Source organism: Salvelinus fontinalis, unplaced genomic scaffold (assembly GCF_029448725.1).
Source record: "Salvelinus fontinalis isolate EN_2023a unplaced genomic scaffold, ASM2944872v1 scaffold_0325, whole genome shotgun sequence".
NCBI classification, from domain to species: Eukaryota; Metazoa; Chordata; class Actinopteri; order Salmoniformes; family Salmonidae; genus Salvelinus; species Salvelinus fontinalis.
In genome coordinates this window covers 82,536-207,981 of record NW_026600534.1, presented here as the reverse complement: position 1 = coordinate 207,981, position 125,446 = coordinate 82,536, and the positions used below count along the sequence as shown (strand labels likewise).

General features: G+C 48.6%; 1 protein-coding gene across 1 annotated transcript; it reads right to left on the bottom strand.

Annotated features, from left to right (window-relative positions):
* Positions 1-6,619: 6,619 nt before the first annotated feature.
* LOC129845596 (zinc finger protein ZFPM2-like) lies at positions 6,620-116,294 on the bottom strand (the record flags this gene model as incomplete). Its single annotated transcript, XM_055913455.1, has 3 exons — positions 6,620-7,139; positions 27,095-27,196; positions 116,136-116,294. Coding segments are annotated over 3 exons (710 nt in total), but the record flags the coding sequence as incomplete, so codon positions are not given.
* Positions 116,295-125,446: the final 9,152 nt, after the last annotated feature.

The window sequence follows — 125,446 nt, the reverse complement described above, 5'->3', positions numbered from 1 at the left end:
AAATATGTCTCTCTAATATGGTCATACATTGGGCAGGAGGTTAGGAAGTGCAGCTCAGTTTCCACCTCATTTTGTGGGCAGTGAGCACATAGCCTGTCTTCTCTTGAGAGCCATGTCTGCCTACCTTTCTCAATAGCAAGGCTATGCTCAATGAGTCTCTCTCTCTCTCTCTCTCTCTCTCTCGGCCCTCTGCCTCTCCCTCTCTCTCTGGGCCCTCTCTTCTCTCTCTCTCTCTCTCTCTCTCTCTCTCTCTCGGCCCTCTGCCTCTCTCGGCCCTCTGCCTCTCTCTCTCTCTCTCGGCCCTCTGCCTCTCGGCCCTCTGCCTCTCCCTCTCTCTCGGCCCTCTGCCTCTCTCTCTCTCGGCCCTCTGCCTCTCTCTCTCTCGGCCCTCTGCCTCTCTCTCTCTCGGCCCTCTGCCTCTCTCTCTCTCGGCCCTCTGCCTCTCCCTCTCGGCTCTCTGCCTCTCCCTCTCGGCCCTCTGCCTCTCCCTCTCGGCCCTCTGCCTCTCCCTCTCGGCCCCCTGCCTCTCCCTCTCGGCCCCCTGCCTCTCCCTCTCGGCCTCTGCCTCTGCCCCTCCCTCACCCTCTCCCTCTCCCTCTCTCTCTCTCTCTCTCTCTCTCTCTCTCTCTCTCTCTCTCTCTCTCTCTCTCTCTCTCTCTCTCTCTCTCTCTCTCTCTCTGGGCCCTCTGCCTCTCCCTCTCTCTCTGGGCCCTCTCTTGTCTCTCTCCCTCTATCTCTCTTCTCTGGGCCCTGTGCATCTCCCTCTCTCTCTCTCTCTGGGCCCTCTGCCTCTCCCTCTCCCTTGTCTCCCTCTATCTCTCTTCTCTGGGCCCTGTGCCTCTCCCTCTCTCTATTCCCTCTCTCTTGTCACTCTCCCTCCCTCTCTCTCTCTTTGCCCTCTCCCTCTCCTTCACACAATACACAATACTCCAACTCTAGGCAATTGCTTAGTTTAGACTTCAGTCCCTGAGTTCTTCTGGGATAAATCATTTATTGAGAGAACATTCTATTTCTAAGGTTGATACAACACACTGAGAACCTGAAATCAGTTCAACGTATTCCGTCATTAAAGTACCACTTAAATGTATTTCTTTGAAGACAATATCAATTAGGAAAAGAGAGGGACATTTAAACCGATAAAGCATGAAGAACAACTTTGGTTGGAGTGTCTAACCAGAGGCGTGTGTGTGTTAACAGGTTCCTATAGCAGCAGCAGGCTGTGCGTGGATAGCTACAGTATCTCACAACAAACCCAGCACCCCTGCGGCCTGGGGCTGCTGCCACGGCCTTCCATCAGCTGTGAAATCTGCCTTCCTCTTTGATAAAGACTGGAGATGTGACCCTATCTCTGTCCTACAGATGTCCAGATTACCTGTCATGCTCTTCCCCCCTGTTTTTCCTCTCTCAGTTTCCTCTTGTCTGCTAGTCCCGCCTTGACAACTGTAATGCACCACTATTTTCCCCCAGCATCATCCATCACTCCCTAGCCATAGAGACCCACAGGACACCCATAGAGACCAACAGCAGACTCACAGGAGACCCATAGAGACCTACAGTAGACCCATATGAGACCCAGAGTAGACCCATAGAGAGCCACAGTAGACCCATATGAGACCCAGAGTAGACCCATAGAGAGCCACAGTAGACCCACAGAGACCCACAGTAGACCCATAAAGAACCACAGTGGAGACACAGTAGACCCACTGAGAGACACAGTAAACCCACAGTAGACCCATAGAGACCCACAGTAGACCCATAGATAGCTACAGTAGACCCATAGAGACCCACAGAAGACCCAGAGACCCACATCAGACCCACAGTAGACACATAGAGACCCACAGTCGACCCATAGAGAGCCACAGTAGACCCACAGAGACCCACAGCAGAGCCACAGTAGACTCACTGAGAGCCACAGTAGACCCATAGAGAACCACATTAGACCCATAGAGACCCATAGTAGACCCATAAAGAGCCACAGTAGACCCATAGAGACCCACAGCAGACCCATAGAGACCCACAGTAGACCCATAGAGTGCCACAGCAGACCCACAGTACACCCACTGAGAGCCACAGTAGACCCATAGAGAACCACATTAGACCCATAGAGACCCACAGTAGACCCATAGAGACCCACAATTGACACATAGAGACCCACAGCAGACCCATAGAGACCCACAGTAGACCCATAGAGAGACACAGCAGACCCACAGTACACCCATAAAGACCCACTGAGACCCATAGAGATCCACAGTAGACCCACAGAGACCCACAGCAGAGCCACAGTAGACCCATAGAGAACTACATTAGACCCATAGAGAACCACATTAGACCCACAGTAGACCCATAGAGAGCCACAGCAGACCCACAGTACACCCATAAAGACCCACAGCAGACCCACTGAGACCCATAGAGACCCACAGTAGACCCATAGAGACCCACAGCAGAGCCACAGTAGACCCATAGAGACCCACAGCAGAGCCACAGTAGACCCATAGAGACCCACAGTAGACCCATAGAGAGCCACAGCAGACCCACAGTACACCCATAAAGACCCGCAGCAGACCCACTGAGACCCATAGTAGAGCCATAGAGACCCACAGCAGAGCCACAGTAGACCCACAGCAGACTTACCTAGAGCCACAGTAGATGTGACCGCTAAGGTCCCTCTGCCTGCTGCCTCTGTCTGGCTCTGGGGACCAGCACTACAGACTCACCACCTCTCACCTGACTATGGAATGGATGTGGCTGGATAACCCAAGCTGACATGATGTAGTGGAAGACAAAAAAGGTAGGTAGCTCTCTTTTATATCAGGGTTCAGCTAGAACTGCAAATTGTATTGTTAGGGGATCTGAAAAACCCTGAGCCAATGGGAAATTAGGAATATATGTATAATTATTTGACTACATGTACCGTACATATGAGTGAAAATAGCTGTAAGTACTGTAGTAGGGCTGGGATGATACAAGTATCACCATACTCTGTCTGTGTTATTGACTGTACGTTTGTTTATCCCATGTGAAACTCTGTGTTGTTTGTGTCACACTGCTTTGCTTTATCTTGGTCAGGTCGCAGTTGTAAATGAGAACTTGTTCTCAACTGGCCTGGTTAAATAAAGGTGAAATAAAATAATGAAAATACTCGTAAGTAAAAGTGGTAAGAAAACAAAACAGGATACCAGCCCTAATGTTAGAAACAGACATCATTATGTTGTCACCCAGAGTCACATTGATTTATTGATTTATTTTCAAGCTGTAACACACAATATTTTACACAGCAGGGGTTTGGTTTGCTTTGTGTTTACATTTTTGCCATGGGAAAAATATTGCGATACTAATATCGTCCCGGCCCTAGTAGTTCGTTAGTTTACTCCAATCAGGGGAGGGGTGGTAGTGTAAAAACAACTGGGGGGTTTTAAATGATGCAAACAATTAAATTGATAGAACCCAAAATCAATGTCACGCCCTGGCCTTAGTATTCTTTGTTTTCTTTATTATTTTAGTTAGGTCAGGGTGTGACATGGGGAATGTTTATGTTTTGTTGGTGTTGGGTGTTTATATGGTAAAGGGGTTATGGGGTGTAGTATATGGTTTTGTGTTGAGTGTAGATGTCTAGCGTTGTCTATGTTGGTTAGTTATCTAGGAGAGTCTATGGTTACCTGAATGAGTTCCCAATTAGAGACAGCTGATTTCGGTTGTCTCTGATTGGGAGCCTTATTTAGGGTAGCCATAGGCCACAGGTGTCAAACTCATTCCACGGGGGGCCTAGTGTCTGCGGGTTTTCGCTCCTCCCTTATACTTGATTGATGAATTAACATCACTAATTAGTTAGTAACTCCCCACACCTGGTTGTCTAGGGCTTTATTGAAAGGAAAAACCAAAAACCTGCAGACACTAGGCCCTCCGTGGAATGAGTTTGACACCCCTGCCATAGGCTCTCATTGGTTGTGGGTAATTGTCTATGTAGAACGTTTGTAGCCTGTATGTATGTGCACAACGTTTGTAGCTTCACGGTCGTTTTTGTTAAAGTGTTTCGTGTTTATTTTTTGTCATCTTTTATAATAAAAGAAGATGGCTTATTTTCCAACTGCTGCGTTTTGGTCCGTCAATCCCCCACACGATCGTGACAATCAACCCTCAATATTAAAGCTGATCTAGCTTTGTTCACGCTGACCAATGCTAAATAAAGTAACACCAGTAACCAAAGAATTGTCTCTCAATAATTGGGTAAATGCTCGCTCAATTAATAAAAAAAGGTGCATAAACTGTGCTTATCCCCCACTACACCACTGGTGATGAGAAACCTTGCCTGAGACCTGAAGAATCGCATTAGCTCCTCCATCTTGAATCCTAAGCTTTAGCTCAGCTAGCTAACACCGTTTTCATGCAGTTACCACTCGTCCCCTCTGACTCCTGAACACTACGCTCCTCATTGGTGTAATTATCAGACTCACAACTGGCTAGCCCTGACAATCTCTGCTACTACTATAATGGACAGCACTACAAGTGCAAGCTTTATGGAATAATCACAATGAATCTCTGCATCATAGGATGACTTTTTCCAAGTGGTGAGAACGCATGACATACAGTACTAGCTAACTTTGAATGTATGCTACAATCATGGAAGACTAGATACAGAAGTCTGCGAGTGACGTGTCTGAAAGATCCCTTTCGATTCCATCGAGGGCACATCAATATCACACAAGAAGGTCACGTGTTTCAAGCTTGGATTTCAAAGTGTGAGAGAGAAAGACAGGTGACGTTAATGCCTTAGAGCTGCCATGCCATTGGGTAATTCATTCACCTCTGTGGTTTCACAATCTAACACAGAGAGAAGAGATGTAATAGTCCCTAGAGGTCATACTTCATGAGAATGACTGAGAGCCCCTCTTGGGTGAATGAAGTAGAGACCCATGAAACAATCAGAGTAAATTTCTACCTTCAAATGCTTTATACTGCCTTCCTGACCCTGTAGAGGAACACGAGGCTGGTCTGACATGCATCAAAACTACCCAGCTTTCTCTTTTCTTTCTTCTTTACATTGCTACTTTCTCTTTAAGGATTTCTCTGGTTGGGTGAGACATTAGAGCTGGTTTCTGTCTTTAAATGTCAGTATTGTTAAGACGCAGAATACAACTAAGTCCCTTTCTTCCCTCACTAGAAAACAAGAGCTAAAATACCTTTCTGGGGACGTTGCCAATGGGGTTTTTACAGTACTACTGTATATATACCAGCAAAACTCCTTAACGACCAGGTGGTTGGTAAATTAAGCTGTGCAGTGTAAGATGAGTCACTGATGGAAATAGGAGGGAATTGATTGCCAGCTTTCTTGTTTATCTATAGGTTTGGCAAATATGAAGTATGTTCCTATCACAGTAAAACAGGCAGCTCAATAAAACCAAAATACGTTACTCGAGTTCAGCTAGGCTTTAATGAGGTATTGTGTGAAGTTGCTAACAGCCAGCAGCTCATTTGAGAGATGACTGAGACTAAGAAAAGAAAGAGGAGAGGAGGGCAAGCAGCGAAGCATAACATATGTACCCATGAGAATAGACACACACGGGAGATATCCTTAAAGGCAATATGCCAGAGAGATCTTCCTCTACCTTTAATTGAGAGAAGATGTTAAATTCTTTGTAACCCCTCCACAACCCATTACAGGTGAAGCCTAGCACCTGGCTCAGTTAGACACCTGAAGAAAGGAGGATCTCAGGGAAGGATTCAGGCGAAGGCAGAGGGCTGTAACTAACAACCTAGAACATTACAATATTGTCCAACAGCTCAGTCTCTTAGAATGTGAACAGTTTCAAATGTATTTAGTTCAGCAAGCAGCATTACTTACTACATCTTAACTTCCTGTTTATGAAGTATACAAATGTAGGAAATCTTTAGTACAAATACTCTGATAACTGCATCGCAACCATATGAGGATGCATGTGACACTAGTTGTTCACTCTGAGGGCAATAGACGGTCACATTGGCTACCCACCTTTCATGTAAATTCATGCAAAAATGTAAGAGAACTATATTTGCATGTCATGCACAGTAGTGGCTTGAGGTGCTCATCCTTAGAATCACTCTTTGCTTGAGGATAACAGGCCTGGACACGAAAAGAGTCCATATTTCATGGTTAGATGAAATATTTAAAGCCATTGATGACTTTAGAACCGTGAGGGGAGCTTAGAAAACAGTCAGAAACAGCTCAGAGAATGATTTAATAAAGTTATAGGGTTAAAGAAATCCACAAGAACGGGCAGGGCCTCTGAGTCTAAAATCCTTGTGGACTTTTCCTTATGTTTCTTAACAGGATGAATATGAGATTGGTTACAATTTTTTATAAGAATTTTCTTAATTAATCCAAATGCAAAATGAAATATCAAAACCCTGGAGGACTCGTCGTTTCACCAGAGCACCAGGTCAACATATTTTCCAGCCGTTAAAGAGGAACTTCACTGGGACGTCTTAAGACAAGCGGGGCCAGCTGATTGGTGTAAAGCTGGGGTGAGAATAGCAACATCAAATATAATGGATCGTTAGTTCATTGAATCGAGGGTTTGGAGTCAACTAAAGAATTCACAAATTAAAGTGTTTAGTTGTAAAATATGCAGATTAAATGGTTGAAATGTATGCACATCAAAGCCTTTTGAGGGGGGAAATTTGATCCCTGAACAGTCAACTCTATGGGTCTGACTGTCATGGGAATTGGTTGCCTCCTCCTTCCAGTTGACTAGGCTTTACCCCTACCCACTCACTCTCACTATATTGTATTGGTGGAAGGAACTTGCTAGTAGCCTGGCGGGCAAGGCCTCTAAGAACGACAGATGACTGGTGAACTAGAAATACAAACTTTTTTAGCAAAGTGAAGGTTAGGTTATGGACCAAAGTCTTGGGAAAATGGGTGACAGATAATTTGATGGTATTCTCTGTTTTTTTCATGTTCCCAGAGCAGCCCCAGTAACAATGTGACTCTGACAGAATAAGTGAAAGAAAGAGACAGACGTTAAAAGCATGACCTACCATGCCGCTGCCATCAATGTTCATCTCGATCTTCCCGTTGAAAGGTCCCCACGTGGTTCCCACAGGGAGCTGCTGCCGGCTGTGGATCCGACGCTCTCCATCCTTGTGGAACGCATCCAGCTCTCCTATAAAACACCATCCAAAACAGTCATCATATCATAAAACACCAAGCATCTCAAAACAGTCAGCCAAATGCTCCAGTTCCCTAGAAAACACAGTCATTTGTAGAATTTGTCCTTAAATAAACCTCAAAGATCATTGCAAAAGTGCTCCTCTTTTTTTTCTGTGATCGCCATCTTGTGAAGTGTCCTGCTATTTGTTTGTGTTTTTATACATACATATCATTTTTACAACGGACAAATAATAATATCCATAAAAAATATGTTTTATTGTTACATGCCCAAGATAGGTGCAGTGAAATGTGTTGTTTTACAGGGTCAGCCATAGTAGTACAGCACCCCTGGAGCAAATTAAGGTTAAGTGCCTTGCTCAAGGGCACATTGACAGATGACTATTTCTTTCCCCCATGCATATAGATCTACAGTCCCTCGTGTCCATAAAACACTAAACAGTGCAGGTTAAGCCATCTACTTATAAAGCCAAAATAATGAATCCATCATCATCATCATCAGTTGGAGGGTTTCAAATCAAAACAACAGGCCGGTAACCTTGCCTGAAAGGTGTCTTCTCTAGAGATAATCTCTGTGAGACATCGCAGGGCCAGGCTCAGTGACTGGCAGGCAGCGAGAGAGGCAGCGGATTGATCCAGGAAGAAGCTAGGTCCCTTGTTAGTGCTGTGCACAGCTACACTTAATGAACTGTGTAACAGGATAGCACTGTTAGCGCAGCTAGCAAAAACACCCCCGCTATCTTATCTCTTAGATTCAGTGTACTTTTTTGGGACAGTGATTAATCAAATAGTTATGATAATTGGGGCCGTAGCGTGGTCACCGCTGGGTTTCTGGGGGAGAGAAAAGTCATGCAGGCCTCTCAAGTGCACATTTCCCCCTCAAGCGCTATCTGCTTTATCTTCCTGTGAACGTCTACTCTCCCTCTGACTGAACCCAAGTGTTATGATTGTCTTCAGCACTCTAACTTATCACCCTTTTATTGAGGCACATTTTCATATAATCTTCCCGCCTTTGTTACTGTAAAGTGAATGCAATATACAGTACGGCACAATCTAAACAGACCCAGAAGGTATTCATGTGTTTCTCATAGTTGATACGTTCTTACTGTAGTTACCGCACATATATAAACAATACATTTATGTTTGCAGCATTTTAACCTAGATGTGCACTGGTGTTGTGGCTAATCACTATTCTGGGCACGTATTCCATGCATGTTGAGTGAAGTGAAATGATCACTGAACTTTATAATAACACTCCTGTGATATAATGACCTATTCAGACGAGGTCTATTCTGTAAATATCAGCCTTGTATCAGTGACACGCTATTGTGTCAGTCTGTTTGTATGGAAATGCTTTCATCTAATGTGCTCCTTCTCATGCATAAACAACATTGGGTGACGGGTGGCTACGCTAACAATAGGCTACGTTGCTGTTGTTTCCTAAAGATCACACACACCTGGGTCACATCACACCCTGGAGTCAGGAAGAGTTCTCTTCAGAAATACTTCATTCTCTTTTGATGCCATCAGTCACACACTCAGCTATAAAATACACCTACATTTCAAGAACATTACAGCCCAACAATTACTTGATGTTGGATAAATGTACAAATATATGCCAAAACTAGAGTAATATTCTCATCTCAATACTCTAAACGCTCCTTTCTGTATGATACCAATGACACCACTGCCTACTATATGTCCAGACAACTTTATTTTGTGGAAGAATTAACTAGGATGATTATCTCTCTCCTCCTCCTCTGCTCTGTCTGTAGCCCACTGCGTTACTGACGGTGTGGCGGAAGGTGGCTAAGCTCATTAAGAGAGAAATGATTAAACATTGGAGCACAGCTGGCCACCATCAGAGGCAGCAGGCTCCCTCAGTGCGATGCAAGGGAGAAGGAGTGCATGCAGCCACCGCTTGATGCATTCTGTCTGTCCTCTGATAAGAGCGAGGCCCTTAACCACTTGGATGCTAGTTCCTGTTTAGCCCTGTTGACACACCGACCGCTAGCTACAGCCATCCCCAGCGGGCGGGTAGTCTCTCAAATCAATTCAAGGGGCTTTATTGGCATGGGCATAGATAGATAATATACAAAAGTGAAATAAACAATACAAATGAACAGTAAACATTACACTCACAGAAGTTCCCAAAAAATATACACACTGTTGTAACGATGTGCAAGTGGTTAAAGTACTCTCTCTCTTTCTCTCTGTCTCTCTTCCCCTCCTCTCTCTGGTTGGTACGCGATGGGGGGATGATAGTAGGTGTGTGAGAGAGAAGGGAGAGGGGGGTACAATTCAATTGGAGGTTTGAGGTCCTCATACAGTGTCTGTGTGCCAGTTGTTTGTGTCCTGTACCAAATGTTGCCTGAGGACCTTGGCTTCCAGCTGGTGTGTCACATCTGTTGCAGATACAATCCTCCGACCTCAACAAAAACACCAGCTGAAAAATAATAAGCCTTCATACTTTATCTCTCCATTTGCCACCAGCATTTAGGAGTCCACTATCTATAGAAAACAAATATATAGACATGCATTATGATAATAGACAACTGGTTTTATCTAAATGGGGCCTGTAGACAATCTATACTCCCTGATATCTATGTTATTTTGGATGGTCAAAGCGAAGATGCCTCCTTTGGGAAATCTTTAGCCCAGCAAAAATGACCACTGTTTACCAAACGTTTCCTCTCTGAGGTACTGAGACTATTTTAAAAGACTACAACTCAAGTGTCAAAACTCTCACCTTCTGCTCATTTCTTTAATAAATCTTCAAGACAAAGTAAAAAATAAACACTCACTGTATTGAACTTTTTCTCACAAATCAAAGACAAGGCCTGAAGAAAGAGTGGCCTTCAGTGAGCTCCAGTACAGGGGGCTCTGACAAACCCTACCCCGCTCTGTACCCCTCAACGTCGCTCAACACCCAATAGTGAAATGCCAGAGTTCTTGGCAAGAGGCAACTGATGATGTGACTAAAGAGTCACCCCCCTTCCCCCTCCCTCACCCCCTCCCCCCTCGATAAGATCATCATCTGTCGCTAGACTCTGGGGTCTGTTCCTGCTCTCTCTGGTCTCCACTGATACTTGGCAGCCCAATGAATGTTCCTTTGTGTGTGGAGAGATCCTCCTCAGATAGCACCCAAGATGCTCCACGCTGGCATCTGTTTGTTTTGCTGTTATGCGGACAGAGGGACAGAGAGAAAGAGGAATAGGGAACCTCATCGTCTCTCTCTGCGTCTCTCTTCACTGGCATAGCTCGGAATGCTAATGAGCAGTGTCTCAGTGGCAGGGTGCCATCTTGGTGTGATTTAAAGAATAGATGGTGGAGGGGTGGAAGAGAGGGAGAGAGAGAGACAGACACCCCAAAGCTGAACCCATCACCTCTTTTATAAATCCACTATTAGATCTCCAATAACATGACCTGTTGTTTAAAATGAAGAACATTTGCCCTCACCTCCATTCAAGTGGTATCTATATAGGTACAGTCCACATACAGTAACACCGTAGTTCAATCCAAGTGAAGTATGTTCTGAATGGTGGGTGCAGTAGGTTCAGTAGTAAACAATCACTCAACCATAAGATCACTTTCTATGTGGCAATGTGGCATTCAAGGGACTCAGAATGTTACCACAGAAATGTTACCACAAAATCTCAATCTATAAAATGTTTGAACACTATGGTGGATTCCTAGTGGATGATGATGGATAGACTTTGTATTAAAATATTCTTCCATATAATAATGTACTCCACATCTCCTGGTGTGGAACTTCATCCAATTTGGATTAAACTTAATATCATGTCTCTTAAATGACAAATGACAGTGTTAGGTGGCTGCAGATTAACAGTGGTTGGACTGTAGCCATTTAAAAGATGAATATTAGTTCAGTGACCAACTGAAAACTAAGACTAACCTTGGTCGCCTATACACATTCTAGTTATATGTATTTATACATAAATCATATTTCCATGGTTAAATATTTTTTCAACTAATAAAACCACTTGTCTATTATCCCTTGAATGTAACAATTGGAAACAAAATACAATCCAATGTAATTTTTTTGCTTAAAAACAAAATTTCACTGGATATTCAGTGGATATCATAAAATGGTAACAATGAAACCGTGTCAATCTATGTAGAGAGGTGTACAGTAGAGTAAGAGACTGCTGTGACAACGTTCAATAATAACCCCATGTCTGTCAGTTCAGAGACGCAGCTATCACAACCATCGCTATTGACGGAACAGGTTATAGAAGTGCCAAATGGGATACAAATGAATATACCACATGGAGCATATAGAGGGTGAAATGGAACGTACAGTATCTCTCCACAAAAGGTGCTACATCTCTAAAGGAGCAGAGATGTGATATGAAATGTTACAGCTGAAGGAGAAATGCCAGTGCGCCTTGATAAGAGAGCGATGAACCTTCCTCCCCTTCCCCTAAACCTCCATTATCAGGTCCAAGAGAACAAAATGCATCATTTATAACCCAGAGCAGCACTATTATCTCTGGGCAAGACACTTGTTTTAAAACACAGATGGACCTTTTCCCTCCTCCTCCTCTCCCTCTCTCCCAGACGAGAACCCCCTGCTTGTCTGGCTCACACCCTCCGTTTGAGCAGCGGGAGGGAGGGGAAACTTGACCATTTTGGGAGAGCAAGTTTCCTAGACAACCGCATGTGCTAGGCTAAGAGGAAGGGGTGCAGGGAAAGGGTTGGCCCCTATAGGTCAGGCTTGTTTTGAGGACACTCCTATAGGTTAGTCTTATGCACCATATTACTGTCCTGCTAATGTTCCTGGACCTTGTAGGCTAAACTGCTGAGAAAAAAACAGAACTGTTCCAAATGGTTGCCCAATCAGTCAGGCTATTTTTATACTTTTTTTAAACCTTTATTTAACTAGGCAAGTCAGTTAAGAATAAATTCTTATTTACAATGATGGCCTACCAAAAGGAAAAAAGCCTCCTGCGGGGACGTGGGCTGGGATAAAAATAAATAATAATAATATAGGACAAAACACACATCACGACAAGAGACACCACAACACTACATAAAGAGAGACCTAAGACAACGACATAGCATTGAAGCAACACATGACAACACAGCATGGTAGCAAAACAACATGACAACAACATGGTAGCAACACAACATGACAACAACATGGTAGGCTAGATGCAGTTATTTCAAAATCAATATGAATTCAAAACACCAGGCTTTTGAGCAGTTATTCAAATGACATAGGCTATTCACTGCAGTTTACAGACTAGACTAGAGTTTTGCACTCACTTGAAAACAATCATAACATTCTTCATACGCTTCTAACTTAGGCTATAGGCTACATCTCAAGCCTGTCTGTCTTCATTGTTCTGTTGCGCAAGTACGCACCTTGCCTCTCCGCTGTCACGGCTGCTCCTTTTAAATTTTGTGGAGCCCCAGGAAAAGCCAGACTACAAAAGCTTGTTGGATACATAGGCTTATTTTCTTTAACGGCAGGAGTTGGAAAGGATAAACCTATATTTTCCTATCTTAACAACAGGCTACATCCTGACAAAATAGGCCTACACCATATGAGTGGCCTGCTAATGTATATTTCTGGGCCTTGTAGGGAATAGACCCAAACTGATCAACATGGTTGCATAATCAGGTCTAGCCTGTAGACCTGTGCCGTTATTTCTGCATGAAACAAAACAGGAGGTGTGAGCGGTTATTATCGTTAGGCTACATCACAGTTTACACCCTCTGGACAATACTTGTGTATTCACTTGATAACAATAATACTTTCCCCATTGCATTATGTTGTTGTAGCCCAGGTATAATCATTTTCTTGTCTAAAAACGTAGGCCTAGGCCTAATCAATAGTGTAGCTTTAAGTGCCCTTTGACCACAGAGCGCAGCCTGGAGGAACGCACTACTGATCTGCCATTTCACAATCTGTTCACTTATTTTTCTTGCACTTTGACAAGTAAATATTTAGCCTATAGCCCTAATATTTATCTAATGAATGGCCTAATATCTAGCTAATATTTAGCGTCTTACTTCAGCTATACATCCCTAGCCTCTCTCTCCCAGCTGTTCCTGTACGCAATAGGCTATAGGCTATGGACGCAAGACTCTCCTCTTCTCGTGAAATCCCAGGAAAAGCTATAGGCTACAAAATCTATAGGACATTTATTTTGATCATGTTTTATACAAGGCCTTATAGGCCATTCAAGGAAAGAAACAGGCTTGCCCTTGCTAATTGATGAATGTAAAACAGGCCTACAGCTTAGAAAATGCATGTTGGGAAAATTGAGGAACAAATATGCATTGGTGTGATCACTTTTGGCCGGTTATGATAACACTGTTGCACTGATGCTTTGCAAATAGTTGGACAGGATATACAGAGATGAGCACAGTGAAAAAGAAGACCCAAACAAATTGACAACTATTAGAAAAATTGAAATCACTTATAAACCACTTGAGCAACGAGGCAATGACATGCTGTAAAAGATGTGCAGGGTAAACAGCGCATGTTGTTGAATTGCTACATTTAGAACACAAGTTACTATATTATTTTCCAGTAGGATTACATGTACATTGAAGTAATATTTGCAGTTGTGACTATGAAAATGAACACACCCTGAAAGCACTAAATGGTCTGAACCAGTATCTGTGTGTTAGAGACCTCCTGAATGGTCTGAACCAGTATCTGTGTGTTAGAGACCTCCTGAATGGTCTGAACCAGTATCTGTGTGTTAGAGACCTCCTGAATGGTCTGAACCAGTATCTGTGTGTTAGAGACCTCCTGAATGGTCTGAACCAGTATCTCTGCGTTAGAGACTTCCTGAATGGTCTGAACCAGTATCTGTGTGTTAGAGACCTCCTGAATGGTCTGAACCAGTATCTCTGCGTTAGAGACCTCCTGAATGGTCTGAACCAGTATCTGTGTGTTAGAGACCTCCTGAATGGTCTGAACCAGTATCTTTGCGTTAGAGACCTCCTGAATGGTCTGAACCAGTATCTGTGTGTTAGAGACCTCGTGAATGGTCTGAACCAGTATCTGTGTGTTAGAGACCTCATGAATGGTCTGAACCAGTATCTCTGCGTTAGAGACTTCCTGAATGGTCTGAACCAGTATCTGTGTGTTAGAGACCTCCTGAATGGTCTGAACCAGTATCTCTGCGTTAGTGACCTCCTGAATGGTCTGAACCAGTATCTGTGTGTTAGAGACCTCCTGAATGGTCTGAACCAGTATCTCTGCGTTAGAGACCTCCTGAATGGACTGAACCAGTATCTGTGTGTTAGAGACCTCGTGAATGGTCTGAACCAGTATCTCTGCGTTAGAGACCTCCTGAATGGTCTGAACCAGTATCTGTGTGTTAGAGACTTCCTGAATGGTCTGAACAAGTATCTCTGCGTTAGAGACCTCCTGAATGGTCTGAACCAGTATCTGTGTGTTTGAGACCTCCTGAATGGTCTTGTGTTACCACCTTTTAATAGTCTGCATGCAGTAGAATGTGTTGATCAGTTGATTGACAGGCGTAGGACTGTAGAACGATCAACTATAAACTTTCCTCTAGTGTGGATGCTCACCAACGTTTTCTAGTTATGTAACCTATAGTTTATTATTATAGTTATTGGATTGGTGGCCTTAACTCTGCCACAACACAACTAACGTTATTCTCACAACAAAACTATCCTACTAGTAGGTCTAGCTAACGTTAGCGAACTTGAATTAAATAAATATAAAATTACACATACACTTATTTACTTGACTTTTATACTCTGTAAATGAACTTTTTCAAATAATTTACTGTGGCAAATAAAGCGACAGTCGAATCCATCACTTCCGTAGTTTGGCTGTGCCCATAGAAACGTTTGAAAAAGAGGTGTATCGATCAGAAAACCTTGGTTTGAGGACACGCCTATATGTCAGATTTGTTTTGAGGCCCACAAGACAGGCAAGGGCTTGTTGGGGGAAAAGTTAAACAGGCCATAGAGATTAGGGCATTTTAGCCATAGATATAGATACTGTCTATGATTTTAGCCCTAACACAAAGGAGAGGACCAGGGTAGAACACTTTCTATTGAATCTGGCAGGTTGAGACTATAATATATTGTTGCTGTTTAGATCCCATTTAATCACAAGAGGGAAATCAGAGAACTGTAATATGAACAGAAAATACATCTAACATCTACTGAGAACTTGTCTCTGATGTATATAATTGACGAAAATCACTGAGGCAGTATGCTATCATTGAACAATAGGAATATGCCAGTTGTCAAGTGCTCAGTTTGATCAAAAGCCTGGTGAAGTTAACAGTAAGCATAAAGAAAACAATCTCCAAGACATCCATCTTATACAAGTGGCACACTGTCTATTGATAGCTGGTAAAACAAGACAGGAAAACTGAAAAGGATGAAAGTCTCCTCACACAGATCTCTCAAACAACATCTAGAGGACGCCACATTCTTTGTTGTTGATTTCATTGTTTTACACGTTGAGAAGCATCAGAAGGATATCACTCCTATTTTGCCTGTCAGGTGGACTGAATAATTGTTTCTATTCGATTCTATATGTTTATAAGTAAAGCATTCGCATACCTCTATGACCGGTTGGATGCTTGCTAAAACACAAAAGCTTTACAGAATTTTATGAACAAAACTAGTGAAGTTTATAACACGTGCTTTCATTAAAAAACAAACAATATTCATATAAAATCAGTTCTAGGAGGGGAAAATACATTTATGAAAATAAATCAAGCAAACAAGGCTATAGTAGCAAACATATTTACAGTAGTAACTGTTACCTATGGGATTCAATTTAACACTTCAGTTACAGACTGGAGTATTTCAAAGAGCTCCTGAAACCTCTTCTCCAAGTCAATTACCAGATTTCAAACTTTCGGTAAACAGGAATTCTGTTTTTCCTGGGTGACCTAGTTGTCTTTTGTGAGTAGGTTTTAGCCGGAGCAGTTTGACAGTCACCAGATAAGATGGATTAAGCTTTTTTTCATCCAGTTTTGATGTGAACAGCGTAAAAGCGGGTTAAATCATCCAGTTTCAGGAGTATTTTTAAATGCCTGGAGATAGTGTGATAAAGAGGATAAACCTAAGACTTGGGCTGGGAAGGTCAAGGTGGCGGTTTTAGAGAGCAACTACCCGCTGATGAGGCCAGCTCCCTGTCTCTCTCAGAGCAGACTGGGTATAGCAGCCAAGCCCACCTCTCATCACCGCCAGAAAGGATACGTGTGACGAGTGAAACAAAATCCACCAAGCCCACTACGGGCAACATCAAAGAGCCATGCACCTACTGTCTGTGTGTGTGTGTGTGTGTGTGTGTGTGTGTGTGTGTGTGTGTTTGTGTGTGTGTGTGTGTGTGTGTGTGTGTGTGTGTGTGTGTGTGTGTGTGTGTGTGTGTGTGTGTGTTGTGTGTGTGTGTGTGTGTGTGTGTGTGTGTGTGTGTGTGTGTGTGTGTGTGTGTGTGTGTGTGTGTGTGTGTGTCGACTGGCTTTCTGTACTGTACTGTACTGTAGGATCTATTACCATAAAATGACTCCTGGCAGAAGGACGTATGGAGCAGAAAGTAAAAGAAAAATGGATACAGCACATGTCAGATAATTCATTAAAATAATTCAAGCCTTTAACAAGAAATAAAACAAATATTAGAATATAAATCATATTTTATAAGGCAATTATACACTGTAACAGTAACTGCATCTTTTAATTACAGTAATAGTGCAGTTTGTTCAATTTAAAGTGAAATAAATATATACTGCACATATGCACCTTTTGAACATACAGTATGGTGATTGAAGTCTGTCAAATTCTCTCCAACCTGACTTCAGGCATGCTCAGTGTGGACAGAGGAAGTGACTGCCACAGTCATGTGATCCGCTCTAGCCAATCCTGAATCACATGTACATTTTAAGTCACATGGTGGTGGAAAGACTATTGAGAATAGAAGGCACCCCAAATAACAACACATCTAATTAACAAATTAGACAAAATACACATCACAAAATAAATAATAATCACAATCGGATTACTGCTCACTTCCATGACATGCTATAACATAACATATCACCCCCGTTCAGATGGGAGACAAGTGAAGTTCGGTACGTTGGAGACATTAGGGACATATTTAGCAACATTTTGTGGATGGCTTTTCCCCCACTGCTTCCCATGTCAGTGACAGGGGAGAGTAATCCTATACACAGACTGCTATTGTGAAATGAGAAACTAGCCTCCTTCACTGCCAGAGACCAGATGCACCTCTCTCTCTATCCTAATCTGTAAACGACTTAAAGGAGCCTTATCTCCGGGCTCTTCTGCTTCATTTCATGCTTGATTTACTTTAATTTGTCTGATAGGGCACGAGGATTTGGAAATGGCCCATCTTTCAGCGGAAAATGTTCAGATTTTTCTCCAGCATTGTTATGTGGAGGTTTTTGACTTCTCTCTCTCTAACGCTCTCTCTCTCTCTTCCACTCTCTCTCTCTCTCTCTCTTTCTTTCTCTCTTCCACTCGCTCTCTCTCTCTCTTGCGCTCTCTCTCTCCACTCTCTCTCTCTCGCGCTCTCTCTCGCGCTCTCTCTCTCTCCCTCCATCTCTCCTTTTTGCTTCCTTGAGAGGGAATCTCGCTCCAGTGCAGCAGTCTGTTTGAGTGCATTTAGTATCGAGCTAACGCAGCAGAAAGAGATGTTTTCTCCTTTTCCATGTGGTGGTGGTGTGGTGTGATGATTTTGTGATGGGCAACGCCGACACTAGAGTCTTGTTTGCCTTTCAGATTCTCATTGTGCGCGGTGCAGCCGAGTGCTTCAAACCACAAAGATCTTATGTTTAAGTTAAGAGGCGGCTGGCCCTCCAGTTTAGCAAGTGGGTGAGCGGCTGGCACTGATAAAGTTGCTCCACAATGGAGGAGCCGGGTACGGGGACAAGCAACATGTCTACAGTCAGATGGCTGGCTGATGGAGCTCTTTCTGGTGGCCCACTGACTTACTGACTGACTCAAGTGTTTGCATGGCTCTGGCTGCTCACATCACCAGGGTTTCTCTGGGTTGTTAACGAATGGCAGCTGATCAGTGAGCTGTGATTAGGACAAGTATATCTCTCCACAGATTCTCAGTGATCTCCATTCTCCTTCCAATGAGCCAAGCTAAGAACCAACACACAAATAACATATTTTCGTGTCATTAATTACAAATAACTATGATGTTTTTTCAACAGTATAATGCAGTATAATCATAACTGTAATACGGAGGTAGTGGGGTTAAAGCTGTAGCCTGTCATTTGTTTCCATCCTTTCCAATAAATAGGTAACCAAGACAACTTTCTACTATGGAGGGTTTGATTTAAATGAGTCAAAACTTACATATTCAGCCTCTCCCACTCTGACATGCAGTGATACTGGCCCCCCCCTCCAGACAATGGCACAAACAAGTGAGAAACCACACACACACACACACACTGACCATAATACATACACATCTATACACACACACACACACACACACCCTAATACATACACATCTATACACAGACACATCACACTGACCATAATACATACACATCTATACACACACACACACACACACACACACACACACACACACACACACACACACACACACACACACACACACACACACACACACACACACCATAATACATACACATCTATACACATCTATACACACACACACACACTAACCATAATACATACACATCTATACACATCTATACACATCTATACACACACACACACACACACACACACACACACACACACACACACACACACACACACACACACACACACACACACACACACACACACACACACACACACACACACACACACACACACACACACACTAACCATAATACATACACATCTATACACTCACACACACACACACACACACTGACCATAATACATACACATCTATACACAGACATACACACACACACACACACACACACACACACACACACACACACACACACACACACACACACACACACACACACACACACACACACACACACACACACACACACTGACCATAATACATACACATCTATACACAGACATACACACACACACACACACACTGACCATAATATATACACATCTATACACACACACACACACACACACACACACACACACACACACACACACACACACACACACACACACACACACACTGACCATAATACATACACATCTATACACAGACATACACACACACACACACACTGACCATAATATATACACATCTATACACACACACACACACACACACACACACACACACACACACACACACACACACACACACACACACACACACACACACACACACACACACACACACACACACACACACACACACACACACACACACACACACACACACACACACTGACCATAATACATACACATCTATATACACACACACACACACACACACACACACACACACACACACACACACACAGGAAAAAGCGCGGAGAACATTGAAATTCATCTCACAGCCGGAATTGACTTAACTGCGGGTCTGTGCACGGTGATAAACGGAGTGATGATCCGGCAACACGTCTTTATCCATGCTTTGCTTTAATTAACGCCAGCTTGTTTGTTGAAAAGATGATTAATATGCCAATGAAAATTGCATAATTGAATACCACAACACTCACAATCAGGAAGGAACATGCGGTTTTTTATTAACTTTTATTATCATTATTATTACTATTATTTGGTATTTTAATTCACTTGACAACCAGTGCCCACCCCCCCAACTTCACACAAAACCCAGCTGGAATTGGCATGACCAGGGGGCCAAGCCGGACACAGCTGTTCATCACCACACACACTGTCTGAGAGGCAGGGGCCACTGCTCTGATATCAATACCTTTCACTAGGAGGAGAGACTGTGTGTGTGTGTGTGTGTGTGTGTGTGTGTGTGTGTGTGTGTGTGTGTGTGTGTGTGTGTGTGTGTGTGTGTGTGTGTGTGTGTGTGTGTGTGTGTGTGTGTGTGTGTGTGTGTGTGTGTGTGTGTGTGTGTGCGCGCGCGTGCGTGCGTGTTTGTGCGTGTGTGTGTGTGTGAGAGAGAGAGAGAGAGAGAGAGTGTGTGAGACCGAGAGCGAGAGAGCAAGAAAGAGGGAGAGAGATGTGTGTGTGTGTGTGTGTGTGTGTGTGTGTGTGTGTGTGTGTGTGTGTGCGCGCGTGCGTGTTTGTGCGTGTGTGTGTGTGTGTGAGAGAGAGAGAGAGAGAGAGAGTGTGTGAGTCCGAGAGCGAGAGAGCAAGAAAGAGGGAGAGAGAGAGGGTGAAGCTTAAGATTTACATTCCCACAGCCAAACCATATGCATTGATGACTTGAGGTGCTCTGTTTTCAAACTGAATTTAAACAAAAAGTTACCATAAATAGCGCAAATATATGTACATAAAATATTACCCAGTACAGCTACTCAATAAGATTCTGTTGAACTCTCAATGAATCACGGAGGAGCAGCACTGAGAAAGACAGACAAATATAGTTTATATATTTACAGCAAAATGAAATCCTATGGAGTGCAGAGGGATTCAACTTCCTGTAAGTTTCAGTTGAGTTACTCACAGTATAACATCTTCTCAAATAACTTGCACGAAACATCTCCATGCACATTTTAAGTACACAAATCACATATTCACCCGATTAAGTGATACTTCTCCAAATAAGTAGAAGACTCAGAGGGTGTAATCAGAGCAAACAGAGTGTTAAAGAAAGAAGGCAGCATTGAGAACCAAGTCCCCCAGGGCAGAATCACTGCCAGCTACTGTGTTCAGCTTCCTATTTACCAACAGCTTTCATTCTCATTCAATTCTGTCATGAAAAAAGCAACACTGCAAATGAAAATGTGATTTTCCAATGATACAGTGATTCTTTTGAAAAATGTGACAATCAATAGAATCTATATCTATTGTTGCAGCCAACATACTGTACCTACGCAAACTATTACTCAGAATACCTAGAATGATAATAACAGCGATTTAATTTAGTCCTATTTTAGATGATATAACTAACAACCATGAAGTTTTGCCATAAATCCTCTTAGTACAGTATATCAGATCAGTGAGTACATTTGCATGAAAGAACTGCAGCATATGAGTGAAGAGATATCTCTAATCTCTTGTTGAATATTTAATCAACACAATCAAACATTCTTTTCATGGTGTGTGTGTGTGTGTGTGTGTGTGTGTGTGTGTGTGTGTGTGTGTGTGTGTGTGTGTGTGTGTGTGTGTGTGTGTGTGTGTGTGTGTGTGTGTGTGTGTAGGCTATACATGTATGTGTCTGTGTGAGGAAGTGAATGTAGTGTGAAGTAGAGAGAGCATAGGAAGTTTCTATTTTGCAGTGTGGAGTACCAGGTTAGACGTTCACCACACATTCACGGCTTGCTCTGGGCCAGGGATGGCCCACAATTTCAGAAAAACCTTGATGAGAAAATGAGTGCTCAGATTGCAGTTTAGTTTCCATGTTTTCATTCCCAAAGTTCCTAGCTGTTGTTCATAGTTTCATCTGAAATCTCATCATTATTTTTCCAATAGTTGATAAAAAGATTTGAACAAAACCACTGGGAAAAATAAAACATCCTTTTGAGAGAGAATCGCTATGATGCACGTCCAAATATGTTGATTCGAGGAAAAAATGTATAAACAACTTGAACGAGTCTCCTCAGTTTTCTACTTTGCTGAAATAAAAGTCTAGACTGCGTCTGTAAGCCAACTTAAAATGTTTTAGGTACTGTATGTATCTACATCCTGGTCTTATGATCATTCTGCCCAGACAGGCAGTTCTACAGATGAGGTGGTTGCTACATCCTGGTCTTATGATCATTCTGCCCAGACAGGCAGTTCTACAGATGAGGTGGTTGCTACATCCTGGTCTTATGATCATTCTGCCCAGACAGGCAGTTCTACAGATGTATGATCTTCATTTTAATACCCTGTTGCAGGAGAATTGTTGCAGGAAATGTACAACTTGTAATGTTTTTGAGGTTTAAAAAGGCTTCTGAAGTTTGTAATTTCCATTTTGAAATTTCAGACTTGATTTTCCTTTACGAAAAACGTATCAACCCCTACAAAAATGTCCATGAATTATAATCCACATGATAATTCACATTTCCTGTTGCTGCAGGAGTATTGTCCTGCTGTAGCAAACTGGCTCAAATTAAGATCCTACATCTGTATCAAACCATTCAAATGGGTTTTGCGAGCTACATTTCTGCAAACTCCTCCTTGAAGGATTCATCTACATCCTAATATTTCCAATCCAATTTAACCGGAGCAGTCTGAGTGGTCTGAGCACTAGTTTACCTCTGCTTTCCAAGACTCTGTGATGAAGGCTTGAGGGGTTCAATCAATGGTGCTTTGATCTTGACTGGAACTATAATTATTTAACATTGTTACAAGGATTTCTCTAATCCATCCTAGCATTAAATCCCTTTTACACCCTCATCTTCTGCAGCCCTAATCTGAATCTGTGCACTGAGTTTGTCTCTTTCTCTCATTCCCTCCTTCCTTACCACATCCTCAATTAATGGACTTCAGAGTCAGAATTTAAAATGCACTGTTGCCGTGCAGAACTTGTCAGGTGCCAGAAGAACTCTGTGTGTGTGTGTTCGGGATGGAGTCTTCTAGAGATGTGATAACAAGGGTCTGTATAGGAAGTGTGCTGCCCAAGCCTGCAGACTGGGGTCGTCTCACAGTTACCTCGTAGTGTGCTATAATTATGTAGCCACAAAGGTGTACGGGGGAATTCATAGCTTTTTTTTATATCCCATTTGGACAACAAACCTACTACACTGCATCTGCTGTATTATACTGTGTCGGCAAAAAAGTTTGTCCTGACGCATTCAGGTCATTATCGTCTGGAGAATACCGATGTAGGATCTTAATTTGATGCACAGCAGGAAATGCAAACCTGTAGTGTATTCGAGGCTTCTAAAGTTTGTAATTTCCACTTTAAAATGTCAGACTTGATATGGCCTAACAGTAAAGTGTATCAACCCATACAAAAATGTCCATTAATTATAATCCACATAATAATTCACATTTCATGTTACTGCAGGAATATTTTCCTGCTGTAACAAACTGCCTCAAATTAAGATCCTACATCTGTAAACCTTAATCTGTTTATTTTGGTGGTCAGTCTGACTCTCAACAAAGAGGGCCAGCGCTCCCCCTGTCCGTTCCTCCGTCCTCAAATATTTGTGACTCTGTGTTTCACAATGATATAAATAGCAGCACAGCGATGGCAAACATTTGTCGAGGCACCTGCCACGGTATCGTGGCCATCTGCTCTACAAATTCTCCTCGCGTGACATATGTGCATAAAACCTGAAATGTTATTGTTTTCATGTGGACCAGTAGGCGGGAACATCGCCATCGGCACACACTCAAAGGTGGGCCGGAGTAAAAACTGTGAGATTACTGTAGTCTTCATCTGAGGACAGACATGTTTTGTCGTGCAGCTTTTGATGACTTGATGAAGGGGGTGTAGGCCGGCGGGAGATGAAGGGGGTGGGTGGATAGGGGAGGGGTCTGTTCCTGTCTGACCGTCGGACATCGTCTCGGAGGGCCACTCCTTCAACTGACCCCAACCTGTCCGACCGTGGCTCATGCCCAGCTGGCACAGAGAGAAGGGTAGGTGGACAGGGCTGTGCCCGTTCAGGACCAGTCAAGCAGAAAGAATTATGGACAAGGTGATCATCACTTCTGCTCACTTGTTTGTGTTTAGTGCTCTCCTCCCTTCTCCTTCCCTGCCCCTGTTTCCTTCACAAACCGTCTCACCCAGCTGCTGGTGCAATCTTGGACTCGTTATCTTCAAGTAAGACTGTTTGTCAGATGTATCTTACTTAGTACAAATAGAGGCAGCGTGTTGTTTAGTTTATTTGAACAGTAAAATGACATGGTATCATGCTAACACCGAGATGGAAGATTACATTATGTTTACAGATATACATCAGTGTCTGCTTAATCAGCCATGTAAGCCTAAGCTAACAACTGCATTCCTACAAACGTAGGGAGAACGTTTTACTCTGTACAGTATCGAGACAAAACCACACAAGAAGCAACGAGAGAGAGCCTCCTCTGAAGCTAACTGAGTTTCCATGTCTTTTCACGGGGGTGTGGCTCATAAGAGCAGACCAGTAGATTAGAATGTGCAGAAGTTCATTAGAAGCTAACGCTAGCTAAAACCCACCACTCTCATTTAGCCTTGAGGAGCAGCGACAGATCTGTATCAGAGACAAACTAGTCCATGGAAATGAGTGAAGAATAGCAGTCTTTCACAGTCAGGTTTATCTCCCGTTATTTCAAATATCCATGACGCTAAATGAACATGAAACAGCAGATCTCTGTGCTGATTGCTTCAGGGAGGACATGGTTATATTGAGAACTCCCTGGGTGTTCTCTGTTCTATGAGAGGCGGCAGAACACCCATCAGATGAATGAGTCACATGGTTCTACTGTCATACTATTCAGGAAGGAACACTGGGAAACTAGTAGTTCCAATGGCTGTGGGTTAGCATGGTGCTGGAAACACCAATGTTATGGGTTCCATTCCTACATGGGCCACATAAACATGTGTCACTGTCCGTGTCAACTGTTCTGTAAGTAACTTTGGATAAAAGAGTCTTCTAAACGACTATATTACAACACTTGATATGTGTTCATCCTTACATGGTACATAAAGATGAAAAGATCAATTAGAGAATGTACTCTGTTAGCTGCTTTTGTCATTCTATCGACAGAGGAAAATGTCCAGGGGTGGTTGAATAGGAACACCAAAGACAGGTGAGGACGTAACAGCCATTATACATCCTATTCAGATACACACATTGAGTGATTAAAAATGATCCGGTGCTGATCTTTATCGCACCTGCTTAAACTTAAGCCAAGAAATAACAAAGAGAGTTTGAATGCTACCACTATCTGAACATTTACAAAGAGATTACAGCGTAGACAGTCTCAAACTAAATACATTTGCTTTTCATCGCGTTGAACATGAAGCCATGTCATTTCAAAATGTTCGTATCTGATTGTCTGATTTCCCTCTTTATTCAAATTATAACATGCCCATCTGACTTTTTCAACACAATGGGAAAAATTAAAGAGGGAAATGACCTTTCATGGCATGCGTGATGGGATAGTGAATGACATTATTATGCTCAAAGATGAATTTCTTGCCCACTGCCCACAAAGACAACAGAAGGAGTGCCAGCCACATCCGGCTCTGAAACGATGGCTCTCTCATGGACTAGTAGAACGTAAAGGATCTTAAGAAATACTAATGAGACTACCTGGAACTGAGAGGGAGTGCACCTTATCCTAACAAAATGATATTCATTATGTAGATTGTGTAGTAATGATGATATACTAATATATATGAGTATGGGTCCTTGGGGTTTTCACCAGGTAGATCGATACATGCCTGTATGAGGGGTGGTCAGTGAGACAATAGTGCTATCTCATCTGAAGTCATGTTTCTGGAGTTAGAGTTTGAAAGAAACTCTAAGTATGAGGCAGACAATCCAGGACCATGTTCATTAGGGCACACTGTATCAAAATGTTTGGCAACGGTAAACTGACATCTCTATTAGTATTGGACAAGTTCAGTCAGGTAGTTCAGATAGGTAGGACCTTACTCAGTTTCAAATGTTTTCTCCCTATTGAACACCCCCAACCCCCAGTCAGTCCAGCAGTCAGTGTTCTGTTATTCTCAATATTCTGACGGCTAAGAACAGAGAGAGAGAGAGAGAGAGAGAGAGAGAGTGCAAGAAATAGAGAGAGAAAGAGAGATGTCCAGAGAGCGAGAGAGAATAGAGACAGAGAGAGATCGGTGTATAATTACAGCCAGTCAGAGCTCCCATCCCCTCCAATCCTATCTCCCTTTCAAAGACAGCAGTATTTTTAAGCTCAGCGTTTTCCCCGGCCCAAAGGGCCTTCTCTTCGTCATGTGATGCCTGCTGTCTTTTTGTCATGGTGGCCCCCATAGTTGAGCGCTGACCCCCTCAGCCCCGTCTCCTGACTGATCACAGTGATGTTTTATTACTGTCGGCCCAGCCTCTCTAATCTTTAACCAGCAACGCTCATTTCCTTCCTCAGATTTAAATGCAAATGTAAAATGTAATGATAAATGCATTATCTGATAGGGCCGATAACACTGATTCACTGTCAGTATAAAATACACACCGCAGGGGGCTTCAGCACCAGCACAACTTGTCCAAATCCCACTTTTATAAACGTATGTACCTGCTGCAATAAATTCTTAAGGTCATATGCATTAGAAGGGAATCATATTTTGTGTGTTCAGCAATGTGGATGTAATGCCCTCAACAGTAATTGCTGTGTTGCTATCTTGTTCGATGTATTATCCATCACTTTGATGAAGTGACTTTTAAGACGAACAAAAAAACAAGATACAACCATTTTTCTAAACCCTTGTGAAGAACAGCAAGGGGAATCTGCATGGTAAAATGAGATGTTCAAAGAGAAAATAAATATAGTACATTTTTGTATTCTAAGCTTTCTTTCGGGGTTTCATTCTATGTTCAAGCACATATACCATAAGATTAAGAGCAAAGCAATTTCATCCACCCATTCAACACTGGTAAGTTAACTTACTATTCAATGGTGATAATATGCTCATTTAACTCACCACATCACTTTTCCCAGTTTTTCATCTATCGTTGTTAGGAACCACATTTTATCCCAACTTTAGAGACTTTTGCGGCTTATATCTCATGTGCTCTTTCCCTCTCTGGTAGGTGCATTCCATTCCCAGCGTGCAAAATATGTCATTAGATGTCATAAAAAAAGTCACTTCCTGGTTGAAATATGGCTTTCTGGTTGAGGGATGTCAGATAACTGCCGGACAACCAGATGACAACCACCAGAGAGAGAGAAATGACGTAAACTTACTTGGTCCATCCCAATCCTCTGGTCCTATAGCTGGGTGTCTGGTCTTCTCACTCTGCCCATCCATGTCTGACTCCCCTGCTTCTCCACTGCCATCTTCTTCACCTGTAGACAGACGGGGAGATGGGACAGGTTGGTCATACAGTAGCATGTTGAGTGACATCACTCACAGTTAAATCATATTGTTGCCAGACCACGTTTGATCGAGGAGCACCCATACAATACAGTTGAAACAACTGTTATCAGTGGCTTCAGAAAGTATTCATACCCGTGGACTTATTCCACATTTTGTTGTGTTGCAGCCTGAAGTCACAAGTTCTCACCCATCTACACACAATACTCTATATGTATTAATAATGAAATAGAGCAATATCTAATTTACATAAGTATTCACACCCCAAAGTCAATACATGTTAGAATCCCCTTTGGCAGCCATTTCAGCTGTGAGTCTTTCTGGGTAGGTCTCTAAGAGCTTTGCACACCTGGATTCTATGATATTTGCTCATTATTCTTAAAACATTTCTTCAAGCTCTGTCAAGTTGGTTGTTCATCATTGCTAGACAGCCATTGTTGCCAAAGATTTACAAGACGGTTTTAGTCAAAACCACAACTACTACAGGCCATTCACTGTTTCTTGGTAAGCAACTCCAGTGTAGGTTTGGTCTTGTGTTTTAGGTGATTGTCCTGCTGAAAGATGAACTTCTCTCCCAGTGTCTGATGGAAAGCAGACTGAACCAGGTTTTTCTCTAGGATTTTGCCTGGGCTTAGCTTTATTCTATATATTTTTATCCTAAAAATCTCCCTGGCCTTTGTAGATGACTAATGCTGAACGATTAGTTCTTTTTGAGGTCGATCCGGTTTCGGTTCGATTATTCAAAAGCAATCACGATTTTCGATTAAGTTTTCAATAAAAATGTTCAACATTAAATGCACACAGCATTATGGAGGTTGAATGCGGTAACAACACAGAATAAAACTATTAATACGAGTCGCATGATGATAGTGACTGCCCATTACTGCTTCAGTTATTAAAATTACTTTAATAAAATATTTGAGTTGTGTATATTACATTTGATTTATTTGATGACTATATTATTTCATTCCAAGTCATCATCTCTATAGAGCTGCTGCCTATGCTGTCTGACAAAATCACTATTTTAGTAGTTCTTCAAAGTAAATAAAGCATACTTTTATGACTGCTGAATACCAATTATCAATCACTTAGATCATGTATTTTCAGGTAAAAATACCTCGCAAAGCAACTGCTCTCTATGTATCCCACCTGATCGAGCATTCTTCTGTCTCTTATATAGCAGGTGTAGAAGAAACAGACCGGACACGTAGGAGCGCAATGTATTATGGTAATTGTGGTTAATTATCAAGTTATCTGTGCTAAACTATGTAGAACATTGGCCTGTTGGAAACTACAACTCCCTACTACATCGCACAGTTCGGGCATGATCTGATTTATCTCTAGAGAAACTACAGCACAATGTGTGCATTGAGCTCACAGAAAAAAACAGAATGAAATGGAACTCAAATAATTGAACCAATGTCCATAAATTAGTTGTTTAAAAACCAAAAAAGAACCAACATTTTGATTAATTGCTCAGTGCTACCGATGACAAGCATACCCATAACATGATGCAGCCACCACCATGCTTGAAAATATGAAGAGTGGTACTCAGTGATGTGTTGTGTTGGATTTTCCAAAACATTACACTTTGTATTCAGAACATAAAGTTCATTTCTTTGCCAAATTTTTTGCAGTTTTACTTTAGTGCCTTATTGCAAACAGGATGCATGTTTTGGAATATTTATTTTTTCTTCTTTTCACGCTGTTATTTACGTTGGCATTGTGAAGTAACTACAATGTTGTTGATCCATCCTCCCTATCACAGCCTTTAATCTGTTTTAATGTCACCATTGGCCTCATGGTGAAATCCCTGAGTGGTTTCCTTCCTCTCCGGCAACTGAGTTAGGAAGGATGTCACTATCTTTGTAGTAACTGGGTGTATTGAGAAACCATCCAAAGTGTCATTAATAATTTCACCATGCTCAAAGGGATGCTTTTTTTATTTTACCCATCTACCAATATGTGCCCTTCTTTGCGAGGCATTGGAAAACCTCTCTGGTCTTTGTGGTTGAATCTGTGGTTGAAATTCACTGCTCAACTGAGGGACCTTACAGATAATTGTATATGTGGGGTACAGAGATGATGTAGTCATTCAAAACTCATGTTAAACACTATTATTGCACACAGACTGAGTCCATGCAACTTATTATGTGACTTGTTAAGCACATTTTTACTCATTAACTTATTTAGGCTTATCATAACAAAGGGGTTGAATACTTATTGATTCAACATTTCAGCTTTCATTTTTATTAATTTGGGGTATTGTGTGTAGGCCAGTGACACAAACTCTCAATTTAATAAATATTACATCCAGGCTGTAATACAACAAAATGTGGAAAAAGTCAAGGGGTGTGATTTTTTTTTGAAGATACTGTAACTAATGTTAAAGGTCTATGGCTCAAAACAATAAATACATGGTTATGTTAGCTATATATACCATTTTCTTAACATTAAGCAATGTCACCCCTGCAGCTTTGAATACATTGTCTTATTGTTACTATGTAATAGTCCAGTACAGTGCATTGAATTGCCAGAAGTATCAAGTGTGTGTAACTGTGGGACCAGAGGCTGTGCAGCTGTAACACTGTTATCTAGCAGAGTTCCCATGAGTTCCCATATAGGAGGAAGCCCATGTGTAGCAGGAAGGAAGGAGGAGCAAGAACTTTGGGAGAGCAAGAAAAAGAGAGGGAGAGAGAGAGGAAGGTGGCTATTTCTTACTGTTTGATCTATTGTGGAGGAGGGAGAATGTGTGTTCTAGGATGCAGAACAGCAGATTTACAGTCTCAGGGCTGAGGCTCAGAAAGAGAGAGAGAGCTAGACGGGGAGAGAGACAGAGAGAGAGAGAGAGAGGGGGGAGAGAGGGAGAAAGGGAGAGGACATACACAGGGATATTTTGCTATCTATCTCTAACCTGGGAAGTAAAGTGCTTAAATGCCTTGTTGAACATACAGCACTACACAGCCACAGCAACCACTGTGATGGGAATGCTATTTACCACGTTCGTAGATTTTCCTTGAAAACCTCTTCTGTTTTGCATGTCCAAGTCCACTATATAGACCCAGACAATTAAGTTGTTCTATAACAAACCCCTTGTCCTGCTCTAAACCCAATACATGCAATGTGGCTAAAAACACTAGCACAGTGGGGGGAGCCTGTTGGATAAGACTGTCTGAAAAATTATTAGAATGTAAAAATGTCTCCAGCCCTAACTACAGTTTCTGAGCTCTACTGCTGGTGGAGGCTTGTCCTTCGTGGAGGGGATACTTAGTTCTATCTGGTCACATCGTCTTTTCCGTTGCTTTGATGTGTTAAACCTACAGAGTACGTCCAAGGGCGTTGATGGGTTATTATTAGACTTCATTGAAGAAGGAAGCAGAGGGATGGATTTAGTCAGACCCTTCAGAAGTAAAGGTACTAGGATTACAACTACTACTGGCTCTGGCTAAAAGTAGTGTACTATATGGTAAATAGAGTGCCATATCGGACACGTCTATACAGTCCAGAATAAGGCCTTAACATCATCTTCAGATCAACCAACACTCACTACGCTTGTTTGGCTTTCTACACACATGGCTCACTTCAAAGAAGGCAGCAAACACTGCCAAAAGGATAGCAGCTTCCTGCCTCTCTGTGAGAGAGAAAAAACGACAAGTGAAGGAAGTCTGCAGCACTGTCCTACTAACAGTAACATGAGGTCACAGTGACCCAGTTTAGCTTATGCAAGTGTCTGCTTGGGATGGCGAAATTCTCCCCCTTTCCTTCCTCCCAGTAGGTATTATCAGTGAGCCCATTCTCTGAATCCGCCTCGCTATTTACTGTTGGGGGCCTGGAGTACAGTTAGCTGGAGAGACGCTCTTTAGCATACTGGGGATCACTAGGCGTTATGACGAGGATAACAAAGGGCGAATATCAACAGTTCCTTTCAGTGGAGCGAGTTTAAAGAAGCCGGGTGAGATAACATTAAAGGCAGTACCTTGATCTCAGGAGAACATGTTAAGCCCTGCAATGAAACGTATTGGAAGTGTTTAATTACAGCTCAGGAAATGAAGCTAGAAGATGATTCCTTAATTAAGCAGTGATTACAGATTCTCTGCTGCCTTCTATCTAACCACCGTTTGCAATGCATTTTAAACACAATCGCCCAGGAAACCTCACAGAGATGAACAATGTCACAGGCAAGCACTGGACTTGATGAAGTTTCCTCTCTAGCGAATGTCGCATGGGAAACCAGCGAGGAGGAACATGTTGTAGCAGTATGTAGGCTACAGTATGATAAAGATACAGGGATACATACAGCCTCTTCATGATTTCAATGTGCATGAGCTATCTCAAAACGTTTTTGCCATATAAATAGATTATTAAAGCATTCTGTTTCATTCAGAGGGGGCTGTGTTTGATATCACTTATTTCTTGCGGTGTAATCAAAGGATAAAGGTGAAGTGAAGAGCATGGGGCAGGGTAGGGTAATATGGGGTAGGGTAGGGTAATATGGGGTAGGGTAGGGTTTCATGGGGTAGGGTGGGTTTGCATGGGGTAGGGGTACGTTAGCATGTGGTAGGGTAGGGTAGTATGGGGTTGGGTAGGGTAGCATGGGGTAGGGTAGCATGGGGTAGGGTAGGGAGGCATGGGGTAGGGTAGCATGGGGTAGGGTAGGATGGGGTGTGGTAGGGTAGGATGGGGTAGGGTAGGATGGGGTAGGGTAGAATGGGGTAGGGTAGGATGGGGTGGGGTAGGATGGGGTAGGGTAGGGTAGCATGGGGTAGGGTAGAATGGGGTGGGGTAGGGTAGCATGGGGTAGGGTAGGGTAGTATGGGGTAGTGTAGGGTAGCATGGGGTAGGGTAGGGCAAGATGGGGTAGGGTAGAATGGGGGAGGGTAGGGTAGGATGGGGTAGGGTAGAGTGGAATAGGGTAGGGTAGGATGGGGTAGGGTAGGATGGGGTAGGGTAAGATGGGGTGGGGTAGGATGGGGTAGGGTAGAGTGGAATAGGGTAGGGTAGGATGGGGTAGGGTAGAATGGGGTAGGGTAAGATGGGGTGTTGTAGGATGGGGTAGGGTAGGGTAGCATGGGGTAGGGTAGAATGGGGTAGGGTAGGGAGGCATGGGGTAGGGTAGGGTAGCATGGGGTAGGATCGGGTGGGGTAGGGTAGAATGGGGTAGGGTGGGGTGCATGGGGTAGGGTAGGGTTCACGGGGTAGGGTAGGATGGGGTAGGGTAGGGTAGCATGGGGTAGGGTAGGATGGGGTAGGGTAGGGTAGCATGGGGTAGGGTAGTATCGGGTAGGCTAGCATGGGCAGGGTAGGGTATTATGGGGTAGGGTAGGGTTGCATGGGGTAGGGTGGGTAGCATGGGGTAGGGTAGGGTAGCATGGGGTGGGGTAGGGTTACATGGGGTAGGGTAGGGTAGGATGGGGTATGGCAGGGTAGAATGGGGTAGGGTGGGGTTGCATGGGGTAGGGTAGCATGGGGTAGGGTAGCATGGGGTAGGGTAGGATAGAACGGGGTAGGGTGGGGTAGAATGGGGTAGGGTAGGGTAGCATGGGGTAGGGTAGTATGGGGTAGGGTAGGGTGGAATGGGGTAGGGTAGAATGGGGTAGGGTAGCATGGGGTAGGGTAGTATGGGGTAGGGTAGGTTAGAATGGGGTAGGAATGATTGGGGTAGGGGAGCATGAGGGAAGGGAGCATGGTGTAGGGTGGGGTATAATGGGGTAGGGTAGCATGGGGTAGGGGAGCTTGGGGTAGGGGAGCATGGGGTAGGGGGTAGGGGGGCATATGGTAGGGTGCAGAGCACATTGTATGTTAGGGCAGGTTTGGCGGGCATGTTTCAGTGAGCTGTTAGAATCAGGCCTCCCTATCGCTACTTCATCAAAAGACAGCCTCTCCAGCCAAATCACAGTCACACACAGTCGGGTGCCACACATCCAGGTCAATAAGCTTATAGGCGATTTACACAAACAACTCCTCCAGCAAGGTAGGAACAAAGTCATATTGGCTTTTTCTCTCCCTTTTAGCATTGTCTTTGCCAAGGAAGCCCTTGAAAATGTCAATCTGGTTCGCGTGCGACTTTAAGGAGCTCAGAGCCGTCTAATCTGACCAGCCAGCCAACAGACAGGTTGCTACTCCCTCTACACGGTCTTATTGTAGCATAGAGAATGATGATGTTTAAATGATGTCAGTAAAGCAAATGGTTACTGTATGTTTAAACCACCATAGGATGCGTTAGGTTAAGGTTAGGATTTAGGGTTGGGTTTGACCATAGATCTACGTTAGTCTCAAGGTTGTCATGATAACCAAACTGCTATCAAGATCACATCGCTTTCTAATGAAGATAAACTAGCTAAATCTAGTCAAAGGCAAAAGACAGAAGGTCATTCATGTTTAAAGAAGGTTGTTGATACAGTAAATACCATGTCGTGATCAGCCATTCCAAAAAGACACTGTCTCCACCAAAGTCAAGCATAGCTGTAAGACTTCTGTCTCTGCTCTCAGAAGAACCATTCCAGAGAATACCTCATACATCTTCCAGAGATACGGGCCAAACACCCCACCAACACTATGCAGTCCCTCCAATGGAGGGAGGTTATTAGTGAATAAGCCTTGCCACGGTCTCTTTAACTGCCAATAAATTCCCATCATTACAGAATCTGGCAGTTTTCCTGGGCGTCTGCGCCGGGTTTTATCTCCCTCTCTCTCCAGTCTGGGAGCATGTAGATCTGGCCCCGTTAGATTGTCATACTTAACAAACATTCATGATTCATTTCCTCCACTGAGTCAAATGGGGCTAAAGAGATGTCTCGATTCATCTTATCGCACCACAAATTAGCATTTCCCATATTCCTCAGCATCAACTGTGCATTAAAATGCCACAGTTACCATTCCAGATTCCAGGCAGCTGTGGCCCCAAAAAATGTGTTCTGTTGGTGGATCCTGATTATTTCTGAATGGCACAAAGAGTGGCACATGAATTCTGCCACTTTCTGTTTGTTGCTATATGCCTCTGACTGACTATGATTCAGATTAGCCATTGAAAGGTCAAATCGAGGGTCAATGTGATTTTGAATTTACCACAATGAGTATCCTACCAGATATTCAGGTCCCCTTCAACTGTGAGAAAGTAAACTGTGTATGACTGCATTGTGATGCCTTAATTTGGGTCTATTACCGGTGATTGGAACAAAAATGCAATCGTCTCATTCTTCCAAATGCAATTACATTCATGTTATATGGTCACTGTATGCACTTTGCTGTCATCAGAATCACATGTAATCAATAAAAATCTATGTACATTAAATTGGCTTTTCATCATCAATAAATAGGTGAATCTCTCTCTCTCACACACACACACACACACACACACACACACACACACACACACACACACACACACACACACACACACACACACACACACACACACACACACACACACACACACACACACACACACACACACACACACACACACACACACCAGCTTGTGCCAACACCGTGTTAACCTTCACAGACATCCCCCATCCCCTTCCCACTCATATTTCCACAACAATAAAAAGGGGTACAAGAACAAGGTGAAATTTCACAATTTCAGTAAAAGAGATGCCACTCTGTAAATAAAATGGCATTTTCTCACAATTATGGCTCTGGGAGTGACAACAGAGTATAAATCCTGCCTCTGGGTTCAGTTCACTAGCAGGTGGACCATGCACAGGAAGTTGTTTGAGGAGAGATTCTTTAAACTCCAAGGTTGTTTCTGCAGGGGAGTGTGTGGTTTGTCCAGAGTGCTCATGGGTAGAACCCCTCTCTCTATCAGAATGCTGGTTCACATGCTCTCCTCTCACAGAGCTTCCCTGTTCTATTCTAGCTGGCTACTTCCTTTCACACCAATGTATGTCGTTTCAGAGCCATTATGGGTAGAACTGAAGAGTGACACTCTCCAAGTAGTTGAAGGTGTCCACAAAGTGGAAGTTTCCTCCGACACATTGGTGTGGCTGGCTTCAGGGTTAAGTGGGCATTGTGTCAAGAAGCGGTGCGGCTTGGTTGGGTCGTGTTTCGGGGGACGCACGGCTCTCAACCTTCGCCTCTCCCGAGTCCGTACAAGAGTTGCAACGATGAGACAATACTGTAACTACCAATTGGATAGCACAAAAAAGGGGTAAAAGTAAAACAAAAACATTGGACGACGCAACAACAACAAAAATGTAAAACGTATGCTGCCAAACAGACACAACAGCTGACTTAATAAGACTCAAGTGCTCCAAGCAGCTGCTAAAAGACAAGGTGACGACATAGTATGGTGTGTTGGCGTATCTTCACTACACAACGCATACAGAGCCAGCAAAGGTTCCCCTCGCAAAACAGGTTTCTGACCTCAAGGGTCTTTTCCTGGTTAAAAGACGTATATAAAAGGTTATCAATAACAGGTGCAGGACAGGAACAGAAGAATGCACAGGTTCCAGAGTCAACCAACCATGGCCCTATGAATTGTGTGAAGAGTCTCAGTCACGACCAAGTCAAGTCAAGCTGGGGCGTCAAGGTGCTCCCACCAGTTATCTGAAGGAGGCCCTGCCTTTTCTGCAAGGGTAAGGCAGGCGGGTAAGACTTTGGTGGCATTCAACTTCTTGACCTTTGCGCCTTTAAGCGGCTTTGCTACTTCACCGCACTCCGATCAAAGTTAATAAGTGCTTCATATGTTAATGGTCCTCCTCTTTGTGTTCCCACAGCTTTTAAATACCTATTATAGGCTCCAACTTTTAATGGAGGTTTTAGGTCCCTGTGACAAGCCCATTTCGCAGAGTGACTACACAGATACAAGGCTAAGCTAAGACCACAAAGTCCCACAGTGTGGCTCAGTGGAGAAACCTTCCTTCACAGGGGAGACCATATTCTCCGAGAGGGAGGAGTGAAGGAAGAGAAGGAAGAGAAGATAAAGGCCATGGGATGAGTGGCTGCTTTAAAACCTACGTTCAACTCCGCACAGGACTAATTACACCACGGCCATCACATTTGAGAGGGTTTAGTTCATCAAGGGGCCCTTTTCTCTCCTTCTATAGTCGAGGAATAACACACTTAAACCGTTTAATGCTGGTCCAGGATTGCGTCCTGTTTAAATCGCAGGCACTTTCAACATAAGTGGGGTAAATTTAAGCCACTCAGACACAGGTTTAAATGAGGTTTAAAGAGATCTCATTGAGCAAAGGAACATGGCTGGAAAATAGCTATACCTGATGATTGAGCAGAACTTGCAACGACGAAAGAAAATGAAGTTGGATAGGACATCACTTGGGTTTTAAGAGGAAGTGGGACACTTAGCTAAGCTTAGATAGTGAAAGTTTAAAACAAATCTGACTGGTAAAGCTTGTACATGACAAGGGAAAGATTATTTAAGTATCTGGAAAATGAACAGTTGGCACTTCGGATAACTCTTACTTTCTTCCAAAACATCAGAACGTGAAAGGACATTTGAGTCTTGGTCGTATCCAAGACAAAGGAGGTATCAAATGGTTTCTCCAGAATCACAATCTATTCAGTGGTTCTCCTGTTGCAGTGCATACCTCCCATAATATACAGTTCTATTAGAGGCATAGGGAAGGAGGTGTTGCTGTTAAATCACATTTTGGAACGTTTTCAAAATATACATTTTTTTTAACCTTTTTTTGAAGAACAAAGGGGCACTGTTATTGCTATGATTATTGAGGGCTTAGCCTATGCAAAGGTTGAAAATAGTTCTTTTTTGAAGATGTTTTCAAATCCTAAAAGTTGAGGTGTGAAAAATAAAGAATCATTCAAAACGTTTCTTGTTGAAGGAAAAGGAGACGTGAGACATTCAAAGTATTGGTTCTTCATTAAAAGGCAAATTTATGGCATTCATAAGCCAGTAATTCTGGGGACACCTGGGGCACTAAAACCCAAGAACTGGGGGTATGTGTGTGTGTGTGGGCATGTATGCACCTCTGTGTATGTGTGTGACAGCTCTGTCATCTTCACACTGTATCCTGGAGCGGGTTGTAATATAACTCCTGTGATGGCAGGGTGTGACCAATATGAAACTAAAATAAAGCAGCAATCTAATTGAATTGGAGTTCAAAGAGTAGCAGGTGGGTTTGACTGCGCTAGGCGTTTTGTGGCTGATAGTCCTCCCAGCAGTAGTAGGTGGGTTTGACTGCGCTAGGCGTTTAGTGGCTGATAGTCCTCCCAGCAGTAGTAGGTGGGTTTGACTGCGCTAGGCGTTTTGTGGCTGATAGTCCTCCCAGCAGTAGCAGGTGGGTTTGACTGCGCTAGGCGTTTTGTGGCTGATAGTCCTCCCAGCAGTAGTAGGTGGGTTTGACTGCGCTAGGCGTTTAGTGGCTGATAGTCCGCCCAGCAGTAGTAGGTGGGTTTGACTGCGCTAGGCGTTTTGTGGCTGATAGTCCTCCCAGCAGTAGTAGGTGGCTTTGACTGCGCTAGGTGTTTAGTGGCTGATAGTCCTCCCAGCAGTAGCAGGTGGGTTTGACTGCCTATAGGCGTTTTGTGGCTGATAGTCCTCCCAGCAGTAGTAGGTGGGTTTGACTACGCTAGGTGTTTAGTGGCTGATAGTCCTCCCAGCAGTAGTAGTTGGGTTTGACTGCGCTAGGTGTTTAGTGGCTGATAGTCCTCCCAGCAGTAGTAGGTGGGTTTGACTGCGCTAGGTGTTTAGTGGCTGATAGTCCTCCCAGCAGTAGCAGGTGGGTTTGACTGCGCTAGGCGTTTTGTGGCTGATAGTCCTCCCAGCAGTAGTAGGTGGGTTTCACTGCGCTAGGTGTTTAGTGGCTGATAGTCCTCCCAGCAGTAGTAGGTGGGTTTGACTGCGCTAGGTGTTTAGTGGCTGATAGTCCTACCAGCAGTAGCAGGTGGGTTTGACTGAGCTAGGCGTTTAGTGGCTGATAGTCCTCCCAGCAGTAGTAGGTGGGTTTGACTGAGCTAGGCGTTTAGTGAATGATAGTCCTCCCAGCAGTAGTAGGTGGGTTTGACTGAGCTAGGCGTTTTGTGGCTGATAGTCCTCCCAGCAGTAGCAGGTGGGTTTGACTGAGCTAGGCGTTTAGTGGCTGATAGTCCTCCCAGCAGTAGTAGGTGGGTTTGACTGCGCTAGGTGTTTAGTGGCTGATAGTCCTCCCAGCAGTAGCAGGTGGGTTTGACTGTGCTAGGCGTTTTGTGGCTGATAGTCCTCCCAGCAGTAGCAGGTGGGTTTGACTGAGCTAGGTGTTTAGTGGCTGATAGTCCTCCCAGCAGTAGTAGGTGGGTTTGACTGCGCTAGGTGTTTAGTGGCTGATAGTCCTCCCAGCAGTAGCAGGTGGGTTTGACTGCGCTATGCGTTTTGTGGCTGATAGTCCTCCCAGCAGTAGTAGGTGGGTTTGACTGCGCTAGGTGTTCAGTGGCTGATAGTCCTCCCAGCAGTAGTAGGTGGGTTTGACTGCGCTAGGCGTTTAGTGGCTGATAGTCCTCCCAGCAGTAGCAGGTGGGTTTGACTGAGCTAGGCGTTTAGTGGCTGATAGTCCTCCCAGCAGTAGCAGATGGGTTTGACTGAGCTAGGCGGTTAGTGGATGATAGTCCTCCCAGCAGTAGTAGGTGGGTTTGACTGAGCTAGGCGTTTTGTGGCTGATAGTCCTCCCAACAGTAGCAGGTGGGTTTGACTGAGCTAGAAATTTAGTGGATTATAGTCCTCCCAGCAGTAGTAGGTGGGTTTGACTGAGCTAGGCATTTTGTGGCTGATAGTCCTCCCAGCAGTAGCAGGTGGGTTTGACTGCGCTAGGCGTTTTGTTGCCGATAGTCCTCCCAGCAGTAGCAGGTGGGTTTGACTGTGCTAGGCGTTTTGTGGCTGATAGTCCTCCCAGCAGTAGTAGGTGGGTTTGACTGAGCTAGGCGTTTTGTGGCCGATAGTCCTCCCAGCAGTAGTAGGTGGGATTGACTGCGCTAGGCGTTTTGTGGCCGATAGTCCTCCCAGCAGTAGCAGGTGGGTTTGACTGCGCTAGGTGTTTTGTGGCTGATAGTCCTCCCAGCAGTAGTAGGTGGGATTGACTGCGCTAGGCGTTTTGTGGCTGATAGTCCTCCCAGCAGTAGCAGGTGGGTTTGACTGTGCTAGGCGTTTTGTTGCCGATAGTCCTCCCAGCAGTAGCAGGTGGGTTTGACTGTGTTAGGCGTTTTGTAGCTGATAGTCCTTCCAGCAGTAGCAGGTGGGTTCGATTGCAATAGGTGTTTGTGGCTGATAGTCCTCGCAGCAGTAGCCGGTGGGTTTGACTGCGCTAGGTGTTTTGTGGCTGATAGTCCTCCCAGCAGAAGCAGGTGGGTTGACTGCGCTAGGCGTTTTGTGGCTTATAATCCTCCCAGAAGAAGCAGGTGGGTTTGACTGCACTAGAAGTTTTGTGGCTGATAGTCCTCCCAGCAGTAGCAGATGGGTTTGACTGCGCTAGGCGTTTTGTGGCTGATAGTCCTCCCAGCAGTAGTAGGTGGGTTTGACTGCGCTAGGTCTTTTGTGGCTGATAGTCCTCCCAGCAGTAGCAGGTGGGTTTGACTACGCTAGGCGTTTTGTTGCCGATAGTCCTCCCAGCAGTAGCAGGTGGGTTTGACTGTGCTAGGCGTTTTGTTGGCTGATAGTCCTTCCAGCAATAGCAGGTGGGTTCGATTGCAATAGGTGTTTGTGGCTGATAGTCCTCCCAGCAGTAGCAGGTGGGTTTGCCTGCGCTAGGTGTTTTGTGGCTGACAGTCCTCCCAGCAGTAGTTGGTGGGTTTGACTGCGCTAGACGTTTTGTGGCTGATAATCCTCCCAGCAGAAGCAGGTGGGTTGACTGCGCTAGGTGTTTTGTGGCTGATAATCCTCCCAGAAGAAGCAGGTGGGTTTGACTGCGCTAGGCGTTTTGTGGCTGATAGTCCTCCTAGCAGTAGCAGATGGGTTTGACTGCGCTAGGCGTTTTGTGGCTGATAGTTCGCCCAGCAGTAGCAGGTGGGTTTGACTGCGCTAGGCGTTTTGTGGCTGATAGTCCTCCTAGCAGTAGCAGGTGGGTTTGACTGAGCTAGGCGGTTAGTGGATGATAGTCCTCCCAGCAGTAGTAGGTGGGTTTGACTGAGCTAGGCGTTTTGTGGCTGATAGTCCTCCCAGCAGTAGCAGGTGGGTTTGACTGAGCTAGAAATTTAGTGGATTATAGTCCTCCCAGCAGTAGTAGGTGGGTTTGACTGAGCTAGGCATTTTGTGGCTGATAGTCCTCCCAGCAGTAGCAGGTGGGTTTGACTGCGCTAGGCGTTTTGTTGCCGATAGTCCTCCCAGCAGTAGCAGGTGGGTTTGACTGTGCTAGGCGTTTTGTGGCTGATAGTCCTCCCAGCAGTAGTAGGTGGGTTTGACTGAGCTAGGCGTTCTGTGGCTTATAGTCCTCACAGCAGTAGTAGGTGGGATTGACTGCGCTAGGCGTTTTGTGGCCGATAGTCCTCCCAGCAGTAGCAGGTGGGTTTGACTGCGCTAGGTGTTTTGTGGCTGATAGTCCTCCCAGCAGTAGTAGGTGGGATTGACTGCGCTAGGCGTTTTGTGGCTGATAGTCCTCCCAGCAGTAGCAGGTGGGTTTGACTGTGCTAGGCGTTTTGTTGCCGATAGTCCTCCCAGCAGTAGCAGGTGGGTTTGACTGTGTTAGGCGTTTTGTAGCTGATAGTCCTTCCAGCAGTAGCAGGTGGGTTCGATTGCAATAGGTGTTTGTGGCTGATAGTCCTCGCAGCAGTAGCCGGTGGGTTTGACTGCGCTAGGTGTTTTGTGGCTGATAGTCCTCCCAGCAGAAGCAGGTGGGTTGACTGCGCTAGGCGTTTTGTGGCTGATAATCCTCCCAGAAGAAGCAGGTGGGTTTGACTGCACTAGGCGTTTTGTGGCTGATAGTCCTCCCAGCAGTAGTAGGTGGGTTTGACTGCGCTAGGTCTTTTGTGGCTGATAGTCCTCCTAGCAGTAGCAGATGGGTTTGACTGCGCTAGGCGTTTTGTGGCTGATAGTTCTCCCAGCAGTAGCAGGTGGGTTTGACTGCGCTAGGCGTTTTGTGGCTGATAGTCCTCCTAGCAGTAGCAGGTGGGTTTGACTGCGCTAGGGGGTTTTGTGGATGATAGTCCTCCCAGCATTAGCAGGTGGGTTTGACTGCGCTAGGCGTTTTGTTGCCGATAGTCCTCCCAGCAGTAGCAGGTGGGTTTGACTGTGGTAGGCGTTTTGTTGCCGATAGTCCTCCCAGCAGTAGCAGGTGGGTTTGACTGTGCTAGGCGTTTTGTGGCTGATAGTCCTTCCAGCAGTAGCAGGTGGTTTCGATTGCAATAGGTGTTTGTGTCTGATAGTCCTCCCAGCAGTAGCAGGTGAGTTTGCCTGCACTAGGTGTTTTGTGGCTGATAGTCCTCCCAGCAGTAGCAGGTGGGTTTGCCTGCGCTAGGAATTTTGTGGCTGATAATCCTCCCAGCAGAAGCAGGTGGGTTGACTGCGCTAGGCGTTTTGTGGCTGATAATCCTCCCAGCATTAGCAGGTGGGTTTGACTGCGCTAGGCGTTTTGTTGCCGATAGTCCTCCCAGCAGTAGCAGGTGGGTTTGACTGTGGTAGGCGTTTTGTTGCCGATAGTCCTCCCAGCAGTAGCAGGTGGGTTTGACTGCGCTAGGCGTTTTGTGGCTGATAGTCCTCCCAGCAGTAGTAGGTGGGATTGACTGCGCTAGGCGTTTTGTGGCTGATAGTCCTCCCAGCAGTAGCAGGTGGGTTTGACTGCGCTAGGCGTTTTGTTGCCGATAGTCCTCCCAGCAGTAGCAGGTGGGTTTGACTGTGCTAGGCGTTTTGTGGCTGATAGTCCTTCCAGCAGTAGCGGGTGGGTTCGATTGCAATAGGTGTTTGTGGCTGATAGTCCTCGCAGCAGTAGCCGGTGGGCTTGACTGCGCTAGGTGTTTTGTGGCTGATAGTCCTCCCAGCAGTAGTTGGTGGGTTTGACTGCGCTAGGCGTTTTGTGGCTGATAATCCTCCCAGCAGAAGAAGGTGGGTTGACTGCGCTAGGCGTTTTGTGGCTGATAGTCCTCCCAGAAGAAGCAGGTGGGTTTGACTGCGCTAGGCGTTTTGTGGCTGATAGTCCTCCTAGCAGTAGCAGATGGGTTTGACTGCGCTAGGCGTTTTGTGGCTGATAGTCCTCCCAGCTGTAGTAGGTGGGTTTGACTGCGCTAGGTGTTTTGTGGCTGATAGTCCTCCCAGCAGTAGCAGGTGGGTTTGACTGCGCTAGGCGTTTTGTGGCTGATAGTCCTCCCAGCAGTAGCAGGTGGGTTTGACTGCGCTATGCGTTTTGTGGCTGATAGTCCTCCCAGCATTAGCAGGTGGGTTTGACTGCGCTAGGCGTTTTGTTGCCGATAGTCCTCCCAGCAGTAGCAGGTGGGTTTGACTGTGGTAGGCTTTTTGTTGCCGATAGTCCTCCCAGCAGTAGCAGGTGGGTTTGACTGTGCTAGGCGTTTTGTGGCTGATAGTCCTTCCAGCAGTAGCGGGTGGGTTCGATTGCAATAGGTGTTTGTGGCTGATAGTCCTCGCAGCAGTAGCCGGTGGGCTTGACTGCGCTAGGTGTTTTGTGGCTGATAGTCCTCCCAGCAGTAGTTGGTGGGTTTGACTGCGCTAGGCGTTTTGTGGCTGATAATCCTCCCAGCAGAAGAAGGTGGGTTGACTGCGCTAGGCGTTTTGTGGCTGATAGTCCTCCCAGAAGAAGCAGGTGGGTTTGACTGCGCTAGGCGTTTTGTGGCTGATAGTCCTCCTAGCAGTAGCAGATGGGTTTGACTGCGCTAGGCGTTTTGTGGCTGATAGTCCTCCCAGCTGTAGTAGGTGGGTTTGACTGCGCTAGGTGTTTTGTGGCTGATAGTCCTCCCAGCAGTAGCAGGTGGGTTTGACTGCGCTAGGCGTTTTGTGGCTGATAGTCCTCCCAGCAGTAGCAGGTGGGTTTGACTGCGCTATGCGTTTTGTGGCTGATAGTCCTCCCAGCATTAGCAAGTGGGTTTGACTGCGCTAGGCGTTTTGTTGCCGATAGTCCTCCCAGCAGTAGCAGGTGGGTTTGACTGTGGTAGGCTTTTTGTTGCCGATAGTCCTCCCAGCAGTAGCAGGTGGGTTTGCCTGCGCTAGGCGTTTTGTTGCCGATAGTCCTCCCAGCAGTAGCAGGTGGGTTTGACTGTGGTAGGCGTTTTGTTGCCGATAGTCCTCCCAGCAGTAGCAGGTGGGTTTGACTGTGCTAGGCGTTTTGTGGCCGATAGTCCTCCCAGCAGTAGCAGGTGGGTTTGACTGTGCTAGGTGTTTTGTGGCTGATAATCCTCCCAGAAGAAGCAGGTGGGTTTGACTGCGCTAGGCGTTTTGTGGATGATAGTCCTCCTAGCAGTAGCAGATGGGTTTGACTGCGCTAGGCGTTTTGTGGCTGATAGTCCTTCCAGCAGTAGTAGGTGGGTTTGACTGCGCTAGGCGTTTTGTTGCCGATAGTCCTCCCAGCAGTAGCAGGTGGGTTTGACTGTGGTAGGCGTTTTGTTGCCGATAGTCCTCCCAGCAGTAGCAGGTGGGTTTGACTGTGCTAGGCGTTTTGTGGCTGATAGTCCTTCCAGCAGTAGCAGGTGGGTTCGATTGCAATAGGTGTTTGTGGCTGATAGTCCTCCCAGCAGTAGCAGGTGAGTTTGCCTGCACTAGGTGTTTTGTGGCTGATAGTCCTCCCAGCAGTAGCAGGTGGGTTTGCCTGCGCTAGGAATTTTGTGGCTGATAATCCTCCCAGCAGAAGCAGGTGGGTTGACTGCGCTAGGCGTTTTGTGGCTGATAATCCTCCCAGAAGAAGCAGGTGGGTTTGACTGCACTAGGCGTTTTGTGGCTGATAGTCCTACTAGCAGTAGCAGATGGGTTTGACTGCGCTAGGCGTTTTGTGGCTGATAGTTCTCCCAGCAGTAGCAGGTGGGTTTGACTGCGCTAGGCGTTTTGTGGCTGATAATCCTCCCAGAAGAAGCAGGTGGGTTTGACTGCGCTAGGCGTTTTGTGGCTGATAGTCCTCCTAGCAGTAGCAGATGGGTTTGACTGCGCTAGGCGTTTTGTGGCTGATAGTTCTCCCAGCAGTAGTTGGTGGGTTTGACTGCGCTAGGCGTTTTGTGGCTGATAATCCTCCCAGCAGAAGAAGGTGGGTTGACTGCGCTAGGCGTTTTGTGGCTGATAGTCCTCCCAGAAGAAGCAGGTGGGTTTGACTGCGCTAGGCGTTTTGTGGCTGATAGTCCTCCTAGCAGTAGCAGATGGGTTTGACTGCGCTAGGCGTTTTGTGGCTGATAGTCCTCCCAGCTGTAGTAGGTGGGTTTGACTGCGCTAGGTGTTTTGTGGCTGATAGTCCTCCCAGCAGTAGCAGGTGGGTTCGATTGCAATAGGTGTTTGTGGCTGATAGTCCTCCCAGCAGTAGCAGGTGAGTTTCCCTGCACTAGGTGTTTTGTGGCTGATAGTCCTCCCAGCAGTAGCAGGTGGGTTTGCCTGCGCTAGGAATTTTGTGGCTGATAATCCTCCCAGCAGAAGCAGGTGGGTTGACTGCGCTAGGCGTTTTGTGGCTGATAATCCTCCCAGAAGAAGCAGGTGGGTTTGACTGCACTAGGCGTTTTGTGGCTGATAGTCCTACTAGCAGTAGCAGATGGGTTTGAATGCGCTAGGCGTTTTGTGGCTGATAGTTCTCCCAGCAGTAGCAGGTGGGTTTGACTGCGCTAGGCGTTTTGTGGCTGATAATCCTCCCAGAAGAAGCAGGTGGGTTTGACTGCGCTAGGCGTTTTGTGGCTGATAGTCCTCCTAGCAGTAGCAGATGGGTTTGACTGCGCTAGGCGTTTTGTGGCTGATAGTTCTCCCAGCAGTAGCAGGTGGGTTTGACTGCGCTAGGCGTTTTGTGGCTGATAGTTCTCCCAGCAGTAGCAGGTGGGTTTGACTGCGCTAGGCGTTTTGTGGCTGATAATCCTCCCAGAAGAAGCAGGTGGGTTTGACTGCGCTAGGCGTTTTGTGGCTGATAGTCCTCCTAGCAGTAGCAGGTGGGTTTGACTGCGCTAGGTGTTTTGTGGATGATAGTCCTCCCAGCATTAGCAGGTGGGTTTGACTGCGCTAGGCGTTTTGTTGCCGATAGTCCTCCCAGCAGTAGCAGGTGGGTTTGACTGTGGTAGGCGTTTTGTTGCCGATAGTCCTCCCAGCAGTAGCAGGTGGGTTTGACTGCGCTAGGCGTTTTGTGGCTGATAGTCCTCCCAGCAGTAGTAGGTGGGATTGACTGCGCTAGGCGTTTTGTGGCTGATAGTCCTCCCAGCAGTAGCAGGTGGGTTTGACTGCGCTAGGCGTTTTGTTGCCGATAGTCCTCCCAGCAGTAGCAGGTGGGTTTGACTGTGCTAGGCGTTTTGTGGCTGATAGTCCTTCCAGCAGTAGCGGGTGGGTTCGATTGCAATAGGTGTTTGTGGCTGATAGTCCTCGCAGCAGTAGCCGGTGGGCTTGACTGCGCTAGGTGTTTTGTGGCTGATAGTCCTCCCAGCAGTAGTTGGTGGGTTTGACTGCGCTAGGCGTTTTGTGGCTGATAATCCTCCCAGCAGAAGAAGGTGGGTTGACTGCGCTAGGCGTTTTGTGGCTGATAGTCCTCCCAGAAGAAGCAGGTGGGTTTGACTGCGCTAGGCGTTTTGTGGCTGATAGTCCTCCTAGCAGTAGCAGATGGGTTTGACTGCGCTAGGCGTTTTGTGGCTGATAGTCCTCCCAGCTGTAGTAGGTGGGTTTGACTGCGCTAGGTGTTTTGTGGCTGATAGTCCTCCCAGCAGTAGCAGGTGGGTTTGACTGCGCTAGGCGTTTTGTGGCTGATAGTCCTCCCAGCAGTAGCAGGTGGGTTTGACTGCGCTATGCGTTTTGTGGCTGATAGTCCTCCCAGCATTAGCAGGTGGGTTTGACTGCGCTAGGCGTTTTGTTGCCGATAGTCCTCCCAGCAGTAGCAGGTGGGTTTGACTGTGGTAGGCGTTTTGTTGCCGATAGTCCTCCCAGCAGTAGCAGGTGGGTTTGCCTGCGCTAGGTGTTTTGTGGCTGATAGTCCTCCCAGCAGTAGTTGGTGGGTTTGACTGCGCTAGGCGTTTTGTGGCTGATAATCCTCCCAGCAGAAGCAGGTGGGTTGACTGTGCTAGGTGTTTTGTGGCTGATAATCCTCCCAGAAGAAGCAGGTGGGTTTGACTGCGCTAGGCGTTTTGTGGATGATAGTCCTCCTAGCAGTAGCAGATGGGTTTGACTGCGCTAGGCGTTTTTTGGCTGATAGTCCTTCCAGCAGTAGTAGGTGGGTTTGACTGCGCTAGGCGTTTTGTTGCCGATAGTCCTCCCAGCAGTAGCAGGTGGGTTTGACTGTGGTAGGCGTTTTGTTGCCGATAGTCCTCCCAGCAGTAGCAGGTGGGTTTGACTGTGCTAGGCGTTTTGTGGCTGATAGTCCTTCCAGCAGTAGCAGGTGGGTTCGATTGCAATAGGTGTTTGTGGCTGATAGTCCTCCCAGCAGTAGCAGGTGAGTTTGCCTGCACTAGGTGTTTTGTGGCTGATAGTCCTCCCAGCAGTAGCAGGTGGGTTTGCCTGCGCTAGGAATTTTGTGGCTGATAATCCTCCCAGCAGAAGCAGGTGGGTTGACTGCGCTAGGCGTTTTGTGGCTGATAGTCCTACTAGCAGTAGCAGATGGGTTTGACTGCGCTAGGCGTTTTGTGGCTGATAGTTCTCCCAGCAGTAGCATGTGGGTTTGACTGCGCTAGGCGTTTTGTGGCTGATAATCCTCCCAGAAGAAGCAGGTGGGTTTGACTGCGCTAGGCGTTTTGTGGCTGATAGTCCTCCTAGCAGTAGCAGATGGGTTTGACTGCGCTAGGCGTTTTGTGGCTGATAGTTCTCCCAGCAGTAGCAGGTGGGTTTGACTGCGCTAGGCGTTTTGTGGCTGATAATCCTCCTAGCAGTAGCAGGTGGGTTTGACTGCGCTAGGTGTTTTGTGGATGATAGTCCTCCCAGCATTAGCAGGTGGGTTTGACTGCGCTAGGCGTTTTGTGGCTGATAGTCCTCCTAGCAGTAGCAGGTGGGCTTGACTGCGCTAGGTGTTTAGTGGCTGATAGTCCTCCTAGCAGTAGCAGATGGGTTTGACTGCGCTAGGCGTTTTGTGGCTGATAGTTCTCCCAGCAGTAGCAGGTGGGTTTGACTGCGCTAGGCGTTTTGTGGCTGATAGTCCTCCTAGCAGTAGCAGGTGGTTTTGACTGCGCTAGATGTTTTGTGGATGATAGTCCTCCCAGCATTAGCAGGTGGGTTTGACTGCGCTAGGCGTTTTGTTGCCGATAGTCCTCCCAGCAGTAGCAGGTGGGTTTGACTGTGGTAGGCGTTTTGTTGCCGATAGTCCTCCCAGCAGTAGTAGGTGGGTTTGATTGCGCTATGGTGTTTTGTGGCTGATAGTCCTCCCAGCACTAGTAGGTGGGATTGACTGCGCTAGGCGTTTTGTGGCTGATAGTCCTCCCAGCAGTAGTAGGTGGGATTGACTGCGCTAGGCGTTTTGTGGCTGATAGTCCTCCCAGCAGTAGCAAGTGGGTTTGACTGCGCTAGGCATTTTGTTGCCGATAGTCCTCCCAGCAGAAGCAGGTGGGTTGACTGCGCTAGGCGTTTTGTGGCTGATAGTCCTCCCAGCAGTAGCAGGTGGGTTTGACTACGCTAGGCGTTTTGTTGCCGATAGTCCTCCCAGCAGTAGCAGGTGGGTTTGACTGTGCTAGGCGTTTTGTGGCTGATAGTCCTTCCAGCAATAGCAGGTGGGTTCGATTGCAATAGGTGTTTGTGGCTGATGGTCCTCCCAGCAGTAGCAGGTGGGTTTGCCTGCGCTAGGTGTTTTGTGGCTGACAGTCCTCCCAGCAGTAGTTGGTGGGTTTGACTGCGCTAGACGTTTTGTGGCTGATAATCCTCCCAGCAGAAGCAGGTGGGTTGACTGCGCTAGGTGTTTTGTGGCTGATAATCCCCCCAGAAGAAGCAGGTGGGTTTGACTGCGCTAGGCGTTTTGTGGCTGATAGTCCTCCTAGCAGTAGCAGATGGGTTTGACTGCGCTAGGCGTTTTGTGGCTGATAGTTCTCCCAGCAGTAGCAGGTGGGTTTGACTGCGCTAGGCGTTTTGTGGCTGATAGTCCTCCCAGCAGTAGTAGGTGGGATTGACTGCGCTAGGCATTTTGTGGCTGATAGTCCTCCCAGCAGTAGCAGGTGGGTTTGACTGCGCTAGGCGTTTTGTTGCCGATAGTCCTCCCAGCAGTAGCAGGTGGGTTTGACTGTGTTAGGCGTTTTGTAGCTGATAGTCCTTCCAGCAGTAGCAGGTGGGTTCGATTGCAATAGGTGTTTGTGGCTGATAGTCCTCGCAGCAGTAGCCGGTGGGTTTGACTGCGCTAGGTGTTTTGTGGCTGATAGTCCTAAAAGCAGTAGTTGGTGGGTTTGACTGCGCTAGGCGTTTTGTGGCTGATAATCCTCCCAGCAGAAGCAGGTGGGTTGACTGCGCTAGGCGTTTTGTGGCTTATAATCCTCCCAGAAGAAGCAGGTGGGTTTGACTGCACTAGGCGTTTTGTGGCTGATAGTCCTCCCAGCAGTAGCAGATGGGTTTGACTGCGCTAGGCGTTTTGTGGCTGATAGTCCTCCCAGCAGTAGTAGGTGGGTTTTACTGCGGTAGGTCTTTTGTGGCTGATAGTCCTCCCAGCAGTTGCAGGTGGGTTTGACTACGCTAGGCGTTTTGTTGCCGATAGTCCTCCCAGCAGTAGCAGGTGGGTTTGACTGTGCTAGGCGTTTTTTGGCTGATAGTCCTTCCAGCAATAGCAGGTGGGTTCGATTGCAATAGGTGTTTGTGGCTGATAGTCCTCCCAGCAGTAGCAGGTGGGTTTGCCTGCGCTAGGTGTTTTGTGGCTGACAGTCCTCCCAGCAGTAGTTGGTGGGTTTGACTGCGCTAGACGTTTTGTGGCTGATAATCCTCCCAGCAGAAGCAGGTGGGTTGACTGCGGTAGGTGTTTTGTGGCTGATAATCCCCCCAGAAGAAGCAGGTGGGTTTGACTGCGCTAGGCGTTTTGTGGCTGATAGTCCTCCTAGCAGTAGCAGATGGGTTTGACTGCGCTAGGCGTTTTGTGGCTGATAGTTCTCCCAGCAGTAGCAGGTGGGTTTGACTGCGCTAGGCGTTTTGTGGCTGATAGTCCTCCTAGCAGTAGCAGGTGGGTTTGACTGCGCTAGGTGTTTTGTGGATGATAGTCCTCCCAGCATTAGCAGGTGGGTTTGACTGCGCTAGGCGTTTTGTTGCCGATAGTCCTCCCAGCAGTAGCAGGTGGGTTTGACTGTGGTAGGCGTTTTGTTGCCGATAGTCCTCCCAGCAGTAGCAGGTGGGTTTGACTGCGCTAGGCGTTTTGTGGCTGATAGTCCTCCCAGCAGTAGTAGGTGGGATTGACTGCGCTAGGCATTTTGTAACTGATAGTCCTCCCAGCAGTAGCAGGTGGGTTTGACAGCGCTAGGCGTTTTGTTGCCGATAGTCCTCCCAGCAGTAGCAGGTGGGTTTGACTGTGCTAGGCGTTTTGTGGCTGATAGTCCTTCCAGCAGTAGCAGGTGGGTTCGATTGCAATAGGTGTTTCTGGCTGATAGTCCTCCCAGCAGTAGCAGATGGGTTTGACTGCGCTAGGTGTTTTGTGGCTGATAGTCCTCCCAGCAGTAGTAGGTGGGTTTGACTGCGCTAGGTCTTTTGTGGCTGATAGTCCTCCCAGCAGTAGCAGGTGGGTTTGACTACGCTAGGCGTTTTGTTGCCGATAGTCCTCCCAGCAGTAGCAGGTGGGTTTGACTGTGCTATGCGTTTTGTGCCTGATAGTCCTTCCAGCAATAGCAGGTGGGTTCGATTGCAATAGGTGTTTGTGGCTGATAGTCCTCCCAGCAGTAGCAGGTGGGTTTGCCTGCGCTAGGTGTTTTGTGGCTGACAGTCCTCCGAGCAGTAGTTGGTGGGTTTGCCTGCGTCAGGCGTTTTGTGGCTGATAGTCCTCCCAGCAGTAGCAGGTGGGTTTGCCTGCGCCAGGCGTTTTGTGGCTGATAGTCCTCCCAGAAGAAGCAGGAGGGTTTGACTGCGCTAGGTGTTTTGTGGCTGATAATCCTCCCAGAAGAAGCAGGTGGGTTTGACTGCGCTAGGCGTTTTGTGGCTGATAGTCCTCCTAGCAGTAGCAGATGGGTTTGACTTAGCTAGGCGTTTTGTGGCTGATAGTCCTCCCAGCAGTAGCAGATGGGTTTGACTTAGCTAGGCGTTTTGTGGCTGATAGTTCTCCCAGCAGTAGCAGGTGGTTTGACTGCGCTAGGCGTTTTGTGGCTGATAGTCCTCCAGGCAGTAGCAGGTGGGTTTGACTGTGGTAGGCGTTTTGTTGCCGATAGTTCTCCCAGCAGTAGCAGTTGGGTTTGACTGTGCTAGGCGTTTTGTGGCTGATAGTCCTCCCAGCAGTAGCAGGTGGGTTTGCCTGCGCTAGGTGTTTTGTGGCTGATAATCCTCCCAGCAGAAGCAGGTGGGTTGACTGCGCTAGGTGTTTTGTGGCTGATAATCCTCCCAGAAGAAGCAGTTGGGTTTGACTGCGCTAGGCGTTTTGTGGCTGATAGTCCTCCTAGCAGTAGCAGATGGGTTTGACTGCGCTAGGCGTTTTGTGGCTGATAATCCTCTCAGCAGTAGCAGGTGGGTTTGACTGCGCTAGGCGTTTTGTGGCTGATAGTCCTCCCAGCAATAGCAGGTGGGTTTGACTGCGCTAGGTGTTTTGTGGCTGATAGTCCTCCCAGCAGTAGCAGGTGGGTTTGACTGCGCTAGGCGTTTTGTGGCTGATAGTCTTCCCAGCAGTAGCAGGTGGGTTTGACTGCGCTAGGCGTTTTGTGGCTGATAGTCCTCCCAGCAGTAGCAGGTGGGTTTGACTGCACTAGGTGTTTTGTGGCGGATAGTCCTCCTAGCATTAGCAGGTGGGTTTGACTGCGCTAGGCGTTTTGTTGCCGATAGTCCTCCCAGCAGTAGCAGGTGGGTTTGACTGTGGTAGGCGTTTTGTTGCCGATAGTCCTCCCAGCAGTAGTAGGTGGGTTTGACTGCACTAGGCGTTTTGTGGCTGATAGTCCTCCCAGCAGTAGTAGGTGGGATTGACTGCGCTAGGCGTTTTGTGGCTGATAGTCCTCCCAGAAGTAGCAGGTGGGTTTGACTGCGCTAGGCGTTTTGTGGCTGATAGTCCTCCTAGCAGTAGCAGATGGGTTTGACTGCGCTAGGCGTTTTGTGGCTGATAGTCCTCCCAGCAGTAGTAGGTGGGTTTGACTGAGCTAGGCGTTTTGTGGCTTATAGTCCTCCCAGCAGTAGTAGGTGGGATTGACTGCGCTAGGCGTTTTGTGGCCGATAGTCCTCCCAGCAGAAGCAGGTGGGTTGACTGCGCTAGGCGTTTTATGGCTGATAGTCCTCCCAGCAGTAGCAGGTGGGTTTGACTACGCTAGGCGTTTTGTTGCCGATAGTCCTCCCAGCAGTAGCAGGTGGGTTTGACTGTGCTAGGCGTTTTGTGGCTGATAGTCCTTCCAGCAATAGCAGGTGGGTTCGATTGCAATAGGTGTTTGTGGCTGATAGTCCTCCCAGCAGTAGCAGGTGGGTTTGCCTGCGCTAGGTGTTTTGTGGCTGACAGTCCTCCCAGCAGTAGTTGGTGGGTTTGACTGCGCTAGACGTTTTGTGGCTGATAATCCTCCCAGCAGAAGCAGGTGGGTTGACTACGCTAGGTGTTTTGTGGCTGATAATCCCCCCAGAAGAAGCAGGTGGGTTTGACTGCGCTAGGCGTTTTGTGGCTGATAGTCCTCCTAGCAGTAGCAGATGGGTTTGACTGCGCTAGGCGTTTTGTGGCTGATAGTTCTCCCAGCAGTAGCAGGTGGGTTTGACTGCGCTAGGCGTTTTGTGGCTGATAGTCCTCCCAGCAGTAGTAGGTGGGATTGACTGCGCTAGGCATTTTGTGGCTGATAGTCCTCCCAGCAGTAGCAGGTGGGTTTGACTGCGCTAGGCGTTTTGTTGCCGATAGTCCTCCCAGCAGTAGCAGGTGGGTTTGACTGTGTTAGGCGTTTTGTAGCTGATAGTCCTTCCAGCAGTAGCAGGTGGGTTCGATTGCAATAGGTGTTTGTGGCTGATAGTCCTCGCAGCAGTAGCCGGTGGGGTTGACTGCGCTAGGTGTTTTGGGGCTGATAGTCCTCCAAGCAGTAGTTGGTGGGTTTGACTGCGCTAGGCGTTTTGTGGCTGATAATCCTCCCAGCAGAAGCAGGTGGGTTGACTGCGCTAGGCGTTTTGTGGCTTATAATCCTCCCAGAAGAAGCAGGTGGGTTTGACTGCACTAGGCGTTTTGTGGCTGATAGTCCTCCCAGCAGTAGCAGATGGGTTTGACTGCGCTAGGCGTTTTGTGGCTGATAGTCCTCCCAGCAGTAGCAGGTGGGTTTTACTGCGGTAGGTCTTTTGTGGCTGATAGTCCTCCCAGCAGTAGCAGGTGGGTTTGACTACGCTAGGCGTTTTGTTGCCGATAGTCCTCCCAGCAGTAGCAGGTGGGTTTGACTGTGCTAGGCGTTTTGTGGCTGATAGTCCTTCCAGCAATAGCAGGTGGGTTCGATTGCAATAGGTGTTTGTGGCTGATAGTCCTCCCAGCAGTAGCAGGTGGGTTTGCCTGCGCTAGGTGTTTTGTGGCTGACAGTCCTCCCAGCAGTAGTTGGTGGGTTTGACTGCGCTAGACGTTTTGTGGCTGATAATCCTCCCAGCAGAAGCAGGTGGGTTGACTGCGGTAGGTGTTTTGTGGCTGATAATCCCCCCAGAAGAAGCAGGTGGGTTTGACTGCGCTAGGCGTTTTGTGGCTGATAGTCCTCCTAGCAGTAGCAGATGGGTTTGACTGCGCTAGGCGTTTTGTGGCTGATAGTTCTCCCAGCAGTAGCAGGTGGGTTTGACTGCGCTAGGCGTTTTGTGGCTGATAGTCCTCCTAGCAGTAGCAGGTGGGTTTGACTGCGCTAGGTGTTTTGTGGATGATAGTCCTCCCAGCATTAGCAGGTGGGTTTGACTGCGCTAGGCGTTTTGTTGCCGATAGTCCTCCCAGCAGTAGCAGGTGGGTTTGACTGTGGTAGGCGTTTTGTTGCCGATAGTCCTCCCAGCAGTAGCAGGTGGGTTTGACTGCGCTAGGCGTTTTGTGGCTGATAGTCCTCCCAGCAGTAGTAGGTGGGATTGACTGCGCTAGGCATTTTGTAACTGATAGTCCTCCCAGCAGTAGCAGGTGGGTTTGACAGCGCTAGGCGTTTTGTTGCCGATAGTCCTCCCAGCAGTAGCAGGTGGGTTTGACTGTGCTAGGCGTTTTGTGGCTGATAGTCCTTCCAGCAGTAGCAGGTGGGTTCGATTGCAATAGGTGTTTCTGGCTGATAGTCCTCCCAGCAGTAGCAGATGGGTTTGACTGCGCTAGACGTTTTGTGGCTGATAGTCCTCCCAGCAGTAGTAGGTGGGTTTGACTGCGCTAGGTCTTTTGTGGCTGATAGTCCTCCCAGCAGCAGCAGGTGGGTTTGACTACGCTAGGCGTTTTGTTGCCGATAGTCCTCCCAGCAGTAGCAGGTGGGTTTGACTGTGCTGGGCGTTTTGTTTCTGATAGTCCTTCCAGCAATAGCAGGTGGGTTCGATTGCAATAGGTGTTTGTGGCTGATAGTCCTCCCAGCAGTAGCAGGTGGGTTTGCCTGCGCTAGGTGTTTTGTGGCTGACAGTCCTCCGAGCAGTAGTTGGTGGGTTTGCCTGCGTCAGGCGTTTTGTGGCTGATAGTCCTCCCAGCAGTAGCAGGTGGGTTTGCCTGCGCCAGGCGTTTTGTGGCTGATAGTCCTCCCAGAAGAAGCAGGAGGGTTTGACTGCGCTAGGTGTTTTGTGGCTGATAATCCTCCCAGAAGAAGCAGGTGGGTTTGACTGCGCTAGGCGTTTTGTGGCTGATAGTCCTCCTAGCAGTAGCAGATGGGTTTGACTTAGCTAGGCGTTTTGTGGCTGATAGTCCTCCCAGCAGTAGCAGATGGGTTTGACTTAGCTAGGCGTTTTGTGGCTGATAGTTCTCCCAGCAGTAGCAGGTGGTTTGACTGCGCTAGGCGTTTTGTGGCTGATAGTACTCCAGGCAGTAGCAGGTGGGTTTGACTGTGGTAGGCGTTTTGTTGCCGATAGTCCTCCCAGCAGTAGCAGTTGGGTTTGACTGTGCTAGGCGTTTTGTGGCTGATAGTCCTCCCAGCAGTAGCAGGTGGGTTTGCCTGCGCTAGGTGTTTTGTGGCTGATAGTCCTCCCAGCAGTAGTTGGTGGGTTTGACTGCGCTAGGCGTTTTCTGGCTGATAATCCTCCCAGCAGAAGCAGGTGGGTTGACTGCGCTAGGTGTTTTGTGGCTGATAATCCTCCCAGAAGAAGCAGTTGGGTTTGACTGCGCTAGGCGTTTTGTGGCTGATAGTCCTCCTAGCAGTAGCAGATGGGTTTGACTGCGCTAGGCGTTTTGTGGCTGACAATCCTCTCAGCAGTAGCAGGTGGGTTTGACTGCGCTAGGCGTTTTGTGGCTGATAGTCCTCCCAGCAGTAGCAGGTGGGTTTGACTGCGCTAGGTGTTTTGTGGCTGATAGTCCTCCCAGCAGTAGCAGGTGGGTTTGACTGCGCTAGGCGTTTTGTGGCTGATAGTCTTCCCAGCAGTAGCAGGTGGGTTTGACTGCGCTAGGCGTTTTGTGGCTGATAGTCTTCCCAGCAGTAGCAGGTGGGTTTGACTGCGCTAGGCGTTTTGTGGCTGATAGTCCTCCCAGCAGTAGCAGGTGGGTTTGACTGTGCTAGGTGTTTTGTGGCGGATAGTCCTCCTAGAAGTAGCAGATGGGTTTGACTGCGCTAGGCGTTTTGTTGATGATAGTCCTCCCAGCAGTAGCAGGTGCGTTTGATTGCGCTAGGCGTTTTGTGGCTGATAATCCTCTCAGCAGTAGCAGGTGGGTTTGACTGCGCTAGGTGTTTAGTGGCGGATAGTCCTCCCAGCATTAGCAGGTGGGTTTGACTGCGCAATGTGCTTTGTGGCTGATAGTCCTTCCAGCAGTAGCAGGTGGGTTGGATTGCAATAGGTGTTTGTGGATGATAGTCCTCCCAGCAGTAGCAGGTGGGTTTGCCTGCGCTAGGTGTTTTGTGGCTGATAGTCCTCCCAGCAGTAGTTGGTGGGTTTGACTGCGCTAGGCGTTTTGTGGCTGATAATCCTCCCAGCAGAAGCATGTGGGTTGACTGCGCTAGGTGTTTTGTGGCTGATAATCCTCCCAGAAGAAGCAGGTGGGTTTGACTGCGCTAGGCGTTTTGTGGCTGATAGTCCTCCTAGCAGTAGCAGATGGGTTTGACTGCGCTAGGCGTTTTGTGGCTGATAATCCTCTCAGCAGTAGCAGGTGGGTTTGACTGCGCTAGGTGTTTTGTGGCTGATAGTCCTCCCAGCAGTAGCAGGTGGGTTTGACTGCGCTAGGCGTTTTGTGGCTGACAGTCTTCCCAACAGTAGCAGGTGGGTTTGACTGCGCTAGGCGTTTTGTGGCTGATAGTCCTCCTAGAAGTAGCAGATGGGTTTGACTGCGCTAGGTGTTTTGTGGCGGATAGTCCTCCCAGCAGTAGCAGGTGGGTTTGACTGCGCTAGGCGTTTTGTGGCTGATAGTCCTCCCAGCAGAAGCAGGTGGGTTGAATGTGCTAGGTGTTTTGTGGCTGATAATCCTCCCAGAAGAAGCAGGTGGGTTTGACTGCGCTAGGCGTTTTGTGGCTGATAGTCCTCCTAGCAGTAGCAGATGGGTTTGACTGCGCTAGGCGTTTGTGGCTGATAGTCCTCCCAGCAGTAGTAGGTGGGTTTGACAGGGCTAGGCGTTTTGTTGCCGATAGTCCTCCAAGCAGTAGCAGGTGGGTTTGACTGTGGAAGGCGTTTTGTGGCTGATAGTCCTTCCAGCAGTAGCAGGTGGGTTCGATTGCAATAGGTGTTTGTGGCTGATAGTCCTCCCAGCAGTAGCAGGTGAGTTTGCCTGCACTAGGTGTTTTGTGGCTGATAGTCCTCCCAGCAGTAGCAGGTGGGTTTGCCTGCGCTAGGCATTTTGTGGCTGATAATCCTCCCAGCAGAAGCAAGTGGGTTGACTGCGCTAGGCGTTTTTTGGCTGATAATCCTCCCAGAAGAAGCAGTTGGGTTTGACTGCGCTAGGCGTTTTGTGGCTGATAGTCCTCCTAGCAGTAGCAGATGGGCTTGACTGCGCTAGGCATTTTGTGGCTGATAGTCCTCCCAGCAGTAGTAGGTGGGTTTGACTGCGCTCGGTGTTTTGTGGCTGATAGTCCTCCCAGCAGTAGCAGGTGGGTTTGACTGCGCTAGGCGTTTTGTGGCTGATAGTCCTCCCAGCAGTAGCAGGTGGGTTTGACTGCGCTAGGCGTTTTGTGGCTGATAGTCCTCCTAGCAGTAGCAGGTGGTTTTGACTGCGCTAGGTGTTTTGTGGACGATAGTCCTCCTAGCAGTAGTTGGTGGGTTTGACTGCGCTAGGCGTTTTGTGGCTGATAATCCTCCCAGCAGAAGCAGGTGGGTTTGACTGCTCTAGGCGTTTTGTGGCTGATAGTCCTCCTAGTAGTAGCAGATGGGTTTGACTGCGCTAGGCGTTTTGTGGCTGATAGTCCTCCCAGCAGTAGCAGATGGGTTTGACTTAGCTAGGCGTTTTGTGGCTGATAGTTCTCCCAGCAGTAGCAGGTGGTTTGACTGCGCTAGGCGTTTTGTAGCTGATAGTCCTCCAGGCAGTAGCAGGTGGGTTTGACTGTGGTAGGCGTTTTGTTGCCGATAGTCCTCCCAGCAGTAGCAGGTGGGTTTGAGTGTGCTAGGCGTTTTGTGGCTGATAGTCCTTCCAGCAGTAGCAGGTGGGTTCGATTGCAATAGGTGTTTGTGGATGATAGTCCTCCCAGCAGTAGCAGGTGGGTTTGCCTGCGCTAGGTGTTTTGTGGCTGATAGTCCTCCCAGCAGTAGTTGGTGGGTTTGACTGCGCTAGGCGTTTTCTGGCTGATAATCCTCCCAGCAGAAGCAGGTGGGTTGACTGCGCTAGGTGTTTTGTGGCTGATAATCCTCCCAGAAGAAGCAGTTGGGTTTGACTGCGCTAGGCGTTTTGTGGCTGATAGTCCTCCTAGCAGTCTCAGATGGGTTTGACTGCGCTAGGCGTTTTGTGGCTGATAATCCTCTCAGCAGTAGCAGGTGGGTTTGACTGCGCTAGGCGTTTTGTGGCTGATAGTCCTCCCAGCAGTAGCAGGTGGGTTTGACTGCGCTAGGTGTTTTGTGGCTGATAGTCCTCCCAGCAGTAGCAGGTGGGTTTGACTGCGCTAGGCGTTTTGTGGCTGATAGTCCTCCCAGCAGTAGCAGGTGGGTTTGACTGCGCTAAGTGTTTTGTGGCGGATAGTCCTCCTAGAAGTAGCAGATGGGTTTGACTGCGCTAGGCGTTTTGTTGATGATAGTCCTCCCAGCAGTAGCAGGTGCGTTTGACTGCGCTAGGCGTTTTGTGGCTGATAGTCCTCCCAGCAGGAGCAGATGGGTTTGACTGCGCTAGGCGTTTTGTGGCTGATAGTCCTCCCAGCAGTAGCAGATGGGTTTGACTTAGCTAGGCGTTTTGTGGCTGATAGTTCTCCCAGCAGTAGCAGGTGGTTTGACTGCGCTAGGCGTTTTGTAGCTGATAGTCCTCCAGGCAGTAGCAGGTGGGTTTGACTGTGGTAGGCGTTTTGTTGCCGATAGTCCTCCCAGCAGTAGCAGGTGGGTTTGAGTGTGCTAGGCGTTTTGTGGCTGATAGTCCTTCCAGCAGTAGCAGGTGGGTTCGATTGCAATAGGTGTTTGTGGATGATAGTCCTCCCAGCAGTAGCAGGTGGGTTTGCCTGCGCTAGGTGTTTTGTGGCTGATAGTCCTCCCAGCAGTAGTTGGTGGGTTTGACTGCGCTAGGCGTTTTCTGGCTGATAATCCTCCCAGCAGAAGCAGGTGGGTTGACTGCGCTAGGTGTTTTGTGGCTGATAATCCTCCCAGAAGAAGCAGTTGGGTTTGACTGCGCTAGGCGTTTTGTGGCTGATAGTCCTCCTAGCAGTCTCAGATGGGTTTGACTGCGCTAGGCGTTTTGTGGCTGATAATCCTCTCAGCAGTAGCAGGTGGGTTTGACTGCGCTAGGCGTTTTGTGGCTGATAGTCCTCCCAGCAGTAGCAGGTGGGTTTGACTGCGCTAGGTGTTTTGTGGCTGATAGTCCTCCCAGCAGTAGTTGGTGGGTTTGACTGCGCTTGGCGTTTTCTGGCTGATAATCCTCCCAGCAGAAGCAGGTGGGTTGACTGCGCTAGGTGTTTTGTGGCTGATAATCCTCCCAGAAGAAGCAGTTGGGTTTGACTGCGCTAGGCGTTTTGTGGCTGATAGTCCTCCTAGCAGTCTCAGATGGGTTTGACTGCGCTAGGCGTTTTGTGGCTGATAATCCTCTCAGCAGTAGCAGGTGGGTTTGACTGCGCTAGGCGTTTTGTGGCTGATAGTCCTCCCAGCAGTAGCAGGTGGGTTTGACTGCGCTAGGTGTTTTGTGGCTGATAGTCCTCCCAGCAGTAGCAGGTGGGTTTGACTGCGCTAGGCGTTTTGTTGATGATAGTCCTCCCAGCAGTAGCAGGTGCGTTTGACTGCGCTAGGCGTTTTGTGGCTGATAGTCCTCCCAGCAGGAGCAGATGGGTTTGACTGCGCTAGGCGTTTTGTGGCTGATAGTCCTCCCAGCAGTAGCAGATGGGTTTGACTTAGCTAGGCGTTTTGTGGCTGATAGTTCTCCCAGCAGTAGCAGGTGGTTTGACTGCGCTAGGCGTTTTGTAGCTGATAGTCCTCCAGGCAGTAGCAGGTGGGTTTGACTGTGGTAGGCGTTTTGTTGCCGATAGTCCTCCCAGCAGTAGCAGGTGGGTTTGAGTGTGCTAGGCGTTTTGTGGCTGATAGTCCTTCCAGCAGTAGCAGGTGGGTTCGATTGCAATAGGTGTTTGTGGATGATAGTCCTCCCAGCAGTAGCAGGTGGGTTTGCCTGCGCTAGGTGTTTTGTGGCTGATAGTCCTCCCAGCAGTAGTTGGTGGGTTTGACTGCGCTAGGCGTTTTCTGGCTGATAATCCTCCCAGCAGAAGCAGTTGGGTTGACTGCGCTAGGTGTTTTGTGGCTGATAATCCTCCCAGAAGAAGCAGTTGGGTTTGACTGCGCTAGGCGTTTTGTGGCTGATAGTCCTCCTAGCAGTCTCAGATGGGTTTGACTGCGCTAGGCATTTTGTGGCTGATAATCCTCTCAGCAGTAGCAGGTGGGTTTGACTGCGCTAGGCGTTTTGTGGCTGATAGTCCTCCCAGCAGTAGCAGGTGGGTTTGACTGCGCTAGGTGTTTTGTGGCTGATAGTCCTCCCAGCAGTAGCAGGTGGGTTTGACTGCGCTAGGCGTTTTGTGGCTGATAGTCTTCCCAGCAGTAGCAGGTGGTTTTTACTGCGCTAGGCGTTTTGTGGCTGATAGTCCTCCCAGCAGTAGCAGGTGGGTTTGACTGCGCTAAGTGATTTGTGGCGGATAGTCCTCCTAGAAGTAGCAGATGGGTTTGACTGCGCTAGGCGTTTTGTTGATGATAGTCCTCCCAGCAGTAGCAGGTGCGTTTGACTGCGCTAGGCGTTTTGTGGCTGATAGGCCTCCCAGCAGGAGCAGATGGGGTTGACTGCGCACGGTGTTTTGTGGCTGATAGTCCTTCCAGCAGTAGCAGGTGGGTTCGATTGCAATAGGTGTTTGTGGATGATAGTCTTCCCAGCAGTAGCAGGTGGGTTTGACTGTGCTAGGCGTTTTGTGGCTGACAGTCTTCCCAGCAGTAGCAGGTGGGTTTGACTGCACTAGGCGTTTTGTGGCTGATAGTCCTCCCAGCTGTAGCAGGTGGGTTTGATTGTGATAGGTGTTTTGTGGCTGATAGTCCTCCCAGCAGTAGCAGGTGGGTTTGACTGCGCTAGGCATTTTGTGGCTGATAGTCCTCCCAGCAGTAGCAGGTGGGTTTGACTGCGCTAGGCGTTTTGTGGCTGATAGTCATCCTAGAAGTAGCAGATGGGTTTGACTGCGCTAGGTGTTTTGTGGCGGATAGTCCTCCAAGCAGTAGCAGGTGGATTTGACTGCGCTAGGCGTTTTGTGGCTGATAGTCCTCCCAGCAGTAGCAGGTGGGGTTGACTGCGCTAGGTGTTTTGTGGCTGATAGTCCTTCCAGCAGTAGCAGGTGGGTTCGATTGCAATAGGTGTTTGTGGATGATAGTCCTCCCAGCAGTAGCAGGTGGGTTTGCCTGCGCTAGGTGTTTTGTGGCTGATAGTCCTCCCAGCAGTAGTTTGTGGGTTTGACTGCGCTAGGCGTTTCTGGCTGATAATCCTCCCAGCAGAAGCAGGTGGGTTGACTGCGCTAGGTGTTTTGTGGCTGATAATCCTCTCAGCAGTAGCAGGTGGGTTTGACTGCGCTAGGTGTTTTGTGGCTGATAGTCCTCCCAGCAGTAGCAGGTAGGTTTGACTGCGCTAGGCGTTTTGTGGCTGATAGTCTTCCCAGCAGTAGCAGGTGGGTTTGACTGCGCTAGGCGTTTTGTGGCTGATAGTCCTCCCAGCCGTAGCAGGTGGGCTTGATTGCGATAGGTGTTTTGTGGCTGATAGTCCTCCCAGCAGTAGCAGGTGGGTTTGACTGCGCTAGGCATTTTGTGGCTGATAGTCCTCCCAGCAGTAGCAGGTGGGTTTGACTGCGCTAGGCGTTTTGTGGCTGATAGTCCTCCTAGAAGTAGCAGATGGGTTTGACTGCGCTAGGCGTTTTGTGGATGATAGTCCTCCCAGCAGTAGCAGGTGGGTTTGACTGCGCTAGGCATTTTGTGGCTGATAGTCCTCCCAGCAGTAGCAGGTGGGTTTGACTGCGCTAGGCATTTTGTGGCTGATAGTCCTCCTAGAAGTAGCAGATGGGTTTGACTGCGCTAGGCGTTTTGTGGATGATAGTCCTCCCAGCAGTAGCAGGTGGGTTTGACTGCGCTAGGCGTTTTGTGGCTGATAATCCTCTCAGCAGTGGCAGGTGGGTTTGACTGCGCTAGGTGTTTTGTGGCGGATAGTCCTCCCAGCAGTAGCAGGTGGGTTTGACTGCGCTATGTGTTTTGTGGCTGATAGTCCTCCCAGCAGTAGCAGGTGGGTTTGACTGCGCTAGGTGTTTTGTGGCTGATAGTCCTCCCAGCAGGAGCAGGTGGGGTTGACTGCGCTAAGTGTTTTGTGGCTGATAGTCCTCCCAGCCGTAGCAGGTGGGTTTGACTGCGCTAGGTGTTTTGTGGCTGATAGTCCTCCCAGCAGTAGTTGTTGGGTTTGACTGCGCTAGGCGTTTTGTGGGTGATAATCCTCCCAGGAGTAGCAGGTGGGTTTGACTGCACTAGGCGTTTTGTGGCTGAGAGTCCTACTAGCAGTAGCAGGTAGGTTTGACTGCGCTAGGCGTTTTGTGGATGATAGTCCTCCCAGCAGTAGCAGGTGGGTTTGACTGCGCTAGGTCTTTTGTGGCTGATAGTCCTCCCAGCAGTAGCAGGTGGGTTTGACTGCGCTAGGCGTTTTGTGGCTGATAATCCTCCCAGCAGTAGCAGGTGGGTTTGACTGCGCTAGGTGTTTTGTGGCTGATAGTCCTCCCAGCAGTAGCAGGTGGGTTTGACTGCGCTAGGTGTTTTGTGGCTAATAGTCCTTCCAGCAGTAGCAGGGGAGTTTGATTGCAATAGGTGTTTTGTGGCTGTTAGTCCTCCCAGCAGTAGTAGGTGGGTTTGACTGCGCTAGGCGTTTTGTGGCTGATAGTCCTCCTAGCAGTAGCAGGTGGGTTTGACTGCGCTAGGCGTTTTGTGGATGATAGTCCTCCCAGCAGTAGCAGGTGGGTTTGACTGCGCTAGGTGTTTTGTGGCTGATAGTCCTCCCAGCAGTAGCAGATGGGATTGACTGCGCTAGAAGTTTTGTGGCTGATAGTCCTCCCAGCAGTAGCAGGTGGGTTTGACTGCACTAGGCGTTTTGTGGCTGATAGTCCTCCCAGCAGTAGCAGGTGGGTTTGACTGCTTTAGGTGTTTTGTGGCTGATAGTCCTCCCAGCAGTAGCAGGTGGGTTTGAATGCGCTAGGTGTTTAGTGGCTGATAGTCCTCCCAGCAGTAGTAGGTGGGTTTGACTGCGCTAGGCGTTTAGTGGCTGATAGTCCTCCCAGCAGTAGCAGGTGGGTTTGACTGCGCTAGGCGTTTAGTGGCTGATAGTCCTCCCAGCAGCAGTAGGTGGGTTTGACTGAGCTAGGCGTTTTTAGGCTGATAGTCCTCCCAGCAGTAGCAGGTGGGTTTGACTGAGCTAGGCGTTTTGTGGCTGATAGTCCTCCCAGCAGTAGTAGGTGGGTTTGACTGAGCTAGGCGTTTAGTGGATGATAGTCCTCCCAGCAGTAGTAGGTGGGTTTGACTGAGCGAGGCGTTTTGTGGCTGATAGTCCTCCCAGCAGTAGCAGGTGGGTTTGACTGCGCTAGGCGTTTTGTGGCTGATAGTCCTCCCAGCAGTAGCAGGTGGGTTTGACTGCGCTAGGCGTTTTGTGGCTGATAGTCCTCCTAGCAGTAGCAGGTGGGTTTGACTGCGCTAGGTGTTTGTGGATGATAGTCCTCCCAGCATTAGCAGGTGGGTTTGACTGCGCTAGGCATTTTGTTGCCGATAGTCCTCCCAGCAGTAGCAGGTGGGTTTGACTGTGCTAGGCGTTTTGTGGCTGATAGTCCTCCCAGCAGTAGTAGGTATGTTTGACTGAGCTAGGCGTTTTGTGGCTTATAGTCCTTCCAGCAGTAGCAGGTGGGTTCGATTGCAATAGGTGTTTGTGGATGATAGTCCTCCCAGCAGTAGCAGGTGGGTTTGCCTGCGCTAGGTGTTTTGTGGCTGATAGTCCTCCCAGCAGTAGCAGGTGGGTTTGACTGCGCTAGGCATTTTGTGGCTGATAGTCCTCCCAGCAGTAGCAGGTGGGTTTGACTGCGCTAGGCGTTTTGTGGCTGATAGTCCTCCTAGAAGTAGCAGATGGGTTTGACTGCGCTAGGCGTTTTGTGGCTGATAGTCCTCCTAGAAGTAGCAGATGGGTTTGACTGCGCTAGGTGTTTTGTGGCGGATAGTCCTCCAAGCAGTAGCAGGTGGATTTGACTGCGCTAGGCGTTTTGTGGCTGATAGTCCTCCCAGCAGTAGCAGGTGGGGTTGACTGCGCTAGGTGTTTTGTGGCTGATAGTCCTTCCAGCAGTAGCAGGTGGGTTCGATTGCAATAGGTGTTTGTGGATGATAGTCCTCCCAGCAGTAGCAGGTGGGTTTGCCTGCGCTAGGTGTTTTGTGGCTGATAGTCCTCCCAGCAGTAGTTTGTGGGTTTGACTGCGCTAGGCGTTTCTGGCTGATAATCCTCCCAGCAGAAGCAGGTGGGTTGACTGCGCTAGGTGTTTTGTGGCTGATAATCCTCTCAGCAGTAGCAGGTGGGTTTGACTGCGCTAGGTGTTTTGTGGCTGATAGTCCTCCCAGCAGTAGCAGGTAGGTTTGACTGCGCTAGGCGTTTTGTGGCTGATAGTCTTCCCAGCAGTAGCAGGTGGGTTTGACTGCGCTAGGCGTTTTGTGGCTGATAGTCCTCCCAGCCGTAGCAGGTGGGCTTGATTGCGATAGGTGTTTTGTGGCTGATAGTCCTCCCAGCAGTAGCAGGTGGGTTTGACTGCGCTAGGCATTTTGTGGCTGATAGTCCTCCCAGCAGTAGCAGGTGGGTTTGACTGCGCTAGATGTTTTGTGGCTGATAGTCCTCCTAGAAGTAGCAGATGGGTTTGACTGCGCTAGGCGTTTTGTGGATGATAGTCCTCCCAGCAGTAGCAGGTGGGTTTGACTGCGCTAGGCATTTTGTGGCTGATAGTCCTCCCAGCAGTAGCAGGTGGGTTTGACTGCGCTAGGCATTTTGTGGCTGATAGTCCTCCTAGAAGTAGCAGATGGGTTTGACTGCGCTAGGCGTTTTGTGGATGATAGTCCTCCCAGCAGTAGCAGGTGGGTTTGACTGCGCTAGGCGTTTTGTGGCTGATAATCCTCTCAGCAGTGGCAGGTGGGTTTGACTGCGCTAGGTGTTTTGTGGCGGATAGTCCTCCCAGCAGTAGCAGGTGGGTTTGACTGCGCTATGTGTTTTGTGGCTGATAGTCCTCCCAGCAGTAGCAGGTGGGTTTGACTGCGCTAGGTGTTTTGTGGCTGATAGTCCTCCCAGCAGGAGCAGGTGGGGTTGACTGCGCTAAGTGTTTTGTGGCTGATAGTCCTCCCAGCCGTAGCAGGTGGGTTTGACTGCGCTAGGTGTTTTGTGGCTGATAGTCCTCCCAGCAGTAGTTGTTGGGTTTGACTGCGCTAGGCGTTTTGTGGGTGATAATCCTCCCAGGAGTAGCAGGTGGGTTTGACTGCACTAGGCGTTTTGTGGCTGAGAGTCCTACTAGCAGTAGCAGGTAGGTTTGAATGCGCTAGGCGTTTTGTGGATGATAGTCCTCCCAGCAGTAGCAGGTGGGTTTGACTGCGCTAGGTCTTTTGTGGCTGATAGTCCTCCCAGCAGTAGCAGGTGGGTTTGACTGCGCTAGGCGTTTTGTGGCTGATAATCCTCCCAGCAGTAGCAGGTGGGTTTGACTGCGCTAGGTGTTTTGTGGCTGATAGTCCTCCCAGCAGTAGCAGGTGGGTTTGACTGCGCTAGGTGTTTTGTGGCTAATAGTCCTTCCAGCAGTAGCAGGGGAGTTTGATTGCAATAGGTGTTTTGTGGCTGTTAGTCCTCCCAGCAGTAGTAGGTGGGTTTGACTGCGCTAGGCGTTTTGTGGCTGATAGTCCTCCTAGCAGTACCAGGTGGGTTTGACTGCGCTAGGCGTTTTGTGGATGATAGTCCTCCCAGCAGTAGCAGGTGGGTTTGACTGCGCTAGGTGTTTTGTGGCTGATAGTCCTCCCAGCAGTAGCAGATGGGATTGACTGCGCTAGAAGTTTTGTGGCTGATAGTCCTCCCAGCAGTAGCAGGTGGGTTTGACTGCACTAGGCGTTTTGTGGCTGATAGTCCTCCCAGCAGTAGCAGGTGGGTTTGACTGCTTTAGGTGTTTTGTGGCTGATAGTCCTCCCAGCAGTAGCAGGTGGGTTTGAATGCGCTAGGTGTTTAGTGGCTGATAGTCCTCCCAGCAGTAGTAGGTGGGTTTGACTGCGCTAGGCGTTTAGTGGCTGATAGTCCTCCCAGCAGTAGCAGGTGGGTTTGACTGCGCTAGGCGTTTAGTGGCTGATAGTCCTCCCAGCAGCAGTAGGTGGGTTTGACTGAGCTAGGCGTTTTTAGGCTGATAGTCCTCCCAGCAGTAGCAGGTGGGTTTGACTGCGCTAGGCGTTTTGTGGCTGATAGTCCTCCTAGAAGTAGCAGATGGGTTTGACTGCGCTAGGCGTTTTGTGGCTGATAGTCCTCCTAGAAGTAGCAGATGGGTTTGACTGCGCTAGGTGTTTTGTGGCGGATAGTCCTCCAAGCAGTAGCAGGTGGATTTGACTGCGCTAGGCGTTTTGTGGCTGATAGTCCTCCCAGCAGTAGCAGGTGGGGTTGACTGCGCTAGGTGTTTTGTGGCTGATAGTCCTTCCAGCAGTAGCAGGTGGGTTCGATTGCAATAGGTGTTTGTGGATGATAGTCCTCCCAGCAGTAGCAGGTGGGTTTGCCTGCGCTAGGTGTTTTGTGGCTGATAGTCCTCCCAGCAGTAGTTTGTGGGTTTGACTGCGCTAGGCGTTTCTGGCTGATAATCCTCCCAGCAGAAGCAGGTGGGTTGACTGCGCTAGGTGTTTTGTGGCTGATAATCCTCTCAGCAGTAGCAGGTGGGTTTGACTGCGCTAGGTGTTTTGTGGCTGATAGTCCTCCCAGCAGTAGCAGGTAGGTTTGACTGCGCTAGGCGTTTTGTGGCTGATAGTCTTCCCAGCAGTAGCAGGTGGGTTTGACTGCGCTAGGCGTTTTGTGGCTGATAGTCCTCCCAGCCGTAGCAGGTGGGCTTGATTGCGATAGGTGTTTTGTGGCTGATAGTCCTCCCAGCAGTAGCAGGTGGGTTTGACTGCGCTAGGCATTTTGTGGCTGATAGTCCTCCCAGCAGTAGCAGGTGGGTTTGACTGCGCTAGATGTTTTGTGGCTGATAGTCCTCCTAGAAGTAGCAGATGGGTTTGACTGCGCTAGGCGTTTTGTGGATGATAGTCCTCCCAGCAGTAGCAGGTGGGTTTGACTGCGCTAGGCATTTTGTGGCTGATAGTCCTCCCAGCAGTAGCAGGTGGGTTTGACTGCGCTAGGCATTTTGTGGCTGATAGTCCTCCTAGAAGTAGCAGATGGGTTTGACTGCGCTAGGCGTTTTGTGGATGATAGTCCTCCCAGCAGTAGCAGGTGGGTTTGACTGCGCTAGGCGTTTTGTGGCTGATAATCCTCTCAGCAGTGGCAGGTGGGTTTGACTGCGCTAGGTGTTTTGTGGCGGATAGTCCTCCCAGCAGTAGCAGGTGGGTTTGACTGCGCTATGTGTTTTGTGGCTGATAGTCCTCCCAGCAGTAGCAGGTGGGTTTGACTGCGCTAGGTGTTTTGTGGCTGATAGTCCTCCCAGCAGGAGCAGGTGGGGTTGACTGCGCTAAGTGTTTTGTGGCTGATAGTCCTCCCAGCCGTAGCAGGTGGGTTTGACTGCGCTAGGTGTTTTGTGGCTGATAGTCCTCCCAGCAGTAGTTGTTGGGTTTGACTGCGCTAGGCGTTTTGTGGGTGATAATCCTCCCAGGAGTAGCAGGTGGGTTTGACTGCACTAGGCGTTTTGTGGCTGAGAGTCCTACTAGCAGTAGCAGGTAGGTTTGAATGCGCTAGGCGTTTTGTGGATGATAGTCCTCCCAGCAGTAGCAGGTGGGTTTGACTGCGCTAGGTCTTTTGTGGCTGATAGTCCTCCCAGCAGTAGCAGGTGGGTTTGACTGCGCTAGGCGTTTTGTGGCTGATAATCCTCCCAGCAGTAGCAGGTGGGTTTGACTGCGCTAGGTGTTTTGTGGCTGATAGTCCTCCCAGCAGTAGCAGGTGGGTTTGACTGCGCTAGGTGTTTTGTGGCTAATAGTCCTTCCAGCAGTAGCAGGGGAGTTTGATTGCAATAGGTGTTTTGTGGCTGTTAGTCCTCCCAGCAGTAGTAGGTGGGTTTGACTGCGCTAGGCGTTTTGTGGCTGATAGTCCTCCTAGCAGTACCAGGTGGGTTTGACTGCGCTAGGCGTTTTGTGGATGATAGTCCTCCCAGCAGTAGCAGGTGGGTTTGACTGCGCTAGGTGTTTTGTGGCTGATAGTCCTCCCAGCAGTAGCAGATGGGATTGACTGCGCTAGAAGTTTTGTGGCTGATAGTCCTCCCAGCAGTAGCAGGTGGGTTTGACTGCACTAGGCGTTTTGTGGCTGATAGTCCTCCCAGCAGTAGCAGGTGGGTTTGACTGCTTTAGGTGTTTTGTGGCTGATAGTCCTCCCAGCAGTAGCAGGTGGGTTTGAATGCGCTAGGTGTTTAGTGGCTGATAGTCCTCCCAGCAGTAGTAGGTGGGTTTGACTGCGCTAGGCGTTTAGTGGCTGATAGTCCTCCCAGCAGTAGCAGGTGGGTTTGACTGCGCTAGGCGTTTAGTGGCTGATAGTCCTCCCAGCAGCAGTAGGTGGGTTTGACTGAGCTAGGCGTTTTTAGGCTGATAGTCCTCCCAGCAGTAGCAGGTGGGTTTGACTGAGCTAGGCGTTTTGTGGCTGATAGTCCTCCCAGCAGTAGTAGGTGGGTTTGACTGAGCTAGGCGTTTAGTGGATGATAGTCCTCCCAGCAGTAGTAGGTGGGTTTGACTGAGCGAGGCGTTTTGTGGCTGATAGTCCTCCCAGCAGTAGCAGGTGGGTTTGACTGCGCTAGGCGTTTTGTGGCTGATAGTCCTCCCAGCAGTAGCAGGTGGGTTTGACTGCGCTAGGCGTTTTGTGGCTGATAGTCCTCCTAGCAGTAGCAGGTGGGTTTGACTGCGCTAGGTGTTTGTGGATGATAGTCCTCCCAGCATTAGCAGGTGGGTTTGACTGCGCTAGGCATTTTGTTGCCGATAGTCCTCCCAGCAGTAGCAGGTGGGTTTGACTGTGCTAGGCGTTTTGTGGCTGATAGTCCTCCCAGCAGTAGTAGGTGGGTTTGACTGAGCTAGGCGTTTTGTGGCTTATAGTCCTTCCAGCAGTAGCAGGTGGGTTCGATTGCAATAGGTGTTTGTGGATGATAGTCCTCCCAGCAGTAGCAGGTGGGTTTGCCTGCGCTAGGTGTTTTGTGGCTGATAGTCCTCCCAGCAGTAGCAGGTGGGTTTGACTGCGCTAGGCATTTTGTGGCTGATAGTCCTCCCAGCAGTAGCAGGTGGGTTTGACTGCGCTAGGCGTTTTGTGGCTGATAGTCCTCCTAGAAGTAGCAGATGGGTTTGACTGCGCTAGGCGTTTTGTGGATGATAGTCCTCCCAGCAGTAGCAGGTGGGTTTGACTGCGCTAGGCGGTTTGTGGCTGATAGTCCTCCCAGCAGTAGCAGGTGGGTTTGACTGCGCTAGGTGTTTTGTGGCTGATAGTCCTCCCAGCAGTAGCAGGTGGGTTTGACTGCGCTAGGCATTTTGTGGCTGATAGTCCTCCCAGCAGTAGCAGGTGGGTTTGACTGCGCTAGGCGTTTTGTGGCTGATAGTCCTCCTAGAAGTAGCAGATGGGTTTGACTGCGCTAGGCGTTTTGTGGATGATAGTCCTCCCAGCAGTAGCAGGTGGGTTTGACTGCGCTAGAAGTTTTGTGGCTGATAATCCTCTCAGCAGTAGCAGGTGGGTTTGACTGCGCTAGGTGTTTTGTGGCGGATAGTCTCCCAGCAGTAGCAGGTGGGTTTGACTGCGCTATGTGTTTTGTGGCTGATAGTCCTCTCAGCAGTAGCAGGTGGGTTTGACTGCGCTAGGTGTTTTGTGGCTGATAGTCCTCCCAGCAGGAGCAGGTGGGGTTGACTGCGCTAGGTGTTTTGTGGCTGATAGTCCTCCCAGCCGTAGCAGGTGGGTTTGACTGCGCTAGGTGTTTTGTGGCTGATAGTCCTCCCAGCAGTAGCAGATGGGATTGACTGCGCTAGAAGTTTTGTGGATGATAGTCCTCCCAGCAGTAGCAGGTGGGTTTGACTACGCTAGGTGTTTTTTGGCTGATAGTCCTCCCAGCAGTAGCAGGTGGGTTTGACTGCACTAGGCGTTTTGTGGCTGATAGTCCTCCCAGCAGTAGCAGGTGGGTTTGACTGCGCTAGGTGTTTAGTGGCTGATAGTCCTCCAAGCAGTAGCAGGTGGGTTTGACTGCGCTATGCGTTTTGTGGCTGATAGTCCTCCCAGCAGTAGTTGGTGGGTTTGACTGCAGTAGGCGTTTAGTGGCTGATAGTCCTCCCAGCAGTAGCACGTGGGTTTGACTGCGCTAGGCGTTTAGTGGCTGATAGTCCTCCCAGCAGTAGCAGGTGGGTTTGACTGAGCTAGGCGTTTAGTGGTTGATACTCCTCCCAGAAGTAGCAGATGGGTTTGACTGAGCTAGGCGTTTAGTGGATGATAGTCCTCCCAGCAGTAGTAAGTGGGTTTGACTGAGCTAGGCGTTTTGTGGCTGATAGTCCTCCCAGCAGTAGCAGGTGGGTTTGACTGCGCTAGGTGTTTTGTGGCTGATAGTCCTCCCAGCAGTAGCAGGTGGGTTTGACTGCGCTAGGTGTTTTGTGGCTGATAGTCCTCCCAGCAGTAGTTGGTGGGTTTGACTGCGCTAGGCGTTTTGTGGCTGATAATCCTCCCAGCAGTAGCAGGTGGGTTTGACTGCGCTAGGTGTTTTTTGGCTGATAGTCCTCCCAGCAGTAGCAGGTGGGTTTGACTGTGCTAGGTGTTTTGTGGCTAATAGTCCTTCCAGCAGTAGCAGGGGGGTTTGATTGCAATAGGTGTTTTGTGGCTGTTAGTCCTCCCAGCAGTAGTAGGTGGGTTTGACTGCGCTAGGCGTTTTGTGGCTGATAGTCCTCCTAGCAGTAGCAGGTGGGTTTGACTGCGCTAGGCGGTTTGTGGATGATAGTCCTCCCAGCAGTAGCAGGTGGGTTTGACTGCGCTAGGTGTTTTGTGGCTGATAGTCCTCCCAGCAGTAGCAGATGGGATTGACTGCGCTAGAAGTTTTGTGGATGATAGTCCTCCCAGCAGTAGCAGGTGGGTTTGACTGCGCTAGGAGTTTTGTGGCTGATAGTCCTCCCAGCAGTAGCAGGTGGGTTTGACTGCACTAGGCGTTTTGTGGCTGATAGTCCTCCCAGCAGTAGCAGGTGGGTTTGACTGCGCTAGGTGTTTTGTGGCTGATAGTCCTCCCAGCAGTAGCAGGTGGGTTTGAATGCGCTAGGTGTTTAGTGGCTGATAGTCCTCCCAGCAGTAGTAGGTGGGTTTGACTGCGCTAGGTGTTTAGTGGCTGATAGTCCTCCCAGCAGTAGCAGGTGGGTTTGACTGCACTAGGCGTTTTGTGGCTGATAGTCCTCCCAGCAGTAGCAGGTGGGTTTGACTGCTTTAGGTGTTTTGTGGCTGATAGTCCTCCCAGCAGTAGCAGGTGGGTTTGAATGCGCTAGGTGTTTAGTGGCTGATAGTCCTCCCAGCAGTAGTAGGTGGGTTTGACTGCGCTAGGCGTTTAGTGGCTGATAGTCCTCCCAGCAGTAGCAGGTGGGTTTGACTGCGCTAGGCGTTTAGTGGCTGATAGTCCTCCCAGCAGCAGTAGGTGGGTTTGACTGAGCTAGGCGTTTTTAGGCTGATAGTCCTCCCAGCAGTAGCAGGTGGGTTTGACTGAGCTAGGCGTTTTGTGGCTGATAGTCCTCCCAGCAGTAGTAGGTGGGTTTGACTGAGCTAGGCGTTTAGTGGATGATAGTCCTCCCAGCAGTAGTAGGTGGGTTTGACTGAGCGAGGCGTTTTGTGGCTGATAGTCCTCCCAGCAGTAGCAGGTGGGTTTGACTGCGCTAGGCGTTTTGTGGCTGATAGTCCTCCCAGCAGTAGCAGGTGGGTTTGACTGCGCTAGGCGTTTTGTGGCTGATAGTCCTCCTAGCAGTAGCAGGTGGGTTTGACTGCGCTAGGTGTTTGTGGATGATAGTCCTCCCAGCATTAGCAGGTGGGTTTGACTGCGCTAGGCATTTTGTTGCCGATAGTCCTCCCAGCAGTAGCAGGTGGGTTTGACTGTGCTAGGCGTTTTGTGGCTGATAGTCCTCCCAGCAGTAGTAGGTGGGTTTGACTGAGCTAGGCGTTTTGTGGCTTATAGTCCTTCCAGCAGTAGCAGGTGGGTTCGATTGCAATAGGTGTTTGTGGATGATAGTCCTCCCAGCAGTAGCAGGTGGGTTTGCCTGCGCTAGGTGTTTTGTGGCTGATAGTCCTCCCAGCAGTAGCAGGTGGGTTTGACTGCGCTAGGCATTTTGTGGCTGATAGTCCTCCCAGCAGTAGCAGGTGGGTTTGACTGCGCTAGGCGTTTTGTGGCTGATAGTCCTCCTAGAAGTAGCAGATGGGTTTGACTGCGCTAGGCGTTTTGTGGATGATAGTCCTCCCAGCAGTAGCAGGTGGGTTTGACTGCGCTAGGCGGTTTGTGGCTGATAGTCCTCCCAGCAGTAGCAGGTGGGTTTGACTGCGCTAGGTGTTTTGTGGCTGATAGTCCTCCCAGCAGTAGCAGGTGGGTTTGACTGCGCTAGGCATTTTGTGGCTGATAGTCCTCCCAGCAGTAGCAGGTGGGTTTGACTGCGCTAGGCGTTTTGTGGCTGATAGTCCTCCTAGAAGTAGCAGATGGGTTTGACTGCGCTAGGCGTTTTGTGGATGATAGTCCTCCCAGCAGTAGCAGGTGGGTTTGACTGCGCTAGAAGTTTTGTGGCTGATAATCCTCTCAGCAGTAGCAGGTGGGTTTGACTGCGCTAGGTGTTTTGTGGCGGATAGTCTCCCAGCAGTAGCAGGTGGGTTTGACTGCGCTATGTGTTTTGTGGCTGATAGTCCTCTCAGCAGTAGCAGGTGGGTTTGACTGCGCTAGGTGTTTTGTGGCTGATAGTCCTCCCAGCAGGAGCAGGTGGGGTTGACTGCGCTAGGTGTTTTGTGGCTGATAGTCCTCCCAGCCGTAGCAGGTGGGTTTGACTGCGCTAGGTGTTTTGTGGCTGATAGTCCTCCCAGCAGTAGCAGATGGGATTGACTGCGCTAGAAGTTTTGTGGATGATAGTCCTCCCAGCAGTAGCAGGTGGGTTTGACTACGCTAGGTGTTTTTTGGCTGATAGTCCTCCCAGCAGTAGCAGGTGGGTTTGACTGCACTAGGCGTTTTGTGGCTGATAGTCCTCCCAGCAGTAGCAGGTGGGTTTGACTGCGCTAGGTGTTTAGTGGCTGATAGTCCTCCAAGCAGTAGCAGGTGGGTTTGACTGCGCTATGCGTTTTGTGGCTGATAGTCCTCCCAGCAGTAGTTGGTGGGTTTGACTGCAGTAGGCGTTTAGTGGCTGATAGTCCTCCCAGCAGTAGCACGTGGGTTTGACTGCGCTAGGCGTTTAGTGGCTGATAGTCCTCCCAGCAGTAGCAGGTGGGTTTGACTGAGCTAGGCGTTTAGTGGTTGATACTCCTCCCAGAAGTAGCAGATGGGTTTGACTGAGCTAGGCGTTTAGTGGATGATAGTCCTCCCAGCAGTAGTAAGTGGGTTTGACTGAGCTAGGCGTTTTGTGGCTGATAGTCCTCCCAGCAGTAGCAGGTGGGTTTGACTGCGCTAGGTGTTTTGTGGCTGATAGTCCTCCCAGCAGTAGCAGGTGGGTTTGACTGCGCTAGGTGTTTTGTGGCTGATAGTCCTCCCAGCAGTAGTTGGTGGGTTTGACTGCGCTAGGCGTTTTGTGGCTGATAATCCTCCCAGCAGTAGCAGGTGGGTTTGACTGCGCTAGGTGTTTTTTGGCTGATAGTCCTCCCAGCAGTAGCAGGTGGGTTTGACTGTGCTAGGTGTTTTGTGGCTAATAGTCCTTCCAGCAGTAGCAGGGGGGTTTGATTGCAATAGGTGTTTTGTGGCTGTTAGTCCTCCCAGCAGTAGTAGGTGGGTTTGACTGCGCTAGGCGTTTTGTGGCTGATAGTCCTCCTAGCAGTAGCAGGTGGGTTTGACTGCGCTAGGCGGTTTGTGGATGATAGTCCTCCCAGCAGTAGCAGGTGGGTTTGACTGCGCTAGGTGTTTTGTGGCTGATAGTCCTCCCAGCAGTAGCAGATGGGATTGACTGCGCTAGAAGTTTTGTGGATGATAGTCCTCCCAGCAGTAGCAGGTGGGTTTGACTGCGCTAGGAGTTTTGTGGCTGATAGTCCTCCCAGCAGTAGCAGGTGGGTTTGACTGCACTAGGCGTTTTGTGGCTGATAGTCCTCCCAGCAGTAGCAGGTGGGTTTGACTGCGCTAGGTGTTTTGTGGCTGATAGTCCTCCCAGCAGTAGCAGGTGGGTTTGAATGCGCTAGGTGTTTAGTGGCTGATAGTCCTCCCAGCAGTAGTAGGTGGGTTTGACTGCGCTAGGTGTTTAGTGGCTGATAGTCCTCCCAGCAGTAGCAGGTGGGTTTGACTGAGCTAGGCGTTTTGTGGCTGATAGTCCTCCCAGCAGTAGTAGGTGGGTTTGACTGAGCTAGGCGTTTTGTGGCTGATAGTCCTCCCAGCAGTAGCAGGTGGGTTTGAATGCGCTAGGTGTTTAGTGGCTGATAGTCCTCCCAGCAGTAGTAGGTGGGTTTGACTGCGCTAGGTGTTTAGTGGCTGATAGTCCTCCCAGCAGTAGCAGGTGGGTTTGACTGCGCTATGCGTTTTGTGGCTGATAGTCCTCCCAGCAGTAGTTGGTGGGTTTGACTGCGCTAGGCGTTTAGTGGCTGATAGTCCTCCCAGCAGTAGCAGGTGGGTTTGACTGTGCTAGGCGTTTTTTGGCTGAAAATCCTCCCAGTAGTAGCAGATGGGTTTGACTGAGCTAGGCGTTTAGTGGATGATAGTCCTCCCAGCAGTAGTAAGTGGGTTTGACTGAGCTAGGCGTTTTGTGGCTGATAGTCCTCCCAGCAGGAGCAGGTGGGGTTGACTGCGCTAGGTGTTTTGTGGCTGATAGTCCTCCCAGCCGTAGCAGGTGGGTTTGCCTGCGCTAGGTGTTTTGTGGCTGATAGTCCTCCCAGCAGTAGTTTGTGGGTTTGACTGAGCTAGGCGTTTCTGGCTGATAATCCTCCCAGCAGAAGCAGGTGGGTTGACTGCGCTAGGTGTTTTGTGGCTGATAATCCTCTCAGCAGTAGCAGGTGGGTTTGACTGCGCTAGGTGTTTTGTGGCTGATAGTCCTCCCAGCAGTAGCAGGTAGGTTTGACTGCGCTAGGCGTTTTGTGGCTGATAGTCTTCCCAGCAGTAGCAGGTGGGTTTGACTGCGCTAGGCGTTTTGTGGCTGATAGTCCTCCCAGCCGTAGCAGGTGGGCTTGATTGCGATAGGTGTTTTGTGGCTGATAGTCCTCCCAGCAGTAGCAGGTGGGTTTGACTGCGCTAGGCATTTTGTGGCTGATAGTCCTCCCAGCAGTAGCAGGTGGGTTTGACTGCGCTAGGCGTTTTGTGGCTGATAGTCCTCCTAGAAGTAGCAGATGGGTTTGACTGCGCTAGGCGTTTTGTGGATGATAGTCCTCCCAGCAGTAGCAGGTGGGTTTGACTGCGCTAGGCATTTTGTGGCTGATAGTCCTCCCAGCAGTAGCAGGTGGGTTTGACTGCGCTAGGCATTTTGTGGCTGATAGTCCTCCTAGAAGTAGCAGATGGGTTTGACTGCGCTAGGCGTTTTGTGGATGATAGTCCTCCCAGCAGTAGCAGGTGGGTTTGACTGCGCTAGGCGTTTTGTGGCTGATAATCCTCTCAGCAGTGGCAGGTGGGTTTGACTGCGCTAGGTGTTTTGTGGCGGATAGTCCTCCCAGCAGTAGCAGGTGGGTTTGACTGCGCTATGTGTTTTGTGGCTGATAGTCCTCCCAGCAGTAGCAGGTGGGTTTGACTGCGCTAGGTGTTTTGTGGCTGATAGTCCTCCCAGCAGGAGCAGGTGGGGTTGACTGCGCTAAGTGTTTTGTGGCTGATAGTCCTCCCAGCCGTAGCAGGTGGGTTTGACTGCGCTAGGTGTTTTGTGGCTGATAGTCCTCCCAGCAGTAGTTGTTGGGTTTGACTGCGCTAGGCGTTTTGTGGGTGATAATCCTCCCAGGAGTAGCAGGTGGGTTTGACTGCACTAGGCGTTTTGTGGCTGAGAGTCCTACTAGCAGTAGCAGGTAGGTTTGACTGCGCTAGGCGTTTTGTGGATGATAGTCCTCCCAGCAGTAGCAGGTGGGTTTGACTGCGCTAGGTGTTTTGTGGCTGATAGTCCTCCCAGCAGTAGCAGGTGGGTTTGACTGCGCTAGGCATTTTGTGGCTGATAATCCTCCCAGCAGTAGCAGGTGGGTTTGACTGCGCTAGGTGTTTTGTGGCTGATAGTCCTCCCAGCAGTAGCAGGTGGGTTTGACTGCGCTAGGTGTTTTGTGGCTAATAGTCCTTCCAGCAGTAGCAGGGGAGTTTGATTGCAATAGGTGTTTTGTGCCTGTTAGTCCTCCCAGCAGTAGTAGGTGGGTTTGACTGCGCTAGGCGTTTTGTGGCTGATAGTCCTCCTAGCAGTAGCAGGTGGGTTTGACTGCGCTAGGCGTTTTGTGGATGATAGTCCTCCCAGCAGTAGCAGGTGGGTTTGACTGCGCTAGGTGTTTTGTGGCTGATAGTCCTCCCAGCAGTAGCAGATGGGATTGACTGCGCTAGAAGTTTTGTGGCTGATAGTCCTCCCAGCAGTAGCAGGTGGGTTTGACTGCACTAGGCGTTTTGTGGCTGATAGTCCTCCCAGCAGTAGCAGGTGGGTTTGACTGCTTTAGGTGTTTTGTGGCTGATAGTCCTCCCAGCAGTAGCAGGTGGGTTTGAATGCGCTAGGTGTTTAGTGGCTGATAGTCCTCCCAGCAGTAGTAGGTGGGTTTGACTGCGCTAGGCGTTTAGTGGCTGATAGTCCTACCAGCAGTAGCAGGTGGGTTTGACTGCGCTAGGCGTTTAGTGGCTGATAGTCCTCCCAGCAGCAGTAGGTGGGTTTGACTGAGCTAGGCGTTTTTAGGCTGATAGTCCTCCCAGCAGTAGCAGGTGGGTTTGACTGAGCTAGGCGTTTTGTGGCTGATAGTCCTCCCAGCAGTAGTAGGTGGGTTTGACTGAGCTAGGCGTTTAGTGGATGATAGTCCTCCCAGCAGTAGTAGGTGGGTTTGACTGAGCGAGGCGTTTTGTGGCTGATAGTCCTCCCAGCAGTAGCAGGTGGGTTTGACTGCGCTAGGCGTTTTGTGGCTGATAGTCCTCCCAGCAGTAGCAGGTGGGTTTGACTGCGCTAGGCGTTTTGTGGCTGATAGTCCTCCTAGCAGTAGCAGGTGGGTTTGACTGCGCTAGGTGTTTGTGGATGATAGTCCTCCCAGCATTAGCAGGTGGGTTTGACTGCGCTAGGCATTTTGTTGCCGATAGTCCTCCCAGCAGTAGCAGGTGGGTTTGACTGTGCTAGGCGTTTAGTGGATGATAGTCCTCCCAGCAGTAGTAGGTGGGTTTGACTGAGCTAGGCGTTTTGTGGCTTATAGTCCTTCCAGCAGTAGCAGGTGGGTTCGATTGCAATAGGTGTTTGTGGATGATAGTCCTCCCAGCAGTAGCAGGTGGGTTTGCCTGCGCTAGGTGTTTTGTGGCTGATAGTCCTCCCAGCAGTAGCAGGTGGGTTTGACTGCGCTAGGCATTTTGTGGCTGATAGTCCTCCCAGCAGTAGCAGGTGGGTTTGACTGCGCTAGGCGTTTTGTGGCTGATAGTCCTCCTAGAAGTAGTAGATGGGTTTGACTGCGCTAGGCGTTTTGTGGATGATAGTCCTCCCAGCAGTAGCAGGTGGGTTTGACTGCGCTAGGCGGTTTGTGGCTGATAGTCCTCCCAGCAGTAGCAGGTGGGTTTGACTGCGCTAGGTGTTTTGTGGCTGATAGTCCTCCCAGCAGTAGCAGGTGGGTTTGACTGCGCTAGGCATTTTGTGGCTGATAGTCCTCCCAGCAGTAGCAGGTGGGTTTGACTGCGCTAGGCGTTTTGTGGCTGATAGTCCTCCCAGCAGTAGCAGATGGGATTGACTGCGCTAGAAGTTTTGTGGATGATAGTCCTCCCAGCAGTAGCAGGTGGGTTTGACTACGCTAGGTGTTTTTTGGCTGATAGTCCTCCCAGCAGTAGCAGGTGGGTTTGACTGCACTAGGCGTTTTGTGGCTGATAGTCCTCCCAGCAGTAGCAGGTGGGTTTGACTGCGCTAGGTGTTTAGTGGCTGATAGTCCTCCAAGCAGTAGCAGGTGGGTTTGACTGCGCTATGCGTTTTGTGGCTGATAGTCCTCCCAGCAGTAGTTGGTGGGTTTGACTGCAGTAGGCGTTTAGTGGCTGATAGTCCTCCCAGCAGTAGCACGTGGGTTTGACTGCGCTAGGCGTTTAGTGGCTGATAGTCCTCCCAGCAGTAGCAGGTGGGTTTGACTGAGCTAGGCGTTTAGTGGTTGATACTCCTCCCAGAAGTAGCAGATGGGTTTGACTGAGCTAGGCGTTTAGTGGATGATAGTCCTCCCAGCAGTAGTAAGTGGGTTTACCTGAGCTAGGCGTTTTGTGGCTGATAGTCCTCCCAGCAGTAGCAGGTGGGTTTGACTGCGCTAGGTGTTTTGTGGCTGATAGTCCTCCCAGCAGTAGCAGGTGGGTTTGACTGCGCTAGGTGTTTTGTGGCTGATAGTCCTCCCAGCAGTAGTTGGTGGGTTTGACTGCGCTAGGCGTTTTGTGGCTGATAATCCTCCCAGCAGTAGCAGGTGGGTTTGACTGCGCTAGGTGTTTTTTGGCTGATAGTCCTCCCAGCAGTAGCAGGTGGGTTTGACTGTGCTAGGTGTTTTGTGGCTAATAGTCCTTTCAGCAGTAGCAGGGGGGTTTGATTGCAATAGGTGTTTTGTGGCTGTTAGTCCTCCCAGCAGTAGTAGGTGGGTTTGACTGCGCTAGGCGTTTTGTGGCTGATAGTCCTCCTAGCAGTAGCAGGTGGGTTTGACTGCGCTAGGCGGTTTGTGGATGATAGTCCTCCCAGCAGTAGCAGGTGGGTTTGACTGCGCTAGGTGTTTTGTGGCTGATAGTCCTCCCAGCAGTAGCAGATGGGATTGACTGCGCTAGAAGTTTTGTGGATGATAGTCCTCCCAGCAGTAGCAGGTGGGTTTGACTGCGCTAGGTGTTTTGTGGCTGATAGTCCTCCCAGCAGTAGCAGGTGGGTTTGAATGCGCTAGGTGTTTAGTGGCTGATAGTCCTCCCAGCAGTAGTAGGTGGGTTTGACTGCGCTAGGTGTTTAGTGGCTGATAGTCCTCCCAGCAGTAGCAGGTGGGTTTGACTGAGCTAGGCGTTTTGTGGCTGATAGTCCTCCCAGCAGTAGTAGGTGGGTTTGACTGAGCTAGGCGTTTTGTGGCTGATAGTCCTCCCAGCAGTAGCAGGTGGGTTTGAATGCGCTAGGTGTTTAGTGGCTGATAGTCCTCCCAGCAGTAGTAGGTGGGTTTGACTGCGCTAGGTGTTTAGTGGCTGATAGTCCTCCCAGCAGTAGCAGGTGGGTTTGACTGCGCTATGCGTTTTGTGGCTGATAGTCCTCCCAGCAGTAGTTGGTGGGTTTGACTGCGCTAGGCGTTTAGTGGCTGATAGTCCTCCCAGCAGTAGCAGGTGGGTTTGACTGTGCTAGGCGTTTTTTGGCTGAAAATCCTCCCAGTAGTAGCAGATGGGTTTGACTGAGCTAGGCGTTTAGTGGATGATAGTCCTCCCAGCAGTAGTAAGTGGGTTTGACTGAGCTAGGCGTTTTGTGGCTGATAGTCCTCCCAGCAGGAGCAGGTGGGGTTGACTGCGCTAGGTGTTTTGTGGCTGATAGTCCTCCCAGCCGTAGCAGGTGGGTTTGCCTGCGCTAGGTGTTTTGTGGCTGATAGTCCTCCCAGCAGTAGTTTGTGGGTTTGACTGAGCTAGGCGTTTCTGGCTGATAATCCTCCCAGCAGAAGCAGGTGGGTTGACTGCGCTAGGTGTTTTGTGGCTGATAATCCTCTCAGCAGTAGCAGGTGGGTTTGACTGCGCTAGGTGTTTTGTGGCTGATAGTCCTCCCAGCAGTAGCAGGTAGGTTTGACTGCGCTAGGCGTTTTGTGGCTGATAGTCTTCCCAGCAGTAGCAGGTGGGTTTGACTGCGCTAGGCGTTTTGTGGCTGATAGTCCTCCCAGCCGTAGCAGGTGGGCTTGATTGCGATAGGTGTTTTGTGGCTGATAGTCCTCCCAGCAGTAGCAGGTGGGTTTGACTGCGCTAGGCATTTTGTGGCTGATAGTCCTCCCAGCAGTAGCAGGTGGGTTTGACTGCGCTAGGCGTTTTGTGGCTGATAGTCCTCCTAGAAGTAGCAGATGGGTTTGACTGCGCTAGGCGTTTTGTGGATGATAGTCCTCCCAGCAGTAGCAGGTGGGTTTGACTGCGCTAGGCATTTTGTGGCTGATAGTCCTCCCAGCAGTAGCAGGTGGGTTTGACTGCGCTAGGCATTTTGTGGCTGATAGTCCTCCTAGAAGTAGCAGATGGGTTTGACTGCGCTAGGCGTTTTGTGGATGATAGTCCTCCCAGCAGTAGCAGGTGGGTTTGACTGCGCTAGGCGTTTTGTGGCTGATAATCCTCTCAGCAGTGGCAGGTGGGTTTGACTGCGCTAGGTGTTTTGTGGCGGATAGTCCTCCCAGCAGTAGCAGGTGGGTTTGACTGCGCTATGTGTTTTGTGGCTGATAGTCCTCCCAGCAGTAGCAGGTGGGTTTGACTGCGCTAGGTGTTTTGTGGCTGATAGTCCTCCCAGCAGGAGCAGGTGGGGTTGACTGCGCTAAGTGTTTTGTGGCTGATAGTCCTCCCAGCCGTAGCAGGTGGGTTTGACTGCGCTAGGTGTTTTGTGGCTGATAGTCCTCCCAGCAGTAGTTGTTGGGTTTGACTGCGCTAGGCGTTTTGTGGGTGATAATCCTCCCAGGAGTAGCAGGTGGGTTTGACTGCACTAGGCGTTTTGTGGCTGAGAGTCCTACTAGCAGTAGCAGGTAGGTTTGACTGCGCTAGGCGTTTTGTGGATGATAGTCCTCCCAGCAGTAGCAGGTGGGTTTGACTGCGCTAGGTGTTTTGTGGCTGATAGTCCTCCCAGCAGTAGCAGGTGGGTTTGACTGCGCTAGGCATTTTGTGGCTGATAATCCTCCCAGCAGTAGCAGGTGGGTTTGACTGCGCTAGGTGTTTTGTGGCTGATAGTCCTCCCAGCAGTAGCAGGTGGGTTTGACTGCGCTAGGTGTTTTGTGGCTAATAGTCCTTCCAGCAGTAGCAGGGGAGTTTGATTGCAATAGGTGTTTTGTGCCTGTTAGTCCTCCCAGCAGTAGTAGGTGGGTTTGACTGCGCTAGGCGTTTTGTGGCTGATAGTCCTCCTAGCAGTAGCAGGTGGGTTTGACTGCGCTAGGCGTTTTGTGGATGATAGTCCTCCCAGCAGTAGCAGGTGGGTTTGACTGCGCTAGGTGTTTTGTGGCTGATAGTCCTCCCAGCAGTAGCAGATGGGATTGACTGCGCTAGAAGTTTTGTGGCTGATAGTCCTCCCAGCAGTAGCAGGTGGGTTTGACTGCACTAGGCGTTTTGTGGCTGATAGTCCTCCCAGCAGTAGCAGGTGGGTTTGACTGCTTTAGGTGTTTTGTGGCTGATAGTCCTCCCAGCAGTAGCAGGTGGGTTTGAATGCGCTAGGTGTTTAGTGGCTGATAGTCCTCCCAGCAGTAGTAGGTGGGTTTGACTGCGCTAGGCGTTTAGTGGCTGATAGTCCTACCAGCAGTAGCAGGTGGGTTTGACTGCGCTAGGCGTTTAGTGGCTGATAGTCCTCCCAGCAGCAGTAGGTGGGTTTGACTGAGCTAGGCGTTTTTAGGCTGATAGTCCTCCCAGCAGTAGCAGGTGGGTTTGACTGAGCTAGGCGTTTTGTGGCTGATAGTCCTCCCAGCAGTAGTAGGTGGGTTTGACTGAGCTAGGCGTTTAGTGGATGATAGTCCTCCCAGCAGTAGTAGGTGGGTTTGACTGAGCGAGGCGTTTTGTGGCTGATAGTCCTCCCAGCAGTAGCAGGTGGGTTTGACTGCGCTAGGCGTTTTGTGGCTGATAGTCCTCCCAGCAGTAGCAGGTGGGTTTGACTGCGCTAGGCGTTTTGTGGCTGATAGTCCTCCTAGCAGTAGCAGGTGGGTTTGACTGCGCTAGGTGTTTGTGGATGATAGTCCTCCCAGCATTAGCAGGTGGGTTTGACTGCGCTAGGCATTTTGTTGCCGATAGTCCTCCCAGCAGTAGCAGGTGGGTTTGACTGTGCTAGGCGTTTAGTGGATGATAGTCCTCCCAGCAGTAGTAGGTGGGTTTGACTGAGCTAGGCGTTTTGTGGCTTATAGTCCTTCCAGCAGTAGCAGGTGGGTTCGATTGCAATAGGTGTTTGTGGATGATAGTCCTCCCAGCAGTAGCAGGTGGGTTTGCCTGCGCTAGGTGTTTTGTGGCTGATAGTCCTCCCAGCAGTAGCAGGTGGGTTTGACTGCGCTAGGCATTTTGTGGCTGATAGTCCTCCCAGCAGTAGCAGGTGGGTTTGACTGCGCTAGGCGTTTTGTGGCTGATAGTCCTCCTAGAAGTAGTAGATGGGTTTGACTGCGCTAGGCGTTTTGTGGATGATAGTCCTCCCAGCAGTAGCAGGTGGGTTTGACTGCGCTAGGCGGTTTGTGGCTGATAGTCCTCCCAGCAGTAGCAGGTGGGTTTGACTGCGCTAGGTGTTTTGTGGCTGATAGTCCTCCCAGCAGTAGCAGGTGGGTTTGACTGCGCTAGGCATTTTGTGGCTGATAGTCCTCCCAGCAGTAGCAGGTGGGTTTGACTGCGCTAGGCGTTTTGTGGCTGATAGTCCTCCCAGCAGTAGCAGATGGGATTGACTGCGCTAGAAGTTTTGTGGATGATAGTCCTCCCAGCAGTAGCAGGTGGGTTTGACTACGCTAGGTGTTTTTTGGCTGATAGTCCTCCCAGCAGTAGCAGGTGGGTTTGACTGCACTAGGCGTTTTGTGGCTAATCGTCCTCCCAGCAGTAGCAGGTGGGTTTGACTGCGCTAGGTGTTTAGTGGCTGATAGTCCTCCAAGCAGTAGCAGGTGGGTTTGACTGCGCTATGCGTTTTGTGGCTGATAGTCCTCCCAGCAGTAGTTGGTGGGTTTGACTGCAGTAGGCGTTTAGTGGCTGATAGTCCTCCCAGCAGTAGCACGTGGGTTTGACTGCGCTAGGCGTTTAGTGGCTGATAGTCCTCCCAGCAGTAGCAGGTGGGTTTGACTGAGCTAGGCGTTTAGTGGTTGATACTCCTCCCAGAAGTAGCAGATGGGTTTGACTGAGCTAGGCGTTTAGTGGATGATAGTCCTCCCAGCAGTAGTAAGTGGGTTTACCTGAGCTAGGCGTTTTGTGGCTGATAGTCCTCCCAGCAGTAGCAGGTGGGTTTGACTGCGCTAGGTGTTTTGTGGCTGATAGTCCTCCCAGCAGTAGCAGGTGGGTTTGACTGCGCTAGGTGTTTTGTGGCTGATAGTCCTCCCAGCAGTAGTTGGTGGGTTTGACTGCGCTAGGCGTTTTGTGGCTGATAATCCTCCCAGCAGTAGCAGGTGGGTTTGACTGCGCTAGGTGTTTTTTGGCTGATAGTCCTCCCAGCAGTAGCAGGTGGGTTTGACTGTGCTAGGTGTTTTGTGGCTAATAGTCCTTCCAGCAGTAGCAGGGGGGTTTGATTGCAATAGGTGTTTTGTGGCTGTTAGTCCTCCCAGCAGTAGTAGGTGGGTTTGACTGCGCTAGGCGTTTTGTGGCTGATAGTCCTCCTAGCAGTAGCAGGTGGGTTTGACTGCGCTAGGCGGTTTGTGGATGATAGTCCTCCCAGCAGTAGCAGGTGGGTTTGACTGCGCTAGGTGTTTTGTGGCTGATAGTCCTCCCAGCAGTAGCAGATGGGATTGACTGCGCTAGAAGTTTTGTGGATGATAGTCCTCCCAGCAGTAGCAGGTGGGTTTGACTGCGCTAGGTGTTTTGTGGCTGATAGTCCTCCCAGCAGTAGCAGGTGGGTTTGAATGCGCTAGGTGTTTAGTGGCTGATAGTCCTCCCAGCAGTAGTAGGTGGGTTTGACTGCGCTAGGTGTTTAGTGGCTGATAGTCCTCCCAGCAGTAGCAGGTGGGTTTGACTGAGCTAGGCGTTTTGTGGCTGATAGTCCTCCCAGCAGTAGTAGGTGGGTTTGACTGAGCTAGGCGTTTTGTGGCTGATAGTCCTCCCAGCAGTAGCAGGTGGGTTTGAATGCGCTAGGTGTTTAGTGGCTGATAGTCCTCCCAGCAGTAGTAGGTGGGTTTGACTGCGCTAGGTGTTTAGTGGCTGATAGTCCTCCCAGCAGTAGCAGGTGGGTTTGACTGCGCTATGCGTTTTGTGGCTGATAGTCCTCCCAGCAGTAGTTGGTGGGTTTGACTGCGCTAGGCGTTTAGTGGCTGATAGTCCTCCCAGCAGTAGCAGGTGGGTTTGACTGTGCTAGGCGTTTTTTGGCTGAAAATCCTCCCAGTAGTAGCAGATGGGTTTGACTGAGCTAGGCGTTTAGTGGATGATAGTCCTCCCAGCAGTAGTAAGTGGGTTTGACTGAGCTAGGCGTTTTGTGGCTGATAGTCCTCCCAGCAGTAGCAGGTGGGTTTGACTGCGCTAGGCGTTTAGTGGCTGATAGTCCTCCCAGCAGTAGCAGGTGGGTTTGACATGAGCTAGGCATTTAGTGGTTGATAGTCCTCCCAGTAGTAGCAGATGGGTTTGACTGAGCTAGGCGTTTAGTGGATGATAGTCCTCCCAGCAGTAGTAAGTGGGTTTGACTGAGCTAGGCGTTTTGTGGCTGATAGTCCTCCCAGCAGTAGCAGGTGGGTTTGACTGCGCTAGGCGTTTTGTGGCTGATAGTCCTCCCAGCAGTAGCAGGTGGGTTTGACTGCGCTAGGTGTTTTGTGGCTGATAGTCCTCCCAGCAGTAGCAGGTGGGTTTGACTGCGCTAGGCATTTTGTGGCTGATAGTCCTCCTAGAAGTAGCAGATGGGTTTGACTGCGCTAGGCGTTTTGTGGATGATAGTCCTCCCAGCAGTAGCAGGTGGGTTTGACTGCGCTAGGCGTTTTGTGGCTGATAATCCTCTCAGCAGTGGCAGGTGGGTTTGACTGCGCTAGGTGTTTTGTGGCGGATAGTCCTCCCAGCAGTAGCAGGTGGGTTTGACTGCGCTATGTGTTTTGTGGCTGATAGTCCTCCCAGGAGTAGCAGGTGGGTTTGACTGCGCTAGGTGTTTTGTGGCTGATAGTCCTCCCAGCAGGAGCAGGTGGGGTTGACTGCGCTAAGTGTTTTGTGGCTGATAGTCCTCCCAGCCGTAGCAGGTGGGTTTGACTGCGCTAGGTGTTTTGTGGCTGATAGTCCTCCCAGCAGTAGTTGTTGGGTTTGACTGCGCTAGGCGTTTTGTGGGTGATAATCCTCCCAGGAGTAGCAGGTGGGTTTGACTGCACTAGGCGTTTTGTGGCTGAGAGTCCTACTAGCAGTAGCAGGTAGGTTTGACTGCGCTAGGCGTTTTGTGGATGATAGTCCTCCCAGCAGTAGCAGGTGGGTTTGACTGCGCTAGGTGTTTTGTGGCTGATAGTCCTCCCAGCAGTAGCAGGTGGGTTTGACTGCGCTAGGCGTTTTGTGGCTGATAGTCCTCCCAGCAGTAGCAGGTGGGTTTGACTGCGCTAGGTGTTTTGTGGCTAATAGTCCTTCCAGCAGTAGCAGGGGAGTTTGATTGCAATAGGTGTTTTGTGGCTGTTAGTCCTCCAAGCAGTAGTAGGTGGGTTTGACTGCGCTAGGCGTTTTGTGGCTGATAGTCCTCCTAGCAGTAGCAGGTGGGTTTGACTGCGCTAGGCGTTTTGTGGATGATAGTCCTCCCAGCAGTAGCAGGTGGGTTTGACTGCGCTAGGTGTTTTGTGGCTGATAGTCCTCCCAGCAGTAGCAGATGGGATTGACTGCGCTAGAAGTTTTGTCGCTGATAGTCCTCCCAGCAGTAGCAGGTGGGTTTGACTGCGCTAGGTGTTTTGTGGCTGATAGTCCTCCCAGCAGTAGCAGTTGGGTTTGACTGCACTAGGCGTTTTGTGGCTGATAGTCCTCCCAGCAGTAGCAGGTGGGTTTGACTGCTTTAGGTGTTTTGTGGCTGATAGTCCTCCCAGCAGTAGCAGGTGGGTTTGAATGCGCTAGGTGTTTAGTGGCTGATAGTCCTCCCAGCAGTAGTAGGTGGGTTTGACTGCGCTAGGCGTTTAGTGGCTGATAGTCCTCCCAGCAGTAGCAGGTGGGTTTGACTGCGCTAGGCGTTTAGTGGCTGATAGTCCTCCCAGCAGTAGCAGGTGGGTTTGACTGAGCTAGGCGTTTAGTGGTTGATAGTCCTCCCAGTAGTAGCAGATGGGTTTGACTGAGCTAGGCGTTTAGAGGATGATAGTCCTCCCAGCAGTAGTAAGTGGGTTTGACTGAGCTAGGCGTTTTGTGGCTGATAGTCCTCCCAGCAGTAGCAGGTGGGTTTGACTGAGCAAGAAATTTAGTGGATGATAGTCCTCCCAGCAGCAGTAGGTGGGTTTGACTGAGCTAGGCGTTTTTAGGCTGATAGTCCTCCCAGCAGTAGCAGGTGGGTTTGACTGAGCTAGGCGTTTTGTGGCTGATAGTCCTCCCAGCAGTAGTAGGTGGGTTTGACTGAGCTAGGCGTTTAGTGGATGATAGTCCTCCCAGCAGTAGTAGGTGGGTTTGACTGAGCGAGGCGTTTTGTGGCTGATAGTCCTCCTAGCAGTAGCAGGTGGGTTTGACTGCGCTAGGTGTTTGTGGATGATAGTCCTCCCAGCATTAGCAGGTGGGTTTGACTGCGCTAGGCATTTTGTTGCCGATAGTCCTCCCAGCAGTAGCAGGTGGGTTTGACTGTGCTAGGCGTTTTGTGGCTGATAGTCCTCCCAGCAGTAGTAGGTGGGTTTGACTGAGCTAGGCGTTTTGTGGCTTATAGTCCTTCCAGCAGTAGCAGGTGGGTTCGATTGCAATAGGTGTTTGTGGATGATAGTCCTCCCAGCAGTAGCAGGTGGGTTTGCCTGCGCTAGGTGTTTTGTGGCTGATAGTCCTCCCAGCAGTAGCAGGTGGGTTTGACTGCGCTAGGCATTTTGTGGCTGATAGTCCTCCCAGCAGTAGCAGGTGGGTTTGACTGCGCTAGGCGTTTTGTGGATGATAGTCCTCCCAGCAGTAGCAGGTGGGTTTGACTGCGCTAGGCGGTTTGTGGCTGATAGTCCTCCCAGCAGTAGCAGGTGGGTTTGACTGCGCTAGGTGTTTTGTGGCTGATAGTCCTCCCAGCAGTAGCAGGTGGGTTTGACTGCGCTAGGCATTTTGTGGCTGATAGTCCTCCCAGCAGTAGCAGGTGGGTTTGACTGCGCTAGGCGTTTTGTGGCTGATAGTCCTCCTAGAAGTAGCAGATGGGTTTGACTGCGCTAGGCGTTTTGTGGATGATAGTCCTCCCAGCAGTAGCAGGTGGGTTTGACTGCGCTAGAAGTTTTGTGGCTGATAATCCTCTCAGCAGTAGCAGGTGGGTTTGACTGCGCTAGGTGTTTTGTGGCGGATAGTCTCCCAGCAGTAGCAGGTGGGTTTGACTGCGCTATGTGTTTTGTGGCTGATAGTCCTCCCAGCAGTAGCAGGTGGGTTTGACTGCCCTAGGTGTTTTGTGGCTGATAGTCCTCCCAGCAGGAGCAGGTGGGGTTGACTGCGCTAGGTGTTTTGTGGCTGATAGTCCTCCAAGCCGTAGCAGGTGGGTTTGACTGCGCTAGGTGTTTTGTGGCTGATAGTCCTCCCAGCAGTAGCAGATGGGATTGACTGCGCTAGAAGTTTTGTGGATGATAGTCCTCCCAGCAGTAGCAGGTGGGTTTGACTACGCTAGGTGTTTTTTGGCTGATAGTCCTCCCAGCAGTAGCAGGTGGGTTTGACTGCACTAGGCGTTTTGTGGCTGATAGTCCTCCCAGCAGTAGCAGGTGGGTTTGACTGCGCTAGGTGTTTAGTGGCTGATATTCCTCCAAGCAGTAGCAGGTGGGTTTGACTGCGCTATGCGTTTTGTGGCTGATAGTCCTCCCAGCAGTAGTTGGTGGGTTTGACTGCACTAGGCGTTTAGTGGCTGATAGTCCTCCCAGCAGTAGCACGTGGGTTTGACTGCGCTAGGCGTTTAGTGGCTGATAGTCCTCCCAGCAGTAGCAGGTGGGTTTGACTGAGCTAGGCGTTTAGTGGTTGATAGTCCTCCCAGAAGTAGCAGATGGGTTTGACTGAGCTAGGCGTTTAGTGGATGATAGTCCTCCCAGCAGTAGTAAGTGGGTTTGACTGAGCTAGGCGTTTTGTGGCTGATAGTCCTCCCAGCAGTAGCAGGTGGGTTTGACTGCGCTAGGTGTTTTGTGGCTGATAGTCCTCCCAGCAGTAGCAGGTGGGTTTGACTGCGCTAGGTGTTTTGTGGCTGATAGTCCTCCCAGCAGTAGTTGGTGGGTTTGACTGCGCTAGGCGTTTTGTGGCTGATAATCCTCCCAGCAGCAGCAGGTGGGTTTGACTTCGCTAGGTGTTTTTTGGCTGATAGTCCTCCCAGCAGTAGCAGGTGGGTTTGACTGTGCTAGGTGTTTTGTGGCTAATAGTCCTTCCAGCAGTAGCAGGGGGGTTTGATTGCAATAGGTGTTTTGTGGCTGTTAGTCCTCCCAGCAGTAGTAGGTGGGTTTGACTGCGCTAGGCGTTTTGTGGCTGATAGTCCTCCTAGCAGTAGCAGGTGGGTTTGACTGCGCTAGGCGGTTTGTGGATGATAGTCCTCCCAGCAGTAGCAGGTGGGTTTGACTGCGCTAGGTGTTTTGTGGCTGATAGTCCTCCCAGCAGTAGCAGATGGTATTGACTGCGCTAGAAGTTTTGTGGATGATAGTCCTCCCAGCAGTAGCAGGTGGGTTTGACTGCGCTAGGTGTTTTGTGGCTGATAGTCCTCCCAGCAGGAGCAGGTGGGGTTGACTGCGCTAGGTGTTTTGTGGCTGATAGTCCTCCCAGCCGTAGCAGGTGGGTTTGACTGCGCTAGGTGTTTTGTGGCTGATAGTCCTCCCAGCAGTAGCAGATGGGATTGACTGCGCTAGAAGTTTTGTGGATGATAGTCCTCCCAGCAGTAGCAGGTGGGTTTGACTACGCTAGGTGTTTTTTGGCTGATAGTCCTCCCAGCAGTAGCAGGTGGGTTTGACTGCACTAGGCGTTTTGTGGCTGATAGTCCTCCCAGCAGTAGCAGGTGGGTTTGACTGCGCTAGGTGTTTAGTGGCTGATAGTCCTCCAAGCAGTAGCAGGTGGGTTTGACTGCGCTATGCGTTTTGTGGCTGATAGTCCTCCCAGCAGTAGCAGGTGGGTTTGACTGCGCTAGGCGTTTAGTGGCTGATAGTCCTCCCAGCAGTAGCAGGTGGGTTTGACTGAGCTAGGCGTTTAGTGGTTGATAGTCCTCCCAGAAGTAGCAGATGGGTTTGACTGAGCTAGGCGTTTAGTGGATGATAGTCCTCCCAGCAGTAGTAAGTGGGTTTGACTGAGCTAGGCGTTTTGTGGCTGATAGTCCTCCCAGCACGTAGCAGGTGGGTTTGACTGCGCTAGGTGTTTTGTGGCTGATAGTCCTCCCAGCAGTAGCAGGTGGATGATAGTCCTCCCAGCAGTAGCAGGTGGGTTTGACTGCGCTAGGTGTTTTGTGGCTGATAGTCCTCCCAGCAGTAGTAGGTGGGATTGACTGCGCTATAAGTTTTGTGGATGATAGTCCTCCCAGCAGTAGCAGGTGGGTTTGACTGCGCTAGGTGTTTTGTGGCTGATAGTCCTCCCAGCAGTAGCAGGTGGGTTTGACTGCACTAGGCGTTTTGTGGCTGATAGTCCTCCCAGCAGTAGCAGGTGGGTTTGACTGCGCTAGGTGTTTAGTGGCTGATAGTCCTCCCAGCAGTAGTAGGTGGGTTTGACTGCGCTAGGTGTTTAGTGGCTGATAGTCCTCCCAGCAGTAGTTGGTGGGTTTGACTGCGTTAGGCGTTTAGTGGCTGATAGTCCACCTAGCAGTAGCAGGTGGGTTCGATTGCAATAGGTGTTTGTGGCTGATAGTCCTCGCAGCAGTAGCAGGTGGGTTTGACTGCGCTAGGCGTTTTGTGGCTGATAATCCTCCCAGCAGAAGCAGGTGGGTTGACTGCGCTAGGCGTTTTGTGGCTGATAATCCTCCCAGAAGAAGCAGGTGGGTTTGACAGCGCTAGGCGTTTTGTGGCTGATAGTCCTCCCAGCATTAGCAGGTGGGTTTGACTGTGCTAGGCGTTTTTGGATGATAGTCCTCCCAGCAGTAGTAGGTGGGATTGACTGCGCTAGGCGTTTTGTGGCTGATAGTCCTCCCAGCAGTAGCAGGCGGGTTTGACTATGCTAGGCGTTTTGTGGCTGATAGTCCTTCCAGCAGTAGCAGGTGGGTTCGATTGCAATATGTGTTTGTGGCTGATAGTCCTCGCAGCAGTAGCAGGTGGGTTTGACTGCGCTAGGCGTTTTGTGGCTGATAATCCTCCCAGAAGAAGCAGGTGCGTTTGACTGCGCTAGGCGTTTTGTGGCTGATAGTCATCCTAGAAGTAGCAGATGGGTTTGACTGCGCTAGGCGTTTTGTGGCTGATAGTCCTCCCAGCAGTAGCAGGTGGGTTTGACTGCGCTAGGTGTTTTGTGGCTGATAGTCCTCCCAGCAGTAGCAGGTGGGTTTGAATGCGCTAGGTGTTTAGTGGCTGATAGTCCTCCCAGCAGTAGTAGGTGGGTTTGACTGCGCTAGGTGTTTAGTGGCTGATAGTCCTCCCAGCAGTAGCAGGTGGGTTTGACTGCGCTAGGCGTTTTGTGGCTGATAGTCCTCCCAGCAGTAGTTGGTGGGTTTGACTGCGCTAGGCGTTTAGTGGCTGATAGTCCTCCCAGCAGTAGCAGGTGGGTTCGATTGCAATAGGTGTTTGTGGCTGATAGTCCTCGCAGCAGTAGCAGGTGGGTTTGACTGCGCTAGGCGTTTTGTGGTTGATAGTCCTCCCAGCAGTAGCAGGTGGGTTTGACTGGGCTAGGCGTTTTGTGGCTGATAGTCCTCCTAGCAGTAGCAGGTGGGTTTGACTGCGCTAGGTGTTTGTGGATGATAGTCCTCCCAGCATTAGTAGGTGGGTTTGACTGCGCTAGGCATTTTGTTGCCGATAGTCCTCCCAGCAGTAGCAGGTGGGTTTGACTGTGCTAGGCGTTTTGTGGCTGATAGTCCTCCCAGCAGTAGTAGGTGGGTTTGACTGAGCTAGGCGTTTTGTGGCTTATAGTCCTCCCAGCAGTAGTAGGTGGGATTGACTGCGCTAGGCGTTTTGTGGTCGATAGTCCTCCCAGCAGTAGCAGGTGGGTTTGACTGCGCTAGGTGTTTTGTGGCTGATAGTCCTCCCAGCAGTAGCAGGTGGGTTTGACTGCGCTAGGCGTTTTGTTGCCGATAGTCCTCCCAGCATTAGCAGGTGGGTTTGACTGTGCTAGGCGTTTTGTGGCGGATAGTCCTTCCAGCAGTAGCAGGTGGGTTCGATTGCAATAGGTGTTTGTGGATGATAGTCCTCGCAGCAGAAGCAGGTGGTTTTGACTGCGCTAGGTGTTTTGTGGCTGATAGTCCTCCCAGCAGTAGTTGGTGGGTTTGACTGCGCTAGGCGTTTTGTGGCTGATAATCCTCCCAGCAGAAGCAGGTGGGTTGACTGCGCTAGGAGTTTTGTGGCTGATAATCCTCCCAGAAGAAGCAGGTGGGTTTGACTGCGCTAGGCGTTTTGTGGCTGATAATCCTCTCAGCAGTAGCAGGTGGGTTTGACTGCGCTAGGTGTTTTGTGGCTGATAGTCCTCCCAGCAGTAGCAGGTGGGTTTGACTGCACTATGTGTTTTGTGCCTGATAGTCCTCCCAGCAGTAGCAGGTGGGTTTGACTGCGCTAGGTGTTTGTGGATGATAGTCCTCCCAGCATTAGTAGGTGGGTTTGACTGCGCTAGGCATTTTGTTGCCGATAGTCCTCCCAGCAGTAGCAGGTGGGTTTGAATGTGCTAGGCGTTTTGTGGCTGATAGTCCTCCCAGCAGTAGTAGGTGGGTTTGACTGAGCTAGGCGTTTTGTGGCTTATAGTCCTCCCAGCAGTAGTAGGTGGGATTGACTGAGCTAGGCGTTTTGTGGTCGATAGTCCTCCCAGCAGTAGCAGGTGGGTTTGACTGCGCTAGGCGTTTTGTGGCTGATAGTCCTCCCAGCAGTAGTAGGTGGGATTGACTGCGCTAGGCGTTTTGTGGCTGATAGTCCTCCCAGCAGTAGCAGGTGGGTTTGACTGCGCTAGGCGTTTTGTTGCCGATAGTCCTCCCAGCATTAGCAGGTGGGTTTGACTGTGCTAGGCGTTTTGTGGCGGATATTCCTTCCAGCAGTAGCAGGTGGGTTTGACTGCGCTAGGTCTTTTGTGGCTGATAGTCCTCGCAGCAGTAGCAGGTGGGTTTGACTGCGCTAGGTGTTTTGTGGCTGATAGTCCTCCCAGCAGTAGTTGGTGGGTTTGACTGCGCTAGGCGTTTTGTGGCTGATAATCCTCTCAGCAGAAGCAGGTGGGTTGACTGCGCTAGGCGTTTTGTGGCTGATAATCCTCCCAGAAGAAGCAGGTGGGTTTGACTGCGCTAGGCGTTTTGTGGCTGATAATCCTCTCAGCAGTAGCAGGTGGGTTTGACTGCGCTAGGTGTTTTGTGGCTGATAGTCCTCCCAGCAGTAGCAGGTGGGTTTGACTGCGCTATGTGTTTTGTGCCTGATAGTCCTCCCAGCAGTAGTAGGTGGGTTTGACTGCGCTAGGTGTTTTGTGGCTGATAGTCCGCCCAGCAGTAGCAGGTGGGGTTGACTGCTCTAGGCGTTTTGTGGCTGATAATCCTCCCAGAAGAAGCAGGTGAGTTTGACTGCGCAAGGCGTTTTGTGGCTGATAGTCCTCCCAGCAGTAGCAGGTGGGTTTGACTGCGCTAGGCGTTTTGTGGCTGATAGTCCTCCTAGCAGTAGCAGGTGGGTTTGACTGCGCTAGGTGTTTTGTGGCCGATAGTCCTCCCAGCATTAGCAGGTGGGTTTGACTGCGCTAGGCGTTTTGTTGCCGATAGTCCTCCCAGCAGTAGCAAGTGGGTTTGACTGTGCTAGGCGTTTTGTTGCCGATAGTCCTCCCAGCAGTAGCAGGTGGGTTTGACTGTAATAGGCGTTTTGTGGCTGATAGTCCTTCCAGCAGTAGCAGGTGGGTTCGATTGCAATAGGTGTTTGTGGCTGATAGTCCTCCCAGCAGTAGCAGGTGGGTTTGCCTGCGCTAGGTGTTTTGTGGCTGATAGTCCTCCCAGCAGTAGTTGGTGGGTTTGACTGCGCTAGGCGTTTTGTGGCTGATAATCCTCCCAGCAGAAGCAGGTGGGTTGACTGCGCTAGGCGTTTTGTGGCTGATAATCCTCCCAGAAGAAGCAGGTGGGTTTGACTGCGCTAGGCGTTTTGTGGCTGATAGTCCTCCTAGCAGTAGCAGATGGGTTTGACTGCGCTAGGCGTTTTGTGGATGATAGTCCTCCCAGCAATAGCAGGTGGTTTTGACTGCGCTAGGCGTTTTGTGGCTGATAATCCTCTCAGCAGTAGCAGGTGGGTTTGACTGCGCTAGGTGTTTTGTGGCTGATAGTCCTCTCAGCAGTAGCAGGTGGGTTTGACTGCGCTAGGTGTTTTGTGGCTGATAGTCCTCCCAGCAGTAGCAGGTGGGTTTGACTGCGCTATGTGTTTTGTGACTGATAGTCCTCCCAGCAGTAGCAGGTGGGTTTGACTGCGCTAGGTGTTTTGTGGCTGATAGGCCTCCCAGCAGTAGCAGGTGGGTTTGACTGCGCTAGGTGTTTTGTGGCTGATAGTCCTCCCAGCAGTAGCAGGTGGGTTTGACTGCGCTAGGCGTTTTGTGGCTGATAGTCCTCCCAGCAGTAGCAGTTGGGTTTGACTGCGCTAGGCATTTTGTGGCTGATAGTCCTCCCAGCAGTAGCAGGTGGGTTTGACTGCGCTAGGCGTTTTGTGGCTGATAGTCCTCCTAGAAGTAGCAGATGGGTTTGACTGCGCTAGGCGTTTTGTGGATGATAGTCCTCCCAGCAGTAGCAGGTGGGTTTGACTGCGCTAGGCGTTTTGTGGCTGATAATCCTCTCAGCAGTAGCAGGTGGGTTTGACTGCGCTAGGTGTTTTGTGGCTGATAGTCCTCCCAGCAGTAGCAGGTGGGTTTGACTGCGCTAGGTGTTTTGTGGCTGATAGTCCTCCTAGAAGTAGCAGATGGGTTTGACTGTGCTAGGCGTTTTGTGGCTGATAGTCCTCCCAGCAGTAGCAGGTGGGTTTGCCTGCGCTAGGTGTTTTGTGGCTGATAGTCCTCCCAGCAGTAGTTGGTGGGTTTGACTGCGCTAGGCGTTTTGAGGCTGATAATCCTCTCAGCAGTAGCAGGTGGGTTTGACTGCGCTAGGTGTTTTGTGGCTGATAGTCCTCCCAGCAGTAGCAGGTGGGTTTGACTGCGCTATGTGTTTTGTGACTGATAGTCCTCCCAGCAGTAGCAGGTGGGTTTGACTGCGCTAGGTGTTTTGTGGCTGATAGGCCTCCCAGCAGTAGCAGGTGGGTTTGACTGCGCTAGGTGTTTTGTGGCTGATAGTCCTCCCAGCAGTAGCAGGTGGGTTTGACTGCGCTAGGCGTTTTGTGGCTGATAGTCCTCCCAGCAGTAGCAGTTGGGTTTGACTGCGCTAGGCATTTTGTGGCTGATAGTCCTCCCAGCAGTAGCAGGTGGGTTTGACTGCGCTAGGCGTTTTGTGGCTGATAGTCCTCCTAGAAGTAGCAGATGGGTTTGACTGTGCTAGGTGTTTTGTGGATGATAGTCCTCCCAGCAGTAGCAGGTGGGTTTGACTGCGCTAGGCGTTTTGTGGCTGATAATCCTCTCAGCAGTAGCAGGTGGGTTTGACTGCGCTAGGCATTTTGTGGCTGATAGTCCTCCCAGCAGTAGCAGGTGGGTTTGACTGCGCTAGGTGTTTTGTGGCTGATAGTCCTCCTAGAAGTAGCAGATGGGTTTGACTGTGCTAGGCGTTTTGTGGATGATTGTCCTCCCATTAGTAGCAGGTGGGTTTGACTGCGCTAGGCGTTTTGTGGCTGATAATCCTCTCAGCAGTAGCAGGTGGATTTGACTGCGCTAGGTGTTTTGTGGCGGATAGTCCTCCCAGCAGTAGCAGGTGGGTTTGACTGCGCTATGTGTTTTGTGGCTGATAGTCCTCCCAGCAGTAGCAGGTGGGTTTGACTGCGCTAGGTGTTTTGTGGCTGATAGTCCTCCCAGCAGTAGCAGGTGGGGTTGACTGCGCTAGGTGTTTTGTGGCTGATAGTCCTCCCAGCAGTAGCAGGTGGGTTTGACTGCGATAGGTGTTTTGTGGCTGATAGTCCTCCCAGCAGTAGTTGTTGGGTTTGACTGCGCTATACGTTTTGTGGCTGATAATCCTCCCAGAAGTAGCAGGTGGGTTGACTGCGCTAGGCGTTTTGTGGCTGATAATCCTCCCAGGAGCAGCAGGTGGGTTTGACTGCGCTAGGTGTTTTTTGGATGATAGTCCTCCTAGCAGTAGCAGGTAGGTTTGACTGCGCTAGGCGTTTTGTGGATGATAGTCCTCCCAGCAGTAGCTGGTGGGTTTGACTGCGCTAGGTGTTTTGTGGCTGATATTCCTCCCAGCAGTAGCAGGTGGGTTTGACTGCGCTAGGTGTTTTGTGGCTGATAGTCCTCCCAGCAGTAGTTGGTGGGTTTGACTGCGCTAGGCGTTTTGTGGCTGATAATCCTCCCAGAAGAAGCAGGTGGGTTTGACTGCGCTAGGCGTTTTGTGGCTGATAGTCCTCCTAGCAGTAGCAGGTGGGTTTGACTGCGCTAGGCGTTTTGTGGCTGATAGTCCTTCCAGCAGTAGCAGATGGGTTCGATTGCAATAGGTATTTGTGGCTGATAGTCCTCCCAGCAGTAGCAGGTGGGTTTGCCTGCGCTAGGTGTTTTGTGGCTGATAGTCCTCCCAGCAGTAGTTGGTGGGTTTGACTGCGCTAGGCGTTTTGAGGCTGATAATCCTCTCAGCAGTAGCAGGTGGGTTTGACTGCGCTAGGTGTTTTGTGGCTGATAGTCCTCCCAGCAGTAGCAGGTGGGTTTGACTGCGCTATGTGTTTTGTGACTGATAGTCCTCCCAGCAGTAGCAGGTGGGTTTGACTGCGCTAGGTGTTTTGTGGCTGATAGGCCTCCCAGCAGTAGCAGGTGGGTTTGACTGCGCTAGGTGTTTTGTGGCTGATAGTCCTCCCAGCAGTAGCAGGTGGGTTTGACTGCGCTAGGCGTTTTGTGGCTGATAGTCCTCCCAGCAGTAGCAGTTGGGTTTGACTGCGCTAGGCATTTTGTGGCTGATAGTCCTCCCAGCAGTAGCAGGTGGGTTTGACTGCGCTAGGTGTTTTGTGGCTGATAGTCCTCCTAGAAGTAGCAGATGGGTTTGACTGTGCTAGGCGTTTTGTGGATGATTGTCCTCCCATTAGTAGCAGGTGGGTTTGACTGCGCTAGGCGTTTTGTGGCTGATAATCCTCTCAGCAGTAGCAGGTGGATTTGACTGCGCTAGGTGTTTTGTGGCGGATAGTCCTCCCAGCAGTAGCAGGTGGGTTTGACTGCGCTATGTGTTTTGTGGCTGATAGTCCTCCCAGCAGTAGCAGGTGGGTTTGACTGCGCTAGGTGTTTTGTGGCTGATAGTCCTCCCAGCAGTAGCAGGTGGGGTTGACTGCGCTAGGTGTTTTGTGGCTGATAGTCCTCCCAGCAGTAGCAGGTGGGTTTGACTGCGATAGGTGTTTTGTGGCTGATAGTCCTCCCAGCAGTAGTTGTTGGGTTTGACTGCGCTATACGTTTTGTGGCTGATAATCCTCCCAGAAGTAGCAGGTGGGTTGACTGCGCTAGGCGTTTTGTGGCTGATAATCCTCCCACGAGCAGCAGGTGGGTTTGACTGCGCTAGGTGTTTTTTGGATGATAGTCCTCCTAGCAGTAGCAGGTAGGTTTGACTGCGCTAGGCGTTTTGTGGATGATAGTCCTCCCAGCAGTAGCTGGTGGGTTTGACTGCGCTAGGTGTTTTGTGGCTGATATTCCTCCCAGCAGTAGCAGGTGGGTTTGACTGCGCTAGGTGTTTTGTGGCTGATAGTCCTCCCAGCAGTAGTTGGTGGGTTTGACTGCGCTAGGCGTTTTGTGGCTGATAATCCTCCCAGAAGAAGCAGGTGGGTTTGACTGCGCTAGGCGTTTTGTGGCTGATAGTCCTCCTAGCAGTAGCAGGTGGGTTTGACTGCGCTAGGCGTTTTGTGGCTGATAGTCCTTCCAGCAGTAGCAGATGGGTTCGATTGCAATAGGTATTTGTGGCTGATAGTCCTCCCAGCAGTAGCAGGTGGGTTTGCCTGCGCTAGGTGTTTTGTGGCTGATAGTCCTCCCAGCAGTAGTTGGTGGGTTTGACTGCGCTAGGCGTTTTGAGGCTGATAATCCTCTCAGCAGTAGCAGGTGGGTTTGACTGCGCTAGGTGTTTTGTGGCTGATAGTCCTCCCAGCAGTAGCAGGTGGGTTTGACTGCGCTATGTGTTTTGTGACTGATAGTCCTCCCAGCAGTAGCAGGTGGGTTTGACTGCGCTAGGTGTTTTGTGGCTGATAGGCCTCCCAGCAGTAGCAGGTGGGTTTGACTGCGCTAGGTGTTTTGTGGCTGATAGTCCTCCCAGCAGTAGCAGGTGGGTTTGACTGCGCTAGGCGTTTTGTGGCTGATAGTCCTCCCAGCAGTAGCAGTTGGGTTTGACTGCGCTAGGCATTTTGTGGCTGATAGTCCTCCCAGCAGTAGCAGGTGGGTTTGACTGCGCTAGGCGTTTTGTGGCTGATAGTCCTCCTAGAAGTAGCAGATGGGTTTGACTGCGCTAGGCGTTTTGTGGATGATAGTCCTCCCAGCAGTAGCAGGTGGGTTTGACTGCGCTAGGCGTTTTGTGGCTGATAATCCTCTCAGCAGTAGCAGGTGGGTTTGACTGCGCTAGGTGTTTTGTGGCTGATAGTCCTCCCAGCAGTAGCAGGTGGGTTTGACTGCGCTAGGTGTTTTGTGGCTGATAGTCCTCCTAGAAGTAGCAGATGGGTTTGACTGTGCTAGGCGTTTTGTGGCTGATAGTCCTCCCAGCAGTAGCAGGTGGGTTTGCCTGCGCTAGGTGTTTTGTGGCTGATAGTCCTCCCAGCAGTAGTTGGTGGGTTTGACTGCGCTAGGCGTTTTGAGGCTGATAATCCTCTCAGCAGTAGCAGGTGGGTTTGACTGCGCTAGGTGTTTTGTGGCTGATAGTCCTCCCAGCAGTAGCAGGTGGGTTTGACTGCGCTATGTGTTTTGTGACTGATAGTCCTCCCAGCAGTAGCAGGTGGGTTTGACTGCGCTAGGTGTTTTGTGGCTGATAGGCCTCCCAGCAGTAGCAGGTGGGTTTGACTGCGCTAGGTGTTTTGTGGCTGATAGTCCTCCCAGCAGTAGCAGGTGGGTTTGACTGCGCTAGGCGTTTTGTGGCTGATAGTCCTCCCAGCAGTAGCAGTTGGGTTTGACTGCGCTAGGCATTTTGTGGCTGATAGTCCTCCCAGCAGTAGCAGGTGGGTTTGACTGCGCTAGGCGTTTTGTGGCTGATAGTCCTCCTAGAAGTAGCAGATGGGTTTGACTGTGCTAGGCGTTTTGTGGATGATAGTCCTCCCAGCAGTAGCAGGTGGGTTTGACTGCGCTAGGCGTTTTGTGGCTGATAATCCTCTCAGCAGTAGCAGGTGGGTTTGACTGCGCTAGGCATTTTGTGGCTGATAGTCCTCCCAGCAGTAGCAGGTGGGTTTGACTGCGCTAGGTGTTTTGTGGCTGATAGTCCTCCTAGAAGTAGCAGATGGGTTTGACTGTGCTAGGCGTTTTGTGGATGATTGTCCTCCCATTAGTAGCAGGTGGGTTTGACTGCGCTAGGCGTTTTGTGGCTGATAATCCTCTCAGCAGTAGCAGGTGGGTTTGACTGCGCTATGTGTTTTGTGGCTGATAGTCCTCCCAGCAGTAGCAGGTGGGTTTGACTGCGCTAGGTGTTTTGTGGCTGATAGTCCTCCCAGCAGTAGCAGGTGGGGTTGACTGCGCTAGGTGTTTTGTGGCTGATAGTCCTCCCAGCAGTAGCAGGTGGGTTTGACTGCGATAGGTGTTTTGTGGCTGATAGTCCTCCCAGCAGTAGTTGTTGGGTTTGACTGCGCTATACGTTTTGTGGCTGATAATCCTCCCAGAAGTAGCAGGTGGGTTGACTGCGCTAGGCGTTTTGTGGCTGATAATCCTCCCAGGAGCAGCAGGTGGGTTTGACTGCGCTAGGTGTTTTTTGGATGATAGTCCTCCTAGCAGTAGCAGGTAGGTTTGACTGCGCTAGGCGTTTTGTGGATGATAGTCCTCCCAGCAGTAGCTGGTGGGTTTGACTGCGCTAGGTGTTTTGTGGCTGATATTCCTCCCAGCAGTAGCAGGTGGGTTTGACTGCGCTAGGTGTTTTGTGGCTGATAGTCCTCCCAGCAGTAGTTGGTGGGTTTGACTGCGCTAGGCGTTTTGTGGCTGATAGTCCTCCCAGCAGTAGCAGGTGGGTTTGACTGCGCTAGGCGTTTTGTGGCTGATAGTCCTCCTAGCAGTAGCAGGTGGGTTTGACTGCGCTAGGTGTTTGTGGATGATAGTCCTCCCAACATTAGCAGGTGGGTTTGACTGCGCTAGGCATTTTGTTGCTGATAGTCCTCCCAGCAGTAGCAGGTGGGTTTGACTGTGCTAGGCGTTTTGTGGCTGATAGTCCTCCCAGCAGAAGTAGGTGGGTTTGACTGAGCTAGGCGTTTTGTGGCTTATAGTCCTCCCAGCAGTAGTAGGTGGGATTGACTGCGCTAGGCGTTTTGTGGTCGATAGTCCTCCCAGCAGTAGCTGGTGAGTTTGACTGCGCTATGCGTTTTGTGGCTGATAGTCCTCCCAGCAGTAGTAGGTGGGATTGACTGCACTAGGCGTTTTGTGGCTGATAGTCCTCCCAGCAGTAGCAGGTGGGTTTGACTGCGCTAGGCGTTTTGTTGCCGATAGTCCTCCCAGCAGTAGCAGGTGGGTTTGACTGTGCTAGGCGTTTTGTGGCTGATAGTCCTTCCAGCAGTAGCAGGTGGGTTTGACTGTGCTAGGCGTTTTGTGGCTGATAGTCCTTCCAGCAGTAGCAGGTGGGTTTGACTGCGCTAGGCGTTTTGTCGCTGATAATCCTCTCAGCAGTAGCAGGTGGGTTTGACTGCGCTAGGCGTTTTGTGGCTGATAATCCTCTCAGCAGTAGCAGGTGGATTTGACTGCGCTAGGTGTTTTGTGGCGGATAGTCCTCCCAGCAGTAGCAGGTGGGTTTGACTGCGCTATGTGTTTTGTGGCTGATAGTCCTCCCAGCAGTAGCAGGTGGGTTTGACTGCGCTAGGTGTTTTGTGGCTGATAGTCCTCCCAGCAGTAGCAGGTGGGATTGACTGCGCTAGGTGTTTTGTGGCTGATAGTCATCCCAGCAGTAGCAGGTGGGTTTGACTGCACTAGGTGTTTTGTGGCTGATAGTCCTCCCAGCAGTAGTTGTTGGGTTTGACTGCGCTATACGTTTTGTGGCTGATAATCCTCCCAGAAGTAGCAGGTAGGTTGACTGCGCTAGGCGTTTTTTGGATGATAGTCCTCCTAGCAGTAGCAGGTAGGTTTGACTGCGCTAGGCGTTTTGTGGATGATAGTCCTCCCAACAGTAGCAGGTGGGTTTGACTGCGCTAGGTGTTTTGTGGCTGATAGTCCTCCCAGCAGTAGTTGGTGGGTTTGACTGCGCTAGGCGTTTTGTGGCTGATAATCCTCCCAGCAGTAGCAGGTGGGTTTGACTGCGCTAGGCGTTTTGTGGCTGATAGTCCTCCTAGCAGTAGCAGGTGGGTTTGACTGCGCTAGGTGTTTTTGAAAGATAATCCTCCCAGCATTAGCAGGTGGGTTTGACTGCGCTAGGCATTTTGTTGCCGATAGTCCTCCCAGCAGTAGCAGGTGGGTTTGACTGTGCTAGGCTTTTTGTGGCTGATAGTCCTCCCAGCAGTAGTAGGTGGGATTGACTGCGCTAGGCGTTTTGTGGCTGATAGTCCTCCCAGCAGTAGCAGGTGGGTTTGACTGCGCTAGGCGTTTTGTGGCTGATAGTCCTTCCAGCAGTAGCAGGCTGGTTCGATTGCAATAGGTGTTTGTGGCTGATAGTCCTCGCAGCAGTAGCAGGTGGGTTTGACTGCGCTAGGCGTTTTGTGGATGATAGTCCTCCCAGCAGTAGCAGGTGGGTTTGACTGCGCTAGGAGTTTTGTGGCTGATAATACTCCCAGCAGTAGAAGGTGGGTTTGACTGTGCTAGGCGTTTTGTTGCCGATAGTCCTCCCAGCAGTAGCAGGTGTGTTTGACTGTTCTAGGCGTTTTGTGGCTGACAGTCCTTCCAGCAGTAGCAGGTGGGTTCGATTGCAATAGGCGTTTGTGGCTGATAGTCCTCCCAGCAGTAGCAGGTGGGTTTGACTGCGCTATGTGTTTTGTGGCTGATAGTCCTCCCAGCAGTAGCAGGTGGGTTTGACTGCGCTAGGTGTTTTGTGGCTGATAGTCCTCCCAGCAGTAGCAGGTGGGTTTGACTGCGGTAGGTGTTTTGTGGCTGATAGTCCCCCCAGCAGTAGCAGGTGGGTTTGACTGCGCTAGGTGTTTTGTGGCTGATAGTCTCCCAGCAGTAGTTGTTGGGTTTGACTGCCCTATACGTTTTGTGGCTGATAATCCTCCCAGAAGTAGCAGGTGGGTTGACTGCGCTAGGCGTTTTGTGGCTGATAATCCTCCCAGGAGTAGCCGGTGGGTTTGACTGCGCTAGGCGTTTTTTGGATGATAGTCCTCCTAGCAGTAGCAGGTAGGTTTGACTGCGCTAGACGTTTTGTGGATGATAGTCCTCCCAGCAGTAGCAGGTGGGTTTGACTGCGCTAGGTGTTTTGTGGCTGATAGTCCTCCCAGCAGTAGCAGGTGGGTTTGACTGCGCTAGGTGTTTTGTGGCTGATAGTCCTCCCAGCAGTAGCAGGTGGGTTTGACTGCGCTATGTGTTTTGTGGCTGATAGTCCTCCCAGCAGTAGCAGGTGGGTTTGACTGTGCTAGGCGTTTTGTGGCTGATAGTCCTCCTAGAAGTAGCAGATGGGTTTGACTGTGCTAGGCGTTTTGTGGATGATTGTCCTCCCATTAGTAGCAGGTGGGTTTGACTGCGCTAGGCGTTTTGTGGCTGATAATCCTCTCAGCAGTAGCAGGTGGATTTGACTGCGCTAGGTCTTTTGTGGCGGATAGTCCTCCCAGCAGTAGCAGGTGGCTTTGACTGCGCTAGGTGTTTTGTGGCTGATAGTCCTCCCAGCAGTAGCAGGTGGGGTTGACTGCGCTAGGTGTTTTGTGGCTGATAGTCCTCCCAGCAGTAGCAGGTGGGTTTGACTGCGATAGGTGTTTTGTGGCTGATAGTCCTCCCAGCAGTAGTTGTTGGGTTTGACTGCGCTATACGTTTTGTGGCTGATAATCCTCCCAGAAGTAGCAGGTGGGTTGACTGCGCTAGGCGTTTTGTGGCTGATAATCCTCCCAGGAGCAGCAGGTGGGTTTGACTGCGCTAGGCGTTTTTTGGATGATAGTCCTCCTAGCATTAGCAGGTGGGTTTGACTGCGCTAGGCATTTTGTTGCTGATAGTCCTCCCAGCAGTAGCAGGTGGGTTTGACTGTGCTAGGCGTTTTGTGGCTGATAGTCCTCCCAGCAGTAGTAGGTGGGTTTGACTGAGCTAGGCGTTTTGTGGCTTATAGTCCTCCCAGCAGTAGTAGGTGGGATTGACTGCGCTAGTCGTTTTGTGGTCGATAGTCCTCCCAGCAGTAGCAGGTGAGTTTGACTGCGCTATGCGTTTTGTGGCTGATAGTCCTCCCAGCAGTAGTAGGTGGGATTGACTGCACTAGGCGTTTTGTGGCTGATAGTCCTCCCAGTAGTAGCAGGTGGGTTGACTGCGCTAGGCGTTTTGTTGCCGATAGTCCTCCCAGCAGTAGCAGGTGGGTTTGACTGTGCTAGGCGTTTTGTGGCTGATAGTCCTTCCAGCAGTAGCAGGTGGGTTTGACTGCGCTAGGTGTTTTGTGGCTGATAGTCCTCCCAGCAGTAGCAGGTGGGGTTGACTGCGCTAGGCGTTTTGTGGCTGATAATCCTCCCAGAAGAAGCAGGTGGGTTTGACTGCGCTAGGCGTTTTGTGGCTGATAGTCCTCCCAGCAGTAGCAGGTGGGTTTGACTGTAATAGGTGTTTTGTGGCTGATAGTCCTTCCAGCAGTAGCAGGTGGGTTCGATTGCAATAGGTGTTTGTGGCTGATAGTCCTCTCAGCAGTAGCAGGTGGGTTTGACTGCGCTAGGTGTTTTGTGGCTGATAGTCCTCCCAGCAGTAGCAGGTGGGTTTGACTGCGCTAGGCGTTTTGTGGCTGATAATCCTCCCAGCAGAAGCAGGTGGGTTGACTGCGCTAGGCATTTTGTGGCTGATAATCCTCCCAGAAGAAGCAGGTGGGTTTGACTGCGCTAGGCGTTTTGTGGCTGATAATCCTCCCAGCAGTAGTTGTTGGGTTTGACTGCGCTACACGTTTTGTGGCTGATAATCCTCCCAGAAGTAGCAGGTGGGTTGACTGCGCTAGGCGTTTTTTGGATGATAGTCCTCCTAGCAGTAGCAGGTAGGTTTGACTGCGCTGGCCTTTTGTGGATGATAGTCCTCCCAGCAGTAGCTGGTGGGTTTGACTGCGCTAGGTGTTTTGTGGCTGATATTCCTCCCAGCAGTAGCAGGTGGGTTTGACTGCGCTAGGTGTTTTGTGGCTGATAGTCCTCCCAGCAGTAGCAGGTGGGTTTGACTGCGCTAGGTGTTTTGTGGCTGATAGTCCTCCCAGCAGTAGTTGGTGGGTTTGACTGCGCTAGGCGTTTTGTGGCTGATAATCCTCCCAGCAGTAGCAGGTGGGTTTGACTGCGCTAGGCGTTTTGTGGCTGATAGTCCTCCTAGCAGTAGCAGGTGGGTTTGACTGCGCTAGGTGTTTGTGTATGATAGTCCTCCCAGCATTAGCAGGTGGGTTTGACTGCGCTAGGCATTTTGTTGCCGATAGTCCTCCCAGCAGTAGCAGGTGGGTTTGACTGCGCTAGGCGTTTTGTGGCTGATAGTCCTCCCAGCAGTAGTAGGTGGGATTGACTGCGCTAGGCGTTTTGTGGCTGATAATCCTCCCAGGAGTAGCAGGTGGGTTTGACTACGCTAGGCGTTTTGTGGCTGATAGTCCTCCTAGCAGTAGCAGGTAGGTTTGACTGCGCTAGGCGTTTTGTGGATGATAGTACTCCCAGCAGTAGCAGGTGGGTTTGACTGCGCTAGGTGTTTTGTGGCTGATAGTACTCCCAGCAGTAGCAGGTGGGTTTGACTGCGCTAGGTGTTTTGTGGCTGATAGTCCTCCCAGCAGTAGCAGGTGGGTTTGACTGCGCTATGTGTTTTGTGGCTGATATCCACCCAGCAGTAGCAGGTGGGTTTGACTGCGCTAGGCGTTTTGTGGCTGATAATCCTCCCAGCAGAAGCAGGTGGGTTTGACTGCGCTAGGCGTTTTGTGGCTGATAATCCTCCCAGAAGAAGCAGGTGGGTTTGACTGCGCTAGGCGTTTTGTGGCTGATAGTCCTCCTAGCAGTAGCAGATGGGTTTGACTGCGCTAGGCGTTTTGTGGATGATAGTCCTCCCAGCAGTAGCAGGTGGGTTTGACTGCGCTAGGCGTTTTGTGGCTGATAATCCTCTCAGCAGTAGCAGGTGGGTTTGACTGCGCTAGGTGTTTTGTGGCTGATAGTCCTCCCAGCAGTAGCAGGTGGGTTTGACTGCGCTATGTGTTTTGTGCCTGATAGTCCTCCCAGCAGTAGTAGGTGGTTTTGACTGCGCTAGGTGTTTTGTGGCTGATAGTCCTCCCAGCAGTAGCAGGTGGGTTTGACTGCGCTATGTGTTTTGTGGCTGATATCCTCCCAGCAGTAGCAGGTGGGTTTGACTGCGCTAGGCATTTTGTGGCTGATAGTCCTCCCAGCAGTAGCAGGTGGGTTTGACTGCGCTAGGCGTTTTGTGGCTGATAGTTCTCCTAGAAGTAGCAGATGGGTTTGACTGCGCTAGGCGTTTTGTGGATGATAGTCCTCCCAGCAGTAGCAGGTGGGTTTGACTGCACTAGGTGTTTTGTGGCTGATAGTCCTCCCAGCAGTAGCAGGTGGGTTTGACTGCGCTAGGTGTTTTGTGGCTGATAGTCCTCCCAGCAGTAGTTGGTGGGTTTGACTGCGCTAGGCGTTTTGTGGCTGATAATCCTCCCAGCAGTAGCAGGTGGGTTTGACTGCGCTAGGCGTTTTGTGGCTGATAGTAGTCTCAGCAGTATCAGGTGGGTTTGACTGAGCTAGGCGTTTTGTGGCTGATAGTCCTCCCAGCAGTAGCAGGTGGGTTGACTGCGCTAGTCGTTTTGTGGCTGATAGTCCTCCCAGCAGCAGTAGGTGGGTTTGACTGAGCTAGGCGTTTTGTGGCTGATAGTCCTTCCAGCAGTAGCAGGTGGGTTTGACTGCGCTAGGCGTTTTGTGGCTGATAGTCCTCCCAGCAGTAGCAGGTGGGTTTGACTGAGCTAGGCGTTTTGTGGCTGATAGTCCTCCCAGCAGTAGCAGGTGGGTTTGACTGCGATAGGTGTTTTGTGGCTGACAGTCCTCCCAGCAGTAGTAGGTGGATTTGATTGAGGGGAAATAGAGGGAGAGAGACAGGGACAGATATACATAGAGGGAGAGAGACAGAGACATATATACATAGAGGGAGAGATACAGAGACAGAGATACATAGAGGGAGAGAGACAGAGACATAAATACATAGAGGGAGAGAAACAGATATACATAGAGGGAGAGATACAGAGACAGATATACATAGAGGGAGAGAGACAGATATATATTAGAGGGAGAGATACAGAGACATAAATAAATAGAGGGAGAGAGACAGATATACATAGAGGGAGAGAGACAGAGACAGAAATACATAGAGGGAGAGAGACAGAGACACATTGAGAGAGATACAGAGAAAGAGATACATAGAGTGACAGAGGCAGATATACATAGAGAGAGATACAGAGACAGAGATACATAGAGGAGAGAGACAGAGACTTAAATAAATAGAGGGAGAGGGACAGAGACAGATATACATAGAGGGAGGGAGACAGAGACAGAGATACATAGAGTGAGAGGGACAGAGACATATATACATAGAGGGAGAGAGACAGAGACAGATATACATAGAGTGAGAGGGACAGGGACATATATACATAGAGGGAGAGATACAGAGACAGAGATACATAGAGGGAGAGAGACAGGGACAGAGATACATAGAGGGAGAGAGACAGATATGTATTAGAGGGAGAGATACAGAGACATAAATAAATAGAGGGAGAGAGACAGATATACATAGAGGGATGGAGACAGAGACATATATACATAGAGGGAGAGATACAGAGACAGAGATACATAGAGGGAGAGAGACAGGGACAGAGATACATAGAGGGAGAGGGACAGAGACATATATACATAGAGGGAGAGAGACAGAGACAGATATAAATAGAGTGAGAGGGACAGAGACACATATACATAGAGTAAGAGGGACAGAGACAGATATACATAGAGGGAGAGAGACAGAGACAGATATACATAGAGTGAGAGGGACAGGGACATATATACATAGAGGGAGAGATACAGAGACAGAGATACATAGAGGGAGAGAGACAGGGACAGAGATACATAGAGGGAGAGCGACAGAGACAGAAATACATAGAGGGAGAGAGACAGAGACAGAGATACATAGAGGGAGAGAGACAGAGACAGAGATACATAGAGGGAGAGAGACAGAGACATGAATACATAGAGGGAGAGAGACAGATATATATTAGAGGGAGAGATACAGAGACATAAATAAATAGAGGGAGAGAGACAGATATACATAGAGGGAGGGAGACAGAGACATATATACATAGAGGGAGAGATACAGAGACAGAGATACATAGAGGGAGAGAGACAGGGACAGAGATACATAGAGGGAGAGGGACAGAGACATATATACATAGAGGGAGAGAGACAGAGACAGATATAAATAGAGTGAGAGGGACAGAAACAGATATACATAGAGTGAGAGGGACAGAGACAGATATACATAGAGGGAGAGAGACAGAGACAGATATACATAGAGTGAGAGGGACAGGGACATATATACATAGAGGGAGAGATACAGAGACAGAGATACATAGAGGGAGAGAGACAGAGACAGAAATACATAGAGGGAGAGAGACAGAGACAGAGATACATAGAGGGAGAGAGACAGAGACATGAATACATAGAGGGAGAGAGACAGATATATATTAGAGGGAGAGATACAGAGACATAAATAAATATAGGGAGAGAGACAGATATACATAGAGGGAGAGATACAGAGACAGATATACATAGAGGGAGAGAGACAGGGACAGAGATACATAGAGGGAGAGAGACAGAGACAGAGATACATAGAGGGAGAGATACAGAGACAGAGATACATAGAGGGAGAGAGACAGAGACATGAATACATAGAGGGAGAGATACAGAGACAGAGATACATAGAGGGAGAGAGACAGAGACAGAGATACATAGAGGGAGAGAGACAGAGACAGAGATACATAGAGGGAGAAAGACAGAGACAGAGATACATAGAGGGAGAGAGACAGAGACAGATATACATAGAGGGAGAGAGACAGAGACATGAATACATAGAGGGAGAGATACAGAGACAGAGATACATAGAGGGAGAGAGACAGAGACAGAGATACATAGAGGGAGAGAGACAGAGACAGAGATACATAGAGGGAGAGAGACAGAGACAGAGATACATAGAGGGAGAGATACAGAGACAGAGATACATAGAGGGAGAGAGACAGAGACAGAGATACATAGAGGGAGAGAGACAGAGACAGAGATACATAGAGGGAGAGAGACAGAGACAGAGATACATAGAGGGAGAGAGGGAGAGACAGATATACATAGAGGGAGAGAGACAGAGACATAAATACATAGAGGGAGAGAGACAGATATATATTAGAGGGAGAGATACAGAGACATAAATAAATATAGGGAGAGAGACAGATATACATAGAGGGAGAGAGACAAAGACATAAATACATAGAGGGAGAGAGACAGATATATATTAGAGAGAGAGATACAGAGACATAAATAAATAGAGGGAGAGAGACAGATATACATAGAGGGAGATATATAGAGACATATATACATAGAGGGAGAGATACAGAGACAGATATACATAGAGGGAGAGAGACAGGGACAGACATACATAGAGGGAGAGAGACAGAGACAGATATACATAGAGGGAGACATACAGAGACAGATATATATAGAGGGAGAGAGACAGAGACAGATATACATAGAGGGAGAGATAGACAGAAATACATAGAGGGAGAGAGACAGGGACAGAGAGGCATAGAGGGAGAGAGACAGAGACATAGATACATAGAGGGAGAGAGACAGATATATATTAGAGGGAGAGATACAGAGAAATAAATAAATATAGGGAGAGAGACAGATATACATAGAGGGAGAGAGACAAAGACATAAATACATAGAGGGAGAGGGACAAAGACATAAATAAATAGAGGGAGAGAGACAGATATACATAGAGAGACAGAGACAGATATACATAGAGGGAGAGTTACAGAGACAGATATACATAGAGGGAGAGAGACAGAGACAGATATACATAGAGGGAGAGAGACAAAGACATAAATACATAGAGGGAGAGAGACAGATATATATTAGAGAGAGAGATACAGAGACATAAATAAATAGAGGGAGAGAGACAGATATACATAGAGGGAGAGAGACAGAGACAGATATACATAGAGGGAGAGAGACAGAGACAGATATACATAGAGGGAGAGAGACAGATATACATAGAGGGAGACATACAGAGACAGATATATATAGAGGGAGAGAGACAGAGACAGATATACATAGAGGGAGAGATAGACAGAAATACATAGAGGGAGAGAGACAGGGACAGATAGGCATAGAGGGAGAGAGACAGAGACATAGATACATAGAGGGAGAGAGACAGATATATATTAGAGGGAGAGATACAGAGAAATAAATAAATATAGGGAGAGAGACAGATATACATAGAGGGAGAGAGACAAAGACATAAATACATAGAGGGAGAGGGACAAAGACATAGATACATAGAGGGAGAGAGACAGATATACATAGAGGGAGAGAGACAGATATATATTAGAGAGAGAGATACAGAGACATAAATAAATAGAGGGAGAGAGACAGATATACATAGAGGGAGAGAGACAGAGACAGATATACATAGAGGGAGAGTTACAGAGACAGATATACATAGAGGGAGAGAGACAGAGACAGATATACATAGAGGGAGAGAGACAAAGACATAAATACATAGAGGGAGAGAGACAGATATATATTAGAGAGAGAGATACAGAGACATAAATAAATAGAGGGAGAGAGACAGATATACATAGAGGGAGATATATAGAGACATATATACATAGAGGGAGAGAAACAGAGACAGATATACATAGAGGGAGAGAGACAGAGACAGATATACATAGAGGGAGAGAGACAGATATACATAGAGGGAGACATACAGAGACAGATATATATAGAGGGAGAGAGACAGAGACAGATATACATAGAGGGAGAGATAGACAGAAATACATAGAGGGAGAGAGACAGGGACAGAGAGGCATAGAGGGAGAGAGACAGAGACATAGATACATAGAGGGAGAGAGACAGATATATATTAGAGGGAGAGATACAGAGAAATAAATAAATATAGGGAGAGAGACAGATATACATAGAGGGAGAGAGACAAAGACATAAATACATAGAGGGAGAGGGACAAAGACATAGATACATAGAGGGAGAGAGACAGATATACATAGAGGGAGAGAGACAGATATATATTAGAGAGAGAGATACAGAGACATAAATAAATAGAGGGAGAGAGACAGACATACATAGAGGGAGAGAGACAGAGACAGATATACATAGAGGGAGAGTTACAGAGACAGATATACATAGAGGGAGAGAGACAGAGACAGATATACATAGAGGGAGAGAGACAGAGAAAGATATACATAGAGGGAGAGAGACAGATATACATAGAGGGAGAGTTACAGAGACAGATATACATAGAGGGAGACATACAGAGACAGATATATATAGAGGGAGAGAGACAGAGACAGATATACATAGAGGGAGAGATAGACAGAAATACATAGAGGGAGAGATCAAAGAGACAGATATACATAGAGGGAGAGATACAGAGACAGATATACATAGAGGGAGAGAGACAGGGACAGATATACATAGAGGGAGAGAGACAGAGACAGATATACATAGAGGGAGAGAGACAGAGACAGATATACATAGAGGGAGAGAGACAGAGAAATAGATACATAGAGGGAGAGAGACAGAGACAGATATACATAGAGGGAGAGAGACAGATATACATAGAGGGAGACATACAGAGACAGATATATATAGAGGGAGAGAGACAGAGACAGATATACATAGAGGGAGAGATAGAGACAGAAATACATAGAGGGAGAGAGACAGGGACAGAGATGCATAGAGGGAGAGAGACAGAGACATAGATACATAGAGGGAGAGAGACAGATATATATTAGAGGGAGAGATACAGAGAAATAAATAAATATAGGGAGAGAGACAGATATACATAGAGGGAGAGAGACAAAGACATAAATACATAGAGGGAGAGAGACAGAGACATATATACATAGAGGGAGAGAGACAGATATACATAGAGGGAGAGAGACAGAGACAGATATACATAGAGGGAGAGTTACAGAGACAGATATACATAGAGGGAGAGAGACAGAGAAAGATATACATAGAGGGAGACATACAGAGACAGATATACATAGAGGGAGAGATAGAGACAGAAATACATAGAGGGAGAGAGACAGGGACAGAGATGCATAGAGGGAGACATACAGAGACAGATATACATAGAGGGAGAGATAGAGACAGAAATACATAGAGGGAGAGAGACAGGGACAGAGATGCATAGAGGGAGACATACAGAGACAGATATACATAGAGGGAGAGATAGAGACAGAAATACATAGACGGAGAGAGACAGAGACAGATATACATAGAGGGAGAGAGACAGAGACATAGATACATAGAGGGAGAGATCAAAGAGACAGATATACATAGAGGGAGAGAGACAGAGACATAAATACATAGAGGGAGAAAGACAGAGACATAAATACATAGAGGGAGAGAGACAGATATACATAGAGGGAGAGATACAGAGACAGATATACATAGAGGGAGAGATACAGACATATATACATAGAGGGAGAGAGACAGAGACAGATATACATAGAGGGAGAGAGACAGAGACAGATATACATAGAGGGAGAGATACAGAGACAGATATACATAGAGGGAGAGATACAGACAGATATACATAGAGGGAGAGATACAGACAGAGATACATAGAGGGAGAGAGACAGAGACATATGCACATAGAGGGAGAGACAGAGACAGAAATGCATAGAGGGAGAGAGACAGATATACATAGAGGGAGACATACAGAGACAGATATATATAGAGGGAGAGAGACAGAGACAGATATACATAGAGGGAGAGATAGAGACAGAAATACATAGAGGGAGAGAGACAGGGACAGAGATGCATAGAGGGAGAGAGACAGAGACATAGATACATAGAGGGAGAGAGACAGATATATATTAGAGGGAGAGATACAGAGAAATAAATAAATATAGGGAGAGAGACAGATATACATAGAGGGAGAGAGACAAAGACATAAATACATAGAGGGAGAGAGACAGAGACATATATACATAGAGGGAGAGAGACAGATATACATAGAGGGAGAGAGACAGAGACAGATATACATAGAGGGAGAGTTACAGAGACAGATATACATAGAGGGAGAGAGACAGAGAAAGATATACATAGAGGGAGACATACAGAGACAGATATACATAGAGGGAGAGATAGAGACAGAAATACATAGAGGGAGAGAGACAGGGACAGAGATGCATAGAGGGAGACATACAGAGACAGATATACATAGAGGGAGAGATAGAGACAGAAATACATAGAGGGAGAGAGACAGGGACAGAGATGCATAGAGGGAGACATACAGAGACAGATATACATAGAGGGAGAGATAGAGACAGAAATACATAGACGGAGAGAGACAGAGACAGATATACATAGAGGGAGAGAGACAGAGACATAGATACATAGAGGGAGAGATCAAAGAGACAGATATACATAGAGGGAGAGAGACAGAGACATAAATACATAGAGGGAGAAAGACAGAGACATAAATACATAGAGGGAGAGAGACAGATATACATAGAGGGAGAGATACAGAGACAGATATACATAGAGGGAGAGATACAGACATATATACATAGAGGGAGAGAGACAGAGACAGATATACATAGAGGGAGAGAGACAGAGACAGAGATACATAGAGGGAGAGAGACAGAGACATATGCACATAGAGGGAGAGACAGAGACAGAAATGCATAGAGGGAGAGACAGAGACAGATATACATAGAGGGAGAAACAGATATACTGTACATAGAGGGAGAGAGACAGATATACATAGAGGGAGAGAGACAGATATACACAGAGGGAGAGAGACAGAGACAGATATACATAGAGAGACAGAGACAGATATACATAGAGGGAGAGAGACAGATATACATAGAGGGAGAGATAAAGAGACAGATATACATAGAGGGAGAGAGGGAGAGACAGATATACATAGAGGGAGAGAGACAGAGACAGATATACAGTGGGGAGAACAAGTATTTGATACACTGTCGATTTTGCAGGTTTTCCTACTTACAAAGCATGTAGAGGTCTGTCATTTTTATCATAGGTACACTTCAACTGTGAGAGATGGATTCTCAAACAAAAATCCCGAAAATCACATTGTATTATTTTTAAGTAATTAATTAGCATTTTATTGCATGACATAAGTATTTGATACATCAGAAAAGCAGAACTTAATATTTGGTACAGAAACCTTTGTTTGCAATTACAGAGATCACACGTTTCCTTTAGTTCTTGACCAGGTTTGCACACACTGCAGCAGGGATTTTGGCCCACTCCTCCATACAGACCTTCTCTAGATCCTTCAGGTTTCGGGGCTGTCACTGGGCAATACGGACTTTCAGCTCCCTCCAAAGATTTTCTATTGGGTTCAGGTCTGGAGACTGGCTAGGCCACTCCAGGACCTTAGTTGCCCTGGCTGTGTGTTTCGGGTCGTTGTCATGTTGGAAGACTCAATCACAACCCATCTTCAATGCTCTTACTGAGGGAAGGAGGTTGTTGGCAAAGATCTCGCGATACATGGCCCGAATCCATCCTCCCCTCAATACGGTGCAGTCGTCCTGTCCCCTTTGCAGAAAAGCATCCCCAAAGAATGATGTTTCCACCTCCATGCTTCACGGTTGGGATGGTGTTCTTGGGGTTGTACTCATCCTTCTTCTTCCTCCAAACACCACGAGTGGAGTTTAGACCAAAAAGCTCTATATTTATCTCATCAGACCACATGACCTTCTCCCATTCCTCCTCTGGATCATCCAGATGGTCATCCAGATGGCAAACTTCAGATGGGCCTGGACATGCGCTGGCTTGAGCAGGGGGACCTTGCGTGCGCTGCAGGATTTTAATCCATGACGGCGTAGTGTGTTACTAATGGTTTTCTTTGAGACTGTGGTCCCAGCTCTCTTCAGGTCATTGAACAGGTCCTGCCGTTTAGTTCTGGGCTGATCCCTCACCTTCCTGAAGATCATTGATGCCCCACGAGGTGAGATCTTGCATGGAGACCCAGACTGAGGGTGATTGACCGTCATCTTGAACTTCTTCCATTTTCTAATAATTGCGCCAACAGTTGTTACCTTCTCACCAAGCTGCTTGCCTATTGTCCTGTAGCCCATCCCAGCCTTGTGCAGGTCTACAATTTTATCCCTGATGTCCTTACACAGCTCTCTGGTCTTGGCCATTGTGGAGAGGTTGGAGTCTGTTTGATTGAGTGTGTGGACAGGTGTCTTTTATACAGGTAACGAGTTCAAACAGGTGCAGTTAATACAGGTAATGAGTGGGGAACAGGAGGGCTTCTTAAAGAAAAACTAACTGGTCTGTGAGAGCCGGAATTCTTACTGGTTGGTAGGTGATCAAATACTTATGTCATGCAATAAAATGCAAATTAATTACTTAAAAATCATACAATGTGATTTTCTGGATTTTTGTTTTAGATTCCGTCTCTCACAGTTGAAGTGTACCTATGATAAACATTACAGACCTCTACATGCTTTGTAAGTAGGAAAACCTGCAAAATCAGTAGTGTATAGAATACTTGTTCTCCCCACTGTACATAGAGGGAGAGAGACAGATATACATAGAGGGAGAGAGGGAGAGACAGATATACATAGAGGGAGAGAGAGAGAGACAGATATACATAGAGGGAAAGAGACAGAGACAGATGTACATAATGGGAGAGAGACAGAGACAGATATACATAGAGGGAGAGAGACAGAGACAGATATACATATAGAGAGAGATACAGAGACAGATATACATAGAGGGAGAGAGACAGATATACATAGAGTCAGAGAGAGAGAGACAGATATAAATAGAGGGAGAGAGACAGATATACATAGAGGGAGAGGGACAGAGACAGATATACATAGAGGGAAAGAGACAGAGACAGAGATACGTAGAGGGAGAGATACAGAGACAGAGATACATAGAGGGAGAGATACAGAGACAGATATACATAGAGGGAGAGATACAGAGACAGATATACATAGAGGTAGAGATACAGAGACAGATATACATATAGAGAGAGATACAGAGACAGATATACATAGAGGGAGAGAGACAGATATACATAGAGTCAGAGAGAGAGAGACAGATATAAATAGAGGGAGAGAGACAGATATACATAGAGGGAGAGGGACAGAGACAGATATACATAGAGGGAAAGAGACAGAGACAGAGATACGTAGAGGGAGAGATACAGAGACAGAGATACATAGAGGGAGAGATACAGAGACAGATATACATAGAGGGAGAGATACAGAGACAGAGATACATAGAGGTAGAGATACAGAGACAGATATACATACAAGGAGAGATACAGAGACAGATATACATAGAGGGAGAGATACAGAGACAGATATACATAGAGGGAGAGAGACAGAGACAGATATACATAGAGGAAGAGAGACAGAGACAGAGAGACAGAGACAGAGAGAGAAGCAGTGTTGTGGGTGACATCTAGATCAATCCGCTGCTCTAAAGTACATTGTGTGAATCAAAAATAAAAGATTCAACCCTGAACACAGAGATGCAGCAGCATTTCTCACATTGTTCCATGTGCTGTCAGACTGCCCTGTTCCATGTGCTGTCAGACTGCCCTGTTCCATGTGCTGTCAGACTGCCCTGTTCCATGTGCTGTCAGACTGCCCTGTTCCATGTGCTGTCAGACTGCCATGTTCCATGTGCTGTCAGACTGCCCTGTTACATGTGCTGTCAGACTGCCCTGTTACATGTGCTGTCAGACTGCCCTGTTCCATGTGCTGTCAGACTGCCCTGTTCCATGTGCTGTCAGACTGCCCTGTTCCATGTGCTGTCAGACTGCCCTGTTCCATGTGCTGTCAGACTGCCCTGTTCCATGTGCTGTCAGACTGCCCTGTTACATGTGCTGTCAGACTGCCCTGTTCCATGTGCTGTCAGACTGCCCTGTTACATGTGCTGTCAGACTGCCCTGTTACATGTGCTGTTAGACTGCCCTGTTCCATGTGCTGTCAGACTGCCCTGTTCCATGTGCTGTCAGACTGCCCTGTTCCATGTGCTGTCAGACTGCCCTGTTTCATGTGCTGTCAGACTGCCCTGTTCCATGTGCTGTCAGACTGCCCTGTTCCATGTGCTGTCAGACTGCCCTGTTACATGTGCTGTCAGACTGCCCTGTTACATGTGCTGTCAGACTGCCCTGTTCCATGTGCTGTCAGACTGCCCTGTTCCATGTGCTGTCAGACTGCCCTGTTACATGTGCTGTCAGACTGCCCTGTTTCATGTGCTGTCAGACTGCCCTGTTACATGTGCTGTCAGACTGCCCTGTTCCATGTGCTGTCAGACTGCCCTGTTACATGTGCTGTCAGACTGCCCTGTTCCATGTGCTGTCAGACTGCCCTGTTCCATGTGCTGTCAGACTGCCCTGTTCCATGTGCTGTCAGACTGCCCTGTTACATGTGCTGTCAGACTGCCCTGTTACATGTGCTGTCAGACTGCCCTGTTACATGTGCTGTCAGACTGCCCTGTTCCATGTGCTGTCAGACTGCCCTGTTACATGTGCTGTCAGACTGCGCTGTTATATGTGCTGTCATACTGCCCTGTTACATGTGCTGTCAGACTGCCCTGTTACATGTGCTGTCAGACTGCCCTGTTACATGTGCTGTCAGACTGCCGTGACTGTGTCCAGGTTTGGTTCTGTGTACCATGCCGTTCAAAGAGTTGGAAAATCTTATCAGTGACATGAATGGGGAGTCAACCATGTTGGTCTACAGAAGACCACTTCAGGGCTCTCAGCCACTGCTGCTGTAACTACCATCGTAATAGTACACTATATATACTGTAAATACTACAATTATTGAAATGTGGGATCATTTGTTGAATCCAGATATTTTAGTGTCTATGACTGCCATGTGGGTATTATTAAAAGTAGGAGAACTAAGAGAATGCAGGTCACCTTTGTTGCAGTAATACTCCATGTCCTCACAGCTCATGTTCTCTGACTCAAACTCTGCTGAGAAGTTCTCCTCTGTGGAGAACTCATCTTTGGCCATGAGCTCATTCTCCTCCGACACACACTCCTCCTCTTCCCCCAGGGTGCCATCCTCTAGGGGACCTGGACACACACACACACACACACACACACACACACACACACACACACACACACACACACACACACACACACACACACACACACACACACACACACACACACACACACACACACACACACACACACACACACACACACACACACACACAGTTATTTGATATATACTGTTTAGACATACTGTATAAGACAAAATCAGACAAAACTGAATGTTCTTTGCCAATTAAACACATAACTACTTCATCTAAACTAGGCATTGAAGAAGTGCATTGTGGATGTTTTGCACCTGAAAGCAACCTGACTTGTAAAATATATTACAGGTACCGACTGAACCAACCCTCTGAGAGAGAGAAAGAAAAAAAGTTCCTCTGTGACTTTTCACTCGAGCATCAGCATGGGAGGTCTAAAGAAAATTATTTTATTAATTTGTTAGCCTTATCAGAAGGTACAATGTTGATTTCCCATTTACAATTCCTGCCCCCAGGTAATACACCAGAGCAATCGTAAAGGAGACATTTTTCTGTGTGATTAATTTCCCCTCTGTGTAATATTATTTCTTTAAATCTAAATGATTTCAGAGTTTCCGCTTGTAGCTGTACATCTCTTCTGGTATTTGCATATTACCATTTTGCTTCAATAAATTGGCGCTGATGGAATTACAGTACTGCAGCCTGATTTGTATTAGTTCAGAAAACATTTCGCCTTGCATCTGAATGCTATTAAAATAATACATTTTACACACCCCTCCTCCTCCCGCAAAAATATCTCTAATGTCCCCTGGAAATTAGCATAGCAAAAAATGCCTGAATTTATTAACTTTAAGGTTAGTTTGCATTTGAAAAAGACACTTTTGCCAGTCCCGCTGAAACCTGCATCATTATCCTAACTTCTTTTCTCTCCCCTTAAACTGAGAATGAATAATCATATCAAACGTGGCGTTGTCAGCGGCTGGTAGATACAAACGTTCATCTCTTTCAGTCTGTCACACTTGAGCTACACTGCAGCCTCTCTATCAGGTGCCATATTGGAGGCTCTGACAGACAGAAAGCTACATACGTACACTACCCTGATACCCTCTCAGCACCTTCCTATGTGTTTGTGCCATTGTAGCAGGGACTAGATCCCCACAGCTTTTAATAAAGCAATCATTTGGTTAAAAAAAACTGGTGTGCCACTCCTGTTTCTCTTTCTTCCCGTGCGGAGCTTCATAAAAGACCCCCTGATCTCCACAAACTGCTTGCTCTTTTCATTAGGCTTCTAAATGACTCCTTTGTAGCAGGCTACATCTGCAGGAGCCCTGGACATGAAACGAATTAGCACACACATCTCTAATAGACACACAGAGAGACAGAGAGAGAGAGAGAGAGAGAGATAGAGAGAGACAGAGAGACAGAGAGACAGAGAGAGAGAGATAGAGAGAGACAGAGATAGAGAGAGACAGAGAGAGAGAGAGAGAGAGAGAGAGAGAGAGAGAGAGAGAGAGAGAGAGAGAGAGAGAGAGAGAGAGAGAGAGAGAGACAGAGAGACAGAGAGACAGAGAGACAGAGAGACAGAGAGACAGAGACAGAGAGACAGAGACAGAGACAGAGACAGAGACAGAGACAGAGACAGAGACAGAGAGAGAGACAGAGAGAGAGACAGAGACAGAGACAGAGACAGAGACAGAGACAGAGACAGAGAGACAGAGAGACAGAGAGACAGAGAGACAGAGAGACAGAGAGACAGAGAGACAGAGAGACAGAGAGACAGAGAGAGAGACCGAAACCGAAGAAAATGAACAACAATGACAAATGGTTTGATGAAGAATGCAAAAATCTAAGAAATAAATTGAGAAACCTGTCCAACCAAAAACATAGAGACCCGGAAAACCTGAGTCTACGCCTTCACTATGGTGAATCACTAAAACAATACAGAAATACACTACGGAAAAAGAAGGAACAGCATGTCAGAAATCAGCTCAATGTAATTGAAGAATCCATAGACTCTAACCAATTCTGGGAAAATTGGAAAACACTAAACAAACAACAACACGAAGAATTATCTATCCAAAATGGAGATGTATGGGTAAACCACTTCTCCAATCTTTTTGGCTCTATAACAAAGAATAAAGAGCAAAAACATATACATGATCAAATACAAATACTAGAATCTACTATTAAAAACTACCAGAACCCACTGGATTCTCCAATTACCTTGAATGAGTTACAGGACAAAATAAAAACCCTCCAACCCAAAAAGGCCTGTGGTGTTGATGGTATCAATGAAATGATCAAATATACAGACAACAAATTCCAATTGGCTATACTAAAACTCTTTAACATCGTCCTTAGCTCTGGCATCTTCCCCAATATTTGGAACCAAGGACTGATCACCCCAATCCACAAAAGTGGAGACAAATTTGACCCCAATAACTACCGTGGAATATGCGTCATAAGTAACCTTGGTAAAATACTCTGCATTATCATTAACAGCAGACTCGTACATTTCCTCAATGAACACAATGTACTGAGCAAATGTCAAATTGGCTTTTTACCAAATTACCGTACAACAGACCATGTATTCACCCTACACACCCTAATTGACAACCAAACAAACCAAAACAAAGGCAAAGTCTTCTCATGCTTTGTTGATTTCAAAAAAGCCTTCGACTCAATTTGGCATGAGGGTCTGCTATACAAATTGATGGAAAGTGGTGTTGGGGGTAAAACATACGACATTATAAAATCCATGTACACAAACAACAAGTGTGCGGTTAAAATTGGCAAAAAACACACACATTTCTTCACACAGGGTCGTGGGGTGAGACAGGGATGCAGCTTAAGCCCCACCCTCTTCAACATATATATCAACGAATTGGCGCGGGCACTAGAACAGTCTGCAGCACCCGGTCTCACCCTACTAGAATCCGAAGTCAAATGTCTACTGTTTGCTGATGATCTGGTGCTTCTGTCACCAACCAAGGAGGGCCTACAGCAGCACCTAGATCTTCTGCACAGATTCTGTCAGACCTGGGCCCTGACAGTAAATCTCAGTAAGACCAAAATAATGGTGTTCCAAAAAAGGTCCAGTCGCCAGGACCACAAATTCCATCTAGACACCGTTGCCCTAGAGCACACAAAAAACTATACATACCTCGGCCTAAACATCAGCACCACAGGTAACTTCCACAAAGCTGTGAACGATCTGAGAGACAAGGCAAGAAGGGCATTCTATGCCATCAAAAGGAACATAAATTTCAACATACCAATCAGGATCTGGCTAAAAATACTTGAATCAGTCATAGAGCCCATTGCCCTTTATGGTTGTGAGGTCTGGGGTCCGCTCACCAACCAAGATTTCACAAAATGGGGCAAACACCAAATTGAGACTCTGCATGCAGAATTCTGCAAAAATATCCTCCGTGTACAACGCAGAACACCAAATAATGCATGCAGAGCAGAATTAGGCCGATACCCACTAATTATCAAAATCCAGAAAAGAGCCGTTAAATTCTACAACCACCTAAAAGGAAGCGATTCCCAAACCTTCCATAACAAAGCCATCACCTACAGAGAGATGAACCTGGAGAAGAGTCCCCTAAGCAAGCTGGTCCTAGGGCTCTGTTCACAAACACAAACACACCCCACAAAGCCCCAGGACAACAGCACAATTAGACCCAACCAAATCATGAGAAAACAAAAAGATAATTACTTGACACATTGGAAAGGATTAACAAAAAAACAGAGCAAACTAGAATGCTATTTGGCCCTAAACAGAGAGTACACAGTGTCAGAATACCTGACCACTGTGACTGACCCAAACTTAAGGAAAGCTTTGACTATGTACAGACTCAGTGAGCATAGCCTTGCTATTGAGAAAGGCCGCCGTAGGCAGACATGGCTCTCAAGGGAAGACAGGCTATGTGCACACTGCCCACAAAATGAGGTGGAAACCGAGCTGCACTTCCTAACTTCCTGCCCAATGTATGACCATATTAGAGACACATATTTCCCTCAGATCACACAGATCCACAAAGAATTCGAAAACAAATCCAATTTTGATAAACTCCCATATCTACTGGGTGAAATTCCACAGTGTGCCATCACAGCAGCAAGATTTGTGACCTGTTGCCACAAGAAAAGGGCAACCAGTGAAAAACAAACACCATTGTAAATACAACCCATATTTATGCTTACTTATTTTAACTTGTGTGCTTTAACCATTTGTACATTGTTACAACACTGTATATATTTAATATGACACTCGTAATGTCTTTATTGTTTTGAAACTTCTGTATGTGTAATGTTTACTGTTAATTAGTTTTGTTTGTTTCACTTTTGTGTATTGTCTACCTCATTTGCTTTGGCAATGTTAACACATGTTTCCCATGCCAATAAAGCCCCTTGAATTGAATTGAATTGAATTGAGAGAGAGAGAGAGAGAGAGAGAGAGAGAGAGAGGCTGTAAATTAGGATACAGTTTTATAATCTTGTCTGATGTCTTCTACTGACTCTACCAGGAGTGAAGGAGAGTGAAGCATGAATGGAGTCAATGAGTCTTCTCCGCCATCGCTTCAGATGATATTGAGAGATTCATATCTCCACTATCAAGGGGAGATTGCATGACTGGAGTTAAACCCGTCTGCCTAGGCAATTGAGGACGGTGCGACAGAAGAGGAAAATACCTCTCTTTTCACTGTCTGTATCCGTTTACATTCATTACACAGCTGAAAAGGGGATGTGTGTGTACAACTAAAATATTCTACCTCATTGCAGGGTAAATTAAACACCACTATTTGGCCTTACAAAATACATCTGTAGTTCAATAACACGAGATGAGAGATTGTCATGGCCAATGAGAACAGAGATGGGAAAGATTAGATAAGATGTATAATATATAATGGTTCTCTTGTGTTCTCTACTCTAGCAACACAAGTTGTGATGACCAAATAAACTCCAAAATATTACCAAGACAGATGCTTCATGAAACACCAGTGTTTTTGCATATTGTAAAATAAAGTGATATCCAAACATAGTCCGATACATGAAAGAGTTTGGAAGGCTACTTCTTGGGGTCTGTGTAGATGACCAACGTTTGAACGCTTCCCTCACATGTTTAGTGTATTACACAGTATTCACAGCATGGAGAGACCTGAAATTATTTCAGAGACAGCGATGATAAGAATAATGACTTTCTAAATCACTAGCACTGCACTCCTAACTCATTTTCTGATAGTGGCATCCCCAGCTATATTTAGTTGTGTACTGTTTAAAATCCTGCCACATTCCCTGTGTGACCCACTATGTGGATGTTGTCGGTGCGTTTCTATCAGTGATGTATATAAACCCTGGATTGCTGATACTATGTTTTGGCCAATGAGAGGGTTTTGTCACGCCCTGACCAGAGAGAGCCCTTGGTTCTCTATGGTGTAGTAGGTCAGGGCGTGACTAGGGGGTGTTCTCGGTTATATATTTATATCTTGGTGCTCTTGGTATGGTTCTCAATTAGAGGCAGCTGATGTTCGTTGTCTCTAATTGGGGATCATACTTACGGGTTCCCTGTTCCCACCTGCTTTGTGGGACATTGTTTTTGAGTGAGTGCATGTTGCACCTCAGTACTCCACGGTCGTTGTTGGTTTCTTGGTTTGTTTTAAGTTTCACTAAAAATAAAGATGTGGAACTCCAATCAAGCTGCGCCTTGGTCTTGCTCATTTCCAAGATCGTGACAGGTTTGAAGCCACTGGTCGGCCATATTGGCACTCCCAGAAGATGCTCAAGATCCTCAAAAGGAATAAATGGAATTCTACAGTATTTCAATTAAATGTTTCAATGACAAAATTACATGTATTTAAAAAAAAAAATGGTAGTGGGGACACTAACATTAGAACTTTCAAAAAATGTGCAATACTTTAAGAAAAATGTTTATATATATTTTATGTTTAACTGACATCATTTAATTTAAAAGTATGCATTAAGGTGTCTGTAATAGAATAAACGTGGCAAAAACTAATGTTGACATTAATAAATGCTTTTCTATAATTGGTGGGGGAGCGCTTATCAAACCTACATCTAGAGTTCAGTAGGACACTGACACAGTCCACCCACTACCAACCTTTCTCTTCCCAACACTAAACAAAAACATCACAAAAATGCCCTTCCTTCTTCTTTGGAAAGTTTATAATCTTCAGTATTGACTCAGACAAACGCCCCATTCCCATAGAAAAATGAAGTAGCACTGCCATACCTTTATCAACCAAACCTGCATGATTGCCATGGTAGTCAGGTATATCTGTGTCCGCCTCAGCCCTGCCAGCCACTGACCATCAGCCCTGACTGTATCCCCCCTATCCATCTAGGTCTGACTGTATCACCCCTATCTATCTAAGTCTGACTGTATCACCCCTATCCATCTAGGTCTGACTGTATCACCTCTATCCATGTAGGTCTGACTGTATCACCCCTATCCATCTAGGTCTGACTGTATCACCCCTATCCATATAGGTCTGACTGAATCACCCCTATCCATCTAGGTCTGACTGTACCACCCCTATCTATCTAGATCTGACTGTATCACCCCTATCCATCTAGGTCTGACTGTATCACCCCTATCTATCTAGGTCTGACTGTATCACCCCTATCTATCTAGGTCTGACTGTATCACCCATATCCATCTAGGTCTGACTGTATCCCCCCTATCCATCTAGGTCTGACTGTATCCCCCCTATCCATCTAGGTCTGACTGTACCACCCCTATCTATCTAGATCTGACTGTATCACCCCTATCCATCTAGGTCTGGCTGTACCACCCCTATCTATCTAGGTCTGACTGTATCACCCATATCCATCTAGGTCTGACTGTATCCCCCCTATCCATCTAGGTCTGACTGTATCCCCCCTATCCATCTAGGTCTGACTGTATCACCCCTATCCATCTAGGTCTGACTGTATCCCCCCTATCCATCTAGGTCTGACTGTACCACCCCTATCCATCTAGGTCTGACTGTATCCCCAAGATCCATCTAGGTCTGATAGTACCACCCCTATCCATCTAGGTCTGACTGTATCCCCCCTATCCATCTAGGTCTGACTGTATCACCCCTATCCATCTAGGTCTGACTGTATCCCCCCTATCCATCTAGGTCTGACTGTACCACCCCTATCCATCTAGGTCTGACTGTATCCCCAAGATCCATCTAGGTCTGACTGTACCACCCCTATCCATCTAGGTCTGACTGTACCAGCTCTATAAGTCTAGGTCTGATGTGTTTAACCCCTATCCATATAGGTCTGATGTGTTTAACCCCTATCCATATAGGTCTGATGTGTTTAACCCCTATCCATATAGGTCTGACTGAATCACCCCTATCCATCTAGGTCTGACTGTACCCTCCCCTATCCATCTAGGTCTGACTGTATCACGCCTATCCATCTAGATCTGACTGTATCAACCCTATCCATCTAGGTCTGACTGTACCACCCCTATCCATCGAGGTCTGACTGTACCACCTCTATCCATCTAGGTCTGACTGTATCACCCCTATTCATATAGGTCTGACTGAATCACCCCTATCCATCTAGGTCTGACTGTATCACCCCTATCCATCAGCCCTGACTGTATCACCCCTATCCATCTAGGTCTGACTGTACCACCCCTATCTATCTAGATCTGACTGTATCACCCCTATCCATCTAGGTCTGACTGTACCACCTCTATCCATCTAGGTCTGACTGTATCACCTCTATCCATCTAGGTCTGACTGTATCACCCCTATCCATCTAGGTCTGACTGTATCACCCCTATCCATCTAGGTCTGACTGTATCCCCCTAATCCATCTAGGTCTGACTGTACCACCCCTATCCATCTAGGTCTGACTGTATCCCCAAGATCCATCTAGGTCTGATAGTACCACCCCTATCCATCTAGGCCTGAAAGTATCCCCCCTATCCATCTAGGTCTGACTGTACCACCCCTATCCATCTAGGTCTGACTGTATCCCCAAGATCCATCTAGGTCTGACTGTATCCCCCCTATCCATCTAGGTCTGACTGTATCACCCCTATCCATCTAGGTCTGACTGTATCCCCCCTATCCATCTAGGTCTGACTGTACCACCCCTATTCGTCTAGGTCTGACTGTATCTCCAAGATCCATCTAGGTCTGACTGTACCACCCCTATCCACCTAGGTCTGACTGTATCCCAAAGATCCATCTAGGTCTGACTGTACCACCCCTATCCATCTAGGTCTGACTGTATCCCCAAGATCCATCTAGGTCTGATGGTACCACCCCTATCCATCTAGGTCTGACCGTACCACCCCAATCTATCTAGGTCTGACTGTACCACCATTATCTATCTAGGTCTGACTGTATCACCCCTAACCATCTAGGTCTGCCTGTATCACCCCTATCCATCTAGGTCTGCCTGTACCAGCCCTATCCATCTAGGTCTGATGTGTTTAACCCCTATCCATATAGGTCTGATGTGTTTAACCCCTATCCATCTAGGTCTGACTGTACCCCCCCCTATCCATCTAGGTCTGACTGTATCACCCCTATCCATCTAGGTCTGACTGTATCACCCCTATCCATCTAGGTCTGACTGTATCCCCCCTATCCATCTAGGTCTGACTGTACCACCCCTATCCATCTAGGTCTGACTGTATCCCCAAGATCCATCTAGGTCTGATAGTACCACCCCTATCCATCTAGGTCTGACTGTATCCCCCCTATCCATCTAGGTCTGACTGTATCACCCCTATCCATCTAGGTCTGACTGTATCCCCCCTATCCATCTAGGTCTGACTGTACCACCCCTATCCATCTAGGTCTGACTGTATCCCCAAGATCCATCTAGGTCTGACTGTACCACCCCTATCCATCTAGGTCTGACTGTACCAGCTCTATAAGTCTAGGTCTGATGTGTTTAACCCCTATCCATATAGGTCTGATGTGTTTAACCCCTATCCATATAGGTCTGATGTGTTTAACCCCTATCCATATAGGTCTGACTGAATCACCCCTATCCATCTAGGTCTGACTGTACCCCCCCCTATCCATCTAGGTCTGACTGTATCACGCCTATCCATCTAGATCTGACTGTATCAACCCTATCCATCTAGGTCTGACTGTACCACCCCTATCCATCGAGGTCTGACTGTACCACCTCTATCCATCT